General features: G+C 43.9%; 1 protein-coding gene across 13 annotated transcripts; it reads right to left on the bottom strand.

Annotated features, from left to right (window-relative positions):
• Positions 1 to 17,198: 17,198 nt before the first annotated feature.
• On the bottom strand, positions 17,199 to 97,828 carry sox5 (SRY-box transcription factor 5). Of its 13 annotated transcripts, none has more exons than XM_061761569.1 (15): positions 97,558 to 97,828; positions 88,764 to 88,962; positions 80,888 to 81,110; positions 61,819 to 61,905; positions 57,316 to 57,488; positions 55,996 to 56,064; positions 47,570 to 47,693; positions 44,704 to 44,789; positions 38,017 to 38,175; positions 31,054 to 31,246; positions 27,739 to 27,911; positions 24,604 to 24,721; positions 23,526 to 23,699; positions 20,704 to 20,920; positions 17,199 to 19,943 (listed from the first exon to the last, which is right to left on the bottom strand). In XM_061761569.1, the coding sequence occupies exons 1-15, from the start codon at positions 97,632 to 97,634 to the stop codon at positions 19,625 to 19,627; spliced, it is 2,391 nt and encodes a 796-aa protein (XP_061617553.1). In that variant the 5' UTR covers positions 97,635 to 97,828; the 3' UTR covers positions 17,199 to 19,624. The 13 variants fall into 13 exon arrangements, with proteins under 13 accessions (XP_061617553.1, XP_061617543.1, XP_061617549.1 ...); XM_061761559.1 differs by having other exon boundaries at positions 27,739 to 27,914; XM_061761565.1 differs by having other exon boundaries at positions 31,054 to 31,156; positions 47,570 to 47,696.
• Between the last annotated feature and the right edge of the window lie 11,882 nt (positions 97,829 to 109,710).

Genomic DNA, 109,710 nt, shown 5'->3' on the forward strand with positions numbered 1-109,710 from the left:
CTGGCTCATCCTCACTAACACAGACTGGCAGGTGAGGCTAAGCAGCCTCTCTGTTCTCCTCCACTCTTCTCTCCCTTTCTTTCCTTTACTTTCACCCCTATTTCTGTTTCGCTGTATCCATCTGTTCATTCTCTTGCACACAAACCCACGCCAAGCCCCCCCCCCCCCACCAACCACCACTCGGTGGCTGCGGGCTGCAGGTTGAACTCATCTGTCAGGATCAGAAAGGGTCTGGAGTGACGGGAGACTCCTGTTCCGGCAAGATAAACAGCCAGCGCAGATCAAAAATATTCTCCCTGGGAACACACACACACACACACACACATTCATGCACGCACACCCACACGCGCACACAAAAGGTGTCGAGATGGAGGGTGTTAGTGCCTTGTCAGCTTAGAAAAAAGGTGCAGCATTCCAAATTCAGGAGGCACCTTGTTATTTACGGGAAAAAAAGTTTGAATCGGGAAAAAAAAATTTGGCGGGAGAACCAAAACCGAAGTGACAAACACATTTTTGGAAGAGCCACAGAGACTTTGACTGAATATCGGAACGAGAACATTATTTAGCGAGTTTCTGAGTTTTTATGTGTTGAATTGCAACCATCTGGCTTTAAGGTACACTAAAAAGTGGCAAAAGACTGTAAGACGTTTGCTCATTTGCCATTTATTGTTTTTTCCATTTTTAAAATGATTTATACCCCTGACATTTTGTAGCTACATTTTGTATCAGTCCAAAGGATCCTTGTAACTTTTAGCCAGAAGTTGCATAAATCCTCACACTCTGTAGTTGACACGAGGCGATTATAGTGTCGGGCCCAAGTGCAGCACAGCGAACCACCAGACTAGTTGGAAATGACTTTAATGACATTGAATATCAACTGTGAACCAAACTTCAAACTATTAACAGTCTCTGCCTAGGAGTAGATAAAGGGCATTAAAAAACATCAATTCAATTATGTTATATTCTTTGTTGCAGCCACGTTGCTCCGCACACGACAAACAGGTCTGTCTTTTACTTTAGTGAACAGACAATCTGCCTCCCACCTGTCTTGGAAGTTAACTGTTTTCCATCTTTCGTTTGGCCATTTTTGGGAAGAGGAAGTGTAAATTTGCTCGAGGAGACTGGTAGCATAGTTGCTAACGACTGCAACAGAAAGGGAAGGGGCGCTCGCCGGTCTAGACTGATGGGCCAACATACGAGCAAAGCATTCTGGGATTTGTAATATTAGTGGTGAATGTGCTATATATTGGCGGGCCAGCTCGAATACACATTTGATATGGTCTTGCGGGCCAAATATAATTACATTTTGGGCCAAATTTGGCCCCCGGGCCTGAGTTTGACATGTATGTTCTACTGGTTGCAGTTTTACATTCAGGTACAATTTCTCTTGCTATAGCTCTTCATTCGCAACAAAACACATTTTTGGGAAGAGCAACACAGATGTCGCCGTTCACTTTAACTGAATATCTGAACGAGATGCCAAGATTCCCAAATGTTCCATTTGATGTTTGAAGCCTGGAGTGGGAAGCGATACGGAAAGAAGTGGAAAGGGCGGAAAGAAAAAAGGGGAAAGGAGAATGAGACAGGAGGGGAAAGAACATTAGCGAGGGCCATGCCAAGTTCGGGATCTGCCAGCCCGAGGTGAGCACAGTTGCATTGTGGGAGTGGGAAGAGACAGGATCGAGGGGAAGGGGGGGTGTCAGGTATGTCTCTGTTTCTCTCTGAGCGCTCCAACATGTGCTTTTTCTTTCCCGGCTGCTGCACGCCCGGATAACAAATCATTCCCTACAGCGCCTTCTGCTTACCTCGTCATTGCTGGTAATAACATTTGGAGATGCTAAGCTTGTAAATTAGCGAATCTGGACCGAGGAGATATTATTTATGCTTGTCTCCCATCCTGAAAGACTTGTCTTGATGGGTAAATTGTGTTTAATTCTTGGAGGAAGCCTTTTTTTTTTTTTCCCTTCTTTCGCCCCAGCGTGAGATGAGATTAATCCCTTGACAACCTTTGCGGGCGCACTTCAAAATTGCTCCCAAATGTCACTGCGAGATTTGCGGAGGGGAGGAAACAGGCGTTGTGTAAAAACGGACACACACACACACACACTGGATGCCTTTTCATGTTCTCGCTGCTTAGACAAAAGAAAATAATAAAAAATCGACATGGCGGATCGGTGCAGCAACTGCAGTAATGTGGCCTCCTTATCGGTCTGATGTGATGAAGGAGCTGAGCCGAAAGGCGAAGCTCTGGATTTTCCTGCCCGTCTATGTTCCTACCATCACTTACTGTATACCGAAAAGAAGCGACCGAAATGAGTTGTGCCGCTGCTCCTCTGCATTGATAGTAGCCAGATGAGGTGGCTCGGGCATCTCATTACGATGCATTCTGGACGCCTCACTGGTGAGGTGTTCTGAGCACGTCCCACTGGGAGGAGGCCCCAAGGACGACCCAGGACACGCTGGAGACACTATGTCTCCTGGTTAGCCTGGGAACGCCTCGGATCCCCACCCGGAAGAGTTGGACGAAATGGCTGGGGAGAGGGAAGTCTGAGCTTCCTTGCTTAAGCTGCTGCCCCCAGAACCCGACCCCGCATAAGCGGAAGAAGATAGATGGATGGCAGGAACAATTCAAGAATCTTTACTTTTATGTCAATAAAGGAGTCAAATAAGTACTTCTACTTTTACCAGAGTCCTTTTACCAGAGTATCTGTGCTTCTACCTCAGTACAGTGTGAGTACTTTTGCCACCTCTGTGCATCTAGTTCAGGAGTTCTCGAAGTTCTTACACCAAGTACCACCTAAACATGTACTGTTCTGTACATGATTGAATGCAGATGTCAGTCAGTTGTCATGTTGTCGCTCTTTCTTCATGGTCCTGTGCCATGTTAGTTTGGGCCTCCCTCTCTCATGTTTTCCCTCTGGGGTCCAATGTAATGCAACTTTAGGGATTGCCGTTGTTTTCATCCTGAGTACATCTGGTCCAGGTTTACCTGCGCTTCTGTAATATTGTATGCATGCTGTTTTGCTGAGTAATCTTGAGGAGGTTCTTGTTGAAGATTGTGTTTTGCCAGATTACTGTATGTGCATGATTTTTCGTAGGCACGATGTGTGGAAGGTAGAAAGTGTTTTTCTGTACCCTTTCACCATTTTGCAATAATATGAATTGGAAATAAAAGCTCAATAAAAATTGTACCCAAATTATATTTTAAAAAAACAATCAGTTCTCAAAGATTTAATGCAAAACACGTACAACTATAAGCGCTGCGTTCGACGATGTTCTCATTATACACTGTCGCAGTAGTCCAAATACTTACTTGTTCCCCCCCCCCCCCCCCCCCCCCCCCCGGACTGCGTTTTACTAAGCTGTTTGCTCCAAGTGAGAATCGCTTCCTTTGTCACTTTAGGGCAAGAGTGTGTATATAAGTGAATCTCCAGGCTCATTTTCCCACCTTAGGGTCTTACTTGACAACTAGACCAGGGCGGATGGGTTCTGGTGCAGCTCCAACCTCCCCGGAATCCCGACCAAGGGGCGACCGGCAGAGGGGCTATCTCTTTTCTAACAACCCCGAAAGATTTGCCGACATACCGAGTGTCAACCTGCATCCGTCTTCCCCTCCTCCTTTTCCTCCCGCCTTCCTTTCCTCCCTCCTGAGGTTTATTTATTCCTGTGTGGTCCCCCCCCCCTCTGCCTTTTTCTCCTTACAGCTGTGATTGCTGTGGAACACACAAGCCACTCACTGTTTTCAAACAACCAACAATACGAAGGGAACAATGGGCATTAAGGTCTAATTGAATTTAATTGATGCATGAAAGTTGAAATCACAAATTAAGATGATTTCAATGTAAAATATCAGTACAAGCAAAGTGGACTCAAAAATGTAATTTACAGATGACATAACATTTCTGTCCAATACAATACTCAATACTTGACTGAAAATGCATTTGGACATATAATTCTAACATTATTTTGCCAGTTTAAGTGACTTTTCTGTCTTGAATGGCGATATTCTGGCTGTAAAGTGGACAAGACTGTAAGATGTTTGCTCATACAAATGATTTGCCATTTAAATTTTGTCATTGGGCGGCACAGTGGTTGACTGGTTAGAGCGTCTGCCTCACAGTTCTGAGGACCGGGGTTCAATCCCCGGCCCCGCCTGTGTGGAGTTTGCATGTTCTCCCCGTGCCTGCGTGGGTTTTCTCCGGGCACTCCGGTTTCCTCCCACATCCCAAAAACATGCATGGTACGTTAATTGATGACTCTAAATTGCCCGTAGGTGTGGCTGTGAGTGCGACTGGTTGTTTGTTTGTATGTGCCCTGCGATTGGCTGGCAACCAGTTCAGGGTGTACCCCGCCTCCTGCCCGATGATTGCTGGGATAGGTTCCAGCATGCCCGCGACCCTAGTGAGGAGAAGTGGCTCAGAAAATGGATGGATGGATGGATGGATTTTGTCATTGTGCAAATGATTCAAATCCTTGATCATTTTGAGTTACCACAATGGTTTTCATTCATTCTAATGGACCCTGGTAATTTGAAGCATAGGTAATCTACAGCATTTTGAAAGTATCCAATTAGAATATTGGATTAACATTGATAACGCATCGCGATGGTAATTGATATGAATTTTGCGTTTGAGATTCCTTTATCGATACTGTTTATCGAGGGGATTCATTGTCAATTATATTATTAATTCTCATTGGGTTAGGAAATGAAATCATACAAATGATACATTATATCATTAATGTTATCATTATATGAATGATATGATAATACAAAAGATTTTTCTGCATAATGCTGTGGAAAATGGACAAAACTTTATATCCCGATAATATATATCGCAATCTAGTAGTTTTCCTTAAAATTACATGAAATTAATGGCGTATGCAGGATGATGATGATGATAGGTGACTGTTGTTGTGTTACTGTCTTGGACGCTACATTAGTGTAGCAACTGAGGGAACGCAATACTCCACACAATAAATTAACAATTTAAACAATAAAGGGTTGTATTGCATGGTAGCACAAAGTTCTGAACTAAAATACACTTCTTACACTCACGTTTGACATCATCACTCATTTGCGACATAAGAGAAATTGATATGTGAAACCATCTGGCAAGCAAACAAGAAATTCCTGGAAATCAAATTACTGGGAACCAATTCTCATAAAGAAACCTTTTTTTTTTTTTTTTTTTTTCCCGATTCCCATCCCTACTAACAGGTTATTATTATTTTGCCACTCGTGTCGCTTTTAGAAAATCCAAATGTGACCTTTTTAATTGCAAATGTGTTTCCTATGACTGTAACAATTACTTTAAATGTATGGTCGTTGTTATTCGGTATGAATCCAAGTTGACAGTCTCCATTTAGGTATTATTTCTCCATATGAAAGGAGAAGAATGTCCAACAACTGTGGTAGCTTAAGTCGAATCAAATCAATCGGTGCTTTACCAGGCATTAATTTCTTCACACTATTGGACATGATTATACAAATTCTATGAATTTCAGATGAAAGGAAATGCAGGCGGCATACAACTGGAAAGGTGGAACTTTAACAGGAGGACTTAATGCACTCAGACTAATTGGAAGACAAGACACATGTTTGAAGGAGGTCAAATTAACCAGGTGAAGACAATAGTAGCTCAGCGACATCATGAGCGAACAACACAATTGTAATTAAGAATTTAACCAATCTCATCACTCATATAAAGAGGACGGTGCTACACATTTTGAATAGTTACCAACACAAGATTGTCAAAGAGAAGGGTTAGTTTATTACATTTTTTTTTCATCTGCGTCTTTTCTAAGGATGTGCAACACACGTTAGTTGAGCTGGTTGAATTCAAAGATCAGATTTGTTCCTCTGTTCATTTTCAGGACTCCACCAGTCACAAGGTCCATCTTCTTTCAGGGATTTTCTTTTGTGTCTCTGACAAAGAAACTGATAATTTTTTTGAGAGATACCTGAAAAAAGATGGCCGGATTTGTCGAGGTCATAACGTCAGCAATTGTCAACGGTCTTTTAAAATATCTACCATGGCTGCACTGGAAAAAAACCCACAAGAACATGATGGTTTGAAGTTTTAAATGCGTGAAGAAAAAGAACATAATCCACAGACTGAAAAACAAGCATCTGTGTGTGGATGTGTGACACAGGTACACCGCGTCCGTCTGTCACTGTCTGCATGGATCTGACACTTTTGTGAGCTTGCATAGACATCGCAGAGAGAGAAAAAGCTGTCCTCCTGCACTGCAGTGTTTATTTATTGGAACAGTTTGGAGACGGCGTACTTCTGTCTCTTAAGTGACAGTTGGCATGGTGAAGCAAAAAAGTGGCACAAGGCTCCATTTCAAGACTGACTGATTGGCAAAGAAACGACAAAGCAACATAACCCACTGATCAGGACTGTTGCAGTGTACTGTAGGCATTTAACATGGAATAATACGCTTTTAAATACACTTTTGATTATATAGCATATGACATTTAGGAATTGCATTTCCCATCAAAATTTTTGTTCGATCGACACGCCAACGAAAGAGAAGGAAATGATTATTTAGGACGACTAGATAGAGATGAATGCGCACTATGAGGAAATGTTCTTTGCAGGCATTGCTGTCAAACAATAGGAAATGCATGGAGTACATGTGATTTACAATGTGTCTTTAAAGTCGCATTTCAGCATCAGGGTGAATGTTGACATCGCAAACATCATTTTAGGTCAAGCTATCCGGCAGCACTGGAGTGAGTGTTCTGGCGGGCTCGTGTGTGAACGTCAAGCTCCGTCTGTGTTTATGGGCCTGTGTTCATTTGCGGTCACAAGTGGGCTCTCCCGGGCCTTGTAAAGAATCTCGGCGCGCGGCGGCTTAGCCACGCTCAAGAGCTATATTTATGTCCATGAACCAACGGGACAAGAGGGAGAGTTGATGTCTCGCTCCATAGCGCTGGGTTCCGATTCATAAGAGGTGTTTATATTCCCCCCAAAATATTACCAGTAATATTTAGGCATTATAGTAAGACCTTGCAATATTTGCAGAGCCATTCAGTCTGTAACGTTGCATTAAATAAAACGTGAAGCTGTTGGAATGTCTGCTGGTTTTAGTTTGCATTGATTGATAGCGCCTACCTGAGGAAGGAGTTGGAAGAGGTGGTGACCAGGATGTGGAGGGTCCAAGAGGATTTTGCATGCTCTTGTCTTAGTTCTGGCAGCATGCAAGTCCTCAAGGGTGGGCAGGGTGGTACCGACAATTTTTCCGGCACTCCTGATTGTCAGTTGCAGTCGGAGTTTCTCCTATTTTGTGGCAGCACCAAATCAGACTGTGATGGATGAACACAGGACTGATTCGATGACTGCTACATAGAACTGCCTCAACAGCTCCTGTGGCAGGCCGTCCTTCCTCAGAAGCCGCAGGAAGTACATCCTCTGCTGGGCCTTTTTGAGGATGGAGTTTATGTTGTTCTCCCACTTCAGGTCCTGAGAGACCGTAATTTCCAGGAACTTGAAGGTCTCGACGGTTGGCACGGGGCAGTTGGGCAGCCTGAGGGGCAGCTGTGGTGAAGGACGCTTCCTGAAGTCCACGATCATCTCTACAGTTTTGAGCGAGTTCAGATCCAGGTTGTGTTGGCCACACCAAAGCTCCATCCGTTCCACTTTCTGTTGATATGCAGACTTATCACCATCTTTGATGAGGGCGATGTCTTGTTGGATCTTGTGGTCTTTCATACAGTGCATCATAACATACTGTTGAACAGATTGGAAACATGGGTAGCACTAAATAGAACAGTCCATAAATGATTCAGGTCCTTCCTGGAGGAAAGGAGTTATTTCGTAACCATTGGAATGACATTGGGTCTCTCAAGGATCAGTTCTTGGACCCCTTCTGTTCAGCCTGTATCTGCTGCGCTTGGGTCATATTCTTCAGAACTGGAAAACCGCTGGAAATGACTGCTTCAAACCAAACTGGTAGACTTCATGTGTCTTTTAGAGCATGGGTTCTTGGGCTCATAATAATGTATTGCAATACATAAGTCATTAAATCCTCATTAAATAACTAATAATAGGTTGACAAGTATTACAGTCGGCTCGCTGTCTTCACTTTTTGTCCAATATTTTACTGTATAATCAATCCTCTTATGTACTATTATGAACAAGGGATAATTTACAATTATGAATAAAGTGACTTTCTTTTTATGAATCCCTCCAAAAAGCTTACATTTAAATTCATTAACAGTAAGTTCTGTGTCAAAATTGCCTGCCACTGAACAATATTGAGGATTTTATTGTCCTGAATTGCACTGATGGCTAACGTGCCGTTTAAACAATCACTCCACCCCCCTCCCTGACTTATCATCAGGAGTTATGAACCCAAATCTACTCATAATACACAGCTCACTGAGGGTGTAATCTCTGAGAACATCAGAATAAATCCATGCTAGATCCGCTACATGCAGACTAGTGACCGGAGCCAGCCAAAGTCATTAAGGCGTGGCCTTGGCTAGGTTGGTGAAGGAGCGCTAATGGGTTGTCTACGAATTGACATTAACGCCATTAGGACACCTCCATCCAGGAAATCCTTCTTACCCTCATGATACAGTACAGCAGCTGTTCCAAGTTTAGCCTTAAAAGCCACAATCCCTTGCTATCATGACTCTTCCTGTCTTTTTCATCGCCTCACCGTCACATATCGGTCGTCCCAGAAATGAAGAATAATTTATGTAACATTTTTGAAAGATTTACTATTTATTCCATATTTTGTAATTTCAAGAAAAAAACTGCTCATAATCCATGATACAATTTGATTCTTCAAGCTCAACCATAAATGGTCCACTTTTTGTGAGAGATTTGTTTTATCATACATTTTCTTTGTTTAGCTTAATCTGATTACAGATACTGGCACCTGAAAAACGTTCCGCTGAATAGCTCATTGACAATTGAATTTAAAAAAAGTAAAATTGCATTGGAATTCTAATTTAACATGAATACTCAAATTCCAGTAACAGGGATGCAAATCAATGCTAACGTTTGAGTTTTTTTGTTCAAGAGAACATGCTAGCTGTGTTAGCTGCTATGTTAAGTGGTTATGAACGTGCTCAGCTACAGGACATAATAAAACAGAAAAACTAACATTTTCTAATCATGCAGTATGAGTAACAGGATTGTGTTGGTTTCAGTGATACACTCCGTTACGGAAAACAATGGAAAATAGCTAATACCTATGGTCAGAGCAAATAGCTTGCTGATGTAATTTCTGCTGCGTCATGTAGCTCCCTTTTTTTGTCTTCCTCTAGATGGCTAAAAAGGGTTTTGTAATAGGTTGCATGTGTGTTGAGAGACAAATTCAGAGCATAATTTCTACGACTTAAAATGTGTCTGTATGTGTAAATTACAAGGAAGAAATGAAGAACAAACTGATTTAAAGCACGTTTTATGTTTTATAGTTGATGGCCATCGAGAGGTAGAAACGAGGAAAAAGCCATTTCAGGGGGTAGTCGAGAGCTACCCTATTTTCACGACCTTAGAGTGCACCGTATTAAAAGCCACAGTCTCAGTTACGGGGTCTATTTCTGTCTTTAACACATACACAATGCGCATCGTTTTATTGGGTGCCGGCATGGTAAGACATGTGCTAGCTTCAAACATGCGGTAGCATGCATGCACGCTAAAACAATGTTTTTAAAAAGGCAGCGGGTGCAAAACTGAGTTCGGTTGTACTTTATTGAAGTATTTAACAATGTACTCACGTTATTTTTTTGATCATTCCTCATCCACAAATCCATCAAAGTCCTCATCTTCTGTATCTGAAATGAACAGCTAGGCAAGTTCTCAATCAAACACCCCAGGTTCGAGTTCGTTGCCGTGCGAAAGCTCGAACAACAGTGCAAGCAGACACGTTAGCCCCAGCATCCACAATCCATTCACAAATTGTGGCGTAACTCGCCCGGCGCTGCCTCCTTGTCTTAGTAAAGCTGTGTTCACCATCTGTCATCCATGGCTCCCACGCCGCTCACTTCACTTTGAACGCCCTGTTTACACGGATGTCCAGCGGTTTGTCAAGCCTCCCGGAATGATGTTAAGCACTCAGTCGAATGGTGACTGTGGAGACGCTTCTCCCGGCTGTTCTTTGCTCATTAATCCATTGCTCGAGTTGGTCTTCCAACTCAGGCCACCTCGCCTTTTTTCCGTGTTTCGTTTTTCTTTTTTTTCCGCGCAAACTCAGCTTCGTCTACTTGACTTGGCGAAGCTCGTTTTCCTGCTTCCTCCGCTTGCGAACCATGCATTCGTTGATCTTGAGTTCTCTCGCGGCTGCTCGATTCCCATGTTCCTCCGCGTAACTGATAGTTTGCAGTTTAAACTGTGCTTCGTAAGCGTGTCTCTTCGTAGGTGATATTTTCAGGAGTCCTAAGCCAAACCGATATTGTTTTGCACAATGCACACCCCGGAAATGCTCCCAGTCAGTCAAGCGGTTAAAAAAAACAAAAACACCCCGGCGCTGTATACCTACTGGGGGCGTGGGTTTAGCGTCCTACTTCACGTCCGCTTTTCCTCTGTGTAAGCAGCGTGTCGGCAGGAAATGCTAAAAAAATAAATAAATACAAATAAATAATGTCAAGCGGAGCGCTCATCACACAACAGCATTTATAGATGTTGGAACTCGGTGCACACATAAGGCGTGCCGCGTTATAAGGCGTGCCGCATTATAAGGCCATTATAAGGCCATTTTGGAGAAAATGTAAGACTTTTAAGTGCGCCTTATGGTCGTGAAAATACGGTATTTGGTGTTTTAAATATTTAGGACAGCTGCAGTTACGTTATGTTTCAGGACAACTCTAATTTACACAAGTGCATGTTTCTGTACTTTGTGCATGGAATTTTGTACAATTCCGGAATGACCTGTATATGGTTGGATTGTCCTGGATTTGTCCCAATTGCCAAAAGTCCTAACAATTCCAGCCCGGGGAAAGGAGGAAGACGGATCCAGCTGGTGCCTATGCGGTTACAAATGCGTGCTGACAATTTTTTTCTGTCTGCCCTCTTCTTGAAAAATGGAAATAATGCGCAAAACAAAGCAAGTTGGTCTGAAGTGGGATTGAAAGTCAACTGTCAGGACACATGGCTGTCAGCTGTGGCTTTTGGCGCCCGTGTCGCGTGTGCGGGGGGAATCTTTTGTGGCGGCGAAGAAGCGTCCAAAGCTATGAGACAAATAAACGAGCTTTTAAATCTTGGATTGAAATGAAGCGACCGAGGCGATGGAATTAAAATTACAAGCCCCTCGGTCTGTGTTTCCAGGGACAGAGTGAGAGGCCAAGGAGGAGACAATCTCCGAGACTTAGCAGGGGGGAGGAAAAAGGCCCGGCGGACTCTTCGGTTTCCTTGGCCGAACGACAGTTTCCCGGCCCCGAGGGGTCAGCTGTGGGCTGTCTGAGAAGCTGGCAGCCACCGGGGCTCCAGCGGGGGTTGTTTTTGAGGAGTGGGGGGGCTGCTTGGCATGCAGCGGACACTGACTGCTTCCAAATAGCGACGCTCCTGCCAGGGCCCACCGAGCTCTCGCGCATTACACCACACCAGCAGAAGCACTCCAAGCCCGGAGCATGCAAACCCCCCTGACAGATTCATAAGAAAACCCACTGGGTGTCTTATTTATTTAGCGGACTGTAATGTTTCACAACTCTCAATACTCCAAACAATTATGTCTTGCAACACGGGTTGTCGAGAGCGCACATCCTGATAGGATCAAGAATCTCCTGAGCGCTTACTTCTATTTATATTTGTGTCCTTTATAACCTTTGCAGCAGTAAGTACTGTAGGAAGTTGAGCATTTATGCAACTACACGCACTTTTGTGGAAGACAACACTCTTAAATTTGGACACTAGCATTGTGGTGGAAAGTTTTAGTATAAAAAGTGTAGAGTCGGTAAAGGTTGAAACATACAGTAGAACTGTTCTGATGAGAATTTTCAATTCATTGTATTATAATTAGTAGAACTTCGACTTCTGTTGAGCTGCTTAAATAGCAATTGTTATATTTCATTCAACTTGCTAATCAATGACCAATATATTGTACGATTTTGTATGATTTCCCATGAAACCGCAAGGGTTTCTGCGCTAAACCAGTCAGAGGTGAGGCCAGAATCCAGAATTTCGTAGGATTTTATACAAAAACAAGTAATGCACTATAGTAGAGTTTTACATTTCCCTGGCGTCAGACTGAATCCTGATCTCGGCAAAATAAACGGCATGTTTGTTGAGCCATTAACATTACATCGTCAGCGAGAGCAAGCCATTTTCTCTACTTAAGATTGGTCGATAATTTGTAAAAATAACAACAAAATAACACCCATAACACACTCACGTGGGCACTGACCACTAGTACAGATTTGTGAAAAAATATGAAATTCACCAAATTTGGACAGGTGGTTTCGCTACGACACCCGCGATTCGTACGATTTCCTCCAACATTTTATGGCTAAACCAGGAATTGGTGTGGTCAGAAAAACCCACAGAAACAATTTGGGATTGTTCTTTTAAGACTTCAGTAGGACTTCATACAAAAAGCAATTCACTGTAATTCCCTGTATTTGGGTCCACCTTTTGCCTCGACAATCACAAAAATCTTTCCATTAGAATTTTCTGTTTTGCCATAAAACAGGATGTGGAAATTATAGGAGCGTATACAGACTGTTCTCTATGTAAAATGTAATAAGATTTCATACAAAACAAGAAACGCACTGTGAGAAGTAGAAACATTGTGATTTGCTGAAAGTATCTATTTCATGGAGGAAAAAAAAGTTTCAGTTTGTATGATTCCCAACTAAATTGTCAACATTTTTTGCACTAAACCAGGAAGCGTGATGGCAGAGAAGTGAAAGAACTAAAGAAATCTATGAAGATTATTGTTTTGGAATTTAATAGTAATCAAACAAAACAACACTATGCGCCGTAATTAGTAGAAAAGTTAGGCATCTGTTGGTTTCCTTACGAAACATTTATGGTTATTTCCTGAAAGTGTGCTATTACTGTATCAATAATTGAGTTCATAATAAATCATGTAAAATTGTGTATAATTCTAATATATATATATATATATTTTTTTTTTACTACATTTGTGCAAATAATACATGAACCATGGGCATCACCAATCTATGGTAATTTCCTTTTTATGCCTCTCCACCAATTTATGATTTGTGTTTTCTCTTTACTGTGTTTTCCCTTCCTAATCCTGCCGCCATTTGCATTTGTTATTTCTCGATCCTTTTATTTATTTCCTGTTCTAACCCCTTTGCATGCTCTTCTCCTATTTGTTTTATTTCTGGCCCGTTTCTCATGTCATCCCATGTCCCCTTTTAATCCCTCTTAGAACATCCTCACCCATCTCCCCGCACTTATTCCTTGTCCCTCTGCCTCTTCATGTTTCCATATCCCTGAGCCGATTCCCTTGTCCCCCCGCCTCGCCGGCAGCCCCTTGTATTCCCTGTCTCTCCGCTCATCCGTTTATCACTGGCCCTTGTTCCGCTAATCCCCGAGGGTTTTGTTTATTTGTGTTTCGAGCTGCTTTTACAGCTTGCGACTGACCCCACCTATTTTCTCACCAGTCATTTGAACAGCAGGGCTGCTTTGCAGCTATGCGGCCAATTAACATACCATTAGCATAATATTTGCATGTGTGCATTAGGGTGTTGATGGGGAGGGAGAATAACAGTTTTTTTCCTTGTGTGTCTGTGTCACTAACAAAAATGATATACATTTCATCGAATATGACATTAAAGCGCCCACGGGCTGCACATAGCGAGCAACATGTTTTCAAGTTTGCTGTGAAAACTTCTGCCCATGGGTCCACCTACACGCCAACAGCTGACGAGCCATCAGATCACTTGCTCTTATCATCTCATATCACCGTTTCTGTCCTAATGCCGTTTCAGTTACTTGTGAAGTACACCTGCACTCTCTCATCACATCCCATAAAAAAGGCGCGTGAATGCGATAATGCTCTTTCAGAGAAAGACTTTCATCACACACGGTGAAAAAGAGGTCTTAGTTTCTGTTTTTTTTTATTTTTTATTTTTTTTTATGGATTTGTCAAAGTTCACCACGACGCTCCTCGCCCACACGCAGTGAGGAAAATTGAACGCTTCCTCAATTCTGCGTCGCCCATCTGTCCAGTACAGGTGGTACAAATTTGGTAGCAATTGGACAAAATCTCTGTCAAGTTCGACTTTGAAGGGCTCCTGTAAAATGAGCGTAAAATGGCCACTTGCCATTTTTCAAGCAATGTGGTTCTACTAATGGTAGACTTCCCTTCCAACTTTCATGTTGATAAGTGAGACTGGCTTCGGCGGCTGATTTTTTTTTTTTCTTGAATGACTCCTCACGTATCACTAAAATTCCCATAAAATGGTATTTGATGGACAGGGAGACCGGGGCAAAAGGAGGCCAGGCAACGGCAGCGAGAGTGACGTCGCAGAGACACGGGGGGGTTCGGGGGGTGGGATACTGAGCCAGCTTCTTGGCTTCTGATCCAGGAGCAGCCCCCCGCGGGCATCGATGCTGCGTCGCGCGCCACGCCTGTCCCTCACACGCCGCCACTCTCGTCACATTAGGATGTCGCTCAAAACGCCGACACCGCTTCCTGACGCTTAATACTGTATCTGCTTGCTCACGTTCCACCATTTTGTCTCTCATTTGAGAGTCCTCGAGTTGAGCCTCGTATCATGTGATACCGTGACATGCAAAGTAACTGGCTGAATAATAATCTCTAATTCCTTGCAGTCCCATCCCATACAGTTCATTTTCAATGTATATATAGTTTAATATTTGCATATTTTGGGTCACTTTCGGAAAGTCGTCATATTTCAGGATGAATGGATGCCATCTAGGGTATTTTTCTTGCTACCATATGTCAAAATGGGTCAAATCTGACCCAAACAGTATGTAAGGGTTAAACAAAATATATCACATTCAGACATATTTCTATTTTATTCCACACTGCAGTGTCTCGTTACTTCAGTTTTATGGTTTGAGTGCTTGTGTTTTCTGATATGGGACCATTTTATGGACTCTTAATGCATCATTCACCTAATATTAATGGCCTTCTCCAGATGATCCCTGACGGATGTTTTTGCAGTTTAGCTACTTTGCTGGAATCATTTTTTTTACGAGATGTTTCTGAATGCATCACCAGTTTTAATGACACGGTGTGTGTCACGTTGTAGGACGGGTGATTAAGCAAGAAAAGATGGATGAAAGAAAGCACTTAACATGCTTATAATGTGTTTTTTTTTCCCCCCTTGGAGCCTATCCCAGCTGTTTACTATTGTGGTGTGCTATTCTTTTTTTTTTTTTTTTTTTTTTTTTTTATTTTTTTTTTATTGTCAAATGATAAATAACGCTTAACCCCCCAAAAAAACCAGCTACCATAATATGACTTACAAAGTCATAATATGTTTTGTGCAGCACCTCTACTGGATATCTTGAGACCCTAATTTCCAAATATGACAGAAATGTAAAATGTGTATTTTTTTGTTCGTCTTTTTTTGTGTGTGGAACAGATTCATTTGATTTACATTATTTTCTATGCGAAATATCGCTTTGGATTTCGCACTATTTTGTTTGAGTCAGACTTTAAGTAACGGTATTTAAATGGAACTGTATTTAAATTATTGGCAGTTGTTCTAATTCAAATGGTAATTATTGTTTAAGATAAAAAAAAAATAATTCTAAAGTCATTATTTTTCAAATGTTTAATGCCAAAAGTTCTTTACCGTCATGTGTCCTAAATTTAAGATTTATGATTTGAAGCATGTTTTCTGAATATGCAAAATACGTTTTTGGTTATATAGGATTTCTCTCCTATTGGTTCATATGCCTTCTCCATGAAAATGAATACAAATGCATCTCTGTGTCTTCAGAGTTCCTTTTATTGGTTCTTTCCTCAAATTGCATGAAAATGATCCAAATACTTTCCAGATTTTCTGTGTGTGTTTTTGGAAGTACGTATCGTGGCTTGGTATTCTTCCACACCCCAACATATACAGTAACCCTGCAATTGCGCTCGCGTACGCCATCGACGAGGCCTTTTGGACCAGACTGCTCTGCCGCACTCGACTCGCTCTTCTCTCGTCTCTCGCCGTAATCCCTCCTCCTCATGAATACATTAACGCCGCAGCCTTAAACTCATTTTAGCTGGCGGCTCAGCGTCACAGCACATCCTATTACCGACTTTAAATCATTAATGTGACATAGTTTTCACTCCACCCCCCAACACCCACAGTTTTGTCGAACAAACTACCCAAAAGCATCCTTGGATTGTTTATTTTTTTATCCAATATTTCCAAGCAGGAGAAAAAGTTGTGATCAATGAAAATGCAAATATGTGCCCACTGTAATAGTTTTGCTGCTTTGTTTCAGCTATTGTGATGGAAATATCCAAGTGGATAATTGCGCTTTAAACTGAGTTAACTCCTACAGTGCACCTTGGGCTGTGTGTGTGCGTGAGCGAGATTTAATCTGTGAGTACTTTGTGTACATCTGATAATAAAAGAGCGAAAAAAGAATCTCCATCCCCTCTCTTGCTCCTCAACTATTCACACATAAACCTTTTTCTCAAGTTTTTACCTCCAGGCTGTCTCTGAAAAATTCATCACGCCCAGAGAACAACTAAGTCCTTTACTTACTGCCGATCTGTACACCTCTTTATTGCCTCAAAAGGGCATTTGTGTGTGTGAGGCTATGCTAATGAGAAAAAAATCATTTCCCTCCGCGTGCTTTCAACTGTGCTTTATGCAGTGATTTTTTTTTTTTTTTGAGGGGGCGGTAGGAGTTGATTGAGCATATGGACGCAGACGAGGAGGACATGATTTTCACGAGCGCGATGAGTGGGGTTGTGTGTTTTTTGAACCCGCGGAAAGTGCGAGCATCAATTAAAGATTTGCCTTTACATTTTTCACCTATAGACCGCTACCTTGCTGAGAGCGTACATAAGTGTATGATTCACTGGCTTTCCTCTGCCTTGGGTTTAATTAGGGTTGCTAACTGGTCCGGATGGGGCATGCGCGCCTTCCCAGCAGGCCCCCTGACTGGAAGGCCAAAGATGGCGGACCTATGCTGTTACGAGGGCGACTGAATTGAATTGTTGCCACGGTCCACCAATATTAGAGCCCAATTGTTGCAATTGTAAAGTAGAGAAGAAGTGATGAAGACCAACACAAGTTTTACCGAACACATTGCTGTCTTTATTAGAGCCTCGTCTGGCAGTAATACTGAAAAAACGTGAACTTAGAACAGATGGTGATGGTAGCCCACAGCTTTTTTTCCTATTTTTTTTTTTTCCCCCTCAATTTTTCATTGTTTCTGCAATAGTTTTCATTTTTTTGTGTGTGTGTGAGAGTACTACTAATGTAGACTCCTGTGGCATGGATAAACATCAATAAAAGAGACAGAGGAAGAGAGGAGAGAAAAGAAACAAATATACAACTTATATTACACTGTGTTATGAACAAAATATAAATCTATAACTCTATGTTATATTTACACAATTATCTTTCTTGATTTTTCAAGTTGAGATGGTCAGATATTTTGTGTTTTTTTTTTTTTTGATTTTGTAATCTGACTTTGTTTTGAGCTCCACTCATGACTTTGATTGTCTTAAATTATACGATCGCTTTCTTCATTGTCTCGATATGGTGGAGGGGGGGCGCGACCTTGCCAGCAGGGATGATTGACGTCCTAATGCCCCCCCCCCCCCCCCACTCTCCTCCCTCCAGCATCGTGGCGTGATAACAGGGCTGGCTGTACAGCAAAGTCAAGTCATGAGAAGAAGTCATGGCTCCGTGGAGCTCAAAAAAAAGATACCCAAAAAAAAAAAAAAATATTAGGCTCCTGATGGAGTTTAAGATGCCGTATGCACACAGCGGAACACCATCGGTGGGGTAAACACTGCTTTCCTATGATTAAAACAAACCACTATCACAAAAACAAAATATATGTACAGGATTTTATCTAAACGTAAAAAAAACAAACAAAAAAATGGACGAAAAAGACAGCATAGGACTTGTTTGGTTGTCATGAATAATCTCTTAAGTGTGTGTGTATGCGTGTGTGTGTGTGTGTGTGTGTGTGTGTGTGTGGATGCCAGCCAATGATGTTCCACTGCGTGTCCTGCCGAGCTCGTAAACATTGGGGCGTTTAAAAAAAAAAAGAAAAGGAATCTTCACATTATACATTTAGAATAAGCATTACAAATAAACTTAATATTTATAACAATAAAAATATCATGTTCTTCTATTCTCTGACTAGAGAGTCTGAGTGCTTTTTCGAAATGGGGTTTTCCAACGGTTTAAGCCTTCAGCTTGTCCGACAAGCCGCCGTCGAAACCCCACCCTGCGGCGGATTAATACCAAACATCCGAAAAAACTCTAAAGGGAACCAAAAAAAAAAAAAAAAGGGGTGTCGTTGAAATCTAATACCTACAAGCTAAAATAATGTCATAGAAACCCGATATAGAGAAGAAAAATAAATTATACTGTACATAACTTACTAAACATAGCTGACCATCCTTATAATTATTGTTAATAATATTAGAATAGAGGCAGTTTAGAGAAATAATAAAAATACAGTATTCAAATACAAAACAGAAACACTGACTGGCGGCCTGCTGAGGTCAGCAGGGGGGAAAGCATAACAGTTGTTAATGCATGTGTGTGTGTGTGTGTGCGACAGTCAATAAACAGCAGTTATAGTTTTGTCTTTTTTTGTTTTTGTTTTTTTGTTTAGCTCAGAAAAACCTGGACACACACACACACACGCACGCACGCACGGTTGCATGGTTCAAGCTGTGTCGCACTGCTGTTCAGCTCATGGAGGGATAGAGCGAGATCAGAACAGGTGGATTGTCTCGCAAAACACAGTGCTTTTTGTCATCAAGCCCGCCCCGCAAAAATTATAAATAAAGGAAAAATCAATCCCTCCATGTCCGTGCTTGCGTGTGGGGGTGGAAGTTTTAAAAACTGCAAATCCCCAGGATAAGATCTCTCTCGTTGTTGTTAAAAATTAATGTGGTGTCTTTCAGTTGCTTCACAACAAACTGGGGGGAAAAGAAATGTCTCTTTTTCCTATTATTATTATTATTCAAACTGAGCACAGAAAACAAACAAAACAAAAAAAAAAACCAAATCACATTCACAAGCCACTTATTGGCACCGTGTACCTGAGTGAGAATATTATAGAACCAAGAACAGGGAGAAAAAAAAGCCTTTTGTTTTTTTTTTTCCTCTCTTTTAAAAAGTGTCTCTTAAGAAAAAAAGGTCCGCCATCTTTAAAGTGTCATCTGTTTTGGCCCATGACAGGTCCGCTGTTTTGCGACTTTTCTTTGTGTACAAACTGTTTAAAAGGTCGCTTTTTTTTTCTTTTCTCCACCGGAGTGACGTCGCTCGCGACGAGATACTTGGATGCTCCTCGGGGCCGGCTGGCTTTGTCTTCCTCCCAGATTGTGTAACAGTCAGTGTGGGTGACAGTCCTACGCTTCGACTGATTGGTCGGATGCTGGCTAACTCCAATGGGAGGGGGTTTCGGCTATGCGAAGAGTCAGCGTGGGAGGAATAAGGGTGGTAAAAGGGTGATTGACTTCCTGGGTCCTCCTATTGAGCGATGTGATTTTCGTTGTCGCTGGCGTAGTCGGCTTCCTCATCTTCGTAGTCGAAGTCGTCGTAGACGTCGCCGTTGCTGTCGTCCAGCCGCAGCTCCTCCTCCTTGATGCGCGGCTCGTCGCCCTTCAGGCCGCCCAAGTGGGACGAGGTGTGGTGGTGGTGGTGGTGGTGGTGGTGGTTGGCGTTGGGCTCGGGGCTGCTCGACATGCTCGAGTGCTCCGAGGGCATCTGGGGCGACGGCATGCCCGCCATGGAGAGGGCGCCTGGGTAGACCACGCCCGCCGACGACAGGGGCAGCTGACTCTGCTGCCTGGAACACACACAGGGAAGAATTCTGGTGAATTTCCATGGGAAGTTAAGGAAGGGAATATCAAAAACATTCCAATTTGGGGATTTTCCATGGGATTTAACTGGGACTCAAGTGTAGGTATCATGTTCAAGCCTAAATATCAACATTTGGTTTTGTCGTAAGCAAACATCCTTGCAAAATAATGCAGTTAAAAAGCATGACAATTCAACTTTATCAAGTTCTAAATACCTTATTGAAGAATCAATTCTTTTATTGATGAAAACATTCACGTTAAATAGTTAAAAAGTTAAATAATACTCATCTGAGATCATTCAAGAACTAACAAAAAATGAAATAAACCCTTTCAGGCAATGGGTTCTTTATATTCATCTGTCCTTGCATTCAATCTGGTTGGTTTAGTCAAGATAATGCAAACAAACCAAAAAATCCCCAACTTTAAGGTTATTTAAGGTTCATTTGTTCCATGAGCAAGCTCGCAACTAAATCAGTTTTGCCAATTGAAATGCCGTTGATCTGCTACTGCCGCCGCGACGCACAATTTTCTGTTACATATTTTTATTTATTTTTATCTAGCGCTGTAGAATGTAAAGATATATGTGTGCTTTTTCGAGGCTTGGATATGGAAAACTGAAACACAAAGCAAAATACAAAGTACTTCAAGCATTTTAGAATAAACTGACAGAGAGCCTGTTGAAATTCACATTGTCATATCAGTACTAATCATCAGCGATATTCAAACAAAGTGAGTTTCTCGACTGACCCCACACTGAAGTACTGCCTCATTTCCTGTCGCCGGGAGCGCATGATGGCCTTGTACTCTCCGATGCGCAGCTTCTTGCCGTCCACCAGGCACGTGCGCTTGGGCCGTGGCTTGTACTTGTAGTCCGGGTACTTTTCCAGGTGCTGCTTGCTGAGGCGCGCTTGCTCCTCGTAGTACGGCTGCTTCTCCAGGTTGGTCATGGCTTTCCAGCGCGAGCCTTCGAAAGAGGAGCTTTGTGTTAAATCTGCGATAGTGAAGTGAACTGAGGAAATAAAAGCAGCTACTGTACTTTTGTGTTTCCCCTGCTAATTTGTGAGTACGGATGGAACACTGTGGCGGCAAAGCACTACAGGAAGCTCCTCAACTCAGTTCAACATAGTTCCTTGGCACTAAGATGCCACAAAATGGGGCCAAAGCAATACTGTTATGAGACAGGGCTTTGACCTAAGCACTAAAACAGTGAGAGTCAATTTTCCCAGCGAATATTGGAGGATAGGTTGCAGGCTGCGGTCATGGGCCATTTGGTACCCATTTGCTGCAGAGAAAGACTGAACAAAAAGTATTTTATTCATCCTCGGAGTCTGACAGAAATTTTATTTTGAGAATCAGGTCCCTCCGCCTGTAAAATCTATGTGCACAAGCTAGCAAAATGTTTAATTGAGGATATGAAGTAAAAAACATCTGGAGAGTTTCCTGGGGAAAGGCAAAATGCCAAATATTGAGACAGAAGAGAAAGAGTTCACAACGTTTAAAGAGACAGTCAGCAGTGCTTAAAAAACGACTTTATCCCTACTAGGCATGGAACGGTATCAGATTGTAACTTGCACTACAGAAACGTAGCGGTGTTCTGAAATGTATTATTTCGACATTTTTGGCTGAATACAAATTTTCCATTGAACGCATCCAGTAGCCTAAAGAGAAAATAAAAAAATTACACTTTTCAAAAAGAACATCAAAATGAAATACAACAGTAGAAGTACTTCGACAAAGGGGAAACATCACTTTTGTATTTTTCTGCAACTATGGCGACCAAAACAAAATTAGGGAGCAGACTGGACTCCTGGGGGTCATTATCTCGCATTACCCCAAGATGGGAACAGCTCATTGGAGTGGCTCCCCCCAACTGCAACAACTACACTTGATACAGAATAACTTAAGACCAATTAACGAACCACGACAAGGCACCAATCATTACCCGCTAATGATGAATCATAATTAACAGAACTAAATGAGGGAGGGCTCACGAGACGATAAAGATGTGACGAACAGGCTCCGATTGCGCTGTGGGTGTCAGTCACCAGTGGAAGCTGGATCCACTCGGGGAAAGTGGGGTTAATGAGGGGACGGCAGGTACTCATCCACGCTAATGAGGGTTGTTCCCGTCAGCGGCGCTTCTGCTGGTGGATCAGAACCAAGTGTGTGTGGGTGGGTGTAATCTTGGGCCTGTTTCCCCCTAGCGCAGCCTCATACTGTATCTGGTCTGAATTTGCACTCGACTACTGTATGTTTAATGGCTAAAAGCTGTCAGCACTTGGCTTTTCTCGTCTGTTCGGCGATCTGTTAGCAATTGAGGCCGAGAGAGATACGCAACGACTAGAGACCGCGAGAGAGGAGGAGGCTTATTAAAACCAGATTTCCCTGCGTTATAAAACGCTTAGCAGCTCTTGAAAATGTCAGGGCCGATCCCGGCGGTCCGGGGGAAATGTCAGGCGGCGGCGTGTTGCTTGTTTAATGCATAATGAATTATATCATCATTTGTCTGAGGCGCGGGCTCCCCAGCCGTTTACAGGACACCGCCGTTTGGAAGGAAATCAGTGCAAGTGTGTCTTTGGTGGATGCAGAGGCAGGAAGAATCCAGACACTTTTTTTTGTGTGTCAGTGGTGTGAGGGCAGGACGAGCAAGGCCTTCCGCTGGCCTAAACACGATCAGAGCACTGACCTGTACATAACCTAAATTCTAATATTTGTTCCATTAAATCATATTCAACAGTCCGTTGTCATTTTGTAGCGTTTCTCTTGGTTGCATTGCTCCAGTCGTCCATGGGGATTTAGATTTTGATTTCAGCTTGTATGTGCTGTCATGTCAATGTGATCTGATGGTCCTTAAACTATTCGGTAACCCCCTGTATATTTGAGGTTCTGCATTTGCAAATTTGTCTATTTTTATTTTTTGGGTAACGTGTCCTCCATTATTTGCTGTTAACTCACCTAATTGCTGTTTTGCGCTCAGGGCAAAGCCTTGTGTAGTATAAAATATTCCTGCGTTGGTATCTATAATCTTAGTGCCAAGCAACTTCAGTATGTCAAACTGAGGGGAGGAGCTTCATTTAGTTAGTCCAAAGTGCTTTGCCACCATCTTGTGGCATGTATTGGCAATTATAAACCTTTTTTTTGGATGGGTGTCAATTACGGATTTTTGTAATTCACAGCAGGGCTCTGTTCCTATCCCCCACTATTTCACTGTATTAGCAATTGGACTGTTTCTTGAACAGATCAGATTTCAAATCTGTCCTCACAGGGCCAGGGCACTGGCCCTCGATGATGCCAGCAATTTTTTCATGCTCTGGTTGGTCAGAGCAAAACTTGTTACAGCCAACTTTGAGTAGCAAAACACATCTGTAGAGATCTGAACATCATAGATTTAATAAATAAGCATCTCTGTTGAGTATGATTTATTTTATTTACATTTTTTATGATGTTGCATTTTCGTATTATATTGATTTGATAGTTTCTATAATTGTGAGATGATAGTGGTGGTATTGAGACCCCGTGAAGGTGAAGGTACCAAATGCACGGACCACCACTGGTGTGTTTGCGCTTACCGAGGATCTTGCTGATGTTCGAGTTGTGCATGTCAGGGAAAGCCTGCAGGATCTTCCTCCGCTCGTCCTTGGCCCACACCATGAAGGCGTTCATGGGCCGTTTGATGTGCGGCTCACTGCTGCCGCGACCCCGGGCCTCGCGGAATATCCGGGAGTCGGACACGCTCGGAGAGCCTGAGAATTTAAAAAGAATGGTGGAGAGGTTGTCAGGACAAGGCAGGCAGTAGATTTGGACCTTATGTTTTGATATTAAAACATAGTGGCAGGTTGTCATGTGCATGCCAAAGCAACAGGTGGTGCTACTACGGCTAACTAACATTTTAGCAATAGCAGAAGAAGCCAAGATAATAAAGAATACAATATTGCAAACATTGCAGAACAGACAAACAAACAAAAAAATAAAAAGGCTTAAATTGAGAACCATATCAAAATCTACAGGTGGTGTAGATATGTGTATGTGATGTGTAGAAATGTGTAGACTAATAAAATGACTTAAAATAAATATGGTATACAATTTGTCTACAAAAGTGCATAATATACGCTGTTTTTTAATACAAATAAAATTATATTTAATTCAATGCAAAGACGTTTTTTAACTGCCGCTTGGATGTAAAACTAATTACTACTGTGATGTTAAAAAAAAAAAGTTAGCCTGGATGAAGTAAAATAATCAAACAGGATGTTACAAAACAAAAACAAAGAACGTAATAATTACAATTTATTAAATAATTTTAAATATAGCAATAAATATACACATTTTAAATAAAATTGAAAAACCTTCAACCTAGATGGAGTAGAAATAATTAACTGGGAGGTTATACAAAATATAACAAGAGATTTTAAATATTCAGCCTGGACAGAGTAAAAATAATTAACCAGAATGTTATATGAAAAAACAAAAACACAATAAAACAAAGATGCAAAAATCTCCAGCGTAGATGGAGTCAACACTTAAGTAATTACTATGCATAAATAAATGAGTCTTTATGACTTATTTTGTCCCATTATGAAATGTCTGCTCGCACTTCTTCTGTCCGCCAACATGCAAGTCACGCTCTCGCCGTGTTTGCGTGTTTACCGTCGGAGTCGCCGCTCATGGTGAAGTCCAGCATGGCGTGGCTGAACTTGTCCTCGGCCTGCTGCTTCAGCTGTTGACTCAGACTTTCCAAGGCCGCCTTGTCCTGCGCAAACAGGGCCTGGGAGTCAGTGAGCATGAATGAAACACTTGCCAAATGCATTTGTTTGATGACAGAACTTTAATAAAGATGCACATCATGAGAGAAAGTGAGTGAGAGAGTGGCCCTGCAATCAAGCTAATTGTCTACAAAGCATTCGCATAGACGTTTTGAATATGAACCGACATTACGATTTGTATGTTTACGGCTATTTTGGATTTGCAGCCACCTGCGCGAGACGAGCACGGCGGCTCTCGCCGAGGCCCCCGTGGGCCCGACGCATTAGAGGGAGAGCGAGGCCACGCTGCATGGCCCCCTGGGTATTTATTACAGCCAATAAAAGCCTGATTTACTGCACATTTACATGCTTAATGTGCGCTGGAACGTGACGGCGCACGCACACACTGGCAGCATTATTTTTTATTTTTTATTTTTTTTACAGTTTAATGATACAATTACGAGTGGGAAGCAACCCAGTGTTGTCTTCTAAGACAACCTTCCAAAAAGTCTCCATTTAGACGTGACCTGAACAAGCTGGCTGGATGGATGGAGAGCGGGCAGAGTGCTAATCACGTGCATTTTCTCAGTTTTTAGCTCAAAGCAGTTTAATTGTTGGTGATAATTTTACCCACAGTTTGAGTTAAATAGAAGGGAGAGCCATTTATCTCTCTCGAGTCATCTGCAGCGAGATTTGTAAGAATTATCCGGATGTCAGACAAGTGATCAGACCTCATTCCAGGGGGAAAAAAAGACAATGGCTTCCACACGCTCAGATATTACGATTAAATATGATATATGATGCCACACACACATGCAGCTTTTGTACAGGAGGGGATGAAGAGGGAGACAGAGTGGAAGGCAGCCTAGTCTGACATTAAGCCCCAGCGCCGTACACGAGAAAAGTGGATTGAGCGGCTGACATGGGCGCTGAGACACAAAGTAGCGACAAAACTAATCCCTCCCGGAGTGTCAGAGACAACTCTGTTGTGGCCGGGCCGGGGCGCTGAGGCGGCGAAGCTTGACACTCGTGGGGCACAGAGCCAAAAGGGGGGGCAGACAGAGCAGAAGTTAATGCACGAACTGAGAAACCATCGCGGACAACCTCCAAAACTTTGAATTCCTACAGCACCAAAACATAACGATATCTGCCTTTGCTGTCATTTATGTCAAACGTTTTTAAACACAGTGATTCTCAGCCACTGTGCCGTGGGATATTATGAGGGCCCGATCGACATGGACTTCTTGACGCTTACGTCAATTCCGATATTTGGCAGAGTAAAATTCAGATGACTGAATAATCGCCCAATTAATTGAAAAAAAATAAAATACATTTTTGGTCCCTTAACACTTACAACAATAAAGATGTGAATTACAGGCAGAATATATATGACCGTTTTACAATTTTGTAGTCCTTTAGTATTTGTTGAACTTTACAACAGAGGGGAAAATTGGCAAAAATCAACCATTTTTTTTACGCAGGTTTTTGCTGATTTATTTTTTTTAAATGATAGTTTAAAGCTTTGTATTACATTCTAATGTGTTAAAACATTACGAACTAAAACAAAATCGGTGGAGATTGGCAATAAATTGACAGTTTTCTGCCAATTTTAAAAGGGCTAAACTAAGCCAATTAAATCTGACAGTCACATACACACATACACACACTCGCACACACACACACACACGTGTGTGTGTGTGTGTGTGTGCGTGTGTGTGTATGTTTTCGTTTTCCCTGCATACCAGCCATGCGACTACCCAATGTGTTTAACAAATAACCACAATTTAGCCACGCTGCCGAGGAGCCGGCGCCGTCACTTCACATTAACGTCCCACGGATGCTCTCCGCTGACACACACACGCACAGCCCTGCAGTGCACCTTATACACACACACACACACACACACACACACGCACACACTCAGAATTGTACCTTATCCGGACCGATTTAGCTCCAACATTCTAATTGTCATGCCCTTCCATTACTTTAAAACACACTCACAGTTGAGGGTCACTGTTATTGTTTTTTTTACACACGTACCGTAATTTCTCGTGTATAATGCGCACCCCCAAAGTTGACCTCAAAATTCTGGAAAACCCTTCAACCTATGTCCAATGCATTTTTACAATCCATAATTTCGCGTCTACCCATATGATCAAAAGTATTATCTGTATTTTGTTAATTTATGAATTATTCTGAAGTTAAGCACTTTATTTGAACACATACTTTCTTTTTATTTACTTGCTCTTATTTTGAAATTCAAAGCCCTACTTTTATTTAGTAAATGGGAAAACACACAGTTGTGCTCATATGTTTGATTACCCAGACACAATTTGTAAGATGTGGACAATTCTTTAAAAAAACATGAAGGACCAGGCGAAACACATTTAATTTTATTTTAATTGGATTCAAATTAAACTGTAAAGCATTTCAGAAAAGCATTTTAATTAAACAAAACATAACCATAAAGAAATGAATGGTTGTTGTTTAGTCATCAGTCGTATTTGGGGAAAAAAACCAAAACAATAGTTCACAAATTCTGCCTGGGTATGTAAACCTATGAGCACAATTGTACATATATACAGTCATATGTACCCCTGTCATCTTGGAATGAAAGTGTAGGCTACACTTTTTTCATAACCTCGCGGTGGCATACGAGAATGAAAGTGTACAAATTTTTCATAACCTCTGGATGGCGGCATACATTTATATAATGTGAAAGTGGGTCATTTTCCCCTATACCCATGTATAATGCGCACTATTGACTTTTGACAATTTTTTGGGGAGTAAAAAATGTGCATTATACATGATAAATTACGGTATTAAACAAACAAATACAAAAATAGCCAGCATAAAATTTGTAAAAAATACTGTATGTGCCTCTCACCCCGGTGGGGTGGCATGTGACATTGGCGAGTCTGCATGTGAGTGTCTGGGCGTGAGCTGTGGCCGACAGCAGTGGGTGTGCTGCAGTATACTGTCCTGGACTTTAATTTGCTCACATTTCGATCAATATGACATGTGGGTGTCATTTCTTTACCTTGTCGGAGCGTCCGTTGTTGAGGCCGAGGCCGCTGACGGCCGCCACCTTGGCGTCGAGAACCTGCTGCTCCCGTTTTAGCTGCTCTTTCATCTGTCGAGCCTCGGCAAACGCCTTGGTCACGGCCTCGTGGTCGTTCAGGTAGGCACCCGAGGACAGCGACGACAGCAAATCTGCTGAGACGTGCACAAGGCGGCGAGGACAAATATTACTACATTTTAGCAGTATTTTCTTCGGGTTTGGACTCAATTCACATTTGGCGCAGTGTGTTCGAGTTTAGGGGGAGGAGGAAGGAGTTTTTCAGCCAGAATAAATCTTCCCTTTAGCCATGAGGTAAAGACATTAGCATACACTTGAGGAGGAAGGGAACTAAATGTGAGTCAGAATGCGCCCTAAACTACCATAGCTCCATCCATACCTGCCCTCAGACCTAAGCATGTACAAATGTGCATTCACATGGAAAGAAAACAGCAACATTTAATTACACTTCCCACACAATGTGAGTGCGCGTATGTCCAGAGGGGGCAGCCAGGTAACCCCTCAAAGTTCCCCATCACTTGTGTCAGCCGCTAACAAAGAGCCGCTGCTGGTTTATGGGGCCTTTATCTGCGCTAAGACGCCCCCGCTTATGCCATCTCAGGCCAGATTACCAGCTTCAGATTGGTAATGACAGAGCCGTGAACTCCTTTTAGAAGTCGGGGAAATCTGGATGTGAGAGGAGCCGAAAAAAGAAGAAAGTGAAGGAATCAGGTGGCAGTCAATTTTAATCTAAAAAAAAAAAAAAGGGGCGGGGGGAGTTCTTCTTATACAAATCAGTGTGTGTGTGTGTGTGTGTAAAAAAATGACAGTGATGCCAACCATCCAGACAAGTGTATGTGACCCAGATAGAGGGGGAGGGTTGTGTTTCTCTCTCTCTCTCTATTTCACTACACACATTTTCCCCTTCCTAATCACTCCCGACAGGCAAAGAGCATTTTGGACCACAAAAGCACTCGTGACAGCAATGGGGAACTTTTGTGACAGCGACAAACACACACAGACACACACAAAAAAAGAGTTTGAAATTGAAGGCAGTGACAGGCCTTCAATTTGACTTCAGATGGGAAGATGGATGGACGGAGAGATTGGGATGGGGAGACAGAACAAGAGAAAGACATGCCCCTGAGTCTGTTCGCCGAGAGAATGAGGGATGGAGAGATGTTGATACCACATACCTGCCCTTATTATGACTTATTCAGTTATTAAGTGCATTATTATTGAAAGTGATCAGAAAACCTGTGACTGTAAAGGAAAGTCACATCCTTTTCTTATGCAAAAGCATTATCAAAGTAAGTCATGCCGTCCCGCTCTGATTGGTTGTTTTTTCTCAGGTGCTATCAGATTTGATAGACAAGATGAGCCCATAAGTGTTTTAACAAATATGAAAAAGCGGATTTTTTTTTAAAGTTACAAACTATGCTACATGCCTCAGTAAATGGGAGTAGCATCGTGTGACTATTAATTTAAAGCACATTTTACTGACATGATCATTATTAATATGATAGTATTGATTAAAAATGTGGGAAAAGATACAAAAGTTCAATGAATGACTTGAATATAATCATTTTCTAGGCTTAAAGCCTCAATAAGAATTGCAATGGGTTCACAAAATGTTTTAATTTCCGTCATGAGATAAAATATCTGTCTATTACTGATTCTGTCGTACACATTTATTGCCTAAATCTTCGAAACACAAATTCCATTTAAAATGCATTTCACCTAGGTGATTGAAATAAAAAGAGCACACTACGTTTCATCAATATCCTACTAAATACTAGTGAAAAATGGAAATGTGAAAAAGACACTTTTTGTGACACACACATCCCAACAAACCCACGGCCATATCAAAACGAGCGCGTCAAGACTCTTTTCCAATTTGTCCAGCCCTCCAATCCCCTCTGAACCCGCAACAAGAACCCTAATACGCCGACAAGCCAGAGTAACAAATGCACTGGTGACCGGGTAAACTCAACGGCAACAGATGGCCCCGTGGTGGCGGCGGCTCATCACAAAAGCATCCGAATATTCCACTGGGATCACACACAAACTTTAAACACTGTAATCCATTTTTCCCGAACAAAAAACATCTGGGACCGCAAATCCACTAATCTGATATTAAATCCTCAGATTTGTTGAAAAACAGTGAGATTCGCCAAGAAGTCAGATGGGGGGGTGACGGCCTATTTTGCACATGGGAGGAGCGATTGTGTTTGTGCGAGCATTTGTGCGTGCTTGAGTTGTGTGTGCATGTGTGAGTCATTGTGTCATTAACGGAGGGTGTTTGCACTGTCCTGGCTCATGTAAGAGGCTTGTCTAATCTCATTGGTGATACCTCCTGTCTGTCATACGTGCCTCGTTTTATTATTCCCCCGCTTCAAAAAAAAAAAAGGATGGGGGATTAACGCCCATTTTTTTTCCTCTACCCTCCCCCATCACCACTTCATGTCTCTCTGTCTCTTTCAGTCACTAATAAACACATAACAATGCAGTGGGCCCCGCAGGCAAATAGTGACACGGAGGAGTGGAGGAAAAAAACACACAACACAAACACACTAATTATAGCCTGTTACATATGTGAAATATTTGAACTATCAGCGTGGCGTGAAAAATGGATTAAGCAGACAAAACGGTGATTCATTTATGTCGTATTTCATGTACGCGTGTGAGGGTGCATATGGTTGGGGATGATTACGCGAGCGACAATGCCGACACTTGCAAGGAACAGTGCTATTTTGGTCGTGTGTGCCAACAGCACATCCAGGAATGTTGCCTTTAAAAATGTGGATTTACGTCGCATGGCTCAAGTGACACAATTTGGATATGAGTCATGGCAGCATCAATAGGAGAAAAAAAAAAAACCACATGGAATCTGATATATTCAGGCTATTTCCAAATGTGGATAAAAATCTGCGATAGCCAATGCGAGCTTGATGTCATCAAAATACACCGATTGGTATTTACCTCATTCACTGCCAGCCCTCACAGTTAACATGGACATTTGACTTCTATAGCCGCCAATGGCAGTGAATGAATAAACACATTAAATTATGTCAAGTTATATCCACATTCATACATATATACGCACACACACAACACAGCGAACTCCCTCTATTCGTGGGGGATAGAGTCCAAGCACTGCCGCGTATAGCGAAAATCCGTGAGTAATTAATGAGTGGTATTCTAATTGTTTATATTTGTGGTAGGCATATCTAAACATGGGTGTGATGTGTCAAAGTGTGTGTTGCAATGTTCGGAGTGTACAAAGAGTTCACCAACCTATCGAGCTGACTCTGGCCGGAGGTCCTCCGATGCTGGAGGGGGCGACACTGTGCTTCATGGAGCCGGCGGGGCCCAGCTTGGCGGCAGCGGCAGCAGGGACCTGTGGGGAAGTTGGGGGGGAGTTGGGTGACTTGCTCTCGGATGCCTTAGGCTTGGCCGACAGGTTCAGTGGCTGTGCACCCTCACTGTCCTGCAAAAACCAAAACAGCACAGTGTGGCCCGCTGTGACGAGGAATTTGGGAGCGGGAGACAGACTTTCTCGCCGCTTGCAAAAAAAAACAAAAAAAAAAAACGGAGCCCATGCACAGCAATCTAAGGCAAATTTGGCTGGACAGATGATTCGGTGCATGCCACTGCCCAAACAGCTCATCGCAAGGGGAATAAATGGGACATTTCGGTGCAAACCACTGCCATTCACATGCAAAACCAAACAAGTCCAATTGCAGTCAAGCCACCCTTCCAACGGGTGGGGACGGACGCGCACATGCCACATGCAGGCCTTTGGACAACATGCACAAAGATGCGGTTCCTTGAACTTTTCCACACAAAACGGAAATGGCGTCATTCGGCAAATGTCAGCAACACGACAAGTATCCGCTCCAACAATGTGCTTGTTCTTCCGCAAGTAATGATCAACCTTCATGGCCGTGACCTGCCACCGCAACCGATTCATCACATTTTATGTGCTTGTTTGAATGGGGATATTAAGATGCCGGCTTTCTATATTTTAAGTGCACTCGTTAGTCTAAATGAATGGCCTGCGTTCGCATGACAATAAGTGTGTGTGACGTTGTGTCGACAACTGCAAAACACAACACCCGGGGGTTGTTATCGCGTTTATTGTCATGGCAACATCACCCCTGCTGTTGACCTAATCCAATCGGGGTGGGAGCTTCATGTGACAGGAAGACAGGATGTATTCAGATCACTTGGCGTGATTAAAACACCGCCATTAGAAGGTAACGTGAGGCAAAGGATGGATAATGTCTGCAATGAGTTAAAATATGACATTTTCAAATAAATTCCACTTCTGGCCATCGTGCGGCAATTTTTCAATCTCACGGAATAGAGACATTCTGTTTCTTTATTTTCTTGTACTCTAATTGCTGCTTAGGCCGAGCAGTACAATACAGTGGATTCAAGTCCTGCGTGCGTAGGGGGTGGATGGGGTGCGGGGGTATATATCCACTCATTAAGGCCGACTTCCACTGATTCCCACTCCTTAAGCCTTATGAGCCCCTCACAACTCAATTAAGCCCTTCCAATTAAGCCCCCTGCATGGGTACGTGCCTGCATGTGAGCAACACTTTGGAAGGCTGTGTGTGCGCGTTGAGGCCTAACCGGATTGTCCTTCATTAGGGGGGGTCCTCACTAAATCGACAGAGACCCCCCCCCCCCCAAAGATGCCTTCAGTGAGACAATGGGCTGAGGAGGAGGACGAGAGGAGAACAGAGGAAAGTAGGGGAGGAAAAAAAAAACTGAGCTGGGATCTTCTCAATCCTGACCCATATTATGGTGGGCTTTGGCTGGGGAATGCATTTGAATATTTATTACAAATAGATAATGCGTCTTGTACAGTGGATGGGGGAATTTCCTCCCTGAGCCAAGCCAAATCCTATGGTGGGAAGGTGGCCAACCTGCATTATGCCACTGTGGAAGAATTAGTTTCGACAGTCAGCCTGAGAGGCTTGGACCGACTTGTTGTGTGGACATGTGTGTGCGAGACATTGTTCAACAAGCTCTAAATCTTATGCGTGTGTGTGACTGTGTGTGTGTTTGTGTGTGTCTGTGTGAGGCCTCCGAAGCCTCTGAAAGGCTTGGAATGTCGAATTAATACAATTGCTTTTGTGTCTCTCTTGGCTGGTGAAACAGTCTCAAGCTTCGAGACGGAAAACACGTAGAGTGACAAGCGAGTGCCAGAAGGACAGAGGAGGATGTGTGTGCGCGTGTGTGTGTGTGTGTGTGTGTGTGTGTGATGAAGTAGTTTATCCTGGTCAGATGAATGTACATGCCGGTGTTTTATGTGTACCGTCCCCATGCACAACTAATGCATTTTGTTCCTCCCACGTCCCTCGACCAGACATGCGTTTAAGTGTCATATATAATTGAATTAAAATGCATTTTCACGTACTTGAGATTTTACACCAATTTGTATTCCAACAGCACAGAAAAAGCTGACGGCTAGACCCCAATATGTCCTCACTCTTTGTCTCATATATTTTGGGGGTTTTGGTTGAGAAGTAACCAATTAATTGCAAAATGGACAATTAACTTTTAAAAGAATCTGCACTTGTAGTCTGAAAACACGCTTCTCAGAGTGGAGAAGGAATTCTCGCATATTGCCGTGGAGGCGCAACATGTTGAAAGCAGTCAGTTCACTTGGCATAGCCATCAGATGCATTGCCGTGTTTACAGTACTTTGACATCATCTGACATATTTAAATGATCAACACTGTTTTTTTTGTTTTGTTTTGATTCTTATTTTATCCGTATCTCAGTGTTAGTGGCTTAAGTAGATTTACGCATAGATTAAATTTTTTAGCAAGTTTGGCACAGAAAGGCTGCATTGAGGGCAAGGCCCATGAATGCCCCCGCTCGCAATGACGCTGTCACTGCATCAAGGTAGTGTTAAATGCCCTCTAAACATCACAGCAGTGGATTTATGCTGCAAAACCAGTGACAGTCGATAAGATGGATGAATGTTGAATCCTTTGGTCAGCTGTGTTAGGAAAATGTTGGAAAAAACAGTCAGAACCTTTGCAAACACGCAGCAATGAGCAGGCTAGTTAGGGGGCTAAGTATAATGTTATTTTCTTTAACTTATTAGACTTGAATCTACAATATGTCAATTAACACCTGAAGCTAAACAAAAAACAGTTTGTGTCCACGTAAAGGCCAGTCAAAGAGTGAGTGCATTTTTTGGGGTGTAATGAAAAAGCAAATGGGGAAAAAAAAGAAAATAAATGAATCAGAAAAATCTGTAATTAGGTCAATTGTTTTGTGACAGTAGTTTTGTTTCTTCTGCGCTCCATATGGCGCATACATTGTAAATCCAAAGGTGTAGTCTTGCGTAAAGAACACTGCCTGTATGCAGCAGTGATTTGTGCAAGTGTGTACTAGTGTGCCATGGTGCCTTCTTCAACACCTGTGTGTGTATGCTTTTGTGTGTGTGTGTGTGTATGTGCGTGCCAGTGTCTCACCCGAGGGTAAAGCACTTAAGCGATGTGTGCCTGAGTCCAAACAGCTGTGAGCAAAGGCAGGCAGCGGGTCTCTAAATGACTCGAGACCTGAGACAGAGCCCACAGGGGGAAAGGCGCCTCTGAAATATACATGTCACTCACCCAAAGAGCGAGCGGGAGAGAGAGGGCGGTAAAAGAGCGGATGATAGAAGGGATGAGAGGGGAGCGCAGCGGTCACTTGGCCATTTGGGCTCCACGGGGCCCGTCGGGGTCCGCGCGCGTCAGCCGCTCTCGCTGGGCAAGGGGGAGGTTATTACGGCTTCTCCGCCACAGGCCACAGCGCTTTGGGGTCAGCCCAAGTCCATATATATGGTAATAAGACGTGTGGGGCGGTGGAAGTATGTTTGTGCTGGTGATGATGTCGTTGTGCACACAGTCAGGATGTGACCCTGCTTGTCAACAGAATTGTTCTCGTGAGAATTTTCAAGTGTTTTTTTCTTTCTTTCTTTCTTTTTGTTGCATTCAAGACTGATGGGAAAGTGGGAATATCCTCACTCCTGACCTCAAAGCACATGAACAAAAAATAAATGAATCAAAATGGCAGACAGCCATTATCAGTCTTGATTTGTCGAGACTGTTGGGAGTTCTGCAATCTACACGCACATTTCCATGCGGAAAAGTTGGTGTTAAATTGCAATTTCTTTACTGGCCAGTAAATATACATAAATAGAGTTTATGTAGACTTTTACAGTCTTTTGGGGGCATCTCCTCGGGCGTCGACATTTTTGTGTGGCATCACAGGACTGTATCTGGGAGTCTGTATTCAGTTACTGTCTCAGATAGGGACTGAGCCCTGTCGTCAATCGCATAACTTACGAAAATATGCTATCTTAATGCTAACACAGAATGCAAAGGTTATAGACTATAACCCTTTAAGCAATGGACATCTGAACTCAAACGGTGCAGCAACACATTTATACAGACAATACTCACAGGGATATATTCTTCATCCTTTGCGAAAAATGAAACATTTTACTGCAGCTTACTGAGTTTAGAAGAAGGCCGTCATCTTTGTGTATTTACTTTGTAAGTATTATACCGCCCCCTGGTGGCTGACTCGCACAAACCAGAAGGAACTGCACAATGTCAATAGGCACTGAAGCATGGAATCATAATGCACCAACTGTTTAATTCGTTTAATTTAATTCTATTACTTTATGTTTTCATACATTATAAAACTATAGAGTGTTATTTTTCTCATTAACAAAAAATTCTGCTGTTCTTTGGGTCACTGGAACTAATTAATGACATTTCGATTCATTTCAATGGGGAAAGATGATTTGAGTGTTCCGAGTTACAGGTGTGATCATGAAACTTCATGAAAAAGTCAGGGCACCACTGCATTAACCGCTGACTAAGTGAAGCTCCTCCCATCACCTCTGAACAGTTCCCTGGCAGCAAGACGCCACAAGATTGCACCAAAGCATTTTTTAAAAGAAAAATATTAGACACTGTAGTGGACTGAGCAATAAAACTGCAAACATTTCTGTTTTCAGCAAAAAAGGGAGGAGAATAGTCTCCAAACAATGCCAAACCGCAAATATGAGGTGTTCACTGCATTCCTATCATCAGAAATGTGCAATTTCAAACTTCTCAGTTATCTGAAAGGCAGCATAATTGAGTGTCTTAAATGAACCCTGTATAAGTAATATATTCCTTTTAATCAGCAAATAAATATTGTCATGAAATAAAACATAATGACAATAATAACACATTTAGATTTTTTTTTTTTAAAGGAGCAATTTAATGTGACTAATAAGATAAGTGATCCATGGTACTTTCCAATGAACTAAAAGTGCTAAAAAGACCTAAAAAGGGTTCATGTATGTTATGGACATATTGCCTTTACCAATTGATATGGTTATTTTGTAACATAGTATAACATTGTCATTGTAGAATGTCTTGTTTGTAATGGTGTGCTTAGGTTTTCCGACTAAATCCACATAAGGACTATTTGGTCTTCTGTGCAGCGGGGTAGGAAAGTGTGTGCGCGCGTGTGTGTGCGTGCGTGTGTGTGTGTGTGTGTGTGTGTGTGTGTATGGATGGCTGGTCAAGGTCCCAAAGGCTGACCACATATTCACTGAAATCCACTTGGATTCCTGCCGCCACTATTGGCCAGCCAGCTGAGAAAATGGCACAAACAGCAATACGTCTGGACTGCGTTGTGCTTGGTTGACGTGCTGAGTTTTTTTTTTTTTTTAATCAGGAAAGGTGATTGTTTGGTAAGAGAAGACGGTAAAGAGGCAAACTCCAAACAAGAGGGGGACCATGCACACGTCACATTAACAAACATTGACAGTGTTTGTGTTGTAAAACTAGAAAAAGCCAACGTACATAATATACCCCTAGCTAGGCAATTAATGCAAATGCCGCCTGTAATTGTGTCTGTAATTCTTGATATGATTTACAGCAAATGTTTGTAATATAATTAGGATCCTCTTGTAGAGGTTGAGCACAGCCAAGGATGCAACTTGGCCAATTTTTACTGAACCGAGTGGGTGGAGGGGGTGCGGCATGAGCCAAAAAAAGAACTAATTGAATTTTGGGTCTGTTCCATTCACCAAAAACACAAAAAAAAAAAATCAGCCGAGTTTTCTTTCTTTTTTTTCTTTCTTTTTTTTTTTAAAATAAATTCAATTTGGAGGAGGAATGCACTCAACAAAATGCCCTTCGTGATCATTTATTTAACACAGCACTGTACTTTGTACTGAAGCTAAAGGGGGTTGGTAATTGGATTTTTTTTTTTTACACTAATATCTTTTACTGTACACTCTTTTTACAGTAGCCAGACTATAAAATGTGGATTTATTTGCTTATTATGGACCTAATTCATGAGCTGCACCTTTCGTTAATGCCTACAAATGTATGATTGTTATTACGGGTCTACAGAGGCTGAGACATGACATTGGATTATTATTATTATTTTGTAATAGTGGCCATAATATAGATATAATTTGTGTACGAAATACTAATTTGCAAGTTTAATAGCATTCCCAAGAACAATTTGGATGTCTTGGCAAGCAAATGAAGCGCGCCATTGCTAGAAACTGCAATTTGCGCTGTCCTTTACCTTACCGTTTCTTTCATTCAGTATTATTATTAGTAGTAATCAGTGTCTGCTTTAAAATCTCTGAAGACTCACTTTTATCGTTTGACCCTATCTTAATAGTGTTGGTTTTATTCAATTTTTTTATCATCTATGTTTTTACTTATTCATTTTCTCGAAGTATTTTACTTTGTATAAATTGCTAAATTTAATTTTGTTCATTGACTGCTTTTATTGTGAAGCAATTTGTTTTGAATTTTTTTTATTTTTGTTTGAGTAATGTTTTTTTTTTTTTTTTTAAATTCTTTTGTGGCCACAAATTATTGCCGTGTTTTGTTCTCACATTATAGCTATATTAGGGCACGTTGACTTTTTTTTTGACTGGGGATCCATTTCAAGTGTATTATGAATCAAGAAAAAATATCTACTTATGTGAAAAAAATATATAAAAAACTAGGATTAAAAATATATATTTTTTAAAATATCATTTTGACATTCCGTCATAGGCTATTACGGCCACCTAGAGGACACAGGAGTCTAGCCTTGGGAGAGGTCTATCAATTCCACTTTTTGAAAGAACAAATTGTGGAGAAACACCTTGAAAATATATTGATCCTGCACATTCACTGGCTTTTTTTCTAGTATTACCACACAAGCGCACTTTCTTGTGTTTACCTTGGTCTTGTTTGGTTGCGGGGAGCTGCGGCCCTTGTCGCTCTGCGAGTGTGTGTTGGTGGGCGGGGAGTGCGTGCCCAGGTTGGCTTGGGACGCCAGGCCGTGCTGCTTGGCCCCGGGGGAGACCTGCATGGCCGCCAGCTGAGCCGCGTACAACTGCTGCAGTGTCAGGAGGGAAAACCAAAAAAAAGAGGGGGGTGGACGAAAAAGAAGACGGGGCAAAAGGAGGAGAAAGGGGCAACATGAATAAATGAATACCAGAGCGCGCACAAACAAAAAAGAAGAAGAGGCCAGCTAAAAAGCTCAATAAGAAAAGGCCATTAGTGGCTGGGCTTGTGTTTGTGCGAGACAGAAAGGGACATCACTGCTCCCTCCCTCCTTTTCCTCTTTCCTTCCCCCCATGGGAGCAGTGCTAACAGCCTCTCTGACAGGCCCAGAGATGTCCCCTCCAGGTGCATCGTGGGAGAAAGGGAAAACATTGGGGATATCGAGGTCACGTCGCGTGTGTTGCTCAAGGTGGAAACCAAATAAAAAAAACTTGTAACTCTCCACTCTTTTCACTCTATTTTTTGCTAATTAAATAAGCTTTAAGAGTAGAACAAAACACAGCTTCCCACCATTATCTACGCATTTAATTAAACAGCATTATATTGTGGGACTATTTATGTAATAACAGTGAATAACACTAAACAGTGTCTGGCCGGTCTTTCCAACAACTTGGAAGAGGCTTCAGTATCCCTCGTCTCTTTCATGTGGCTTAATACAAATCTCCAAGATGCTGCTTTTTTCGACGAATTGTCGCTCCCGCTTCTGAAGAGCAAGAGCGCGCTCGCTTTTGCGGGAATGAACAGATGTATTTTTTTTTTTTAAATAGTTAAGATTGTTATTATTTATTTCTGATTTTGTTTTCTGGAAGGCTGTTTTCTTCTTCCTTCGTCTTCTTTTTTAAAATATATATATAGTTAAACTTCCGTCCTTCTGTTGGGGCTTGGCGGCCGGCCACCGGCGTCAAACAAAGGCCGGTTTATGCAAATGGCCAAGGAAGAGTTGCTGTCTTTGCTATTCTCCTCTCTCTCTTACTCCATCTTTCTGTCTGTTTGCAGCTCTCTCCGTCAGCCCCGACAGCCGCCGTAACTCCCGATCCCCTCTGCTGTCTTGATACAGACATTTGTCTCTCTGAAGACAAATAGGAGTGAGTCAATTGAGCTGGCATGAAGCGGGGTAAAAAAAAAAAAAAAAAAAAAACTGTTTGGGAGAAACTCATATTTGAATGGGGTATAATCCACTGTCTGTCACTGACAATATACGCTGGGAGTTTGTCACAGCTTTACGAATAAGAGCCCAGCACGCAGGCAATAAAGGTAGGAGTGAACGGGTGCGTTCACAGCTATGCATTATAAATGACAAAATCTTCGTGAAGGGCAGCACGGCGAGGTAGTGGTTAGCATGTCAGCCTAACAGTTTTGATGTTTAAGCCTTACTGTGTGGAGTTTGTATGTTCTCCCCATGCTTTTGTGCGTTTTCTGTGGATCTTCCTGTTGTGATTGGGAGTGTGAATGGTCGGTTGTCTACAAGTGTATCACAATCGGTTGCCGACCGGTCCACGGCGTACATCACCCCTCGCCAAAAGTCAGCTGGAAAATGCTGCAGCCATGACCCTAATGATGTCCTTATTAGCAGTATTGAAAACGGATGGAATGGAAATTGGAATTTGGATCAAACCTGCTTTACTGTTCCAGTTTCTGGCTACACTCACAGCTAGTAAATGATTAGTGTCTCGATGCATTTCCACATGCTAAATTTGAATTTGGATCAAGCCTGGTTTCACATTACAGCTTCTGACCCTAGCCTGTATATTAAGTAGCTAACATATTACTTTCAAATTGTCAGATAGATGAGATTTTTTAAAGAATTTTTTTAATGTTTTTATACCCAATGCATTCCGTGTATAGGTTTCCATTTAAACTGAATGGGAACAACAAACTCGTCATTAAAATTATGTCAAAAAGTATAGATGACTTTTATTGTCAATAGACGCTTGTGCGTTTTGCTAATACATCCCCGCTTGGAGTCGCAGCATCTGCTGCTCTTCCCGACTCAGAGGGGAGGGAGTTTAATTGAGACAGGTAGACAGGAAGCGCTGCCACCGGTGTGCGCACCAATGGGGGGGTGTGGTGTGGGTGGGGGCAGGGTCTGGGGGTGGCTTTTCCTGGAGCGGGTTCTGGCTGTCCTGCGACGAGGGCCAGCTCGCTGAGATCAGATCAGCCTCAGCTTCAATTAACTGCCCTGTGTGGCTCGGCACCCACTGAGGTGGCCCCCTCCTCCTCTGCCCATCACCCTCCCACCGGCCACACCCCCTAGCGAGTGGACCACAGGCGCAATGTGTGTGTGTCCTGCCATATTCGGACCAGTGCTTCAAAGGCCGCTTTATTTGCAGACTGAATTGAGTTCCATTACAAGGCCAGCTCCCGTCACTCAAAGCTTGCTCAATGGGCCGGCGTGCAATCGTACACACACACACACACACTTGCACGCACACACATACGCAACAGAGGGCAGAGGCACTGCCGAGTACGCCCAGAGCGTCGCCACAACGGCGTGCATGTCAACAAACAGGAAGTGACAGCGCAAAGCCCCCTGGGATGACTGGAGGAGCACAAGCGCGGTGACACACACACATACGCACACACACACACACACACACACACACGGTGAATCAACAAATAAGACGGGGGAAATGCAATCATAGTTGTTGGATAAGAATAAGGAATTTGAAATGTCACTCCTCAGACGCACGTGTGTGTGTGTGTGTGTGTGTTTGAACTGTGACAACCATCTCCTCGCTTTTTTGTTGTTGTTGGTTTTAATCCTCTGCAATGGCACATCTGCATACACGTGTGTTTTTGTGTGCGTGTGTGCGTGTGCAAGCATGTCCAGGCTGAGCACTATTGACAAGAGCCCACAAGGTGTCATGCGAAAATTGACTGTGATAAGTCTTTCGTTTTACTATGGTGAACCCCAATTCATTGCAAGGAATATATTTTTATATAGTTAAATAGATGATAGATGTTTAGATATGTCCCTTTAAGAGGCGGGGCCTAATGTTGGGATATCGCGAGTCTGCGTGTGAGTGTTTGGGTGTGAGCTATGGTCAACAGCAGCTGCTTTGTGAGTGTGCACGTGTTTGCGTTCTACTGTTCTCCTTGGGTTGAATAAATGACTGAAAAGTGCATTGGCTATTGTGGCTCTCCTTTCCCACAGGCGAGGGCATTAAACTAAATTTACAGTGAACCCCCGCCTAATCGCCGTTTGGCATTCGAACAGTCGATTTCTATCCGCTGTTTATGTGCTCAGGCCAAAGCCATGTCTAAGATAAAATACTGCTTTGGTGCCATCTTAGCACCAAGCAGCGATGTTACACTGCGTTGAGGATCTTCCCTTACTCAGGCCTCGCTAATTCCCCATTACCAGCGGGGCTTCACTGTACTGTAAAAACCCATTAAAATGATCATTATAAACCGCAAATTTTGATGAACCACAATATAGCGGGGGAGCACTATTCTTGTCGTGTGCATTGTGTGTATATGTGTGCAACTTATCGCTTGTCATCTTAGTTGTTGGCTATCTTTGTGAGCGTGTGTGTGTGTGTGTGTGTTTGTGTGAGATGCTTCGTGGTCAGTAATCTGCGGTTTTAGTCAGATTACCAGTTACCCACTCGCTCTTTGTCGTCAAGAGTTAGGCGGGCGCTTCAATGAGGCCGCTATTGTTGACCCGGACACTGCGGACCATTGTGCGAAAACTTCTAATGGATTCCTCTCTGTCTGTCTTTCTGTCTGTCCCGCTTCCTGTCCATCTGCCCGCTAATGTGGAATTGTCGTGCGTGAAAGATGAAAATAGAAAAGAAGAATGCGGCAATCCTAAAGATCCACAAATGGACAGTCACTTGAATCTACGAGGGGCAGTCAAAAAGTAATGATTCCAATTTTTCTCTATTTCTATTTATTGCAATAGAAAGACAATGTACGCATAGAAATAAAGCCCAAAAGGTGTGGATTTCAATACAATCTCACTTTTTCTCAACACCGATTTGTCCATTGGTGATCAATGGCATGTATTCCAGCCTCATAAAACTTTCTTTTTTACAGTTTGCTTAACTTGTTCAGAGAATGCTGAACGCCTCCTGAAACTCCTTCTTTTAAAGGTCCAAAAAGGTGATAATCTGATGGGTTATGGTTGTCCAGCCTGATGACATCACAAGCTCCTTTGCTTGTCAGGCAGGTTACTCAAAGCGGTTTCTAGTTCTTCGCCTATGATCCTGGACTCCCACTTTGTGATTGTGCTGTAGCCTATTGCAGTTTCCCCATCCACGTTTTACAAACTTTCCAAAGCAAGAAATTCAATCACAGTTCTTTGCTTCTGACGGGCATTCCACAATGACGTCATTTCCAAAATGGTTGACAGGAAGAGTGCAGGCTTAAAGAAAGCTTAATCAATCAAGAAACAAATAAACATCCAAACATGTATTTCAACTACAAACTGTGCAAATTTCAGAAAAAAAAACAAATTATTGAAGTTAAATTGGGATTACTTTTTGACTGCACGTCATAGGTGAACGCATTTGGTTACTGTCCTGTAGTTAGCCATGTGAGAGGACCAAATTAGAAAGACCTCTCAGAAGGATGCACTGCAACCACTAAAAACTCAAATAATAAATAGAAAGTGGATGAAATACCGCTCCATGTATCATCAAATAAAAAAAAAAAGAGCATTATTAAGCAGAGTTCTTGATACTATGTGATCTTATTAGAGTTTGTAGGTGTACCAAACAAATGCCAGTGCCGATGTATTGATTCATGAAGCTATTCTACCACGCGCTGATTGATTTCCCGTTTGCTGTGTCTCATGTATCTTTTGTCAACGTCCCTCACGGTTCCCTTTCCCCGCCCGCCTGTCTGTTGTCAGCCTGTCGTCCATTCCTCCGGTGTACAGCGCGGTAATCCAGGACAATATGTTCCAACATCTGCCTCTCCATATGATGCCTGACCCACGCCATTGACCCTCTTTAAGCCGCACACACTCACAATCGCACACACAATTCTCCTCTTCGTCCACCTTTTCCGTGCATCCTCGCTTCTCGCTTCCCTCCCGCCAAAGTGCATTTGTATCTGCGGGTCTCGCTTGTCCTTCCCTGCCCATTTGTGTGGATAATATCAATAATATCAAGGGTCAATAAGGGAGTCAGATTTATACAGTCTAATGCACAACGTCACACTCATCCCCCCCAGATTAAGATGCTAAATGCCAACCTTGTCCACTCAGTTGCCTTGAAAAAAGAGCGCAGGATGCGGCGTTAAGCTGCCATTGAGTGTGAGAACGACTCCCATTTGTACTAACGCAAAAAGAGCTTTAAATCGTTAGGAGATTAATACATTCTTCTCAGAACGTCGGACCACTCAAAGGATACTTTCCTGTCATTATTGTAGCTTTCAATGCGTTCGCTCTAAAAATCAGGGCAAGGGGTCGGCATTCCGCACTGGTTCCCCTATTTACAAGTGATCCGATCCAAAGATGGAGGATTCTTGTATTATTCATATGCGTCTGGATGTATTTCCACACAAAACAACTTATTTTATTTTCCGCCTTATCAATTTCTGGATCTCCACTTATTTAATTAGTGCATGTTAATTTCATGCATCACAGACACTATGATTTAGTTCTACAATGTGAGCAATATACTGTAACTAATGATAGTGCTATTATGGCTTGTGGGTTTCTTTCTCATCGGAAAATCATATTACGATAAACTAATTACAGTAAACTGTGATAATGGCCCATTAGCTATTTTAGATGTACATTATTTACCAACCACGACACAAGGCCAATTATCCCAGTGTAAAATTGCACTAATAAACAGCGTCAATCAAAACTGAGAATTATTATGTTTGTAAATGCAGGATTCTTGATAGACCTATCTACAGCGTAAGCACAAAAATGTATCTTGTCGCTACGGTGACCTAAAGACCAAAGACCTCCTTATCAAATGCAATGATCCCAAAAGAAATCCTCCCATATTTAGACTTGGTGAGCCCGGCCAAATCTCTGACAAAACCTTAATCTCAACGTGAGTGTGTGTGTGTGTGGGTGTGAAAGTGTGAAAGTGTGTGTAAACGTGGATGGATGGAAGATGTTTTTTTCCTCTTCTTTTTTTTTTTTTTTGGGGGTGGACAAAGCTGAGATTTTAAGTGAGTCGGAACACGGAGGAACATATGGACAGCTAGATTGCAGCAGTGATCTGAGGACATTATTCCCGGGCTGAACACACACAGTCATAATGAAATCAGCGGTGGCGCTGGGAAACGTTCGCGCTGATAGAATTTCACACAGCTTTGCTATTTCTTCCCGTAGTGCTTCACATATGGGCCCGGCGGCATGTTTGGACTAACAGGTGCGCATGTATTGTACGATACTACCGCTTGACCTTATTTAACCCGAATGGGTGAGCTGTCTATAATATTGTATCACATTTCTATGGGATCACTTCATGATGAAAATTTTTGCTTGACGTTCCATAATGACATGGCGGTAGCCGAGGGGTTCATTCATGTCCCTCGATTTTTATTTCCCACTAATATAGCGATAATTATTGGATTCAGAAGATGGAAATCTCATAGTGGGTGACCTCCATACCTGGAGCTGAAGGGGTCCCAGGCCAGGTGTGGCTGCAGCAGCTGCGGCCATTGTGGTGGGGATGAGCTGGAGAGGGTACGGGTCACCTGTCCAAAGAAGATCATTTTAGGAATGAGGGTGTCTCGAAAGTTCATGTGACTCTTGGCAAGCGCGTCAACATTTGGATGACAAATATTGGAGCTCATATTGCAGATGTTATTTGTCAATATTCCAATTGGATGAACAGTTCCTCGATGGATATTTACATTCACGATTAAGAGGCAGCCTTCAATTTTGTAAACTCCTGTTTGATTCTTGTTTATTCCTATAAATTACCAATAATGTAGAACATTTGACAATTCCCAGAATTTTGCAACCCCAATTATCAGTAGCTTTTTCTGTAAGTTAGCAAGAACACGAAGCAAACACAGGGTTCACTGGTAGCTATTAAATCCCTGTTTTTCTGCTTGCCCTCAACCCACCCACCCACCCACCCCATGCAGCTGTTAAAGCTGGCCTTTGTGCACGCGGTCCTTAATGAAAAGCCTGATTGTGTGTGTCTTCCTCCCCTAATACCCCCTGACAAAGAGCGGTGAGGTGAGGGGATTTTGATAAAGCGGGCCGCGGTGTTGTCATTAAGAGCTGCCACCACCGATCGCACCAATCTGCTCCCGTTTTCTTCATTTATTTGGGGGGGGGGGGGCTCAACTGTCTGTTCTCCTACTCCATTGTCATCACCTGCACTCAGTGGACACGCCATTAGCTACACCTGCACCACCTAATGACATATTATATTACAAGAACCACAATGGCTCATACTGAGATCCATCCATTTTCCAAGCCGCTTATCCTCACGAGGGTCGCTGGAGCCTATCCCAGCTATCTTTGGGGAGGAGGCGGGGTACACCCTGAACTGGTTGCCAGCCAATCGCAGGGCACATTTAAACAAACAACCATTCGCACTCACATTCACACCTACAGGCAATTTAGAGTCTTCAATCACCATGCCGCCTCGTACTGAGATGTATTTCTCATATAATGACGCTTTTGTGTCGTTAAAACAAGGTGACCGAAATACTTCACTATGAGGCTGTGCGGTCTGATTGTATGTTATCGTTATTGGATATGACGTGCACATGTACCTAATTTTGTGGCCATTCTATATCCCGCCAGGGCTGATGATTGAGGAAAAGAGGAAAAATGGACTTGAATTAATAGTGATAGTGACAAGTGCAGATAGCTGTAATTACTCTGCAAGAGTTGAAGGGGGCTGCTCATGTACTTAATTGTCATGCAAAGTAAATCTGAATGTGTACGTAATGAAGCCTCTTTGAATTAAAAAAAAAGTGCTTCTTCATTGCAACCTGGGAATGTTTTTTAGGGGTTGAACCATCATAACCATTCTCTTGGCTGCATTACTTGTAAGACTGACTGTGGACAATAAATGTGCATGTGTCCTGGCATGAGCCAAAATTTCCTTTCCTGACATATTTTCCCATATAACGCTGGTCCTAAAATATATTTCTTAGAGCCTCCCCCCCCCCCCCCCCTCCAAAAAAAAAAATATTGGAAGACTTTTTTTATTTTCATCGCTCCCCAGACAAAGGTGAGCCCGATTAATATTTGTGCTGCTCCTGCAGGGTCGCTATGACAAAAGAAGGATGGAGGACAACAAAATTTTGGGGAATAAGAGCCTCAATCCTTGTTTGCTGTGCTTCAGTTTGTCCAATTGTGAACTACATTAATACAATGGTACAACACTTCCACCTGAAAATGTTTTAATATGATTGTTTAAGGCAGCATGGTAGTGTTCGCACATCTTGCGTGTTCTCACTGTGCATGTTTTTATTCTGGGTACAGTATCCCCTTGCAATATCGCAGTTCATTTTTCACCTTTTAAGCGATCGTTTTTATGGGTTTTTACAGTAAACAGGCAAGTTCAGATTTAGAGTTGCATGCCGTCAGTGTAGTACCAGCACAGAGTTCTACTGGAATGGATGCATCATAATTAAGAGCAGAGGCAGAGAAGATCCCCAACTAACTCCAGCAATATTTGTGATTCCCACAGAGCAGAGAGAATACTGTATAAACTAGAGAGTATGGCCGTCTGCTCTGTTTGTACGTGTTGCTGTTCTTCAAATTGTTTAAATTGTTTAAAGGTTAAAAATTACTGTGACATCTATGCTAATCTCTGTTAGCCCATCTATGGTGTTTCATATGATATGTTAGCATTAAGATAGCGGACTTTCGTTAGACAAAATGACATGGTTTGGTTGAACATTTCGAACAGTTTCAATATACAATATTTGATTCTCTTTTGTTTCATACGTCAGTTTTACGGTAAACGCGCACGCTTTCGTCCTATTTGTGGCAGTATTTATTTTTTGTGTTTGCAAATGCATCCCTGGCTTCCATGCTTGTGTATGTGTGGGCTGCGTTGCAAACCCGTTCTGGCTGTGTCCCGTGTTAATGTGAAGAGAACCTGGGGCAGGTCACATTACCACCCTCCCCCAAACCCCCTACACTTCACTAGCCCCCCCATGGAGCATTTTATTCCCAGCATCCCCTGGCAAGTGCCCACTTCTCTCTCTTTCTCTCTCTCTTTATCGTGGTAAACAACACATTGCCACACAGCCGGAGCGTGATAGCAAAAAAAAAAAAAAAAAAAAAAAAAAGTCATGTTGCTTTTATAAATCAAAAAATAGAAGACAAATGGTCTGAGCCAAGAGGAGAAAGAATGAGGGAGATAAGCAAATGACAAGGGTGAATTAAGACTGTCTCAACCAGGGGTATTCAAAGTCTGGCTCGGGGACCTAAAGCCTACAGCATACAACTAAATATAAACCATAAGACCTGTTTATTTTCTATGTATATGGATGCCACTCACTGCAGCCGGGTTTGTAGTTGAAGCCAGGGGGCATGAGGAAGCCCTGCTGGGCCGCCGCTGCCGCAAGGGTCCTCTGGTCCGGGGGGAAGACGGGAATCATCAGCGGTGGGAGTTGGCCCTGGACCTGCTGAGGATGCAGGGAGGAGAACGGGGGAGAACGTAGGAGGGAGAGTAAGGAAAGGAAGGAAGGAGGGTAAAAGAGGGCGGAAACGGGTTGAAACGTTAGCATTGGCTGCATGTAGCACAGCGCACACTGCAAAACTCTAAATCTTACCAAAAATATTTCTTATTTCTCGTCAAAACTAATCTGATTAGAGTTAAAATACGAGTCATCACATTGGCTCGATAGCGACATAATACATTCAGGCTCATATAGATCATCAGACACACGCACACTCTTTCTGGAGTGTGGACAGTTCTCAGCAGCTGGCCTTTTCCTTGTATTTGAAAGATGATGATGTTCCATTGAACACCGCTAGACACACACACTCGCACACTCAGACACAACCATATCGGCAGCCTCTTCGGCAGAGAGCCATGCGACTTCACAAGGTTTCAGAGGATTTTAAAAGGAGAGGCACAGAAGAAGAAGAAGGAGAAGAAGAAGAAGAAAAACTCCTCCGATAGGGCGTCTTTGGCAGAGGAGCCAAGAGAGAGCGAAGGAGAAGAGACGGGGGAGTCAGAAAAAGAGAGAGAAGTAGGAGACAGATGGTTGCACAAAGCAGCGCGCTGCCAAAAACAACGCACAAAGGCTCGTGTGTGTGATGGACGGACGTACAGTTTGAGACGGAGAGATTGGAGAAAGGTGACTGAGGGACGACTAAAAAAAACCTGCAAGCTGCTTGTATGGCGAGAATAGGAGAAATACGAGAAATTAATTCACACTTTGCCTCAGTTGAAACAGTTTAGCTGTGCTTGAAAGTGAAGTAGATAAAGTCACAAAGTGTGAAATCTCGCTTCTCTTTCTGCGAGTTTACATCAGCAAAATGATGTTTCCGTAGGTGTGCAATGAGTAAAGAGAGCCCATTTTGCTCTGAGGTGTTTAGACCTTTGACTCCGTCCTTCCCCTTCTCCGCCACAGTCGGCGCTTTGACGCCGGTGACATCCCTGAATAGGATAATAGGCAGGTAAAAGCCGTCTGATGTGGAAAATGGATGTGAAATGGCGGCGCAATCATAAAGATCCGCCGCCGTATCATCCAATCACTTTTGAGTGATATGGGCACCTGAAGTGGTTATTTAGTAGTAAAACACTGTTTTATCTGTGTGAGTGTGTACAGTAAATGCTGTGCGTGTGTCTGTGTGTGCCTCCTCCCTCTTCTTCCTCCCATGTGTCGGCATGCCAACAACAATATAATCAAACTATCCCAGCTCAGGGGAATAGTGGTCTCTTCAAGCGGCTCCTTTTTACACTCCCCCTCCACCCCCAAAAAATAAAAAACAATAATTACAACACCATTTTTTTTTTTTTGGTTAACCAGAAACCACGCGTCGCCTTTGCGCGATCAGAAAGCGAGAGGCGTTCCAGCGCGGCGCTCGGACAGGCCCCCTGCGGGGACGAATCACAGGCAGAACAGTTCCGCTTTGCCTTTCAGGCCTAATTGGACATATGCTGGAGTGGAGCTGGCTAGGGATACTGTAATGCGCCATAGGGAGGAGGAGATAGGAGATAGGAGACAAGGAGACACACAAACACACGGACGGGCGACTGACATCTGCGTGGCTTTTCTTCCTTTCTTTGCGAATAAAAATATCACATAAGATCCTTAATAGTGTTCTCGGCTTCTCGCCTCTATCTCTGTCCTCTGTAATCGGAACACATAAAAAAAAAAGGCAGCGTACATTAGGCAGACATGAATCACTCGACAACGCTGGTGCACAATGCATGGGATTCTCCACAATGGGAGAAAAAGATCAAGCGGCAGAGAGGAGAGGAGAATAATTCCCAAGCCATATGTTGCTGTAATAATAGTCGACTTAACAGCTGCTGGGCTGCTCAGCGGCACCACACACAAGGCAAAGTCACATGGGTCAAGAACCAGGGGGATCCTGGATGGGCTAAAGTATTGGGACTCGGTCCCGATTTTGGAGTGGACTCCACTCCTTCAGTGGATATCTTGGGTGGGGTTGAGCACGTCAGGGCTCTCCAGTTCTTCCACTGCAAACTCACTCGAGCTGATGGGTCCATTGCAATTTTAAAAACAGAATGTTGTCATCAATTAGTCCAACCCCTGGCTAAATAACTGATTGATTAAAATGAGCGTCCCAAGACTCCCCCTTTCATTCCCTCTCCTTTAGGATCCCTAACATCTTAATTAATTAAATTAATTAGATCAGTGTTTCCCAAACTTTATTGAGCTAAAGCACCTATTTTACAAGATACATTGTATTAATATATTCTCAGCACTCTGTACTATTCATTCCGTAGCGTTTCTCTTTACTGCACTGCTTCCAGTACAGCTATGTGGGCAATACATTTTTTTTTGTCCAATCAGATTACAGACTCTGCTGCCATATAAAACCCAGCACCTTCACAATTAGTAGTGCTGAAAGATGAAATTTCAACTCTATCAGCAACAGAGCTGTTTCTTTAACCAATCAGATTTCAAATTCACCTCACAGGGCCTTTGAGGCCAGCTTCAAAGCATTTTTAAGTGCTCGTCTTGGTTGGTCAGAGCAAGCTAAGTTCGACTAGCAAAGCACATCTGTAGTGATCTGCACACATTAAAACATTTAAGAATCAATCAAAAATGGTGACTGCGGTGTATTTTATTTCGTTTTGTGTTTTTGTCGCGTTATTAGATAAAATGATTTTGATCTGCTCTAGATGATGTACGTTGCATGTTGCATGCTGTGACATTGTGTTTTTATGACATTAACGGTGGTGATATTAAGAGTTGGGTTAAGTCCCCACTGAAGGCCCAGGTACCAAATGTACAGAGCCACCACTACGCACTGCAATAGCTTAAAGTCATTCAGGAGTTCTGGAACAAGAAGGAAAGGACTCTCACAAGAGTTTGACAGAAAGGAACAGAGACACTTGTGTGAGAAAGCGAGGCCGCAGCTATCAGACAATCTCCACATCTTTGCGTATAAAGCAAAAGGCACATCTGAAAACAGCAGGCACTTTGGGGAATAACACTCTCGTCGGCTTCTCTTGCACATCAGTCCCAAAGTGAACATGAAAACCTTACAACGGCACAGACAAAACATCACACCGCTGCTTCTGTAGACTCTGGGCGGCATTGAGAATGAGGAGCTTTTAATCTTGCCAACCCCTCCTCCACATCCAAAAGCCATCAAACAAACAGAACTCCTCTGAAAGAAACACAAATGGACAAATGAGAAAGCATCTCTAATCAGTGCTAAATGTTTGCAAAGGAAAGAGTATCTGGAAAGAAAGTGAGAAATTTCACAGGGCCACGGAGGACAGGAGGAATCGTCTTGGCGAGAGAAAGTTCTCAGTGGCAGATAGAGTGAACAGAATGAACAAGAGAGGGAGAAGGCGGCGCAGGGAGCAAGAGTTGAGAATAATTGGCAGCGAGTGGAGACTGCGTTCACCACGCGCCAGGCGGCACAGCTTGAACTTAAAGCGCCGTCGCGGCATAATGAAGATGTGGCCGCTAATTAACATATGGGGTGCGAACCAGGTTGGTTGGCACGCGGCGCAAAACAAAAAACAAAAACTCCAAGGTAAAGTTATTATTGGGGAGTAATTAGCTCTGTGAAGTTAATGCGCTGAACAATAGCTGCCAGTGCCGCACAATATGGCCCACATCTGAGCGCGCGAAAAAAGAAAATAGCCCCCGCTAAAAGTGCCAGTCCCTCAGCTAAAATCTGTTGGCAGCCATATGCTCTGGCAATTAATGCAAGACCTAGATGACCTTTTGCTGAACAGGGGAGAGAACCAATAATTAATTTGAAGCAAGAGAGCTTCTAATATCACTCCATTACCTTTCCGTGTATGGACGACAGACTATTCTGTTGTGACATGGGGGCCAATTGCAGGTACATTGACGGACCTTTTACAGAAACAGTAGCTTTATTACGGGACTCCAAGGCATCTTTTCCAGGGCCAAAAAGATCACAGATCACATATACAGTCGAAACACAGCTCCTGTTCACACTCCTGTTCACACCAAAGGACAATATAGGGTCTTCAATGAACATCCATATTTTTTGTAATGTGGGAGGGAAGCTGGAGTACACAAAGAAAACCTGAGCAAAAAAGATTGGAAACCCCAATCTCAGAAGTGTGAGGCTGATGTGCTAACCACTTGATCAACGTGAGGACTCTGCGTGCAAGGAAAACCTAAATTGCACCAGTCGCTGTTTAATGGCGGAGATTCGACAATTATACAGGCGATTGAGTTAGCTGTTTCAGTACGATTATTCTGGTGTGTGCAGTATGTGTGAAAATGAATGAAAGCCTTTGCTGAGCTTCTGACCACACCAGGTAGTTTGAGTGATTGAGTTAGCAACGTGGGTTAGCCTTAATGGACAGCTTGTTAGTCGCTGTCGCCGGCGCGTCTGGCCTCTCTTAAACCAGTCAAAGCATCAGGTGGCTTTACTCATTTTACCTTTTTTTTTGGTTCCCTTCTCTCCCCTAAACCCCCCCACAACGCTTTCTTGTCTTGCCTCGAAAGTGGCAAGCGAGCACGCTTGATGAGATGAAAGACGAGGTAGACGGAGGGAAGTTGAGACGCACTAAACTGTCAGTCTTGCTCCGCTGACTTTTTGTTTCATTAGCCGCGGAGACGTCCGTGTCCCCTCATCCCTGTGTTTCGATCCAACGTTGGCTTCTATTCTTTGGGCTCTCAACATAAACCGCAGACGCTCCGCAGGTGAGCGCCTTTCATCCCCGCTGCGCTTCCCAGCACGGCGGCCACCGGGGGGAGCCTCGGAGACAAGTTGCCTAATTAGAACGAGAGAAGACGAGAGGGAACATGCTCACCCTTTCGAACTTAACAAGGAGGCCCCTGGTAGGGGGTGCGGAGAGAAGCATGTGTGTCTCCCTGCGCACACATGGTCACGTTTTGGCTTAAGAATAATACTGTATGTGTTGAATCGTCTTAGAGTGCACAAAGTAAGGATCAGTTTCCCCCCCCGCCGGTGCTTACTTAAACTTAGGGATGAATCTAGATTTTGTTTTAAGATTAGCGTAATGAGGGGCCAAGGGTGCGTTTATGATTACACGCTTGTCTATTTCGATTTGAAAAGCTAAGGTTCAGTTGGCCTAAAGCCTAAAATTCAAGACTTTATGGGATTAAGTATACAGTGGTCCTTCGACATATGAGGAAAAACTGACCTAAAAGTCACACTTGTACCTCTTTGGCCTTGGAAAATGCTACAGAGTGCACACAACTACTTTGGAGTCCAATAATTGGACATATTAGTATACTGTATATTGTACCTAGAGGGACCACAATAGACCTCCACTGTACTCCTATTTGTGACAGTGTTTGTCGAATGGCTCATTAGCGATGCTAATTCCAGGTAAAAATCAATTAGTCAAAGCAACAAAGGAGTCAATCCCTGACTTCTGGACACTAATGAGTGCTTACACAATGAACACGTGCGTTGAGTGCAAAGTATGCGGTGCGGTTGGATCATGTTCAATGGCCTACATAGTTGTCACGCATGTAGTACGCTCAATTCTGGGGCTGTCAAAAAAAGAAAAAGTAAACCGGATGCGAGGACAATAAATAATTTGTCCTCCTTTCACAAAGATGTGTGCCACTCTCTTCTCTTTTTCATGAGTTTGATCATTCGTTTCATTTCATCACCTCATCCAAGTGGACGCTTGAAAGCATTCTTCACGGGCCTTTGGGGTTTTTTGGGCCCAACAAAGCCAACACACACACACACTACAAACAGAGAGAGACACAAGAAGGGACAGCTGAACTCGGCCTCGTTAGGGGGAAATGCAATCACAAGGGGCTTATCATACAGACACAAAACACGCACACACACCCCAACATCATGAACCTGGTGCCCTCGCTCTGGCAGGCCATTGTATTGTGGGATTGTGCGGACAATCTCTTCATGAATGATTAAGCAGCGCGTTTTCTCCACCAACTCTTTGATGCCGAGCGCCCGTTTGATCATCGGGCGTCGTTTTCGAGATACGAGCGAACGTACGCTTACGCCGTCGCGCCCCTCTCTCGCCCCCCTCTAAACCGGCATGTGAGAGACTATTGTTGGGGGGGCCCGTCCAATGGAGAGACGTTTGTTTGGGAAAAGGTTGCAAAGTCATGGGAAAAGAGTGCTTTGTCTCGACGGGGTCGTGAGGGAGTGAATCATGAGCGGACGTGTTTATAGCTCGACACACACAGCTGCGGCACATGCACGCACACGCATAGTCCAAGACGCGCACAATCCAGAACACACAGACAAGTCTTCACAAACAACGCACTTGTGAGACACACACACACACAAAAAGGGGGAAACAATTTCTAATTGAACTCACACAAAGCAAATAAACAGCTGCTTTACACCAAAAACGCGCACACAAACGCTATCACAAGGCTCCTTATCACACCAACTGTGTATGGGGGGGGGGGGGTTAAGAGGGGATGTGTATGCATGTGTGTGTGCTCCGTCTTGGACGGGGCGTCTCGGTGATACAAAGCGGGCCTTTCTCAGCTCAAAATTCAGTGTCATCTGCCTTTAGAAAAGCCCGGGCTATTAGTTCCGAGCCACCTGGACCAACATAGAGGGTCCAGTGTCGCACCCAAAAAGGACAATACTTCCATTTTTTAAACTCAGTTTAGCTCGGTCCGGCCTGGATTTCTGCAACACCGCTGCGTGTAAGGGCCGCCGCACACGAAGCGATGCGGTCAAAACCGTGTAAAACTGTTGCGCAGCGTGTAGGGTTCATGAGTGGCTGAACGTTGGCAACTAGTTTTTCTGTGATTCAAAGATGAACGGCATCAGATGTAACTACCAACCAAAAATCACATGTAGTATCACATCAGCTTTCACAAAAAAATAAAAATACATTTCTGGGTACGAAGCGAGATCCAGCCAGCCGCCACCAAGCCGTATCAATACAGTATTTACTGTATACATTGGTTATGTTTTACAATAATAATTAACTATATTTCTAATTCCATATGTACCTGTGACTAAAAAGTAAAACGTGGAGAGTCTCTGTCGCCAAAATGCATGAGTGCTTTCAATGACTTTCTCCAATATGAACTCTTTCCTTTATTCCTCACCCAATTCCTCTCTATGTATTACTATCATAGTTACAGCGAACAGAGGACTACTTCTGCCTTGACAATCACGCCATGTTGTTTGTGGTTCAATCAAGAAAAAATACAAAACAATAAATGTGGAGCCTCTAAATGTTGTTTCCTGATAAGAACACTACAGTTGATACGCGTGCAAGGTTCATTCGCTAGGTGTGCGGGTGTGAGCCACCGACTGTAATTTGTTCACAATAGTCCAGTTCAGTCGCAGTCGGCCGCATCGCTCGGTGTGCAGCGGGCCTAATTTTCTTTGTGTTAGCTTCAGGCTGGAATACAGGCTGAATACGAATACAGGCTGGACCAATGATCCCATTTTAAATATGTTATATCATCTAGCGCAGTGATTCCTCACAAATGTTCCAACTGGAAATGATCCAATTTCACATTTTTCCATTTAATTTTGATGAAAATGGGCATTTATTTACTAAAAACTTATCTTGGGCCATCTATCTCTACCAGCGACATATAATGACATTCAGAACAATTAAATGGTCTTCCATGAGATGGCGTAACGGCATAATTAACCAAAAACTCGCTTCATATTTAACTAAACAGGCCCAGATTTCACACAAAGTCAATTTGTGAGTAAATTGACATTTTTGGTGACATTTTTCTTTGGTGGCGTGATATTTTCTATAATGTGAAAGTATGTGCCTTGGCTCAACAAAGGCTGGGAAATACTGATCACTGGTTTCTCCCTTGTTAGACAGTTGATCTGGATTTTCTTTTCACCATTGTCCCCTATGCAAAGCCATGTTTGCTTTGTCACAAATACCATGACATCATACCAACACGATGTTCTTGACGTGGCTGTATATCACTCGAAGAAAAGAAGCGCTTCGTTAGGAAAAAGTGACGACGATCTGTTGCCACCCTTTTGGTACCACTACCCACCAATTGGTAACCCCCCCCCCAAAAAAAAATGGTTGCCAGAAAAATTGACATACAGACTGTCTAAGAGAATGCATCTGAGAAATGTATCGCCCTTCCAATTTGGCTCTTTGCTGAGATAAACTATAAAATGGCCTTCCAATGCCATTCAAACACACACGCTTACGCTTGTGCTGACTCACGTTGTGAAACATACAGAAACTACCATCTATGCACACACACACATGCACATCTACAGTCTGCATCATCAACGCACAGCTGCACACACACAAAGTGGCCTCACCTGGATTTGCTGCTGCAGGAGGTTGATTTTGTGCTGCTGCTGCAGAAGCTGCTGTTGTTGCCGGGCAATCTGACGACAAAAAAAAAAAAAAGAAAATTATTAGAATATCCAGAATATAGCCAGTCTCCGTATGCGTGGGGGTGCGGGCTGTGTGGGAGATGCGACACATCTGCAGGTCTCAAAGGCCCCGGTTGCACGACAGAGGCAATGAAATATTAAAGAACGGATCTCATCTGGTCTCAGCTCGCAGCCAAAGGGTCAGCGCTGTCGCATCGACACACTTAGTGACGCAAGTCCATCTGTCGACATTGTTGTGTTAGTGATGTACAGTGCATCTTATCTACAAAAGGAGCAGTAATATCCTGATTTGTTTGTACACTTAAAACTTGTTACTGTAGTTGTTTGCGAAGTCCTTGTATTTCGGGTCCATCCTTCCTTCCTTCCAAGGATGCATCGGGCTTAACATTCACACACACTACATTCCCACACAACAGGCGTCGGTCACCGCGTACGCCTGCAAGCCATCATTTTTTGTCACAGGTGATTTCGTTTTTGTTTTCTTTTTTCCTGCTGCGAGTGCGTAGCCTCTAGTTTACCGACGCCCAAAGCCGGCTTCCTGGCAGCTAAAAAGCACACAAAGAAGAGGAAACCCGTCTGTCTATGCAAATACGTGGCAGTCTCGCCTGGAAGCGCTTGTGCCTCTCTTACATCCACTCCAGCGTGACGTACCCGATGCTCATTCTCTGTGCCATGTTCCTGCGTTGGTGTTGCCAAAAGATGCATGACTCTGGTTGTATGTGCGGAGAAATACACTATATTTATGCTTTTTCTGTAACCAGCTGATAGCCAGCGGCATGATGGGAGATTCCAGAGGAGGCGGTGTAAGCGAAAGATGGGTGGTAAACCTCTCAAGATGATGCAGAGAAAGGTCCAGATCGCTATTAAGAGTGAAGTTGTGGAAGTTAATAGCTGATCCACTAGCTGCTAAAAATTAAGTTACAATAAGTCCCCAACTAAAGATAGACTATAGATAGATAGATAGATATAGATAAGGTATCGTTTGTGATGCAGTAAACCCCTGTTCATACGTTCCAGACTCATCAGTGATAGGTGCATTTTTTTTTAACATAGAGAGACCATTTTAAATAAAAACATATTAGAACACATAAGAAACATGCCCTTCCGGACACGAAATGAGACTATCTAAAAACGTCCCAAACAGGTGCCAAATTGTCTGTCTTAAAACAGCACTGCTTAAAAATGGGGCTGTCATGAGAAGATGCAAAGATTTCCAGGTATTGTTGTTGAACGATTGTGTACCTGGTCCTGCTGCTGCTTGGCCAGCTCCATCTGCTGCCTCTGTTTCTCCATCTGCGAGGCGGCCAGCTTCTTCTGCTCCTCATGGGCCGCCAGGAGCTGCTCCCTCAGGCTGCTCAGCTGGCCAATCATGCCCATGAGTTGGCGCTCTTTCTCTGCCAGGCTGTCCGGTGTACCTATACAGGGGGGGGGGGGGGGGGCAAGAGAGTAGGGGGTGAGTGCAATCCTTCAAAGGAAAGTGAAGGCTTGAACTTAAGAAGGAAGGATGCATGTTTTATGTTTTCTCTCAAAAACATCATTCGACCTTGGCGTGAAAAGTTTGTCGAGAATACAAATGCGGATGTCTTCTATCCGGAGGCCAAAGAGGATTGTGGGAGTCGGGTCAGAAAGGGCAAGGAACAACAAAGTAGTGTAAAGCTATCCGTGACTTGTTGGTCCGTCTAATATATGACCGGTTTGGGGGTTTGGAGTCCCTACGACGGAAGGTGTGTTGTAAAACCAGATGTTGACTCGTTTTTCCCCCCTGTGTGATTACTGCACAGCACATCCATCATTGTCTTTATTGCTTCATTTATGTTTAAAAAAAAAAAAAAAAAAGTCCAGAAGAGGAAACATTTATCAACAGGTTAAACAAACTAGAAATCAGATCCAGTTTAACAAAAAAAGAAAAAAAAAAAACCACTGCATTTAAAATCTCTGGCTAAGAAAAAGCTATTGAGCCTTTGTGTGTGTGTGTGTGTGTGTGTGTGTGTGTGTGTGTGTGTGTATGTGTGAGAGAGAGAAGGAAAGTGTGTCTGGTCTGTATTTACCCTGCAGTCAACCCGCCTTCTGCTCACATTTAGCATGGCCTGACCCTTAACCCCTCAGATCCTGACATACCAGCTCCATTACACACTCACACACACACACACAGACACTTACACACATACACAATTACGTATCCAAACACACCGCCGCACAAGGCCTAAATCATTCAACAGGATGTAGTTAAGGAGAAGCACAATCAGCGCGGGGTCCTCATGTCTGCTCATACCCACCAGTTGAAGGTTTACTATATATTGCGCGTGTGTGTGACTACAATCCTCCATTGTTCCTCAGCTGCTACCTTCAAGAGGGCCACATTCCTGCACCAGTCAAACCAGATGACGGCCAGAGAAAAGGGGGAGAAATGGGACTACCTCGCAGGGGGGGCGAAAAGAAGAAGGAAAGGAGGAATGGAGGTGAAGACAGTGTGCTACACCCAGCCTGACCCGGCCTTTGACCGCGACGGAAAGGTGAGAGTCATCCATTTGTCCTCCCAGTTGGTAGTCGCCCAAACCCACCAACCCCAACACCGCCACCCCAGACCCAGCCCACGCCCCCACCCGCCACCCTTCCGTCCATCCAGCCACGTCTCCCTCACTCCATCCATCCCCCAACAATGAACAATAAAGGCAACTGTCGGGAGCGCTGGCTGCTGGAAAAATAAACAGGCCGCTGTCCTAACGCACAGACCCACCTTTGTAAAGCCAGAAAGAGAGAAACGTGTGTGTGTGTGTCGCCCAAGCTGACCAAGACAAGAAAGGGTCCAGTGTTAAAAAACGTTAGCCTGTTCAAGTGTGTGGGGGGGGGGGGGGGGGGAAGTGAGAGGGGATAACTTAAAGGGTAGTCGGGAAGGGGGGGGGGGGGTCTAAAGGTGAAATGATGGATCAAAGGAGGCTTTCTTGTCTCGGCGGGTCAAACACACACACACACACTTCCACGCACATGCACGAATGCAAACACGCTTAAATCGGGGCCGCTTTTGTGCCCAAACAGTGCGGATGTGCGCGCCGAGGTGTAAGAGCATTCCTTTCAGCGTAAAAAAACAAAACAAAACAAAACAAAAAAAAGTGTGTGAAGAAGAAGCTGCTTTTGTTTTCTTCCCCTCATAAGATGTGAGGCTTTAATCAGTAAACCAGAGCAGACGGAGAGACAAAGCGCACCCACCAGAACCCTCTCTTTCCTCGAACTTCTACGACAACCCCCCCCCACACCCCCCAAGACCTCCTCACATCAGTTTGTTTCTTCAGCTGCTGTGAGGAAGAATCGATCAGTGGCTTCTCCCCTCCACGCCATGATTATTACAGCCAGAGCTCACCTAAAACGCTCAACATAATTAGCCAATTTGTAACAATGCAAAGCTTGTCGCTCGGTTTCGGGGGCTAATAAATGACCGACCACCCCGCTCCGCCCTCGTGGAAGGAGCGGGGCCAAGATGGAAGGAAGGTCCACAAAGTCTGGAAGATTATTAGCAAGTATATTCAAATGAAGGAAGCAACCCAGTTAATGTAAATAAGTGGATTATGGTGATTAGTTTGATTTAAGTGTTTATACAACGTCGAGTGTAACTTCATTTTCCCATTGACGAAGCTTTATATAATTTGCTTTGTTGGACACACACACACACACAAAAATCATGTTACCATCAGCTTCCATTTTTTTTTTTTTTACTTTAACAAAAGTTATTTTAAGTACCATGGTATGACACTCAGTCTTTAAATGACTCAAAACCTATTGTACTCACAAAAAAATATATATAAAATGCTTTATATATAATGGCAAATACGTACTGTGTATATCCTTGTTTTCCTTACAAACATGACAGTAAACCCCCCCATTTATTGCGGGGGATACGTTTTACACATGCCTATATACGGCCATCACACCGTCCAAGCCGTTTGGTTAGACTGTTTCAGTTCAGTCCAACTCTTTCTGTTTGGTCCGCGCATGTGTCCCGTTTGGTTCACGTGCAACTGTTTTTAAAAAAAAATGTTTTTTAAATACTCTATTACTCACGAGGTGCAGAAGTTATACACTCCTGTACAAAAAAACTTATGTGTTCTGTGTTTTCGGGTTGGCAGTGTTGGGGCAACTGGTTTAGTGAACCTTCGGGGTCCCATGGGCCGCTTAATTGCACACTTTATGAAGTGTCCAGTGAGGGTCTTATATAAAAGTAAGGCTTTCTTAACAGATGAACAGATCCTTACATGCACATCAATGTAAGCGTGGTCAAAGCAGACAGACACACGCACTCGGATGGACTGCTGATTTTGCCCCCGAGCTGCTGGTGTGCGGGGTGCCACGCAGGACGCCCCCTACACGGAAATGTCAGCTCAGCAGGGAGCTGGGACAAAAAAAGAGGGAGGTTTGATCAATGAAGCATATCCTCGCCACTGCCTTGGCGCTCTGCGAGGCTCTTTGATTACAGATCTCGCTTGCTAATGAAGCACCAATGCCGGCAAATATTTCCCTTTTAAAAATTTTCTTTGGCTCCCACATATCCTCATGCCCCCTTTCTACCCTTTGGTCTACTCAGCCTGGTGCGCTTGTGGTTGTTGAAGAAAGTTGGATTGGTTCAAATGGGTTTTTCATAATGGCCCTTATTCTCAAAGTGTTGTCATGGAAACATTTGTTCTCAACTCCCAACAGTAATGTGTCTTTTGTAACTCAAGACATGAACTTAACCCCATATCCTTATATGGGCAATGGGACTGTTTTTTGTTTTTTTGTGTGTGTGTTTTTGCTTGGATGGGCAATGTGAGGGCAACCTCTGTCCTTGAATGGTCATAGGAGGGTTTTGCATGTCCTAATATGGGGACTGCGAGCGTGTTTGATTCCTAATATGGGCATTGGAGGGTGTTTCATCTCCTTACATAGGCAAGGATGGGTGCTTTATGTCCTTATATGGGGAATGTGAGAGTGTTTGATGGCCGTATATAGGCAATCGAGAATGTTTTATGACCTTATATGGGGAAATGTTTGTGCGTTCCATGTCCTTATATGGACATGTGAGTGTCCTTATATAAGCAAGGGTGGGTGATCATTATCATCTTTGGTCGTTTTTCCATCAATTGCATCAATTAAGCATTGAAAGGTTATTGACAATATACAGCTGTATTAGGGATGGAACGGTTTTTGAAAACCGTCTAAACTGCTCAGAATGGGTGGCTGTTTCTTGTCCTGATATGGACACTGGAAGAATATGCATCCCTTAAAGAGGCGCCAGTGGCATGTCTTGATGCGTGTTCTTGATCTTATATTGCTCCAGGAAGGATATGATTTTTATGTCTCGTATGGGCACAAAGGTGAGTTTAATAGCCTTAAATGGGCATTGGGAATTAAATTTTCCTTATGTGCACAGGGGTGAGTTTAATGTCCTCCTCCAGGGTGCTCCCACTAATTAGGAAGGGTTGCAATGGATTGCAATGCAAATGGATTTATACAAACACAGCCTTGAACAATGCTGCATTCAAAGCAGTCTCTGGGAATTTTGAGGACAAATTCATATAAAAATTTTGCTTTAGTTGCTCTCAACTAAACTGAAAAAAAAAAAAAAAAAAAAGACTTTTTGTTGCTTCTATTCATTCCGGCCTTTAATATGTTCTCCGAGTCGTCATCGCTTATGTGAACAATGAGTCAGTCTTTTATAACTCTTAAGGACTTGGTATTCAGATGTTCGGCGTGAAGTCGCGAGACGTAACGTACCTTTAATATCGCCAATGTGGCCTGAGCCCATGGCCAAAAGTTTGTCCTTCCAGTCCTTTGACAACAGCCTCTCAATGCTGGGAGCTTCTGTTCAGGGCGATGAAGGGCACAGGGGAGAGAGACAAAGAGAGAGAGAGATAGAGAGAGAGAGGGAGAGAGAGAGAGAGAGAGAGAGAGAGAGATTCAGTTCGCTGGCCAATATGACAATAAAGCACCTTTAAAGTCCATTTGCTGTAATAAAGGCAGCAGAGGCTCAGCCTAATGGCCACATCAGCAGGAGCAGAGTGAGAGAGTGAAAGAGAGAGAAAGGTAGCGAGGGACAGAAGAGGGATGCTGATAATCAAGCGAGAGCCAATCGGAGGAACAAAAAACAAGTGCGCGACAGGAGAAAAAAAAAGGGGAAAGAGCGGAGCGAGCCGGAGCAAGACAAAGCGAGAGACAAGTGGAGCGCGGAGGGAGAGGAAGTGCGAGAGGCTTTTTGCCTCTCACCTGCTGCTAGAGAATCATTAGCCCTGTGGGGCCTGAGACAAAGAGGGCCTTAATGCACCTGCCACAATGGACACATTATCAGCCGGCGCTTTGTTTCGCCACACACACGCCACAGAACCTCGCTGACGCGAGCGTCTCGACGCGCGCACAAAAAAACGCCGGCAGAATGGTGCCACTTAAACGTGGATGTTTACCGAAAAGATGTCACACTGAAATGCGCTCGCATCGCAAGTGAGTGACCTCTGTATCTAATATTCAGAATGAACAGATTCAAATGTTACAGAGAGGATGATTTATTTCTCTTACTGTACTTATTTTAAGACAGTTTGGACTTTTTTTCCTAAATTTTCAGCATGACAAAAAAGACGAGCTTATTTTAGTTCCATTGGCAGATTTTTAGCTGAGCAAGTGATTCATCCATCCATCCGTCCATTTTCTGTACTGCTTTATCCTCACAAAGGTCGCGGGCGTGCTGGAGCCTATCCCAGCTATCTTCGGGTGAGAGGCGGGGTACACCCTGAACTGGTCGCCAGCCAATTGCAGGGCACATAGATACAAACAACCATTCGCGCACAGATTCACACCTATGGGCAATTTAGAGTCTTCAATCAACCTACCACGCATGTTTTTGGGATGTGGGAGGAAACCGGTGTGCCCGGAGAAAACCCACACAGGCACTGGGAGCACATGCACACTCCACACAGACGAGGCAGGGATTTGAACCCCGGTCCTCAGAACTGTGAGGCAGATGTGCTAACCAGTCGCCCACCGTGCAGCCTCAAGTGATTCAGTAACTGGAGAAAACAAATCAAAAACAAACAAAAAACACTCGTTGTTCAAGGTATCATTGAATATGAAGTTTGGAGTCACTCTCTGATGCATGATGAATATAGCGAGTGACGAGACAAAGGGGAAGTGCTGCAAATGTTATTTACCAGGAGCCATCTGCACTTGGGATGGAAGGTCTTAGCACTGAGGGAGGTTTTTAACACTGCGGGGTGTGGGGAGGGAGATTAACCCTGTCGGCCAACGCAAACACACACACACACACTCGAATGCACAAAAAGCCACAAAACAAACACACGCTCTCTTATATAGTATATATCACTCCACCATGCACACAGATGAGGCAAAAGTTTGCTTGTCTTTGGATTATTCCCGCTCCACCACCTCATAAACTGGAATGGCAAAAGAGATGTAAAGATGAAAGCATCGTCATCTCACTGGTGTTGAGACAGCCTGCCTGTGCTGACACACAAACATCGAGTACACCTGTACATCCGTAGTTCAAAAGTGTGCTTATAGGACAAACACAAGGGCTTGAATTGGTGAGCATTATGTCGGTCTCAGGTGTGGTTAGATGGAAAAATAGAAATGGGTGGAGAACGTGACAAAAAAAAAAACATGTGACCTAAGCTATTTCGCCCATCAGGCACCTATTTATTACTAAAAAGGACCATGACAGTTGCATTGAAAACCACGGGATAGTATTTTATTTGATACTTTTTTTTTTCAACACCTAATTATCCACAAGCATGACTACACTCGATTTATGGCATGGGAGGCAAGAATGTGTGTTTAGTCAATATTTAGCTTATTTAAGGTAATTGGATCTTTGCTGCAGTCTCGTAATCAGAATTATGATCAGGCACGTGCACACATAGACCCCAAGTGGTTCGCTAGTACCTTCCCCTTTGCCCTGGATGATAATTGTTATTATTATTTATTAATTTGAATCATATTTAAAGTATTTGGAGATTGTTACGACTGATAGAAATGGTCAATTTTGCAGTCACGTCATCCGAATAGCAAATATGTTCAAGGTATTAGCTGCGTCCAACGGTAATCCTCGTATAATGTCAAGTATTTTATTGCAATGGGAAGTATATGTCCAGTATCCGTTCCGTAGCTTCAGAAAGATACACAGCCAACTCGCACGCGTCTCACCCAAACATATGACAATACAAGCTCTGCTCACACACACACAGATGCACTGGAGCGTGTCCCACATACTGTAGCAAGCTCTCCAGAGGCCTGAATCAGCGCCTTCCCGCCGACTTAGTCGAGCGGTGATCACAACGGACCCACTTTTTTTCACCGACGAGTAAAGGATCAGTTTGAAACTTCACGCCATTCTCTCAGTCTTATTTATTTACATATTTTTTTACACTTCATCCCTGGTTCTGGTCTTTTCAAATCCATTTCGGAGAACTGCGTCCTTGACTTTCCACTATTCAGCCACAGATTCTTCAGAGGAAAAGGGTGTGTGTTCCCGTGTTTCCCACCCTCCCTGACAGCTGTCTCACCATCACTGCAACAGGTGCTATTAGCCCCTGGTGCTCTCTCTTCGTCCCTCCCTCCTCTCCCTCAACAATGACAGAGGCTTTTAAGCCAAAGAGCTTTGACAAGTGAGAGGAAAAAACAAATGGCAGCGTCGGCCCGTTTCTTGCCTCTCTTGTCTCCATCTCTAGTTAGTATTTTTATTTATTAACAGGGCTGCAGCCATTGTCCCAAGTGACAGGCCGGGGACCACTTTAACTATTAATAAAAAGCCAAGAGGCTCTTTCATTGTGCAGAGGATGAAAACATTTTTTTTTTTAATGGGAAGACGACAGGAGGAGAGGAGGCACGCTGTAGCTTTCTGACATGTTGATTGATGGCGTGGACTCGACAAGGAATGAACCCGCACTGACCCCCTTGATAAACACAATCCAGAAATGGACACCCGTACTGTACATACGTGTATGCTTGTGGCAGTTGGAGGGTGTGCACACAAGTCCTTAAACCGTAACCTCCTTGTCCCCTCTGCTTGCTTGTTTCGCTCCCCATCACTGGTGGATGACTTTGGCCTACCAAGTACATTTACTCCTTTATAGAAGAACATCGCCAACCGAAAATTGCATGAAGAATAAAATAATACAATCATTTATTATTTGAATCATTATTGTTGTTTTAATCATTGAATTAAACTTAGTTTTTTTTTTTACTAAATTCAATTCTTTTTATCATTTATCTATTGATGGTTGCATGAAAACAGCAAGCGACCTTGACATTTAATATTTGACATTATTATTACCGTACTTAATAAAATGTAATTCCATACTCTTTCAACTAGTTTTCATTTAATTTCACATTTAAAATTTTATGGATTTATTACTTTTATTTATAGTACCTGCTAAGTGCAATTACTTGGTTCAATTCTACTTTATATAATTAACTAAACTAAGCTGAGGTGTTATTTTTTGCCAATTACTTGTACTGTATTGGATACATTTTTAATTAATTTAATTAGATTTATGCTCATTTCTTTGATTTATTACTAAAAAGGACCATGACAGTTGCATTGAAAACCACGGGATAGTATTTTATTTGATACTTTTTTTTTTCAACATTATTTCTTGCAATTTACATTTTTTATTTAAAAAAAATAGAGCTTTTGCATGAAAACATTCATGACCAACTGTTTCCAGGAAACATTTTATTTCATTTATAATACATTTAATATCATTTTAATTTACACTCTTGATAATTTATTGAGTGTATCTTGTAAAATGAATTTATTAAATGAGCGTGGCAGTTGAATGAACACACAAACCGTCACGACTAAGAGTTTCCAGGAACCACATAATGTAATGTTTAATTATATATTTTACATAATTTTTTTTTATGTGATTTGAGAAACTTCCTAATTTATCTAATTTCATTTTATTTTGTGTATCTATTTTATTTATCGGTGAACCTCACTGTTGCATGAAAACATAATTCAACTTTAATTATTTATTTATTCGGTTTTTTTTAAATTCATATTTTGTATTTATTAAATAAGTTGCATGAAAACATTAAAAACTGAAAGTACAGTTGTCAAGAAACATATTTGATCATTTTATTTTATACATTCTGATTGTTGTTAATTAGCGTTTTATTTCACACATTTTCCACTTTATTTCACATTCTTTTTCATTGTAGGCTCTAATTGAGCTTGACAGTTGCACGAAAACATAGCAACCGCTCACGACTCCCGACGGTTGCCAGAAACCACATCATGTAAAAGGACAGCACAACAATTTCCATAAAAAAAGATTTTTCTCTTATGGGACATTGAGTATGAGTGTGAGGTAAGCGCAGGGAGGTTTTGTGCCCACGCACCGGGTGTGGGCCCGCATATTTGCAGGGGTGGAGTTTTTGGAGGATACCTACCTTAAAAAAAGTTTTTTTTAAATCAAAGCTTAAAAGTAATATCTTGCCGGACATTAATACATTCGAGGCGTGACAATAACTGTGAACTGAGCTATCATTTTGGCTCAACTATAGTCAAAACAACCCCGTCCAACCGGCTGTGTGACTATACATACTGTATAGATATATAGTATGTGTGTGCGTTTGTGTGTACGTGTGTGTTGGAGCTTAGCCGTCCGGCTTTTGGATCGCACAGTGAGCGAGAAAGACGGGTCGCGGTCCAGCTCCGGAACCGTGCCATCTCTGCTTTCTCTTTCACACTTTCTATTGTTCGCTCACATGTTTTTCTGCCCTGAGTCACCGCAAGTGGCCAGCTCCATTTTTCCTATTATCTCATATTTGTGAAAGGGAGGGAGGGACTGGTGAGGTGGAGGTGGAACGAAGGAGGAGGGGACGTGGAAAGAGAGTGAAAAACGAGAGTCCGGGCCTTCGGGTGCACAACAAAGGGGCCTCTGTGCCAGCGCCAGACCCAGCCGGGCTCTGCGGAAGACGGAGGATGAAGGAGGTGGAGGAGGAGGAGGGTCCACAGGAAAAATGCCCTGGGTTTGGACCCCCACCCCTCCAAAAAAGGGGAAAAAAAACCCAAAAGAAAAAAAACAGGCTCCACATTGACTTGCCTTGGCAGCCAAGATGAGGCTCTGGCTGCCCCACCTCCTCCCGCCACTTCCTTCTTCATCCTCCCTCACCGCCTTCCCGAGCGGAGCAGGGGTCAGCGTTGAATAAGCAATTATACAAGCAGTGGCGGCGTTTGTCTAGGCCCCGGCGGCCCCCGTGAACACTGAAGTATTGAGACGGCGGCGTGAATGTGACAAGAGGCAGACAGAGTGTGTTTACGTACGTTGCCGCGATTAGATTAGAACCCAGTTAGGGCGAGACCTAAATCTTTGCCACTGTCATGTTATTAACTGGTTAAGTGTGTTATCTTAACCGAGTTAAAGACGAAATCAGAGCGAGCATAACTAGGCCAGGATATGCATTTTATTTATTGTTTTTGTTTTCTGCTAAGACCAAATCTGCACTGATAATGCATCCATTATAATTTGGACTATGACCTCTACAAACGGGTAAAAAGTCCATTTTAGAGTCTCGACGAGACTGACTGGTTTCCTTCGAAGAAAATAAATTATTTTTGACACGGTGATTGAAAACTACGTGAGGCTACATATGAGGACTACAACATTAAAAACACCACTGTGATTGCAAAATAATATTCTCTCTTTCTTTATAAAGACTCGGAAGCTGATTCTCGAACTAGTGGTACGCGAGCTACCTCTACTGTTATGCAAACAGATCACTGAGTCCAGTTCAGTTGTATTTAACTTTTAAGTTCAACACATATGCATTTTATCTTCAAGAATTGTTTGTTTGTCAACATTTTTTGCCGGTACACTTGTGAACTTATCTGCAATACATGTTAATCGAATCATTATTTAGGGTGGGTTTTCTTTTCCTATATTCAAGGGCAGTGTTAATGTTCAAACTGTACATGATGTTACAGTGGATAGATATTTTGGGGGGGGGGAACCCAAACCCAAACCCTTTCTCGTTTATAATAAACACAGGACTATCACGTGACTGTATTTTAACGTTGGTCATGAAGTATTTTTGTGTTGCTAGTATTGTCTCTGTGTCAAGCTGTAAAACTGCAGACTGGATCTTTATGCATTATGAATGTGTGTATTTAAAAGATCTTATTCCTAGTGAAGCATTTGCTTCGCAGTCTGGCTATCTCCCCTTCCAACACGCTCCCTTACGAAATGATGATATTTTGATGATCAATTCATGTTTGGTTGAGCCGGTCCATGTGTCTGGACACATTTCCATTGATTCCCTGTCATGGCGGTCCAAATTGCTTTGCCAAAACGAGGGCTAAGAAGGGGGGGGGGGAAGGGGCGCTGTAATAAAACGGTTCGAGAGGGACAACAGACATATCACAAAAAAAGCTTTTTGTCCACCTTTGCGAGGTGAGCGACTCGCAGCACCAATTACTGCCTTGTTGGGAGAGCGGCACTTGGCAACAGTCGCCGCGACGGTGGGGCCCCTGTGTAAACATCAAGAATCCCTCCTCCTTACTTTTCCGACTCCCACTGAAGCTGACAGGTGAGACAGTGAGGAGCACCCCGTGGCGTTTTGAATCAGAGGCCTGCTCCAAGTTTAGTTAATAATAAAACTACCAGATCACTTGGCAGGCACCAAGGGGTACAATTGTGACTACTTGCAGACGTGGAGCTCAGAGTGTTGAGAACAAAAAGGAGCGCAAGTCAACACAATAACTGCATTTTCACTCAAGGAGGGAGCACGTCATCGATCCTTGCATGTGGTGCATGTGGTTGACACATCGACAAACACAAATATGCCCCCACAGCCACCGCGTCGACTTGAGTACTTCACTGACTATCGCGTATGTCCAACTTTATATACAAGCAATTGAAAAGTCACTTTTTCCTCATATGTCCCATTTAGATTCAGCAGTTTTGTTGCAAAACAGCGACAAACGTTTTCAGACACCCGACACCAGCTGGAAAGTGAACAATGTGAAGATAAATATGGAGTTGTGAGGTCGCAACCTCTGTACTAACTTGCCGTGGCAATTTGTACTGTGTACTATATTTTGTGAACATCGCATATGAATTCAAACAACAGATGGAGCTGGTCTCTTTCCTTACGCTAATATTAGCTACTCGGGATAGATAGACGTATAGCTTTAAACGTGACGTTCTAAGAATAGTTGGCGGTGGCGCGGAAAGTGAAAATTTCAGAGGGTGTCAGTCAACAATTTCATAAATTGAAAATCCATTTATCTGCACACAGAGAGTTCTGCCCTTCACTCCGCTTGCCTTTGCCTAACAGATGGTGTTGTGGGTGCTTATGTCCAATTTGATTTGAACCAAACCCGCAGCCAATTCTGATACTGGCATGAAATCTCGGAGAGCCCGATCCGCGGACACGCGCGCGCGCGCACACACTCACACGCGCACACACTGGCAGTCGGAAATAGCAGCGGCGAGGGCGCGACATTGCAAAAGAACGACGAAGGGCATTTAAAAAAAAATTAATAAATCTGGAAGCGACATTTGAGAAAGTCGCCGGCAAACTTTGCGGCGACAAACATTTTTCCATTCCTCTCGCATTTTGTATTTATTCGGTTTCTTTTTCCTTTTCTTTTTCTCAAACCAAGTCAGAGGAAATTAGCGATGCTATCTCCGGCGCTGTGTTTTCGCAAGGGAGGGAGAATGTTCCTTTCACACACTCCCAGGCACACACACCCCGTTTTCCCAATCACCTTGCCGACCTCGATTATCATTAAACGCTCGACGATAACATGGAGAAGTTTGAATCGGTGCTCGACTCGTCCGCCTTGGACAGCTTAAGTTCCGAGGCTGAAGAGAGAGTCCACGTAGTTACGACTAATTGCCTGGCTAACAAATACCCTCATTAGTGCATTTTGTTGTGTAACTACTTTGAGGTTTTTTTTTTTTTTTCACGTCGTGGGAACACACAGAGAAACAATCTATTAAGTAAATGTGGAACAATATTTTAGTCTCCTGGGCTCCACCATCAGTGGTGAACTGTAATTAAAGTTTAATGGTAAATGGAAGCCACTGACCACAAAGGTGCTACTTTACCCATTTCAAGCCAATGTAGCATCCAAAGGATGCAGAAATTTAAAGGGAAAACTCTTACCTGTTGTTGCTTTAAATCTATGTTCCCCCCCCCCCCACATTGTAATTCAATTCTTGTCGAAAATCAGGACAAAATATCAAAGTATTGGCAGGTCCATCAAGTTCGCCCACTTTAGTATGTGATGCGGCGTTGCCGTGGTGACCACAAAGATGCTTAGCTCATCATTTAAAGCCAGTGCAGTCATCAAAATGATTCAAAAGTATTTGAGTTGCACATTCTTCCCATTTTATTTCAGTTTCAAATTCATCCAATTCAGGTCAAACGACAGCATGAAAGTTTTTATTTATTCAAAGTGGTGTCAGATGGAGGCGACAGTGTAATTTTAGCTCCTCTAAATTGTGTGGACATGTACAAGTATTCAAAGTAAAGTTACCTGGTCCTGGCTGGTCCATCAACCTTTCAGACTCCAAAAGTAGGTGATGCGGAGTTGCCATTGTGCCCACAGAGATATTTTCTCTTCATTTGAAGCCAGTGTAGCATCCAGACCGTTCTTAGGTTGGTATTTACCGGTTAAACTGTTACTCGCTTTAAATCCACGTTTTCCCATTTCGTTTTAGTTTCAAATCTAATTCTTGTCCAAATCCAGGAGAAAAATTCTGATTTCTCCACCTGAGGTGACAATGTAATAGTCTGGGCATTCTATTAAGGCGCACACATCTCTTCCTGTCAAAAGCATCTTGTTAAAGTAGGCCGAGGCGTGCATATGTGCATGCGTGCGTGTGTGTGTGTGTGTGTGTGTGTGTGCGCGCGCGCACTGTGGCTCAGGCTGCTGTAATGGAAAATGACACTTGCAATCTGTCTTGTGGCAATAACCCCTCTTCAGTGCTCTTGTCTCCACTCGCACATGGACACGCACGTACGCACACACGCAGACAAGCGCGCGCACTCCTCGTCCCCGTCACACTGCAGAGGCCCGCGGGCCGTCCTTGTCACTGCGCGGCTTTATTGCATCACTTTAACGTGACAACAAAAGAAGACATTGTATGTTGGGCCCTGCCGTGTATGGGGGGGGGGCCACGGATGGACCCACGCATTAGCAATACAACAGACCGACGGCACTAACACGCGCATGCGCACACTCATGCGTTTTCTCCCGTGAGTCGTGACATTTTTCATCTGCCTGTCAAAGCGATGGCAGGGAGACAGACAGCGCAGCAAGAAGCTCTTGACACAAGCATGCTGCTTTGCTTGCTGGCTGACCAATCAAACAGGGCTGAGTTGTTTTTTGTTTTTTTTATCAGGTGAAACTGATGGTGAAAAAATGTTTTTTTTCCCCCTTGATTTAAGCTTAGCTATTTGCAGTGTGTAACCTCTAACTGTAAGTCCATTTTAGCCAATCAAAAGCCTGACAAAGTATTCTCCGGAAAAGTCACGGTGACATCATACATGTACTTCTTGAGATATACAGTATACTGTCTATAACGTCTGTTTAGATGTCTGTTATATCTCTCGCTCTTTTTTTTTTTTGTACCTGTCCCATTAGACAAGAATGCCTTGTAAAGTCCTGAAGGGGGTAAAAAAAGGCCCTGCATTGTCCCGCTCAAAGATAAGGGCGACGGGCATGTGAGAACCATTAGACCAACGGCAATAAGGGTCCAAACAGCGCAGGAATGCTCGGCTGACTAGCATGTGCGCGCTTAGACCTTTTTCCTGATAATATCCATTGGAAGATGACATTTTATCAGCAGCGGGAACAAACGAAGACGCTTCGAGCTCACGTTGGCCATCTGTGGCCAATGAAAAGGCAGCTGGGAACATACTTGATTCCACCAATTTAAACTTTCTGCTGTATTTTTAACACAGCAGTTTTTTCCCCCACCTTTTGTTTATTTATTTGTGTGTTTGGAGAGTTTGAGTTCCACATAAACACCATTTTAACCCTGGTACTAACGCTTTCACTTGACCAGTTGCTGCATTTCTGTGCAAATTAATCCTGTTATTTGACCTTTCTTTATACTTGGATTGTGCTGCTGCATCTCTTGTGGAACATTCCAGTCGGTTTCAGATCCCCTCTCCCTCTCCTCCATCCCTGTCTTTCCCTGACAAGACACCCATGACTCTCTGAGTGAGCTAATTGTCTTAACAATGTTGAGCTCGGCAGATACCAAAGACTTCATTGGCGTATGATAACCTTGGCCCATAACCTTGTTAGTGTAATTAAGCGAGCCAACAAAACACACAAGGAGGGTGTGATCTTGCTAAACTGGAGGGAAGATGGAGGGTGGAGTGAGTAGTGGAGGGTGGGTTTCCGCAGAGTAAGCTGATACAAGAGGTGCAGGGAAGTGCTCAAAAAAAGAGGGCTCAGTCATGGACTGTGTTGCCCGTGTGTGCCGTGTGAGTGTGTAAGAGTGTGTCAGATAAACCGACGTGACCTCCCAAACAAGTGCCCAGTGTGTTATTGAGCGCGGCTCCTTGAAACCGGATCACAAGACTGTCCAGTATGAGGCTTGCACACAAGTTTATAAGGACTCATTCGGAAAGAGGGGGGAGAGGAAGTCAGTGGGGTACTTCCAGTGTCTCGTACGATACTTTTGTCACTCGAATTTAGTCTGGGAAATTTTCAAAATGTTACACAGGAATTGCGAGAAAACGTTGAAACATTTCTAGTTTTTATTTACAGTATCTTGAACTGTGTATTTATTTATTTGAAGCTCTATTTTTATTTGGCATTAATGTGCATTTATAGTTTTTTTTTTAACTTCAAAATGTTTTTTATTTTTTAGCTGTAGTTTTATTTGATATTTAGGTCATTTTACAAATTATTTAAAATGTGCATTTAAATATGCAAAACTATTCTTACTTTGTAATAATGATATTTTGAATTTATTTTTAAAGTGTAAAATGATGCATTTATTTTTTCTGATTTTGAGGTATAATGTATTTATTTTTTATTTAATTACAAAAATATCTACGTAATAGCAAATTGTTTATTTATCAATTACAAATTCATATATTTATTGGTGTAGGATTATGCGAGTGAATCTGAAGAAATTAATTAATAATATTTATGTAAAAAATAAACGTTTTGTCAACTCTTGTCCCTGTATGACACACCACGGGCCCTTGTGAACGCCGAGTACACTGCTGTTGATTTGTAATTAATCACATTTCTACTCGCACATTGCATAAAGCAGGATACAAGTTCTAAATTTAACAGTCTTTCAGGATGGAAAAACATAAGGAAAAGAAGGGTTATTGTGTGTAGAACAGGGTCCCGCGCCAAAGAAAATGGTGACAAATGCAGACATAGAAAAAAAGAAAAAAAAGGACGAGTGTGAATCATAGATGTGTCAAAGTTTTATGGCGGCAGGTTGAATGAAAGGAGGAGAACCAAGAGCGGAAGCAGGGTTGGGGTGGAGGTAAACACTCGTTGGGCGAAGCGGGCATTAAGGATCTTACTCATGAGCACCACAAGAGCAAAACGTGAGTTAGAATCATGTGGTTTTTCACCGACTATTGAAACACGGGGACCTCTACTGTGCATTAACGATCAGCAAGGTATCCTGTCAACCTCTATGAGTGCAATATTTTGGAAAGGCAACACAAAAAGCCACCTGGGTTACAAGCGAGACTGGCGTGCAGCAGCTGATTTGCTCCGTTGGTGAAACAATGAGCCAAGAGGACCCGTGTGTGTGCGTGCGTGTGTGTGTGTGTGTGAGAGAGATTGCATCGGCGTATTTGTGTGTGTGTGTGTAGGTGACAGCTCCAGCCCCAAACTGACTGGCATCTGGCGGTGGCAGTTGTTTTAACAGCTGAGCTGACAACATTAATCCGAACGCACCCAAATCAAAAGGAGACAACACCTGTTCACTGCTCCTGAGCCCAGCCAGGGAAGAGGAGGAAGAGGAGGAGGGAGGAAGCATGAATGGAGGGAGTGCGTGAAAGAGATAGAAGGGGGGGAGTGATTGGAAGCAGGCAAATAGGAAGCTGGAGAGCGGATAGAGGATGAGGGGGGACAATAAGAGAGGGCAAGCTGCCAGGCAAGAGGAGGGATGTTGGGGATCAGAAAGAAGGAGATGGAAGGACAACAATCAATCCAGAAGAGCAACACAGTGGTCGCCAAGCTGGAAGAAGAATAGGAAGCGAGGATAGTGGAGGGGACAGGGTGCAGGGTGGAGATTTGAGATTCTTGTCTCCCAACATCTGGCTCAAATGAGCGCTACACTCCCCCCACACACCACCGGCACTTGATTTGCGGGAACCGCCCTCTGACCGGCCGGCCAGGGGTTAATTCGTGTTCGGACCCCGTGGCTTCAAAGAGTGACACAGAGACGCGTTGGCCGAGATACTGAGTGACTGGCTCAATGGGCGTCTGAGTTGTAGCTGACTGCCGGGCTGCCTGGCTGACTTGTTGCTCCACTGTACACGATATATACTTTGTCAAAGGGATGGTCGGAAGACAGGCAGCACAGCAAGAAGCTCTTGAAAAATGCTGGGGACAAAATATTAGAAACACCTCTCAGTAGGACGCAGTTGACTTTACAAGAGTTATTACTGATGTTTAGATAAAGACACTGGATTTATTGACTTTATAGATGTCATTAGCGCAGTCTTTCCCACACTCATTGAGCCAAGGCACATATTTTACAGTACAAAAATCTCACGGCAGACCACTTACCAAAAATGTCGCAAAAAGTACTGCATCTATCCTGAAATAATCATTATTCCGAGTCTCCATCAAATTTACGTACGAAGCGTGATATCTGGGCCTGTTTAGTTGAAAACAACGCTATTATTGAATGGCAACTAGTGGATAAACAGGTTAATTGTGTCAACTCGTGGAAGAGCAGTTTATTGTTCTCCTTTTCACTATACGTACGTTGCCGGCATCGATTAGATGAATAAAGAGGCATTACCTATTGCTAATATTATAGCCATAGCCATTATGTGCTGTACAAAATGAACGTGTGCTGTACATAGTTCAAACATAAGCAAGACTGACTGGAAATTTAAATCTTAGATGTGGGCTTACATGCATTTAACTGCATGTAAAGTTCAAATATATCCAGTGGTGTTTGCCCTTATGCAATGTTTTTTTTTCTTGTTTTTCTTCATTTTAATGCTTTTCACTGGCGTTTCAATATCCCTCCCCTGTGAAGTAAACCAGCAGATAAAGTTTGGTGCAGAAAACTCATTAACCTTGAAGCCATTATGCAGCCCCCCCCCCCCCCCCCCCCCCCCCAAAAAAAAAAATTTAAAAAAGGAAAACATTCCTCTGTCTCTCCATGGTAATGGCGGGACGGGGGGAAGGAGAATAACACAAGGCCGAAGGAAAACAACAACAGGGCGTGCAAATGAGGAGCGTTTATGAGAAGAAGAGATAAATTGCAGATTCCCTTGATTTGATTGGAAGACATGTTGGTGAATGGAAGTGAATGGAGAGGGTGCGAGGGGGGGGGGCAACGGGGAGGGGGGGGGGGGGGGGGGGGGGGCGCTGTCAATTATTTTAGGATCTGTGTGACAGGAAGCTTTTGTGCGGGACATTCTGACATACACTTGCATGGAAACACATTCATGCCGACTGAGGCCATGCACAAAATTGCACATACACATATTGACCCCACCTGCCTGGTCACCAGATATGGCCACACACACACACACATACTTGTTTAACACACACGCACACATGCACACATGCATGCACATGCTCAGCATGCTGCAGGACACTCACACTGTGACTCGGCCACAATAGCCAAGCTTGGAAGCCTCGGCTGATTCATGAACCTCAAGCCTTTGTCCTTAACTTAATGCCACGCCGGGAGGCCGATAACACACACGCACACACACACACACGCGCGCACACACACACAGACCATCAGGAAAACCACAGGACCCTCTCTCCTCTCTCTAAGCCTCTTTATGCTTCTGTATCGGACAAAAGCCGGGGCACTGCTTTTTCCCAACACTCACACGCGGATACGCACGCTATTCATCTCCTCGATATCGCTCATCTGGAGCGGGAAGAAAGGCAGAATGGGAGTTTCATCCCCACCGATTGTCTCGCGCAACGTTGGGGGAAGAGAACGTCAGAGCAGGGAAAAAAGAAAGAAACGTGGAGGCAAAACAATTCAATAAGAGAAGTGACTTGAATGCGGCTTTCACTGGGGCAACAATGGACGGCCTCACAATAGGCCTCAGGTTCGCTCCGCGTGATGTTCCCAGTTTCTCATAGCGCGAAATGGAAGCGATTAAAAAAAAAAGAAGAAACGTATCGTCTTCATTTGAATTGCATGTCGATTTGAAACGCCATAAAGTTAATGAACACAATGTCACTTGGATAGAATGACGAATCAAAGTCCAATTGTGTGTTTGTTAAAGAAGTCAGGTAATCGACACAAAATGATCTGGAGCTGCACTTTAAGTAAAACTGCGTAATTGTGGACCTAAAGAAAGCTCAGAAGCAAACTATTGGATCCATTTTTTGTCTTTTAGGGCATTTAAGGCCACAAATTACCCCAAGGCATCCGTGCTTAAAAGTTAAAGATCCTCGTGAGGGCTTGAGTATTCCATTGTTGATGTTTAGCATGTGTGCTAGCATGGCATTGGAAGGATTAAGAAAAGTCAAGGCATGGGGGAGGTGGACTGATGGACGGATGAACGAAAGACTGCCTCGATCCTTCCACTTATCAAGCTTCTTCTTTTTTCCATCCTCCTTTCTTTCTCCAGCTTCTGCTCCTTGGCAGAATGCATCCGCCCTTCCCATTGTCACCCACTGGAGTGAACGGAGGCGTGAGGGAGCCGAGGCCAGTGTGTGCTTGTCTGGCACAATGGCCTCGCCTAAGTGCTGTCCTATAAAATGCCTCAGTGCGCTCTAAAAGCAAGCCCTTGGATCCCTCACTGCCTTGGAAGTAGATGAAGTGCTGTATGTGTGTGTGTATATGCGTACGTATGTGTTGTGTGACATCTGTCATTGAGTTGGCATCCTCAGTATGGAGACCGGTGCCTCGGAGCACTGCGAAGCGGCGAGTACGCTGAGCCATAAAAAAATCACCATTGCGATTGACCTGCAGGTTGCCGGCGTGCCTGTAAACCTGCAATGGAGCAGCCAGTGTATGTGTATGCGCTGTCTAAAGTGTCAGGTGAAGGCCATAAAGTACAGAGGTAAGGGTCTGACCCTCCCTGGATAAAGGATTACAAATAAATCCATCCGCCAACATAGCCATCAATCCAACCATCTATCTAGTGAGCCATCTACAATTCCACCCATTAACCAATCCATCCATGTCCAACCGCCCAACCCATCAATGAATTAAACCACCCATATTTGAATCGAGCCACCCTTCAGTTCCAGCCCACCTGTTCTCCCTTATATATCCAACCCTGACATCTTACCACTGGAGAAGAGAGCAACTTTTATAGCTGTTTGAGGGTTTGGTGCCTTAGGTGTGAAGGGGGATGCCACAGTGACAAGTCACCCATTCATACAGTATATCTATCCAGTTCCATCAGCATCCACAGACCTCATCCAATGTCCAACCGTTCACTCATTGACTACATTCTACCGAAATGTCTACCCTCTCTATCTATCTATCTATCTATCTATCTATCTATCTATCTATCTATCTATCTATCTATCTATCTATCTATCTATCTATCTATCTATCTATCTATCTATCTATCTATCTATCTATCTATCTATCTATCTATCTATCTATCTATCTATCTATCTATCTATCTATCTATCTATCTATCTATCTATCTATCTATCTATCTATCTATCTATCTATCTATCAGCTGCCCGTACATCCAACCATACCATCGCTGAAGCTATCACAGTGGTGAAGTACACACTGCAGGGAGCGACTTGGACGTATTTGTAAGGGGAGCAGTTTTAGGGCTCTGGTGCCTTGCACAAGGGCACCACAGCCATTGATGTGAACTGGAATCCCATGATGGCAAGCCATCCTATCCATTTATCTGTTTCCAGTTTAGCATCAACAGATTGAGCCACTCATCCTTACATTAGCCCATCCAATGCCCAACCACCTCACCCATTAAACCACCCATTCACCATCAATTCACCTACATTTGCATCCCGACACCCTTCTGATTCAATCCGACCACCCATCCTTGCACATGTCCACTCTTCTACCTTTCCCAACATAGCATCCAATAATCTACCCAACCAGCCATCCTTTCACCCACATTCTCATCCACGCATCCATCATTTATCAAAGCATCCATCCACTAAAACCACCCAACTAGGGTTGCAATAGGTCAAATGGCATGCCCCAGAGGCACTGTCTAAGCCATATGTGTGAATGCATCACGTGTATGTGTGCGTGTGTGTGTGTTCATTTCGGTCATCTCTCTCGAGATCTGTGCACCGACTCGCCTGCAGACCTCGCACCCTGCTCTCATTATTCCGCATCCCCTCGCTTCGACAAACACATCGTGGCTACACCCGGCAAGGTGGTGATGCGTTCTGAGCTTCTTCCACCCTGTTGCTCTTGAGGAATGTGTACGTGTGTGCATCCGTGCACCTGTGTTGTCGTGTGTGTGTGTTTGTGGTGTATCTCAAGGGTAGCAGGTGGTTGGCGGAGTAAGACACAAGATGAATGGAGAGCAGGGGAGCAGTGGAGCATGGCTGGGCCAGGCCATGGGGGACAACATGGCTAGTCATTTATTAGCCGCTTTAGACACAAACACGCACGAACTTACGTACAAAGCATGCATTCGATATCGATGCGCATAAATGTTGGGATTTGGCCACGCATTTACAAACATTAAGAGAAGTGCACATATTCTCCTCGGTATACACACTCTGCCCTAGTATACATGGCCATTCATCTACCTTAAGTAGAGCAACCCTGGCCCCAAACTTACTTTGTGTGTGACTTTGCTATGTGTGTGACATCTTTTGTGTGTGTTAGTGTGTGTGTGTGTGTAGCTCAAGGCCAGCCTGGACCAAGTCCGACCTCTTCTTTTAGTTTCAAGATGTTTATTGTTTTTTGACCCATTTTGTGTCTTTGGCTCCTTGTTCGCATCCCTCCCTTTAATGCTCCTCTAAAAGTGTGTGTGTCATTGATCCAGCTGGAAGCGATATGCAAGCGTGTGTGTGTGTTAGAGAGAGAGAGAGCGAGAGCAGTAATATTTGAGGCCTTTCATAATGATTAAAGCCTTCATTAAATTTTCATCCCAACCTGCTGTTTGCTGCTAATGGCCTTTGTGAGCCGCACAGCCAAACAATAGCTGGCCGGCCGGGCACAGAAGAAGGATTTTTATCTCGCCTTCAATACCGCCCCTCGCTGTTTCCCTTGCTCTCTGTGCACTCCCTCCCTCGCTCTCATCTCCCAGTTTTTCCTTGTCTTTAGTTCCTTTCTCTCTCGCCTGGCCCGGGGTTTTGTGTCTGTGAGGTCTGGAGGCGCTTTTGTCGGCCCGTTTCATTTGAACCTAGAGCCGATAATACTCCCGGTTGGTCGGCATTGCCGGCTCGCCACTAATGGGGTCTATGAAGACACCACCGCTTTAGATCACTTCTTCACTCTCCTCTTTTACTCCTTCAATACCTCTATCTTACTTTCTCTCTCTCTCTCTCGCATCCTCTCTCTCTTTCTTTGCCCTGGCTGACTCATAAAGATCCATTATAGTTTTTTCCCCTCCCCGGCAGTTCATGAGGTCCAGTGAAGCAGTGAACAACCCAAAACACACCTCAATTACAGCTCAACTCAACAAACAGCAGTTTTACCCTCTCTTTTCTTTCCTTTTTGTACGTGTGTCTGTTTGTCTGTCTGTGTGTGTGTGTGTGTGTGTGTGTGTGTGTGTGTGTGTGTGTGTGTGCCACAACAGGCCTCTCTATTGACTAGAATAAAAACATGCAGACAGCGAGCGAGCGGACCAGTGGCGGTCTTGACCACATTGAAAAGCGGAGAGAAAAGCCCAAAAAATAAGGTTAGCACATCACAGCTTGAAATGAAAGCCTGTTGATGCACCAGGGGAAACTATAAGCGGAACACACACACACACACACACAAACAAGCACCGACAAAGGGAGGTAAACATACTTGTAGTGTTTGTTTCACTGCGCAGTAACCGTTTTGGGGCAGAATGTCACGAGAAGATGCAGAGAAACATGAGTTGGAAGTTGTTTTCGACAAACAAGGAAGGCATCCGCCAATAAAACATATTTATATCAGGAGATGGACACCTGTTGGTGATCTCCTTATCACCATTATCACTGTTGCATGTAGTGACTTAAGCGCCCAGTTATCTGCCAAGGGGTAATTAGAGTTGGCCAAAGGCTAATTTTAACTCCAACTGTTCATTCCGACTGTCAAAAGCCAAGACTTAATTTCAGATGCTAAGAGAAGCAACGTCTGTGATTGGGTGTCTGTCATTGGTAAACAGGGTGGCCGGTTCCGTCGCTAAGGTTACGAAGGTAGCGAGATGACACAGACGAACCAGAAAGCAAGTGGAGAGGACGTCTGGAGCCTTTTCACACGCGGCTCTCATTTGTCAGGTTGTGATAAATATGCAAAGCTTGGCGGACAATGGGCCCATATACTGTAGCTGTCTGATTGCGTGGTGGAAAAAAACAGCAACAAAGAGTCTCCTCTTATGTGTGGGTTCACAACAGAAGGAGAGAGAATGACAGAGAGAATAGAGGAAAGCAGAGAGAGAGAGAGAGAGCGAGAGAGAGAGAAAAGAGAGCAAGACTGACCTTCTGGTTCATTCTTGATCAGCTCCTCCATCTTGCGTTGTTTCAGTGTGTCCACGACGTCCGCCAGGCTCCCCTTGCGTCTCTCCGGGGTTCCCAGGGCCCCCGCGGCCGAGCCACCGTCGCTGCACGGTCGACACCCGGCGCCGCCTTCGTCTTTGCCTGGTGAGGTAGCATTGTGCAGGGCGTAAGGGCTAAGGGAGTTCCCCTTGGAACCGTCCAGATCCTTGAGGGGGAAAAAAGGGGGGAAATAGTCATTAGATTCATGAATTATCTCCAAATAAGGAGGGTCGGGAGGAGCTGGCATGGCCACTCGTCATTCTTCTCTCCTTATCTTGCTTCCTTTATTCTCGTCTTTTCTCAGAGCCCAGCACTGCACTGAATTTCAACTTTCATCCCTTGCCAATTTCCGTAAGTTAGGGCACGCTTCTTGCTTATTCTCCGCTGGAATCTGCATTTGACTGACTTGGAGGTACTTGACAGATTGAGCACATGAAACAAACAAACAAAAAGTCCGCTCTCGGACGTACGCTAGCGCTTCATTACAAAGCCTTCCGCAGCTCGGCTTTGAGCGCCGTCCAATGTTACCGTACACAACTCGTAAGACCGAGTTTCAGTGCCGCTACTTTTGTCTTGCAAGCCTGTTAATGGTGCGAAGCAAAGATTTGGAACTTTGTCAAGCTGTAAATTTATGTAAGGACTCAAATCACAAAAGAATGAACAACTGGGATGACAGCTACAAAATATCATATATAGAGCCAACGGTAAAAGCTCTGTTCTTTGTGCCAATCCGTCGCCGTGGATAACTATTCTGCTGTCTTTACTCATCCTCAAAACCGAGTAAAATTAGCACTGAATAAAAGCCTGGATTAATTTATCAAGTTTTAGCTTTCGGATCGGCCCTCGCAGAAACCGAGGTCGCGAGGCGTCACGAGAACAGCTTGAATGGCGAGTACAGTCGAGCCTTCAATCCAGTCGAGGTGACATTTGTTTGGAAGATTGACTTAATACCTTCTCAGCCCAATTAACAGTGACACTGAGAGGCAGCGCGCAGCCGATCCTGCGCTGCAACAAAGCGGCTACAGTGTTAGATGCATGTGAGCGCCTCCACTCAGGCTGAACAACCTGGAGCGGCATCAAATTGTACACCTGTGCAGATACCCAGCTCATCCAAATGCCACCATTTTGTAATTCAAGGATATATTCATGACAAAAGGATATTTTATGGAAAAGTAGTTGGATCTTGGGATTGCCTGCCCCGCCCATGAATTGTGAAATTACACAACCATGTACATTTTTGAACAACACTTGATTGTGTAATTTGGGTTTGTCAGTGAGGTTTTTTTTTTCTTTCATGATATAGCCTATGATAGTTGCTATTTGTGCTAAAGACTCCTCGGAACTGTTTTAATGTGTATCTTGCAATGTTAAAGATAAAAATGAAAGCAATATTTAATGCGCTCTTTATTTTCGGGAGTTTAAGACTCCAGAACCAAGTGAGTCAGTCAGTCAATCCGCCCGCCAGTCTGTTGGCTCAGCTTTTTGCAATGAGAAGAAGGGTCAATGGTCCACCGAGTTAATCTTTGGCTAATCTCAGCACAGGGCGGCAAACGCCACGGCGAAATCCGCAGTACACATAAAGTGCCGTACGCATGCGTTTATGCGTGTGCGAGTGTGTGTGCACGTCTGTTGATGTCATTATTGTTGCATTGGGGTGGAGATCATTTGCAAATAATTAACTTGCAGCCTAGAAGGGGAACCTGATACTGTGATCAGAGTCCACAAATTAATCAGGATACGCAGATCAGAACTCGCAAAGTGCCAAATAAAATGTAAATAGGAAATGCTGTAATAACTCATCAGACGTCAGCTTTTAGTATTGACAAGACAGGGGTACAGCTGGCCATTATCACTTGGAATTCCCCACACTTGGCCCACTCTCTCACTTTATCTCGCTTCGATCCTACGTTTTCACACTCTGAATAAGTCAGCACCTTCAATAATTCATTAATTCTGCCAGCATTCCTACACATGCATTGTGCACTGAGCATGACATGTTACTGTGTAACTTAAGGGCAAGCAGAAGTTTGAAGTCAGGTTGGTGCTGCGTAAGCCAGTAAAGTGCAATAGCGCTCACATCTTTTCTTTCCCTGCCTAACCAAGGCCATGTGCACAAAACACAGAGTTTTACAGCGATTTTGACCACTAGCATAAATTGCGTTTTATTTCACCCAAAAGTAACTTTTCCAATCAACACTTGCCAGTAAACATAAAAAGAAAAATGGAGTTTGAATGTTCTTTGGGCACTCTGGCTTCCTCCTACATTCCGCGACCCCAATGAGGAGAAGCACTATCAAATCTATATTTAATTTTGCTTAAATTAAGTAATATATTCTTAATTTCATGATTTTGTTTCCTTTTTTTTTTAAGCCTCGTTTTGCATTGTAGGTCTTTGGGAATGCATTTTCTCGGCAAAAAAAGGTGACTTTTTTATCTTTCGTTGCATCCTTCCGTCCTAGCTTCCTTCCATCCCCTCCTGTTCAACAGATTAGGGTAATTCACACTTCAAAACGAACGTCTCTGTGATTATGAGTTGCATCATCGCGAGCACACGCCATGCAAATGAAACGAGGCGGAGGCCGACTGGTACGAAAGCGAGAGAAGGGGCTACGGAGGGATGTGGAGGGGGGTAAAGAGAGAGAGAGAGAGAGAGAGAGAGAGAGGTGATGTTATTAGAGGAAATGAGCGAAGTGACAGAGCGAGGGAGCGGGGAGGGAGCAAAGGAGGCATCTTGAAGGCAGCGGTCACACCTGTCACATCCCATTTATCTAATCCAGCGCCTACTTAAAACAGGCGCACACTTTCTTTCGAGAAAGATGTCGCGCAAACAAAACAAACAAGAATAAGAGAAGTGTGTGCGAGTGTGCGGTGACGTGTGTGTGGGGGGGGTGGTGTCCAAGATGAGGTTCGGGGTCTCAAAAATCTGCCTCGGAGATGTCGTCTCGTTGCACAATGAAGGTCATTTCCCAATCACAGTGAATTAGCAGGGAGCCGGGGCCTCCTTCAAAGGCGCTCGCCATTAGGGTCCATTGCATTATGCATGTGGGAAGTCACATAGACAGCCTCATCCCAAGGGCTACATAAATGCAGTATATAATCCATGCAAGTGACATTTTGTAGCCTTGCCATTTGCGCCCAACACAGAGGAATGTGAAGGAGATGTTCCAAAGTGGTGTCAGTCAGGTGCGCTCCTCGGCTAACACGATTTGTCCAACTTTTTCTCATCAGCATGCATTTATTCCCATGTGCGAACTCCCCTTTTTAAAGATTCCTGCCCTCTCCTCCTCATGAGTGAGCAAGTTGTGCCATTTTGTTTGACACCCAGATAGCCCGCAGGTGTGTGTGTGTCTGTCTGTGTGTTTGTGTGTGTGTGTGTGTGTGCGCATGCGCATGTGTCGGCATATGTGCATTTACGCTGGCAGTGGCAGGCTGGCAGTGTGGGCGGTTCTGCCTTTAGTTTGCAGATGTCAATTCTCTTCCAAATGACTGGAACAAAGTAAAAATCGCGTCTCGCTCGGCTTTATCCCTTTACTGCCTCTGCAATGGAACCGAATTAAGCAACTTTTTGTCTTAAACTCATCTGCTTTAAAAACTCTTGCCAGTAGAGGAAAGAATCCAAATGATATACCCCCCCCCCCCAGAGGCAACACAAGCCCCCCCCCCCCCCCCCTCCAACCCACTTCCTCCCTCACGATGGCCTAACACACACGCAAACACACACACACACACACACGGTCTCTCTCTATTCTTGTGCTTGACATGTCTCGGGCTGTGCAAGGTGCACGTGTGAAGCAACAATATTCGATGCTTGGCGCGGCGTTGTGGATCAAGACACGGACAATGTGACAGTGGGAAGAGCTGGAAACAGCTGCTCGACTAAAATACATCCACACACGCACACGCACACGCGCACGCGCATACACATACTGTATACGAGAATGTCACTGATCGCTCCTGCAGGGAGGCAAAGACTTAGCTCCACACCAGAGCTGCCAATCTCGGTGACATCCACTCACAGCCAAACAGACACACACGCACGGAGCAAATCCCTTTACATGCCATGATTTAGAGGTCCTCAAAACTCAAGATTGGATGAGCTAGTAGACACAAACTGTACATTGATGTACTCTGTCAAATCGAATTTGATTCATGTGCGATGTGTGCCCAGTGTACACAGCTGCAGTGCTGGACCTGATTTAATCCGGATCCGATCTAGACTGAGCTGCAATGTGAGCACCACACATGTAATCCCAGGTTCGGACACTTTAATCTCATCCTGTTAGGTTGTAATTTGATGAACGTTCATATAAAATATTCAGCTATTACGATTCACAGGTGATTTAAACATAATAAACTGTAGAGGAGACTCTTTTATTCTTCTTCTCTGTGGGATCCTATTGGATCTGAAAATATTAATATTCACAGGTTTATTTTTGCTAATTTTGGCGTTGCCACAGCGACTCGATTGCATGAATTCTTTGGCACAATTTCTGCACAAACCAACCATTTTTAAAAATCTGGCCGTGGGAACAGCAGAGGCTGGGTATTCAAGATTTACAGGTTATTTTATTTTCCCAGCCTTTAAAAGGTTGTCTTCTACATATTCCAGAATATTATTCCTGCATATTCTAACGCGACTGTGTTGATTCATTAGATGCGAAATAAACCGCTGTTTTGCAAGACTGCTTGGTGTTATATCTGTCCGATTCACATTATACGGAACATCAATTCACAGTCCCAACCTAAAAAGACAAAAAAAAAGATAAAACATGTTCATTGATTTGTGTTGTTTGCGAAACAATTAGTGCTTGCCCATTAGCACATCTCACAGACAAGATGCTTGCTGCTGCCTAATTTGCATGCATTTTTATTCTTATTATTGTTTTTTTTTTGCTGCGTTTTTTGCTGCGAAGATATGCACAACACTAAAATGATCCCCGAGTCACATTTGATTTGGTGTTGCCTCACCTCCATGATTTTACTGCTTTTTCGAGATTCAATCGCACGCTCTGGGAACTTGCACTAAAACAGCCTTTCAGCAGGATTACAATCATTCGGGAACTATCATATCTTCTTATCGAGAGGTTTCAATATGAGCGGTTTCAATATCTTCTTATTGAGAGCTTTCAATATGAGCGGAATGCTGTTAAGTGAAGTACTTTATATTTACGTCTTTGTGTGTGTGTGCAGCAGGTAGGCAAAGCTGCAGGGCGAAAGGGATGAAGAGGTCAGTTGAGTGGTTTCGTGTACCCATGTTAATTTACGATGACAAGATAAAGCTGTAATTCCCCCTCCCCGCATCCCTTCTACGGACCCCCCGCCGCCTCACTTCCCAGTCAACTGGCCACCGATGAGCCATTCACTTGCCCCCCGTATCACTTTACGCCTATTGTCCTGAAAGGGACAGTGATCCACCCCCCCCCCCCCCCCCCACTCAACCCACCCACTCTCCACTCTCGTAGTAAAGTTCCCTCTACGTTTCGCTGACTGTCAGCGGCGAGGGGATTGCCGCTCTAAACCCTCTTCAAGAAAAAGAAAAATGTTTAGTGAGTTACACATGCCGGCGTGAGCACGCACGCCAATACTGTCGCCCTTCTGCTGTGAGATAAACGAGAAAAGCATTACTGTGGCATCAGTTAGACATAAAACATGCTACAATGGCACTTCTAGAGTGCAGACTCCCACCAATAATCATTATTTGGATAACCAGCTTGACAGAATGTTGAATTTCGTCAATAACTTGCTGAAAATGTAAGGAAAAACTCGGTACTTTTTGCAGAACTAACATCCTGAAGTACTGTTTAACCATAGTGTTTATCTTTATGTGTATGTCTGTGTCCATGGTGCCAGGACTTTGGTTTATAGTCAGGCACATGCAGAGAGTCAACAGTTTGGAGGGGCCCGCTGCCTAATCAACTGGTTAATTACAAAATTAGCTCTCTATTATAGCTGCTAAGCGCCTTTTCATTGTTTTACGGCGTGCAGGTTTGAGGACTACGTGGCGGGGAAAAGGTTCATGCGTTTTATTGGCGAGGACACACTATGACACACAGTGAATGGTGTATGCAACTTTGAATGGATGTAAAACCACACCTAAAATGCACTTCAGCTTTCTTAACATCCCTGACAAAGTTACTATTGTTATCATGTTATGTAAACTAGCCTTTTTGAGGACTTTCCGACACTCCAAATATCACCAAATTTTGCAGGACTTATGGTCATGTTGAAAATTTAAGCCGTAGACCCACAATATAAGTCTCTCGAACCCATGATTGAAGAGTGACATTCGTCATTTTGGTTTAAAATGCACATTTTAGGGAAATTTTGTCCATTTCCTCGTCCTGCAAAGAAAATTCAGCCCTCAAAGCCAGTTTCACTTAACAATGAGAAATGTGTTTGACGTGTTTATGACAAGTAGACCCACAAAAAAAAAAAAAAAAAGTCTCGAGAACACAAGTCTGCCATTGTCGTTTGAAGTGACTTTTTTTAGTCATTTCGGCCATTTCCTGGTGTCCTTCAAAAGAAAACTCAGCCCCCGAAGCCAGTTTCACTTCACCTAACACCCAGTAGATACGTCTATCACGAGTATACCCACAGAAAGGTCTCTGAAACCCATGACTGACAGGCCACAGGAAGTCTTCCATTTTTGTTTAAAGTGGCAATTTTAGGGTCATTTTGGCCACTTCTAGGTGTCCTTCAAAGAAAATTAAGCCAACAAAGCAAGTTTCACTGAACAAAGTAAAACTTGGTAGACATGTCTATCTTGAGTAGCCCAACAAAAAAGTCTCTCGAGCCTATGTCTCAAAAGGCACAGCAAATCAGCCACCTTGGTTTGAAACGGTCACTTTAGGGTCATTTGGACACTTCCAGGTGTCCTGCAAAAACATGACTGACATTGAATCAAGTATCACAGATGGATAGGCAATGTAAATGACCAAAAAATGTGACAATTCATTATTGTGGTGACGTTTGATGACTCTCCATAAAAAAATTAATTATGAGTAACCCAATTCCACAAGGTTAGAGCTTGACCAAAAATCTCAGTGATATCTTAAAGACATCCACTGATTATGTTAGCATAATTAAACGGAGTGACTGTTTTTAAATTGAGGGTGTGTGTGAAGGGGCGAAGGGGGGGTGCCATCATTGCGTGATTTGGCTTGTCTTCGCTAATATTTAATGACTCACAAACACCGAGGCGTGACACTATATGAAACCCTCATGCAAACATACACTATCCATTCGGAAGCGGCGCCCAATGTCACACTGCATCCTGCGCACAGTGAATCACTGCGATGGCTCACGTTTTTCAGTCACGCAACTGCGCATCAGATGGGCTCAAGGCGACGGCTGGTGGCGCACACATGACAGCGAAAGAGTTTGTGTGTGGTGTCAAACAGTAGCCTTGAATCTTCTTTTTCCAATAGTGAGGATAGTTCAGAAGGAAATTGCATACAAGCAGAACACTTATGTTTATGCCTAGTGCTTAAGGTCTTCTGCGCCTACTTTTCCTTCACACATCTGGATTACTGTGTGAATAATCTGATATATGGTATGTGAGTGTGCCCTGGGGGTAGCTTTCAATCCAACACACCCACATGGGCCAATTGGAATGGATGTGAAAAGGCTGAGAGCCAAGGAAGATGAGGGCCATAATGATGACAGCGAAGAGCTTGATAAGATCAAGATCAGGTTTTTTAGAACTGTATAGAAGCCTAAATCCAATTTGGACCGTCTTTAACACACTGCGGTACACACACACACACACACACACACACACACAACAGGTGGGCGCTCTCAATCGCATACAAGTTCTTACCGTGTTGTTGGGGGGGCTGTCCAAGGTCCGAAAAGGGGGCGAGCGCGGGGACACCTTGCTGCAGTAGGAGGCCAAGGGGAGGTGGATCACACCACCCAGTCCCTCACTCTCCTCATCCTCCACGCGCTGTCTGCTGGTTGCTATGGTTACCTCTCCATCTGTCCCCCCATATGGAGACGCTGGTCGCTTGGAAGACATCCTGGGAGCCAAAAAAAAAAAAAAAACAAGAAGGAAGGTAGGAAGACAGACAGAGAAGAAAGGGGTTATTGAGGGTGTTCTATTGTCCTCCATTCTCCACAGGTACTTTTAAAAATCTAATTTGGCCTCCTCTGGGGAGGGCATTGGCATCGAATCACTAGTTTTAAAGTTCACATTCTGGTCATGCTTGCTCGTTATCCGCCTGTGATACCGCGTTTGTCCCAGGAAATTTACAGGTCGATTTCAAAATCCCACTCCACATCGGTACCTTACACACAGGACAGAAAGCCCGGGAATAAAATCCTGCTTCGATGACTGGATTTGGTATGTGGACTAATAGTTGAAATTGTCAGAAAAACATACAGTGCATTAAGGTTGAAGTATGAAGACAACTGAAGCATATTCCATCCATGCGTTCATTCGGGTGGCAGCACAATAAGCCCTACAGCTCTTTGGCGGACCTTCAAACACACTCCCAGGTCTTCAAGTGTGTTTACGACGGGGGCCATTCAACGTTCACATTTCCAAAAGATGGGGCCATTACTGCAAATGAAGCCCGCTTGCACTGGCACTGCGCAGGAAATCACCGTGCCTTGACAATGGGCTTTTACAGACAGACTCAGAGTGGGAACAAGAAGAAAATAATGGACGCTGAGAGAGAGAATGAGAGAGAGAACAGTATGAACACTGACAATAATATGTGTTTATGAAAACCTCTGGACAATAGGGGGACTGAAGGAAAATGGCGAGCAACACAAGAGCCCCGCTGTGTCAATTTGTTTCCGTGGCTTTGTTCCCAGGAAAAGAAGCAAAGGATAAAAACCGCATCTATTAGGTGAACTCTGTCTCTCGCAAGGTAAATTTGCCTCCATGTACTCTAGCTGAATAGGGATGCAGTGACTATGCAGCAATAATAGAATTTAATGTGGTTCTCAGCATCGGCTGAGTGCTTTCAGACGCACTTGTCAGCCTTGAAGCCACTGCGGCTATGACCCTGGGTAATAGGCAGCTAACGGGCTACCTCCCAGAGGCAACGCATGGCGAGGATGGGGGCGCATTGCGTGCAGTGGTGTGTGTGTGTGTGTGTGTGTGTGAGGAACGCACACAAATAAGCAACAGGTATCTGGCTTTTTATATCTTCACTGCTTTCTTCCTACAATTTCCTCACCGGTCTTCCTCTCTGCTCGTCTCCGCTAAACTGATTACCCTCTATTGGATTTCTTTTGGACCGCGTATCTGGCATTGCTCCGAGGAGCAGCCCTGCTACTAATTCATTGCTTATTTACCTTATGACAGCCAAAGTCAAACAGTCTGCAGTGCCGCCATGCTAGGAAAGGAAACATGTGGCGCTACAACATTGCAACGGGGGAAAGTTACGGCCAAAACCCGATGAGCAACGCCGCGGTAACACCTTTCCAAAAGGTTCAAATTTGGTTTGAAAGCACTAACAACATACGTGTCCGCTAATCATTTTCGAAGTCATCCGTGTTCAGAAATTCTCTGAATGTTTTATTTGCCAACATCTCTTTGTGATAGAGTTTCAGTCTAATGGGGGACTCAGTGCAATTCTTCATTTGAAATTTAATCAAACCATTTCCAAAACAAGTTGTGCCCAAATGCAAACTCACATTTGAGGTCAGTTGAACAGGGGAATCCTTGAGAAATGCATTTTGTTTGTGTGTGTGGACTGCGTTTAACTCAAGGTGAAATCCTGTTTCCACCCAATTCAGCTTCTCTCGTATGTACAGAGTTGTTCTCATTTCAAGCAGTGAGTTTCTTCAGGCTTCTGATTGGCTCAAATAGCCTTCCGTTTAAGGGGTTGTATATCACCACTTTTTGCTTTGGCCTGCAAAATGCGACTTCATATGTGAACGGAGCTTTTCTTAAATGTCCTGAAGTGACATTTTTGGCGCCTGCAGCATGGAAAGTGTCTGTCAACAAAGCCTTATGTGCAACAATGAAGCAGAGATACATGAACATCAACGCGGCGGATTGTGCAGCACCACGGATTTCTTTATCTGCAGTCATTCCACCTTTGTGGTTCTTACTCAGCATAAAGAGACGCCATAAATGAGTGTTAACAAGCTGTGTGGATGACAAAAGGCTTCGCGAGATAAACCCGCGCACGCAATTATTGACATTAAAGGCAGAATCATTACAAGATAACGATACAGTGCCTGCCATTAAGTGTGCACAATCACACAAGATCCAATATGGAGTTGCCGGCCCAGCTGTGCAAACCAGAATACACACACATGCAAGCATGCATGCATACAACAGAGACCCTGACACTGCAGGTCTGTCTTCATCACTGCCTGTTTACTTTACCTCCTTTCACTCGCTCACACTGAGGCCTTTTGTTTTGCGCGCACACACCGACACACACGTCCCCCTGTGTCCCGCACACACCTCTGCCTAATCATAACCCTATGTACACACACACGCACGCAGCCGGGGTCACCTTTGAATCACCTCACACACGCTCTACGCTCCGACATAGGGAGCGTAAAAAAAAAAAAAAAAGGAAGCATTTTCCGGGAGTTTTCCAAGCACAGTAGCGACATTGATCGTATTTTAGACAAGAGCGCACTTATCCAAATACCTTTTCATTACGACTTTCACTAGTAAACCACCCCTCCCTCATTCCCAACTTGCTCCCACTTCCTCAGATAGTAAGCCGTTCGCAGCCCTTCTCCGGTTATAAAATCCCTCCCCCACTTCGCCCTGCTTCACGCCTTTGAAGTGGAATTACTACACAATTGGGCACGGCGTGCGCGCAGGTTACGCCGGCGACTTCATTTCAACTCACACCGCCGGAGACCTGGAGGGAGACGCTTGAAAGCCGGGAGTGATGCGAGGATTAATACAGATGACGGGTTCTACCCCCCGCCCCCCGCCCCCTTCCTCTTTTTACTAATAAGATAAGTTGGCAGCATGGGTCAGGTCATAATTAGAGAATATTAGCATAATTTCAGCACGGAACATGTCAAACACATAACTCCTCAGGCGCTCAGTGATTTTAAGTGACCACCTCCTCCTGTGTGTGTTTCTAAATGTGCACAATGCATAATATTCATATGAAACACCTCGTTTCTACAAGGCGGTATTGATTTGAAATGCTATTCCACTACAGGCCTAATGTAAAAATGTAATCAAAAAAGAAAATCTATAAGATTCCAAATTCCAATTTGTCTCCGCTACACACGCACCATCTTTGCACACACGTATGACATAATGATTTGTTTAAAAAGTTTTGTTTAGCTTGTGTAAGCTGCAGTAAACCACCCATATACAGTATATTACTGTTCAAAAGTTTGGGGTTCACTTAGATGGGTCCTTATTTTTCAAAGAAAAGCACCATTTTTGACTCCATTAACAATGTCTAGACTGTATTTCTGATTAATTGAATGTTATCTTCATTGGAAAAAAAAACAGGGCTTTTCTTTGACTACAAACTTTTGAACTGTAGTGTACTGTCAGATAACTTTGTACACATTCCTGGCCTTCCCTACACAGAAATAATGATTTACAACTGTTTGGAACGTGTTATGTCATACATAGACCTCATATGTATGCTACCATTCAAATGTTTGGAGGTCCTTATTTTTTAAAGAAAATCCCAATGTTCTTACTCCATTAACAAAAACTAGACTGTGTTTATGATTCATTTAATGTAAAAAAAATAGAAATAAAAAATGGCCATTTCCAGACAACTCTTGGCCTCCTCCCCTACCGAAGTGTAATAATTTTAGATGACAACACACCCCTACAGTATATGTATTTTGAAACTTCGAATCAAATCAAAAAGCAAGCGTCTAATCTGTTGTTTGTCGCCTCTGTTACACAAACTCACGGTGAAGCCGCACACACACACACACACACACAACCGCATGCACTGTGACAGCACTAAGCTGAGATTAGAGTGCCACTTCCCCCTTGGCTTTTTGATGATTAGCGGCTCCTCCGTTAAGTCGCTCTCATATCACATATGTCCACTGCTGCTAAGTCACTAATCGGGACGGGGACGCGCGTCCATTAACCGGACGCTTAATCGCCGCGGACGGCGGGTTAACCGTCTCCAGGCCGGTTCGGCGAGCCCTGTAATCAACTCATCGCGCTCGGTGCTGGCACGTCACGCCGTTGCGAGGCTTACGCATGCAAGCGTGTTTAAATACATGCGGCCGGCTTACGAACACACAAGGGAGGTTGCGGGACAGCCAAACTGAACCCACAGTTGCATATTCTTCAATTTTGCCACTCATTTGAGAAAATAAGGAAAAGGTGGACTGGGTCACACACGAATAAGGCAAAGTCACACTCTCCACTCACTCACACACGTTGGCTCTGTCTGCTAACATAATCATGGCGCTAACGGCTCTTGTTAACTCCTTTTCAGGGAGCGTGGGAGCCCCCTCTGGAGAATTCCGCGACCAGTAAAGTGAATGCGCATGTACAGCCTCGCTTTAGATTACAAGCCGTATTTCTGCCGTGACACGAGCAGGCCGTCCAATCCATCCTGGACGCGTGCAAGGGGTGTTACAGTGGCGCTTTTTATTTCCTGATTGTGAACGCCGCCACTCATCTTTGAAATTGTTCTCCGAGGGGCGCGGTAGAATATTTGAGCCTGGGGTGTTTTGCGGCATTTGCATCCGTGCAACACCTTCGGCGGGAACTTGAACAAATGTCCTGAGGCCCCTTTTATCCCACCTCAACGTCTCTATCTCCCTTTCAAACACCCCCCTAAACTCATTCCGGTTTCTTCTCTCCATGGCCCTGGTGTTGTCTTACTTACTGTCCCCTCCTTACTCAATCAGCTGTTTGTAAAAAGGTCACTCCATCCCCCCTGTAAGGAAATTGCCCAATATCTATTTATAGAGTAGGTCAATGACAGGATAAACATAAAGAAAGGGTGGGCTAACCGACCAACAATCGGAATATTTCAACAAATGAGCTGCAATCCATCTCAAGTCCGACTATTTATAACCGCACTGTAACATTTTTGTGCTCTTAGCAATGCACGACGGATTTCCCCCCGATGAACACTTAAAGCAAAGTCAACGCTCACACACACCCAATGCGCGCACACACAAAGCGTCCACTGTGTGAGAGGTACGCAACTGGCCCGCTGTTTGGCCACAAAAGGCGGGAACGCACCAAGTGAATGTCACACACACACATGCAGGAGGGACAGTCATGTGTGTGCTAAACTCCTCTCTGTGTGACCAGTCATTAAGCATAGGAGAGGAGGACTTCATCTCCGGAAAATTGAGAGAAAATTGACATTGGCACATCACATTAAAGTCCAGACAAGTGCAGACAGCGCGTGGGAAAATATCGGGTGAAGAAGCGAGGCTGGAAGACAATGTGTGTGTGAGGGGAAGAGGTGGGGGGCGTGGGGGGGGGGGGGGGGGGGGGGGGGTTTGTTTGAAAGGAGACAGACGGAGAGAGGGAAAAGTGCATCCGGTGGAAGGCATGCACTCCCCTTCTTCTTGTCTTGATGTTAGCGAGTGGAGGGGAGGCGGCGCGGTGTTTATTGAGCGAGGGAGCGACTTTTTTCCATTGTTACACCGGCTCTGCTGTTTGTGAAGCAATCCGTGAAGGAGTCGCGACATTTGTCTCACTGTCAGCGAGCCCCCCTTTAAACTATACGTATCCACACATGTGAGCGCCTTGTCAAAATGACACACACACAGCTGGTCTCTTTCATTTGTCCCTCACTTTTTTGACCTCCTCCCTCTCTCTCTCCCTCTCTCTCTCTCTCTCTCTCTCTCTCTCTCCCTCACTACCTGGTGAGACAGAGGCTTCATTGTAGAGCTCTGGGAGGGACCTCGCAACCTTGAACACTGCCTCCTATTGTAGGCTGGAGGGACCGTGTATGCATTGGGGGAAATAGTTGAAGAGCGACGGATGGCGTATCTGGATACATGCGGTGACTTTAGGGAGTCCCCCTTGCTTAGCTGAACTTCGACTTCTGCCATGTGACCCTCTCCCCCCGTGTCATATGACCACACATATCCATCCAAACACACAACAAACACAGCCCCAAATGGCCCCCCTCGTCCCTCTATGGTCAGCTGACTTCACCCCGGTGGTGGGTTCTAAAGAGGCGGGGGTTTAGTATTCTCCACTGGTATTTTTTTTGTACCCCCTCCTCCTCCACGGATGGAGACACGGTTATCAAGACTCTCCCGGGACGGACAATATGGCCCAGACAATGGCCTCCAGTCCAAGTTAGTGTGTGTGTGCGTGTGTGTGTGCGTGTGTGTGTGTGAGAGAGAGCGAAAGAGAGAGAGAGAGAGAGAGAGGGGCGGAAGGGGGGGGTCGGCCGGGACAGGGCCACAGGAGAAGAGGGGAAGAATTGTGCATTAGTTTGCAAAGCACGGACACTCGACTCAATTACTCCTCTTGCGCACACGCATACACACAGAATACACTTTAATCTTGCCCGTTTAAATGAAGTCCTTGCACTGGGAGCAAGTTCTTTAAAAAGTAGCGTGAAGCTCGTTCACCTGTCTGGCAATTAGATTGTGCCAAAAAAATGGTTTAAAAAAATCCTGTTTTCGTGCCTTTAAATATTATCATAGAGGCCTCACAAATTGCGGCTGACATTCAACAACCTCAAGAATGAAGGGAAAATTGACTTTTAAAATAATTTCAAGGAACAGCAAGAACATTCCCGTCCCTCGGGCCGATCACGTCGTCGTCGAGCGCGGCGCCGACACTGTCAGTTTGCATCGGGGTGTGCAAGTGTTGCCCCCCCAGTTTAAAAATCACACGCACCCTAATAAACAGAGGGCCCAAATGGACGGGTGTGAAAACCCAGCAACGCCGCCTTGTCGCCACATCGAAGAAGCACAAGAGTGAGACCTCTTCCTCTCCTCCCTCCTCTTTTCATCATCCGCCACCCCTAACTGCTTAAGCCAACCTCAGTTTTCTGTCACCCCGGTTTCTCTTACACCCCACCTTTCTTCTACCTTTTCTTCTATCCATCACAGAGGAATGTGTCAATTTGGCCACAACGGTTCACTTTTTTTGGTGTCTGGTAACTTTCTGTCCAGAGAAGAAGCCTTGAAAGTTTCCCCGCAGAATAAATCCTAAAACAGAATACATCCCCTAAAAATTTGCCTTTGACAGAAATACAGGATATGCTGAGTGTGCAAAAGGCAAACGTGTCATTGCAAACTTGATTTGTAAACGACAAGACAAAGGAGAGGATTCAAAAACTAAATAAAATAAAACAGCAGAAGTGGCGAGAATACGCGAAAGAAGAGGAAGTGTGATGAAAAGATGAAGCCACTTACAGAGACGCAGGAGCCGAGAGCATCGCGAGGCTGGAGCGCGCGCACACACTGACAAGTCCCGACGGAGAGACAGTGCGCACACACACACCTATACGCACACACCCACAGAGAGTGGGAGATACCCCCACACTCACTCTTTTGCATACATATGAACACACGCACTTGGCCGCGTAGTGATGGAGCGCATTACTGGAAAGCAAAGAGTTATAAGTGCTCCCCACTTAAATCATTGTAATCCCCACATTTTTATCTCCATACATTCCGCTTTCCCGGTGTAATCCTTTACATTTTTAATTCCTACCTTCGCTGTTGTTATATTTTTCTCTCCTGCCGCTCAATCACTTTGCCGGATTTGATTATTAAAAACACAATTTTATTTATTTTTATTTTTATTTTTAACCGTCATCTAAATGGGTCTTTAATTCGAGGAGCCCCTCCTCCCTCTCCTCCTGTCAACTACTGTTTATCTGTGAACAAAAGATTAATTTTATGAGGCAAAACAGAGGAAGACTTACTAATGCAATAAAAGTTGAACAAAAGAGACCGAAGGTGAGGTGTTTGTGAGAGTATTAAAACAGTTGGTATTATAATGTTATAATCTGACACCCCTCACAGCAGCCAACAGGCATTATTGCACTCTTGTTGACATTGTGGCGTAAGGGCAAAGTTGGAGGGTACACGCCTTCGAACATCAAGAGGGGCCACGCTGAGATTAGCGTATGCAGGAGGAAAACAACAGTGATATTTTTATTTTATTTTTATGTGGGGGAAGAAGACCTTTCGGATTTTAAAGTTACTTTTCAAAATGAAGACCACAAGAAATAATAGTCGTGATAAGTGTGGCAAGCTTTTAGAAGAAACGTGCGCGCGCACACGCACACACACACACACACACACACACTGATCTAAGAGGGGAAGTGAGATGTAAATAAAGTGATGAAAGTAGAGGCGAGATGATGAGGGCTGACACACACACACACACACACGCGCGCACACAGATATCAGTGTTGATCTCTCTCACGCACACAAACACGACATTTTAAGCACTTGGCACTCTATGAAGAACTTACTGCCACATTCATTTCTGCATTTTACACCACATTGTCAGTCAGGTCCCTTTGGCTTTAACTTACTCGAACACACGCACACACTTTGTACTGTTGTCCTGCCGCTACATTCCTCTCTCTATCAGTGTCCTGCTACATCCCCCCCCCCCCCCCCCCCCTCAACCCTCACCCCGTCTCACTCATCAGTGCGTGCGTGTGTGTGTGTGTGTGCGAGGGGTCCGCACGTACCTGTTACACTCCTGAGGTAGCTCAGGCTCAGTGAGCATGCTGGAGTAAGGGTCCGTCTCTCTCGACAACAACAACATAAAACAGTCCCACAAAAATGCTCGGCTGGACGAGGTTAGGTAGATCTCCCCTCAAGACAAGACGGGATAAGAGTGATCCTTCACACACACTGCTGATTCTCTCTTTCTCTCTGTGTATGACTGTGTGTGTGTTCCTCTCTCTCCCTACTCACACACTTTCAGACTGTCACCCTCCCTCTCTCTTGCTCCCTCTCTCTCCCTCTCTCTGTTTCTGTGCCTCTGTCCCTCCTCTTCTCCTCCCCTGGCTGTAGGCTGTGAGATCCAGCTCTTAAAGGGCCAGCAGCAGAGCCACGAGAGCGATCTCATCCACTGTGACCGGGGTGGTGCGTGTGATGGGAGGGCCCGTTTTGACCGGAGGGCTCACCGTCAGTTCCTCACGTCCGACAGTCACACTTGATTTTCACACACACTCACACAACAAATCACGGAGACGACTCGGACGACGAGATGGCCCAAGTCCACGTGCAGCATAACAAAACGTCTTCGTATGCAAAGGAACTTCTATAGCACTGGGATGGAACTGATGCTTCATGTCGCAGGCCCAAAAAAAGCACCTTAACTGTCATCAGCTCGTGTGGGATTTCAAGTGAGGTCAATAGCGCGCGTTCACTTCCTGCCGCTTTCTCCGAGCGATTTCAATCTGCCGCGTAAGCGACTATTAAAGGATGCAAATTGAAAGGAAACGATTCGACCACAAATGACACCGCCGGAACTCTGAAGAGCGAGAAACTTTGTGCGAGGGGCCGCAGAGGCATCGAGTGGTTAACAGGGTGCTACTGGCGGTGTGATGCTAATTGGGATAACCACATATCTCGTAAGCTTCTTTTACTCCATATGTTAAGTCACTAGTTTCCTGATAACCATTTTCTCATGAAAGTATTTTATTTTTTTTAAATGAAAGGTCCAAGGTACAGTGGTAGCTACTAGAATGAGTCTTCAAATGTCAGGTTACATGTTTGAGCTCTTTTCCTAAGAGGTGATTGCAGATCGAATAGTGACGGGGTATGCTGGGGGAATACTTTTACCAGGATAGTAAAGCTACACATGTTTAATAAAACATTGTACCTCTACCCACATTGACTATTCTATTTTAGGTTAGTAGTCTCCTCTTAACCATTTTCTAATGACAGGGTACCCAACTTCTTTTATTGGAGGGGTACCAGGTACCCATCTAAACAGAGGAGTCTTCAAATATTTCCATGTCTGATGGTATTCTCTTTGTACAGTATGTTGGAACAGGACTTACGACTGAACAAAATCTTCTACCATCTCTTTTCCTACATGGCACAAAACTCCAACATGGAAACTGGGTACTTTTCATGGTAGCATGCCTATTTTCTACTGGGAGAGCACCACACTTCTGGCGACAGGGTACACCGTATTCCTTCATTTGGCGTTTCCTAGTTGCAGGGTTGACACTTTATCGGGTTGTGCTGAGCAGCATAAATGGTCCAAAATCAACTGGTTGGCGTCGCATGCGATGGGAACTTAATTGCCTCGTCTTTGTATTCTGTGACACGACGTGTGTAATAGTGCAACAACATCATAGCGATAGGATCAAAGGCAAACAGGATGAAGCGAGGTGTTATGATAAGCTCCCACCATGCTTGAAAATAATTAGAGTCACATGACTACAGGTTGCATCGAAAACGATTTGATTGTTGACTTAACCGTCATGTCTTTTGATTTAGCAAATTTGCAGTTAGCCAACGCAAAAATATTTGCTGTCTCATTTAAATATGTGATATCAGCGAATGAGAATAACGTCTTGATTGGCGAGATTATTATTAAAGCCATCAAAGATGTGTTTATTTGTGCTGCTTTATTCGCTTATCACTGGCTCGTCCATACAGAAAACATTCTTCCTGTTTACATTCTCGCGAGGAATAAAAGTGTCACATGGTTTGTTGTGACGCACTTTGGGATGCTTGGCATTTTTAACGTCTGACCCTGGTTACAAACTCCTCAACTGAATTGTCCATGTATTTTGTCGACCAGCTGTACTCATTAGGATTGTGGGTGGGTCGGGGGATCTTCTGATTCTGCTTTTCAGGGTACCAGTCCTATGATAGTACGGCCCAGTCCTCCAACGAGAGGGTATGCATCTTTTGACAAAGCCAAGGTACACACTTCTTACGGCAGGGTATACAGTACATATAAAAAACACATTTCCACCATAATAACCCCTCTTCCCTGGCGTGCTTCCCCAGTCTCCGAATGTAGTTGTTGTCGTACTTGTGGTGTTAGCATGATTTTGATTTACTTTATTTATGTATTTATTTTTATGGATTTAGATATGAGCTTGAACGTCCTCCATCCTTTTTCATGGCCGTGTTTATGAATAGAATGAATAGCCTGTACTTTTTTCCACCGAAACCTGAACACGACTTTGAAATAAAAGGCGTCCAGGTCCGTCCTTATACCTTTTGTTTTGTTGCTTCCAGAATGAGCCAACTGATTCTGCCGTGTGCATTTGATTTGGTTACAAGCAAACAGCTGAACACTTTCAACAGAACATATGCTGGTGCTCTCATGCATGAACACACACACACAGATGCACCAAATACGCAACCTTCGGCAGTCAAACGCACACCCTTTGTGTCCTCAGGTGTGCATACTGTACATGTTGTGTGTCAGGGGTACACGCTGCTTTTCGCCCTTTGTGCTGTCACTCACTATTAGTGGTGTGTGGTCTGCATGTCACACATACGGCCAATCTAGCTATTGTTCCAGTGAGTGGAGAGGAAAGCGGAGTTGACAGACTGCCACTTCTGTAATACTTAAACACACACACACACACACACACACACACACATAAATTGCAGGATTGGAGGGTGGGAAGCCAGTGGGAAGCCAGCCCTCTGTCACTGTACTTACAGTATATACTGTACTGTACACTTGCAGTGAATAAACCTTTTAGAGCTCTCAATGTTGGATTGCAAAATGAAGCTCAAGCAAGAGTCCCTGCAGGTGTGATGTGAAAAAAGGGGGGGGGGGAAAACCTGTCCATTTTTGGTGCATGATTTGGCTAAAAGAAAAGGAGGAACAAGGTTAAGCAAGCCAGAGCCCCCATTGATGATATCATTCAGCAGCCATAATAACTCCAAGCAGGGTAAGAGAATATCCTTCAAGCCTTGTGAAGATCCACTTTCCAAAGATATAAAAAGGACGAACCGTCTTTTATGTAATGTGTGTTGATGTCGACGTGAATTAAAAGACAACTTTGCGGTTGAAGCAAGAGGTGCTCCAGCACTCATTCAATGTTTCATCAAGAAGACGAAGACAAAAAAAAGAGAAGCCTCTCATACAAATATTAATGAACACCTTAGACGTGGATGCAGTTCATTTAAATGGCAACAGATAGATCGAGAGAACACAGATAACAGACAAAGCATGCATACGCACTGATCGCCTGACGCTCTCCACTCCACACGGAAGTATGAAAATGCCAACGTCAACAACAATTAGTTGCCTTCGCTTTTCTATTTACCTAATGTAATTCATGGTCAAACGGGAAGAATACACTCTGGGGCTGAATAATTGAATCACATTCCACGACTAAAAGGGGCATTGATTGGGAACGGCATCTCTCCTTGACCCTTCAAGAAAGCCGAGAAACAAATGATAACCTCATTTATGCATTACACAAGCATACAGTAGATTACTTTAGCAGAAGCCAGCTTGTGGAAACATTGGGCAAGAACTTCTTTTTGTGTTCTATTGCGATTTGGATGATTATAATTATTGGTAGTCTAAGGTCAGGCTTGTCCTGCGCTTATTTCTCTTAAATATTGTTCACAAATCAGTCTGAATAGGTGTGAGCGAACACTTCTACTTTCCTGAGATAATCCACCCAGCTCACAAGTTTGGCCTATGAAGATGCTGATTAGACAACATGATTATCGCATAGGTGTGCCTCAGGCTGCCCACAATAAAAGGCCACTCTAAAATGTGCAGTTATTTATGAGTCCATTTATACTGTGCAATTGTCTTACAGGCACATGACAAGCATTTTCTTGAGCTGTCTCATCACAAGTTTGGTGTACAATTCTTGGAGTAACCAGTAATTTTCATAGTGTTGCTTGGTCATGCGAACGAGGAGTGTCTTGCTCAGAGAACAGTGACAACAAAAGCGACTACTTCACCTGGACTGGAACAAAAGGTGCTAGGTAGGTGATTCAAAAGGTTCGTAAGATGTCTCTCTCGGTGATAAAAGAGGGAGGAAGACAAAAGGCGCTACAAAGCTGCTTGTGTTAAAGCCAGAGAGATGCTTTGCTTCAACATCAACATGCAGAAAAACACCCATGAGGACACACACAAAGAGGGGGAAAAAAAACACAAAGCACACACACACACACACACACACACACCGAGGCCATTACAATGAAACCGTTGATAGGACGCCCCTGTGACGGGGACCCTAACAGCTGTATTGCATTAGGGGCCGACTGTGAGCAGGGGCACAGGGAGACGGATTGTAAACAAACTTTTAAGACCCACTAAGACAAGCACTGTCACATATGTCTTCCGCACAATCCCACAAACACCCACAATTATGCGTTGGACACAAGTGAGGTTTCACACATGGAATATTAACTGGGGTCGCAAAAGAGTGGAAAATTGTTGGAAACTTTTCAGTTGATTTCAATTTGGAGGTTAGGCTGGAGAATTTTGGAAATATTCTGAATTGGAAACAGTTTATAGGAATTTAGGGGAATTAATTGCATTTGATTAGGAATCGGGGGTTATTTAATTGTGGTTTCACCAGAAAGTGCAGAAAATGAGCTTTTTGTGAGAACATGTCAAGCAGAAGAGTAACTTTGATGCTAAGATTTTTTGATTTTGTTAACATCTCAAAACAACAAAAACAAGACTGACAAAGGGCCTTTGATGACAAAATAAGGATTTATTTAAAGACATACAGTTATAAAACCCACCGTGAGCAACGCTGCCTCTCCGCATGGCTTGAGTTTGGCTTTCTTTGATGGCATTCGCCAGTCACTCCACGAACAGCGTCATCTCTTTTCACGATCACGACACACAGTTTCTACTACCTCCTTCGACACATACTCTGTTTATACCACATGTATAAATATTCTCCTCAATTGTGAGGTGCCTAAACTTGTCCAACTTCCTACATGTTGACAATTATCTCCCTCAGAATTGACGTGACAAACTGAGATTCACCGTCTCATCTTTTATCTTCTACTAAATCTCAAATCCAAAGCGATGCAAAGCCGCCATCTACAAGGATCTGTTAGCTATTACAATAGTATACAAACCTGAATTTCACAGACCGGCTGGGCGAGCCCTTCGTCCATGCCTACCTGTTGAAAAAAAAAATTGACAAATATATTTGTCGGTAGCTGTAAACGGTGAGATTTTCCAGCTGACGTCCACAGCAGTGAATGACTTAAAAAACACTAGTTGTAAATTCCTGCTTTATTCTGAGTCATTGCCATAAATCCCCGTCAATACAAATACTTTCCAACTTTGAAAATGTGTTGTGTCTCACAAGCATGTTTGTGGACCTTGAAAATTCGACATTTTCCTACATTGAAAAGACCATGAGGGTCTGCAAAATAAAGGGGGAAAACACAGGAAAGTAAGCCTGGTAATGAACTCGCTTAAGACGACAATATTTCACAAATGTGCAACAATTGCGAGCATGCGAGCCTTTGGTGCGAGTGCTTATCTCGATCCCAACATGAGCTACTATATCAATACCTCGCTGCGCCTCGCTCCGATGTAGAGGAAGAGCGAGCGGAGGCCGGCACGGGGGGCGCGCACGTCCTGTGTGAAGTATGTTTATCGTGCGTACACATGTGCGAGCCGAGAGCCTCATCTGAAGGCATGAGTGGCGGGCAAGCGAAACTATTAAGATAGAGGCGCTATCTCTTGACGCCAGCGGCAGGTTAATAACAGGGAGGTCTCCGGACACTCTCCTCCACTCTCGTGCACACTTTCTCCAACGTAGATGTATATCGTGTGTGTGAATGGGTGGACAGGCAGGCCAAAAGATGAAAAACAAAATTGCTGCTTTTACCACCAAATTATGTTGGCAATGCAAGTTTACTAGGAAACGCAACGCTTGGGAAACCAGTCTGCTTGTACTGTGCAGTAAGTTCTTTATAGAGACATCATGTGGGACGCGGTGGGCTGAGGGCAGCTGCAGCAAAGTGGAGACTGTGCAGCAAAAAGTCTCACTTCTGGTCAGATGTGTGCTTTCACATTTTTTCCTCCACTTGAGTCCAGTTTAAAGTGACACAACTGCAGTGTATCACAGGCCTTTTCCAAAAGCAGAGCACTTCAACAAACATGAAGCTGGAAACGCAGTGTGACAATGACTTGCATGGGAAATTAATTAATAATCTTATGCTCTGTGCAAATCTGAACTCATTACTAATTCGCCGGATTAGATTTATTTTGTTGTTTTTTTCCCCCTCCCTCTCTCTCCTCTCCTTCAAAACATCAAGCCAGTTAATTAGACTGCTTCTGGTGTCATTTGTTGGTAATGTGCGGCTGGAGTAGACAATGCAAGAAGTGGCTGAAAGGGAGTCTGTGTCGCAGCGGGGTTAATGGATAGACTAGGCCTGGGAAGATACGTGGAAAAGTGATTTACTGAGGGTGAAAAAAAGGTCCAGAAAGACAATGAAAAGTTCATAAAGATTATTAGCACAGCACAATTTTCCTGCTACTTAATTGTAACGAGGCAAATTGAACCCAGCTTCAGACTTAAGACTTTGATGATATTCCATATTCGATGATGGGGTAGCTTTTCTTTTGTAATATCTACTGTATATCTACGATAAGGGTCAATTTAGGACAAGCCATCAAAATGACGTAGGACAGAGAACACAAACAAGCAGAGACACCAGAGAAGCCAAATGTCCGAGACAAGAAAACAAAGTGGGAAATAGCCATCCATCTATCGATTTCTATTATGCTTGTCCTAATTAGGGGGCGCTTGAGCCTATCCCAGCTGACTTTGGGTGAGAGCCGGTGTACACCCTAGTCTGGTCACCAGTCAATCTCAGGGCACATTACAAGAAGAGATAGGAAAATGATGATTTAGTCTTCAATGAACCTAACATTACTTAAGCATGGGGATAACATGCGAATTTCACACAGGAGGACCTGAGCCAAGAGTTGAACCCAAGATATCTCGACTGTGAGGCAGACGTGCCAACCATTTTTTGCAACTATTGGTGACGTAATTTGAGGGAAATCTCAACTGGCCAAATGTTGACTAAAACAAGCTTGGCCGAGGTAACCCTAAACATTACAAGTTGACAAATGTAAAATCAGCTACAGTGAACCCGTCGTTTATCGCGGGGAATATGTTGCACACCCATGCCAACCCATTGCAGTAGGCAAGTAGCCTTTAAAACGGAAAAAAATCACATCAGCATGTATTTTACTGTCAGTCCAGTCCAGGGTGTACCCCAACCTGGCCTGCAGTTGCAACCCTCAACAATGGGTCTCCCAATTGTCGCTGGTCTGCGTGAACCTCATATAGATGTTCATCAACCAAATTGGAGCATACTTATTTAGTTGAGTGAGCTTTGTTTAGTTGTTTATTTCGACTTCTCCAATTCCCTCCATCCACTCCACCCACCGCACACACTTACACACACATCTCAAAGCTGTCAAGATGTTGCCTCTTTCAGTCTCGGGCTGAATGGGGGGATTTGGCAGCGTTCCCCCCCCCCCCCCCCCCCCCCCATTTCTCCTCGCTTTTGCAGCAGACGTTTTCTTTCTTTCTTTTTTTTTTAAGTGCACACATGTTTATGCACCAAATCTCCACACTTTGTGTTTCACCACGTCAAGGCACAAGCTCAACCCTGGATTGATGCACCCTGGCAGTACCACCCCTACCCCCACGTTGTGTACTTGCTCCCAGGGAATAGGGCAACGCGTGAGGGAACAGATGCAAAAGAATCTCGAGTGATGAGGGAAATCTTTTGCTGATTTTCTGCATAGGCTTTGTGGTCCTGGAAGGCTGTTTATATGTTTTTTTAAGACTATTGGTGAGAACAAGAGAGAGGAGATTGTGCTATCCACTGCCTGGGGGCTATGCTGAGCCTATGTATTTAAGCCCCTACTGTTCCAAGCTTAACAATAACGCCCACTAGTTTTAATTTAATTCTGTCATCTTTTTTTTAACTAAATAATCCACTTCCATTTTCTCTATGTCACAGATGGAAGCAAATCTAATCTTATCGCATACACGCAAGAGTACCTCTTTCCTTCATCACCGAGGCCCGATAAGGAACAATGCGCGCGTTGACTTGCTGGTTTACATGAGCAAGAATGCAGAAAGAAAGACGATTAAATACAAGTTGCAAGACATGAATTTATAGAACAGTAAACAGACACAAAAAAAGTCGACTTACCTTCCCTAAACATCGAAACATCACACAACCCAGCTGCCCACGCTTAGCAGCATGCAGCCTACACCCACTCGCCATCATTACCCGACCAAGTCACCGCATCCAATATTTACATGGACATTTACATCAGACCGCAGTCCTGAGGTTGCGGTTGGCACACATGCCTTTTGAATTCCCTTTGTGGCCTCCTACTTTGACTTCAGAACATTAAACATCACCGCAGGTACACCGTGCTGCATGTCAACCAACGACGGCGGCATTCGGTGCAACATTTTCAGCGTTGAACCACAACATTGTGGATAATCTAGTTCTTTCGATGTTGAAATAATTGCACATCATTGTCTATTTTTTTAGATAAGTTTTCTGTGGTCTGAGTAAAAATTGCGCAGAGTGAAGTCAGTCAGATGTTATGAAGTGGAGTAATCTGGGACAGAATGTTTGATAATATAAATTAATCTGGTTGCTTGGACACAGCAAGGAAGGAAGTCCACGTTCGAATGATGAATGGATTGTGATTCATTTGACGTTGAATGTTTTATCTTCATCTCATTATCCATCCATCCATTTTCTGAGCCGCTTATCCTCACGAGGGTCACGGGAGTGCTGGAGCCTATCCCAGCTATCTTCGGGCAGGAGGCGGGGTACACCCTGACCTGGTTGCCAGCCAATAGCAGGGCACACATAAACAAACAACCATTCGCACTCACATTCACACCTACGGGCAATTTTAGAGTCTTGAATCAACCTACCACGCATGTTTTTTGGGATGTGGGAGGAAACCGGAATGCCCGGAGAAGACCCACTCAGGCACGGGGAGGGAGTAGTACGACCTGCCATTGTTACATAATATACTGCTGGACCCCCTGCAGTTTGCCTACTGAGCGAACAGGTCTACGGATGATGCAGTCAACATGGGACTGCACTTCATCCTAGAACACCTCGACAGTGCAGGGACCTACGCGAGGATCCTGTTCGTGGACTTCAGCTCAGCGTTCAACACCATCATCCCTGAACTCCTTTCCTCCAAGCTTCTCCAGCTCAGCGTCTCGCCGGCCATCTGCCAGTGGATTTACAGCTTCCTGACGGGCAGGACACAACAGGTGAGGCTGGGAGAGACCACCTCATCCACACGCAGCATCAGCACTGGGGCGCCCCAAGGTTGTGTCCTCCCTCCGCTGCTCTTCTCTCTCTTCACGAACGACTGCACCTCAATGCACCCGGCTGTCAAACTCCTGAAGTTTGCAGATGACACCACTGTCATCGGCCTCATCAAGCACGATGACGAGTCTGCATATCGACAGGAAGTGGAGCGGCTGGAGCTGTGGTGCGGCCGACACAACCTGGAGCTGAACACGCTCAAGACTGTAGAGATGATCGTGGACTTCAGGAGGCATCCTTCGCCACAGCTGCCCCTCACACTGTCCAGCTGCCCTGTGTCAACCGTCGAGACCTTCAAGTTCCTGGGAATTACAGTCTCTCAGGACCTGAAGTGGGCGATCAACATCAACTCCATCCTCAAAAAGGCCCAGCAGACGATATACTTCCTGCAGCTTTTGAGAAAACACAGCCTGCCACAGGAATTGTTGAGGCAGTTCTACACAGCCGTCATCGAATCACTCCTGTGTTCTTCCATCACAGTCTGGTTTGGTGCTGCATCAAAAAAGCACAAACTCCGACTGCAACGGACAATCAAAATCGCTGAAAAGATTGTCGGTACCCCTCTACCCACCCTTGAGGACTTGCACGCTGCCAGAACTAAGACAAGAGCGTGCAAAATCCCGGTCACCGGCTCTTCCAGCTCCTTCCCTCAGGTAGGCGCTACCGATCAATGCAAACTAGAACTAGCAGACATTCCAACAGTTTCTTCCCTCTTGCAATCAACTTCTTAAACAGCAAGAAAGAAGTACTTTGGAGCACAACCATTTAATCGGTACAACCTCCAAGAGTAACAATGTACGGTGTATATTTTTTGTATGATTTTCTACATAGAAACATGCTACATGCCATGCGTTATGTTTTGTATGTCAGGCACCTGATTCTATTTGAAAATCAAGTACATTTCTGAGGAGTCTCGTATGACAATTTAGGGGGATTTTACACAAAAAAATACAAAATAGTAGAAATGTAACTAATTCTTGTTAATCATAAAAGAATATCACCCATCCATCTGGTTAGGGTCGCGGGGCGCTGGAGCCTATCCCAGCAGACTTCGGGCAAAAGGCGGACTACACCCTGAACTGGTCGCCAGTCAGTCGCAGGGCACATATAGACACGGACAACCATTCGCACCCTCATTCACACCGTCACTGAGTGGGAACTGAACCCACGCTGCCCGCACCAAAGTCAGGCGAGTGTACCACTACACCATCAGTGACTCAAAAGAATATCACCTGAACCCCAAACAAAAACTGAACAAATGTATTATATTAGAGACTGAGTACTTTCAGCAAAGCCATTTTTTGGGAGTGTGTTGTGATACAGGATTTCATATTATATGGCATATGTTGATGTGTTTAGTATGTTGTGAGGCACCTATCCATCCATTTTCTGAACCTCTTCTCCCACTAGGGTCACAGGATGTGGTGAGGCACCTCTAAGTTTATTTAAGCATCAAGTGCGCTTCTAAGTGTTTTTGTGCTGTATTGTTACCCTATCCAAAAGTGCCCCACTCCCTTTTTTTCTCACTGGGGGAACACACTGGCACACAGATGGTTAAGCCCACCCTTGTGCTGAGTGGGACGGGTGGGAGTTTGGGGCGGCGACGGGGTGGCTGGCGGTGCAGATGGCACAGAGGGCATCGCCAATCGCTCTCCACGACCGCACAAACGCACGTATAGAGTTAAAATTAGTACGGGAGGTGAGGAAGTGATAGAAGATGTGGAGGTGGGTGTGCATTGTGCGCCTTGCGCGTGCAAACGGGTGCTGGCATTGATCCGGTGTGTCACACAAAAGCCGCGGGATTCTCGCTGGCACCTCTGCCCACGCCGTGCCACTGTGAGAGGCGCGGCGAGGCCTGCCAGAGGGTCCTGGCAGCGCGGTGCGTGCGTCTCTAATTTCATCTACATGGGCGCTCTTTTGACATGTACCCACACATGCGGCAATTGGGGCTCTCCTTTTCAGTGGTTTTTAACAGTATACAAGCAAGTCCGAATTTAGAGTTGCACGCCTTCAGTGTAGTACCACGTTGTGCGGCGACATGCCAGGTAGCACTGTTGCTGCTCCTTGTGTTTTAAAATAGCAGTTGATTGAAGGTTCATAATTACTGTTACATCAATGCTAATTTACAGGAGCTCATCTATGGCATTTCACATATATTTTAGCATTAAACTAATGGACATTCACGAGAAGAAATTACACGGTTTGGTTAGACATTTAGATGTTTAAATAGAGAATGTTTCATTCTCTTTTGCTTTATGTGTCATTTTTATAGCAAACTTCTACTGCGAGTGACAGACAGCTTGAAGCACACACGCTGTGTGTCTCTTATTTAGAAAACTGTGTGAGCAAGAGTGACAACAGGTGCCGTGGAATATTCAAAAAAAGTGTGTTTTAACAATTCTAAATGTGCTTCATAAGTTTATGTGTTTGACGCGTCTGGGAAGTATGCAAAACTACAGTATGCAGGAAATGTATTTAGTCTCTCAATATTGTGGATTTACACCTATTGTGGGTGGATCTGCAAT

This window comes from Phyllopteryx taeniolatus, chromosome 22 (genome assembly GCF_024500385.1).
Source record: "Phyllopteryx taeniolatus isolate TA_2022b chromosome 22, UOR_Ptae_1.2, whole genome shotgun sequence".
Classification (NCBI taxonomy): Eukaryota; Metazoa; Chordata; class Actinopteri; order Syngnathiformes; family Syngnathidae; genus Phyllopteryx; species Phyllopteryx taeniolatus.

Bases quoted from the DNA above. Each gene is read 5' to 3' on its own strand.
- sox5 (XM_061761556.1), bottom strand. From the start codon at position 97,634: ATGTTGTTGTTGTCGAGAGAGACGGACCCTTACTCCAGCATGCTCACT. The intron at 44,790-47,569 runs GTGAGTGGCATC...TTCTTTGGACAG, and splicing joins CAACTACAAACCCGGCTGCA to GTGACCCGTACCCTCTCCAG. The intron at 27,915-31,053 runs GTTGGTGAACTC...TGCACGTCTCAG, and splicing joins GGCCAGAGTCAGCTCGATAG to CAGATTTGCTGTCGTCGCTG.